The sequence below is a fragment of the Gouania willdenowi genome, chromosome 12 (assembly GCF_900634775.1).
Source record: "Gouania willdenowi chromosome 12, fGouWil2.1, whole genome shotgun sequence".
Lineage (NCBI taxonomy): Eukaryota > Metazoa > Chordata > Actinopteri > Blenniiformes > Gobiesocidae > Gouania > Gouania willdenowi.
Window position 1 is genome coordinate 24,090,755 of NC_041055.1, and position 144,179 is coordinate 24,234,933.

A 144,179-nucleotide genomic window follows, 5' to 3' on the forward strand; every position below is an offset into this window, starting at 1 on the left:
AATGATTTTTGTATGTTTTTTTTAAATGGTGCAGAATAATTCTTTGTAGCTTTAAAACAAAAAAGTGAAACTAAACATTCAAAAAAGCTAATAAAAAAACCTCCGGTCCTACAATTTGGTTCAGTTATTATATTTATTTTTTATTTAACTCGATGTAAATAAACAAAACTAAAACATATGGTACTCCAAAGCCAAACGGTCAGAAAAATAAATAGGGATAAATTTCCCTTTTTTAATCTTTCAAAGCACAAAAGTTTATTAAAAAAAATTAGTACAATCTTCCAAAGTAACGCTGCAGTATTTCCACGCGCTGATAAATAGGCCGATCTCAAACAACAACCACACAATAAGAAGTTAAACCTTTCTATTTAAAACCAAAACCTTTACTCTTCTGCACTTTTAAAAGCATAGAAAGTGGAATGTAGAACATCTTCTTAACGCTGTGTTCAAGAACTACATAAAATGGCATCACATCCAACAAACTGCTTACATTCATCATTTATTCAAAAATAAACATTGTAGATACATCTTTGTCTTAGTTTTATTCAAATCACCACCACTTCACTTCACTGCTGTGGTTTTCCAAAATAAAAGCCCAGTGACGCTAATTTCTCCAACTGGCAAATGTTTGTGATCCAGATCTGAAAAGACACAAAAATACTTGGTTATGTTTTTTTTTTTTAAAAAAAAAAAAAAAAAAAAAAAAGACAGTAACACTAATGTTAAACTGTGCTTAAATACTAACATTTCCTCACAAGTTACTTTAATATGGGTAAAAAAAGTTCTGATGTCTGTGAAACATTGGAAATATACAACTTAAAACTTTAACTATGCCTGAAAGATGCTGTTTTTGTGCATAAATTCATATAAATATATTGGGATTTTACTGTCAAAATGATAATTCTAGTTAAAGTTCACCAACAAAAAGTACTTACAATCTACCGTTGACGAGTTGGAAAACAAAAGCAAGATGAAATATCAAATGCAATGATGCACACAAGTGTAGAATAAATAAATAAGAGCCTTGACAAGCGAGCGAGAATGATTATTAACAGCAGGTGAACACGTATAAGAGGCTGAGGATCGTCTCCACAGTGCTGCACACTTCAGAGTTCATTCCACTGAAGCACACCTGAGGGAAGGTTGGCTGTCATTTAACAAACAGCAGCTAATGAAAAGAAAAATAAAAAATAAAGGGAAAAGACAGAAGAACAATGGCGAGAAAGAGGGAAAGAGACAATAAAAAATAATTGCTAAAAATGGCAATAAAAAGGTTATTACACCGATGTAAAATAAAATCACACACCATATAAAACAGGCAACGTCCCATAATTCCCACAGAATGAGCTGCACTAAAAGAGCCATGTTTAGGATTTAGTAATAATTATATTTGCTGCTGATTTTGCACATGTAATAAAATCAGTGCCAGCCATACCATCTTAAAGTTTTAATAGAAGTCTGTGCTTTGGTTCATTTCTAACAAGGTTAGGCTCAATTACATTTTGCCATTACAATTACGTCTCAGATTATCCATTTTCAAATACAATTATAGTGACCCACATGTTGTCCAATTACAACTAAAATGATTGTTTTTCTCCTGAAAGTCGATTCCAATTACGTTCTCAATTACTAATACTAATAATAATCAGCCTTTAATGAATAAATCCAATAAAACATAACCTTCCTCTTGTGTTATCTTTCTGTTAGCATCTCTTATGATAACGGGTCAGTTTTTGACTCATGTCTTAAATCAGCTGTAAAATACACTAAAAATTATTATCTATCATTCAATGTGTTTCTCATCCCTTGGTTACCTTGTTATGCTTCCTAATCAATGGAAATATTGGTATATTTTTTTTTTGGTGTGGGCGTCTGAGCCATTTTTCTGTCATTATACCCCAAGATTTAAATGTACTTTATTTTATTTTTTTAATAGTAACATCCTGAAGAGAACCGAGAGGTCGTGGGAAACATAATAATATACTACATGGTTCCCCAGGTTTGCATTTAATTCAATTGTAATTGACAGGTTTTATAGCATTTCCATGCCAATTACAATTACAAAGTCAATTATCTGAACTCAATTACATTTAAGTTACAATTACAAAAGCAACAGATTTTTTTTCAATTTAAATTACAATTATAATTAAGTCATACTTGTAATTAATTATCAATTGTAATTATAAATGACCCCCACCCTGCAGACCAGAGGCTGATGCCTAAGAACACAGAGAGGAACGTTGAAAAAGCAAAGAAAGATGGAGCTCACTCACTGGTTCGCAGCACCAAACGTGTTTCCAGAGAATCCTGAAACATAAAACAATAAATCAGTTATTGCTCTAAAAATATAACAATATAATTTCTATACAATCATAAAAAGTAAATGTGTTTCTCTTCCTGCTGCTTGTAATGAATTAAATGGATGATGTGAAAAGGAAAAGCCACATCCAGCTGAAGCTGTGCTCTCACCTCCTGCCTGTGGCTGCTGTCCAAAGCCTTGGAAGCTGCTGGGCTGACTCCCAAAGCCAGGGCCCTGCTGTGCCAGCGTTCCAAATGACGGAGCGCTCTGATTGGCCAGCGCACCGAAGGATGGGGCACTGGGAGGAGAGGCAAATCTGTAAACAGAGCGTGTGACATGTGGGCAAACCAAAGAAACGCCATCCATCACGACCATCCATCCTCTTTACTGGGTAAACCTGCTCAGGGTTACTGGGATGTGGAAAAACACTTATCATGTGACTCAATGAAAACAGTGGTTTACACCCTACACCACATGTGTCAAACTCAAGGCCGGGGGGCCAAATTAAGCCCTTTGAGCATTCGATTCGGCCCACAGCAGAAAGCAAAAAAGTTGACAAAACCATGAATCATTGTGTAAATTAATAAATAATTCAGTTGTAAATATCTCAGCTAAATATCTGCAAAATAAAACACAAATTCAATCAAACTCAAAAATATCAACAAGGCTCACAATTCCCCCATGCTTATATCATGTGATGGGACTCATTTTCAATCTCAAATTATTAAAAACAATTTTAAATTCTTGCAAAATCCTGCAATTTTTCCTTTAATTATTCCAGCATATCTCCTTAAATCACAGAAAATTGGGCCATAAAAATAAAAATATAAATTAAAAAGGTGAAGATCCTGCAGGGACTGACATCTGTCACCTATTGCTTTGATATCATCAGTGCCTCACATATTTTGTAATTTATTTATACGTGGAATTACAAACTAAAACACAATAATGATTCAATTACTAATTTTATCGCCTAAAATCAGCAGCACATTTAAAATAAACTGGTGCATATTTGGCACTTCAACTAAAATGAGTTTGACCTGGCCAACACAGTCATAACATGAATGTTTGGACTGTGAAATCCACACACACCAAGTGAAAAAAAAAAAATCAACCTTTAACTGGATGGTTTCCATTTTAGTTAACAATGTTCCTTAACTATGTAAAGAAAAGGGAGAAGCAGTCAAAATGTGATGCTAAAATTAGTGTTTTTGCATGAGTCAGGATTAAAAGACAGGGATTTAAGCAGTAATCTCTGCTACAGGACCCACACAAGTAGAATCCTAAGAACAACAACAAGAAGAGAGTAGGGGCAAAAGCATGAGGGGGCGGGGAGAGGGTCATTTTAATCTGCAAGCAGCACAACGCCCGGATTGAGATAAGACAATAATCCAGTCCTGCCCAGACATCTATAGTTTAGGTCTACCTTAATTGCTCAGTTATATGAAAACTCATGCAAAACCAGTCATAAAAAAATAAAATAAATTAAAAAAAAAGATAGAAAAAGCTGCTTGAATACAACACTAATATCTACATATTAGTAGGCCTGGGCAATATATTGAGATTCAAGATATATCGAGTTTTCTATTTTGGCGATATAGAAAATTAAAATAACGCCTATATAAATATACATCTTTATTTTATAGCTTTTTTTCTAATAAAAAATACTCATTTTACGAGTCGCTGCTCAGTTTGATGAATTGCTGAATGCTTCCTAACTAGGGCTGAATGATTTTTCCTCAACATTGTGATTGCGATTTAATATGCGATTATTTTTTCAAGGGCCTCTTGTCATGTATTTTTCAATGAACACAAGCAATAAATCAATCTGTTTCATAATAAACAATTTCAGATTTATTTAAACTTTAAATAAATGTAAAATATACATTTTAAAGCACAGATTACAACAATAAAGCAAACAAATCTGTGGTTTTACCTCTTCAACATATCTAACCAACTTCAAGTTTCATGAAACATGTAAACATGTGGACTGCACTTCTTAAACAATCTCTGAACTTAACAGGACAGGACAAGAAAAAATAAAATAAAAATTGCAGCCTTTGCGATAACCCATACCCCTGAACAAGAACTCACTCACACGTGCTGTCCTTTAGAGAAGAAGCTAAAAGCGGAACGTATTGTGCAGCTGTTTGTTAATAAATGTGCCTGTGTGGCATTTTGCATCAGCATTTAACCCAGAACTGTCTTTCTGGTCAGACTTTAGTGAATTGAAAATATCAAGATTTATATCATATATCGTCATTTTAACAAAACAAATACTGAGATATGAGTTTTGATCCATATCCATATTTAACTACACAGTAATAAGTGGAACATGTGTGTGTAAAAATGTAGCATTTAGTATATAAAAAAATGTGAATGTTGATTATGTTTTCTGTAAATAAATTAGTTTTTTTTTTTTATAAGAGAGTCTGTGGATTGGTCAGCTGATCTTAAAAACATGCTTGCTGTGCTAATGAGGGTCCTAAATGTTTCAGTGATAATTTATCTCAATGTGTGCAAGTCCTATTTAGAGCATCTCTCACACCCTCTGAATACAAATAGATGGATGAACCACCTATTTAATGCTCAAATTTCCATTTTTTCTGAAACAACTGGAAAAAGTATTTGTCCTTACCCAAATCCTCCCATACTGGAGGCCGCCGTTCCCTCTCCAAACACTTTACCAGCCGATGGAGCTATAGCGCTGTTAAAAGCCGGAGCTGAGCCAAACGATGCAGTGCTGCCAAATCCAGGAGAGCCTCCAAAAGACGGAGGACTTCCAAAGACTGGGGCGCTGCCGAAACCACCTGAGGACAGCAGGTAAACAGAGAGTGAGGACTGCTGTTGTAATAACAGCTAATGAAGCTCATAAACATACAACAGAGCGTGCACAGCACATGATTATGATTTTAAAATGGGGCACTGATGCAACTTCCAACTGTTGAATACTTCACAACAATTCAATGACTTCCAGTGGCAGTGGGAGAAAGGTGGTGCTGAAATTACAGCCTGGCAGCAGCATGCCCCACTTAATAATTGACTGAGCTAATATAACAGGATTACACTCCCCCCACATGGACCAGGGATGGAGCGTTAGTGTGCACAAAGGCACAGTCTGATGTCCCAGTGTTAGTGTGATGACATGGATATGAAAACTCAGAGTTTTGTAGATTGCAAAATCGAGAAAATAAATGTTGTTAAAAGTAGAGCTGGGCAATATATCGTGATTCAAGATAAATCGAGTTTTCTATTTTGGCAATATAGAAAAATCACAAAATCGCCAATATTTTTAGGGCTGTCAATCGATTTAAAAAAATGTGCCAATTAATCGCATTTTTGTACTAAAGACTGAAGCTTGTAATAGATATTTATTTATTTGTGGAAATCACGCATCTAATGTAGAATTAACACACATAAACTATATTTAAATTCAAAGATCGTTTAAATAACTTTCTTTCAGCTTTGAATGAGCTCACATTTGGGAAAAAACATGTCCGGGGCCAATACTTTTCAGCTTATTGTTTTCAGGAAAAATGTTAGCCACTGAAATATCAAGTGTGTGGTACTTAATAAAGCAGAAAAATCCTAGCTTTCTAGTTCACCTAGTTTTTTTGTAATGCAGGTTTGATTGACGACAAAAGTGGAACATACTGTGCAGCCGTTTGTCAATAAATGTTGATAAATCAGCAAATTTAACCAATAAATGAATTCCTGGTAGGAGTTTTTTCTCTTTTTTCCTCATCTTTTGGTCCTTATAGCCCAGCCCTAGCTAAAAGTTAAACAACTAAAAAAAAACTTTACAGTACAGGCTGAATTACCTGATTTAGCTGGTGTAGAGAAGGATCCAAAGCCCTGGGAGGCCACACTGCCTCCACCAGTGCTGAAGGTCCCACTGGACTTCTGTTCAGAAAATGCAGGCTGTGTAAAACTGAAACCTTTGGCGCCGCTTGTACCAAACAGACTATTTGAACCTTTAGGAAATAAATACAATTGTATGAGTACTCGCTGCTTTCCTACACAGTTGTCACTAATGCATTATGTATGTTTAACAGCACCTAGTTGGGCAGGCTGACCAAAACCTCCAGTGGAGGCAGTGGCCCCGAAAGGGTTCTTGTTGGCAGCGTCTTCGCTTGGTTTCCCCCCCAGACCACTGAAGAACCCTCCACCAGGGGAGGAGCCTGGTGCACTGGTGGAACCGGAACCAAACAGACCTCCACCAGACGGCATCTGTTGCTGAAGGGGTAACAACAAGTTAGCCAATAACAAAAACAAACACCAAAATGCATATGGGCTTGTTGCTTTATTAAAATCTTAAAAGGTGATTGTTACCTGTCCAAATACGGTCCTTTGTTGGCCGAATGAGTTGAATGAGCTGCCAAAAGCTGTGAAAGTACAAACGTGCATGTTCATACCACAGCACCTGACGGTATCCAACACATTTAATATCCAGCACTGTAAAGCTTCCAAGGCTTCCCGAGATGCCATTAAATAAAAGAATCTGACACTAAAAATGTTTGACTGCCCGTGAAATTTGCAGACAGGAAGGAGGAGCTGTGTGTGACTGTGAGACCGAGCACTGACATCAGCTGTCCACAGTCACACTCATTCCCATTCGGCGCCAGGAATTTAAAGAATCTGAGGGAATGAAGGGACTCCCTCCGACACAAGGAGAGAGCAGACAGAACCATTTAACATCTCACTTGTTAGATGACACCACATTCAGTCAGTAGGGCCCTATAAAATCTGTTTAGTTTCTTTCAAATTCCGTTTTCATTTTTTCCCAAATTTCGTGTTCTCCACATTAATATTTAAAAAAAAAAATATATATATATTTTTTTAAATATTGATTTATCTTTTCAGAAAATATTTGTTTTTAACTAGGGGTGTCCCGATCCGATATCGGTCCGATATTAGCCTGAAAACGAATATTGGATTCAAATTTCCGGATTTTTTTTTTTTTTTTTCAATTAATTTTTTATTCATTTATTCAACTGTAAAATACTGTAGATCTTAAGTTGAAGGTTAAAAATGATGTAACCATACCTATTGTTCTCTGAGTAACATCACTTGATTAAGCCTTTTCTAACATTCCACACTACAAAGTAATCAAATATTTTTTTTATTAAAGAAAAAAGAGGGAGAAAAAATATTCAAAATTAAAAATAGTATGTATGATTCATGCTGATATCGGCTCAATATCGGTATCGGTCGAAAAAGCAAGGCTGCAATATCGGTATCATATCAGAAATGAAAAAGTTGTATCGGGACATCCCTTTTTTTAACTCCTGTGAGGAAACAAAATAAATTCTAATTAAAAACAAAACTATAATTAAACAAAAATGTATCTCAAAAGTAAAAATGTAATTTAAAATAATGAGTAAAATACAATTAGAAGGTAGATATAAGTTGTACTGACATGAATTATTCTGACTGCTCCTTTTTAATTATGTATGTCATATAAAGATGTATGAGTGCAGCATTAATGTCACCAAATTTTCCCTCAATGGTTTACTGAATCTGAGCAGGTTTATTTATTAAGTTTTGACCAACTTAATTTAAATTAACCTAATTTAACTTATCCTGATGACATCATTCCAGACCGTAATGATCACATAAAAATAAATGGACGCATGGATGAATCAGTTATTTCACCACTAGGGGACAGACTATTTTACAACATCAGAAGTTATCATTAATCTACGATGTTTCAGACTCTACAATCCTGGCATCTACGGTCTCATCCACAACAACATGTAACTTTTCCCACAGATCTTCTGTAGCTCTAATGAGATGTTTAAACAGTCTGTGCAGGTGAAGCTGATTAAAGCTGATCATGTTTTCATGGAGCACCACTGCATACACAGACACTTTAAAGTTAAATGGGCAATGGTCAGCTCTGATTTAGGAGTGAGTGATGATTTGTGTAGTTTTTTGGGTGTTTAGACGGTGTTTTGGGTGGTTTAGGCGGTGTTTGAAGCGTCTAGGACGGGAGGGGGGCGGGTGCCTCTAAAGAGAGGTCCCCGGAAACATTTCGCAATAAAAAAACGTCCTCATGGTGACGGTGCTGTATCCCGATTCTGTCCATTTCCATTTTCATTGGTTGATTCTGTGATTCCGTCGGCAATTCCGTTAACATAGATTTTATAGAGCAGCTGCTCCTGCAGCAAATTAATTTTTATGTGAGGCTTAAAGCTGTGGGAACTAATTATCAATCTGCATTAATCTAAGGACAATGCTGGTTTGGATTTATAAACTTGCTTCATAGGTTGACAAAGGAAAGGCATAAAAAATCTAAAAAGATACTGAATTGAGATATATATATATACATATCAGACGTTCCAGTATCCGGTGGCGGGAGAAAACCTTTAATCGGGCCAAACAAAAAAGGCCCAACTCGGCCTGAGCCTGAGAGAACACGGCCTGAACCCATCGGACCCGAATGAAGCCGATGTCTCTTTAAGCCCAAACTCTTTTAAACTCAAAACTATTGACGTCCGTGCATGATGTAGAATGCATGTAAATCCAAGGCGCGTCAGCATACATTGTGCGTCTTTCTCGCGCCAATCGCAATTTACCTGTCTTACCAAGCAAAGTCCGAACCCATGGTATAACATGATCGAACAGTCGGCACAGAGCGATCTTATATATATATATATATATATATATATATATATATATAATTGTTTAACTTTGCATGGTCATAAGTAAATAAATGTGCAGTTTATTTTGGTTTATGAGTTCAACCAGTTCAAATGGTTTATAAGACAGTTATAAGAAGAAAATATATCAGTTAAAAAAATTCTTGACAATTTAAATAACAAAATAAGAATCTGTATTTTGACTAATCTGTTTTTTCTCCAACATATTATCTCTATGCATTCAAATTGAAAGGAGTTGCAGAAAAGATCATCGGTGTCGATCTGCCCTCCATCCAAGACTTATACCTGTCCAGGGTCAGGAAACGGGCAGGAAACATCACTGCAGACCCCTCACACCCTGCACACAACCTGTTTAAACTCCTCCCCTCTCGCAGACGCTACAGATCACTGTACGCCAAAACAATTCGCCATAAAAACAGTTTCTTCCCCCAGGCTGTCACTCTGATCAACACTAAACAGTCAAAGAGTGTCAGACCTGGTTCTGTGAAATAACCCTGGAACTAAACATAACAACCCTGGATCAACCTGTCACTGAGAATGTTCATGTACATACTATTTAATTTAAATGTTCTCCTACACTACTCATCAATGCACTACTGCACTATTACCTCATTATTATTATATTTTATTATTATTTTTCTTTTTATACTACTATTATTATTATTATTATTATTATTATCATCTTGTTATTTTATTTAGTTTTGCACATCCTAGTCTAACTACTGTTTATATTTATATTTATAAGTATTTTTTCTAGTTGATTGTTATTATTTAATGTTTCCACTATTAGAGAGAGCACAGTTCACCAAGTCAAATTCCTCATGTGTATAACATACATTACTTGGTCAATAAAGTTGATTCTGATTTTGATTCTGAGTTGAGTGCATCTTTGATTTGAGGTTTTTTTTCCCCTTTTTAAATCAGGATTCTAATCGATTCTTTGGTTGAGTGGATCCATACACACCTACTATTTGTGTTTGTTTGTATGGTTTATATGAACCCAGAGTCTGAACTAAAGATGTCTATCCATAAAGGGAGTTATGGTCAAAAGAGAGATGAAAAGGAATCTATGTTAGTGATTGTAAACAAAAACTATTGACCACGCTGTTCATTACCTGCAGATTGTCCAAAGCCGAATCCTGTAGACGGGGATGTGGTGGTGTTACTGCCAAACACAGACCCTTGTCCAAACCCAGAGCTCTGACCAAACGCAGACATTGTTTGACCGAATGATCCTGTGCCGGTGCAGCTGGCCGTGTTGGCGCTGCCCGTCCCAAAAGAAAAAGAACTTGCATTGCTGGCAGTAGAAGCCCCAAAAAGACCTCCTCCTCCTCCTGCTCCTCCAGCGGTTGTACCACTGGGACTTTCTCCAAAGGCTGACTGACCAAAGGTAAACCCACTGGACGTGGTACTACTGTTGGCTGTTGCCGGTTGTCCAAAGCCACTGACCTGGCCAAAAACTGATTTACCAAACCCAGTCCCAGTTGGTGCGCCAAATGCAGCTGCTCCGAAGCCCGTGGCTGCTGGGGCTGAAGAAGCTGGAGCTCCTGCAGGTTGTCCAAACACAGCGTCACCAGCAGCAGCAGCTGGTGCACTGGTAACAGTGACGGTGGTGGATGTTGGGCCTGATAGGGCAGCTGTGCTGATGACGGGTGTGACTTCCAAAGAACTGCTGTCTGTTGTTACTGGAGCAGACTGGGTGAAAATGGAGCCTGGTTTGTCAGAAACGGGCGCCTGAAACACTGCTGGAGCCTCCTGAGATACAGGTGCTGTGGTAGCTGTGGTTTCACTGGGCTGTGGAGCCGTAGGGGTGGAGGTAGGAATGACTGAATCTGGTACTGCAAGTGTTGCTTCAGTTGATGCAGTGTAGCTGGGTGGAGGACCAAGCACGGGGGCGGGTGTAGCTAAAGGTGGTGCAGGTGTTGGTTCTGTAGCAGCAGCAGTAACTGCTGTGGTTGATGCATCAACTACAGGTTCTGCTTCTACAGGGAAGCTGGGACTCTCCTGAGGAGGTTCTTTTTCAGGAGGCGGTGTGGGATCTGAAGACTGAGGCGGAGATTTTGGTTCCTCTGGGTGATATGGTGGGGCTGAGAGAAGACTGCTCAAAGACGTGGGTAGAGCAGAAACAGTGGCAGAAGAGTGAGGAACTGAGAAGGCGGGTTTGGTGCTCATTTCAGGAGGCTTGAACAAACTGCCTGATGATGCAACCTTTGAAGAATCTCCTTCAGCAGATTCCTCCACAGGCTTTAGGAGACTGGGACTAAAGTTAAATGGAACAGTTTCTTTTCCTAAGCCTGCTGCAGCCTCCCCAAACGCAAAAGCAGCAGCAGGTGTTGAGGAAGTATCTTTAACTTCTTCTCCTTGGCCGACACGCAGTCCTGAAAAAACACCCAGGGTTTCACCGCTTGTTGGTTTCGGAGGCTGTACGTCTGCGTTGGAGTTTTCTTTTTCTTCCTCACTTGCTTCATTTAAAGTCAAAGTGGGTGAAGCTGTGGCAACAACAGAAGAGGAAGGTTTAGTGATGTGAGGTTTGTCAAAAAACATTTGTCCCAAAAAACAAGAATTTGGTCGAAATAACAGAGAAGCGACATGCACAAATAAATACATATTTTAAGGGAAATGTGTCAACTAAGGTAAATTTTGTGGCACGTAAATCAACACGGTTAACAGTAAATGATCTATTGCAGAGGTTCTCAACTGGTGGGTCGGGACCCAAAAGTGGACAGGGAATTTTTAAAGAGATTTCAGTGTTATTTTTTTTTTTTACCTCCAACAATAGGGAGCAATAATGACTTTTTCAATTTCTCATTACTGCATAGAAAAAGGGATTCTCCATTAATTCATATTTGTAGGGGTTTTTGTATACACATTAAAAATATATTATGAAATATTCTTTTAAAGAGAAAAATATTAAACGATGTGTTTTATCATCAACACATAATGAAGTTGGACTAATGCACAATGACATTATGATAACTACTGTATACTAACTGCCTTATTTTTGAGTATTTTGTATTATTGAAAAAAAGGCAAGTCAGTTGAGAACCACTGCAATATTGCATTATTCTTAATAAGCATGTTTGAAGAAACAAGTGGCAACAAGTGGTTTTAACATTCAGAGCCAACCGTCAGTACATTTCTTCTACCGGTACTATACATTTTCATTGTAGTTTAAGCAGACCATACTTAAGCTCTCACCTGACTAAATTAGACAAAGGCAGGTAGGACAAAACAAATAAAGTGCATTATACTCATTAATAAAAGTTACATTAAAAAATTCCTAAAACAAACGGCTCTGAACTAAATTCATCCAATCAGTGGCTAATTTTGAGGATGTGATGTTAAATGAGATCATAAAAAGTAATCTTCCTAAGACAACTTGAATTGCAATAACAGTAAAATAGTATATTGCAAGTAGACTAAAATAGTTTTGAATTTCTTCGACTACAATTTGAATGAAACTGAAAGAAATTACTACGACTAAAATAAAATGACCTCATTTTCTAAAGACAAATACTAGTGCCAGTTCCAAATTTGCAGTAATGACACTGGCAGCTAAACCGTATAGACCACCTGGTTGAGTGGACTGGCTGAACCCTCCCGTGGTGCTGAACAGGTTCTTGTTGGTCGTGTCTTCAATCGACTTGTTTCCAAAACCACCCAGAAATTCTCCGCCAGCAGATGAGCCAGCTGGACTGGTTGAGCTGGGAACTGATTGTGGCTTCTGTTGGAAATATTATTTACATTAAAATTATAAATATTTGGCATACAGACAAACTACTCAACATTGGGCATTATGTTTATGATTATAAAGGCCATACCTGTCCAAATATGCTTCCTGGCTGCTCTGTTAAAGGGTTGCTGAAAGCTGCGACAAAAAAATGGGAAAAAAAAACTTTTAAAACTCTTAATGTCTAAGCAAGAGGCATTAGTCGGTGAATGACATTTCATAACGCCCAACAGTATAAAGCTTTTAATGTTCCCTGATGACATTAAACAAAACGAGCCAATTCTAAAAACTCAACGATTCAACAATATTGTTAACACTAGGGGTGTGTATTGCCTGGCATCTGGTGATACGATTTGTATCCCGATACATAGGTCACAATACGATACGATACGATATATCCCAATATTATGATAAAAAAAAAAATTATATATATATATATATGACTTAAACAACTAATCTGTAAATTTGTACACCTTCATGAGAACATTATGTATGAAATATATTTTATTAGCATATTGTACACTCAAAACATTGGCTTTAACATGCAATGTGCCAACAACTAAAAATTGAAAAAAAAAAAAAAAAAACATACAATCTGCCTGTGGCTTTTAAACCAACTTTAGTGCAACTTAACTGAGGTATATGCCTAGAACAACAAATAAATGCAGAAAGTTAGTACTTTCTTTTTAGATTTTATTGAAAAAACACAAGCATGTCAACATGCCCAGGTTTCAGCAATTCTTTGTGCAATTACAATGTCTCCGGTAGTGGACAAAACTTTCCTGGTTAAATAAAGTAAAAAAATAAAAAATATGGATGCATTTTGAATCGATCTGAAAATTGCGTAACGTAAAATTGCGATATATCACCGAATCTATTTTTTTTTTCAACCCCCCTAGTTAATACCCAGAACCTTTATTACCACAGTATTAGTACCTTGTGCTCCTTGTGTCATTGGAGTAAAACTGAAACCAGCGGACCTGCAAAAGCAACATCAAACTATATTATTCATATCATCATCAGTAATAGGACAAACCTAAACTTTAGTTACATAGCACCAACAGTCATCACATTATCAAAATCATGTTTTAATTGAAAAAAACAAAAAAACAAAAAAAACTAGGGATACACCGATACGATACTGGTATCAGTCCGATAATACATCACTATACTTGCACTGGTTAAAATTCACTGATAAGCATTGCATCAAATGGCTTTGAATGGTGGCCTGTCATATATGTTGTATTATTTGGGATTGGCCACCAGGGGGACCTATTTTAACTGAAAATATATTGAAATTTAAGTGATTTTTGCAGTTATTTGTATCTAATATATAAATATTTGTTGGAACAAGCAGAGAACATGTTTACACAGCTGCAACTATTTATTATTTTGGTCATCAAGTATTGATTATTCCAACAATCAGTCAAATAAAATATACTTTTGCTTAAATAAAGCACATTTTTAAGTACATACCAAAAAAACAAGAACGATAACTGAAAACTACCAATCAATTTTTTGCCTTTTTAAGTAAGCTTTACATTTATTTATTACATATTTATCATGCAAAGTAGAAAAATAATTAAAACATACAAAAAGATTCCACTACATGTCATGTCACCAAAGAGACAAATAAAGGGAAGGTTAAAAAAGAAAAAAACTAAAACCAATAATAATACATGAATAATTTAAAAAATAAATAAGCAGCATTCAAGAATGATGAGAAATCATGGAAGCCCCAGTCCAGTAATCAAATAATCAGCAAAATGATTTTTTTAAGGCAGCCACTATGATAACTTAATCAGGGCTTAGCACATAATCAGAGATTAACTCCTATTTAGATCATGTTTGACACTCAAAATGAATTATTTGCTTATTCCTAAGAGTGAACTCACCCTGTAGAGAAACCTTTGCTACTGCTTTGCTCCACTGAGCTTGTGGGAACCACAGAGAGATCGGTTTTAGGCGCACCTGAAAGACATGTATAAAGTCAATAAACTGGACAAACTAAACATTTGATCATGTTTTCACATTTTGAAAAGATTGTCATTTGCTTACCAAAGACTAAACCTGACGAACTTTCACTGGGTACCTTCTGGACAACCTGTGGTGGATTCTGCAGAGAAAATCACCAACAGAAACTGAAACCTAACTGTTCATCTGAAACAGTAGGACCAAATCTATTAAGAGTATACAGCTAAACACTATCATCTACTTTTAGGTGCGCACTGGCTGGTACAGATTATAGTTCCCATGTACTGGGATGTAGATGCTTATAAAACCCACTCAGAGCAGGATTTCAGTATGTTTCAAAGTGAAAAGAAGGCTGAGGAAGAGCATAGTTTGTGAGAGGAGTTCCTCTTTCACCCAGCTGCAATTTGTAACATTACCATGGGAGGATCCAGGAGCATTTCTCACCCATGTAGTTAATGACCCGTCTTAGGAGCAAATCTGGGCGCTGTCAATGGATTTTCCCACGCAGTGTTTTTACATTTACAAGAAGCAGAAGACTGTGTGTGTGTGTGTGTGTATGTGTGTCAGGGTGACTACAGGTAGGAATAAGTTGTATTTAACACTTTTTAAGACCTTTTCAATACCACCTAAAGAAAATTTAAGACCAAACTTACAATAGAAATACAGATCAAAGGAAAAAATATATTATCGTACACTAAAAGGCATTGATGTCAGTTAATCATGCACAATAAGAAAAATTTAAAATAATTAGTTGTTCAAGAACATGTGTTTATTAATGTGGAAAGAGAACAATAACATCAACAATGTCCTAAATTATATTTAATGTAACAATTCTCACGCCAAAGTGCTTTCATCAGATCCTTCACCGTCTAATGCCATATGTGGAGCTTTGATCTAAAATTAGGCCTATAAAGAAAATGTAAATAACTAAACTGGGTTTTCAAGCCACTTGTCATTAAATCGGCATTTTTTCATTTGGTGCAACCAAAAAGGCCAAGTTGTCTAGCAAGGAGGCAGCAGACTAAGGCTGCGTTCACACTTCAGGCAAATGTAGCCGAAATCAAATTTTTTGGGGGTCAAGTGACCTGATTTGATTTTTTAAAAGCAGTGTGAACACTCAAATCCAACCCATATCTGATTTTTTCAATTCAGATTTAGACCACATTCATATGTGGTCCTGAATCAGATACAGATTGAATCTTCAGTGTGAACGGTCAAGGAGGATTTAATGCACATTTGATACGTTGACGTCATTATTAATAGCTGCAGCTGTGAGCACTATTAATACCTAATGTCTGTCGGACCTGTCGGTTTAGGTTTTGCTCTGTCGGTTTCAGGTCAAAGCTTGAGGTTCATATCATAAATGGTCTGTGTTTAAACGCAAATCATCACCACAAAAATCCAAAACAAAATATCTGTCTCTCTTTTTCTTTCTCCTTGTCCTCCTCTGCACCTGCTCATTCATTCTCTGGTTCCACTACAAAAACTCTGAGACATACGCAACAATGCTCATGCGGGTCAGTTTGGAGCTGAAAATACTTCCCACTGGAGTGTGACACAGGTCTATTTTTAAATGTGAACGAACAAACAGATCTGAGTAAAAATTTGGAATTCAATATTAAGGCTTGCAGTGTGAACGTAGCCTTATTGCGTCACGTGATCTAAATGACGGGGTGAGATGGAATGGGATGAGAAGAACGTACAGTCCGTGCTCACCAGAAATTCTCGCGGTGACGTGACTAAAGCACATTTCTGATCTTAATTTAAGACAATTTAATACTTAAGGCCTTCTATTTTGTAAAAAAATGACTTAGACTTTTTAAGGATCTGCGGTCACCCTGTGTGTGTGTGTGTGTGTGTGTGTGTGTGTGTGTGTGTGTGTGTTTCCTGCAGTATTAAAAATTTTGAGTTGCTTTCACTTCTATATTGTTTTAAAAGATTTGAGGTTTACTAAACGAATGTATGACACTCACTCGTTTGGCGTGGTTGGAGGAAATGGTAGTAAAGACCTGAGACACTGGATCTGGCACTGTGGAGCTGGAACAAAGGAATTGTTTGATGAGATATTGATCAGACAAAACATGAGGTTGATTGATTATGGCATCAGGTGTTTATAATTAGCGAATTCAGGTTTTCAAATAAATGTGATAAAAATTAAACTCTCTAGTCCAGTTTTCGTTATAGAATGAAAAATGAAATATTTTGTTGTCCTTTCACGTTCTGACATTTACCTTACATCAGGAGTGTCAAATTCATTTTAGTTCAGGGGCCAAATATGGAGCAATTTCATCTCAAGTGGTAGTCCACAGATTTTATGCGAGGAAGTCATTTCAACATTATTGTGCCCTAGTTTGTACTTCTACGTATACATGAAATACAAAATATGTAAGAAAATGTTAAATTTCCTTGATTTTGTGACCAATTTCTATTTAATTAAGAGAAATATGTCAAACGTTCAAGAAAATTAAAGGATATTTTCAACTGTTTAACATTAAAAATGACTGCAATCATGCGGTATAAGCACTGGGAAAACTGTGAGACCCAGCAAACATCATTTCATTTACACAATGATTCATGTTTTCTCTGTCATTTTTACTTTCTCCTGCAGATCAAGGCACACATGTGCCTTATATTGATTAAGATTAATCTATTAATTGTTAGGCAGGAAACATTTGAAGAGATGTTTTATGGCGACAGGCTTCATTTGGCTTTTCCAATTCCAATGATATTTAAATGTTGGTAGGACAGAAGAAAAAAGGGAATAGATACACATAAATAAATAAAGTTGGTACCTGATGTTGGAAGAAGCACTTCCTGTCCCTTTGTCAATAAAATCCTGAACATTCACTACCTGTGGAACGATCTTAAAAGTGGATTCTGTCAAAGAAGGATTGATGACTGCTGCAAAACATAAACAGAAGCAGGGGAAGAAAGACAACAAAAAACATTAGGACACTAAAATTTAATTTTTAAAGTAAAATGATCTTTTAAATAAGCATGCCACTAAAGTTTTAGCCTGACTTTCACCTGTATAAGTCTCAGTCTAACAATATGTGCTTTGTGAGTCAATGTCTCCCCCTGGTGAGCTACAAAACGCAGAGTGATAAATATATGTAGGAATTCAGCTAAAAAGGTACAAATACAAAAAGGTTAACCAATTTTAGAGTAGCTACAATCTATACAATTCATAGTTTTTCAAATAAAATACAAAGATAGCATTGGCCCACCTGTAGAATGCCCAAACCCTCCTGTGGAGCTTGCCATGCTGGTGAATCCTGCTGCAGCAGTAGAGCTCGACACACTTCCATTGGATGCCAACTGCTGCTGGAGAAAAAAAATTAAGTTGCAAAAAAATAATGCAAATCGTGGGAAAGGTTTAGGATTTACTCCGTGTATGTTGCACCAATCACTCAGTGGATAATACCTGTCCAAATACGGCCCCTGGTTGGCTGGCTACAGGAGCAGTGAAAGGGCTGCTGAAGGCTGAGATAAAAACAAAATGTTTTAATACTTTAAAGTAGAATTTATTTTACTTTAATATTTGACAAGGCATGCAGCACAAATGATACAACCATTATATTTTATATTTTTTCTTCTACGCACTTACAGCTATTTAGATTATTCTAAAAACATAATAAAAATAACATCTGTCTACTTCTGTAGCTGTGGTTCCCAACCTTTTTCTTGTCGTGACCCCATTTTGATATCACATATTTTTGACAACCCCAGAGACTTTCTTTCTCTAAATTTAGTTTTTAGATCATATTTGTTATACTGTGTTATGAACACAAAGTGACAATATGCACCAGCGGAGATATTTTCATACTGCTTTTCATTTGAACTCGATTTATATGTGATTTTTTTTTATTTCATGATTATTATTTGAGCTCTTTGAGCTTTCTGCCCCTTCGTGCATCCTTATCTATTTCTGTGATATTATTGTCATTATTATTTTGTATATATTGTACTGGTGTTGTACTATTTTTACTTGTTTTTCTATTTTTATAATATTATTCTTTAAGGGCTTAACTTGTCAATGTTATTTTGTTATGTACGTGATGACAAATGCAAGTCCTTCAATTATATATTGTGCAAAATAATAAAAATTAATAAATATATAAAAAAACATAATCAATATTTTTTTTTACTAGACATTAGGGCTGGGTATCACCAGGTACCTTGCAATACTATATATATCAATACTTTTGCCCACAATAACAATATTATCACGATACAGCGATAATCGATATATCACAGGAAATTTCATCCACGATACATTACGATAACTGTCACTGAAGAAATTCGGAAGGTATTGACTGCACTGAATTCATTTCACAGGAATTACAAAACATTGTCAATCAATTTCACATGAATGACAGCCAAATAAAACAAAGTATATACTGCACAGTGGCTCTTCTTAACACACGCTGACCACAACTAGTCCAGTGTCCTTGTTTATTGTTTAAGTCTTTATGAGAAGACTGATACAAAACAATGCTTCACCAAAATATTGTTCATGATGTTTGTTTTTAATGATTAAATGTAAATTTGCACAAACTGAGTGCAGAAAATACTAAGTTCAGTGATAGTATCAACTTCTCTGTAAACATGGACACATATCAGTGCTGCTTAACAAGCAGAATTAACTTGTTTTATGAAAGATGGAAAATTTCACTGCATATGAAAAATAAACATTTCAGTCAGTGCATTACAATATAAACAACTGGGTGGTTTATGAAAACCTGGGCACATATTTTAACTTATACTTAGCACCATGTGTAAAGTTCAACTTTAACCTGAACTGCAGATTGCAGTTCATTTCAGTGCTAATACCAATATCAATTTGTTCTTTGTGAACTTTAAAACCGAAAACATTTAATTTGTGGTTCGTACTTAACTTGTGTAAAAAGGATATAAAAAACAAAAGTAAAAAAAAAATGTAAAAAATTGATATTCAACGCCAGTGTAATGTACCACAAGACGAGATATCGCGACATATCATTGTATCAATATTTTGGCACACCCCAATTTCAGGCAACCCCATTCAATTTCCAGGGATTTTGTACCTGGTTTCTGATCGGCCATCTGTCTGCGTAGAGCTGCAGTGGCGGCTGCTTGCTGGGCTGAAATAGTGGAATGTAGTGTCCTCTCAGTGGGCGGAGCTCCATGCTTCACCGTCCTTGTGGCAAGAGCGGTGCTTTCGGCTCCACTGAGGTTGATTTTATTAGATGGGACTGAAAAAAAAAGCAAATTCTAGTGCTGATGAAAATGAATTTTATTGTATGCCTTTGAACTCTCTACTTTATATAATCCATTTACCTGGGCTTGCGATGGGGCTGATTCCGAGCCCGTGAAGTGAATTAATCTTGGCTAATGGTGTGGACTGGATGGCTCCAAAACCAGGTTGGATGGATGGGGTCCTCACCACTGTGGGGTGACGAGGGGTAGACAGTGCTGGAGGCATGGCACTGATGAGAGGTGGGAGAGGCAGGAGTTCCTCTTCTTCCAGCTCCAAGTGATCCGGGTGAGGCTCGAGGGAATCGGGCAGGAAGGATGGAGAGCTTCCTTCGTCTCGGTCCTCGTAGTATTTGGGCGAGAGGAACGCTGAGCGGGACAGGTTGGCTGAGGGAGGAGAAGACACTTCAATGAGTGATGAAATTATTCCTTTTTCTTTTGGTGACATTTCTTTGCAGTTTTCCCTAAAACTGTCATATCAGTATCTTTTGATACCTGGAGCAGTTGATCGCTTAGGAGGCATCTGCCGCTTTGAGAGAAAGTTGCGCAGCTGAGATTGTTTACCTGGTAAAATCTTGATTTCTAGGAGAGGGGAAAAGTAAATAAACAAATGAAGACCAAAGAAAATAAAAATATTACATCAGTGGTTCCCAACCATTTTCAGCTCATGACCCCAATTTTATATCACCAATTTCTGGCGACCACAGACATTTTTTCTCTAGAATTAGTTTTTGATCATGGTTGATATATTGTTACAAAGACAGAGTAGCTAACAAATTTTTTTATATTGCATTTCATTTGAAATAGATATATATTTGAGAAAGTGAAAGTATAAAATACAATTGTTTGAGATTGTGTGTGGAGTTTTAATAATAATAATAATAATTTAAAAAAAGAATAACAAAAAAAAATTAAGACATTCCTAGACACATGGGGTCACGACCCCAAGGTTGAAAAATACTACATTAAATCCTCACGAAAAGTCTCACCTGGAGATTGGGATTTGGCTTTAGGAGGTGTCTCGTCCAATCTCGCCTTCAGCAGTGCATCCCTTAAACACTCCAGCTCACTTTCCATACTTTCAAAAGAGAAACAGCACCTTTTAGGTTCATGATTAACTTCTCCAAAATAAACTGAAACAATCTAATTAAACATGGTGAAATTATCAAAATTCAATCGATCTGTAGTTTTCAGGCACTTCTACCTTGTCGTTGATGTAGTGGCACTGATTTGGTTTGCTGCAGCAGTAGCAGATTTATTGTACAGGCGCAGAGAAGTGAGTTCTCTTACAAGCTGGTCCACTCGGTTTTGCTGTTGGTTGATGATGTACAGATTGTTGGAGAGTGTGTTGTAGAGACCCTCACGCCCAGGTACAACCATGTGTCTGTGGGGGAAGAAATATGTTTCATAGAGAGTCCAATACTGCTCAACTTTAAAGCTTTTGTTATTCTTTTATTATTTTTAAACCCACTTCTGTTTTTTCTTCTTCTCCAGATGTTTTTCCCACTCATCATCCAAGACAGCATTTACATCCTCCACGGAAAATTTAACATACTGGTATAGCCGCCGGATCTCCTATAGAGAGAGCAGATGGTGTGAGTCACAGAATGTGAAATGATTCTTCTAGCAAGATTCTTTTTGAATACTATTTTAGGGTTTTATTTATTTAGACAACTGTTCCTCAAGATCGCTTTGCCCTTTCCTTTGATGTTTCCTTAACTTGCACGTAATAATTCCAGCAAGATAGATTCTTTTTGTATACCATGTAATAATAATTATTATTATTACGCAGAAGTCAAAGAAATATCAAATGAAACATCAAAGTGATCATTAGACGCCTCTGACGAAGACTGGCAGTTGTCAATCTAAACATGTCTGGAGATCAAAGTGGATTTCCTAAGGAACAGTTGTCTGAATAAATGAAAACTTAACATTGTCAACAGTTGCTGACCTTGAGCTGTTCCTCATTGCGTGGGTCCAAAGGTTTTTTGAACAGAAGTTGTCTGTAGGTTCTGTTGTTGCTCAACTCGCTTTGAATTTTGGCTTCCTCTGCCCAAGCAAAGCTCTCCAGTACGGTGTTCTTTAATGTGCCGATGTCCCCATGGAGAGACTGCAGATCACAGGAAAGCAAGATTAAAAGTTTACTTTATTCAAAATGTGGCCCTTAATAGGCTGGTGAGTTGAAGTATTCAGAACAGGGTTAGAACATAAAATGCTTCTTTAGATATTTGTGGCCTCAGCTATGCAGCTAAATACAATATCCTATTGTATACAATGTATTGCTTAATAGATACACTCAAAGTTATGTCAAACCTAATCGGCTTGATTCGAGAATTATGACAAATATCTCACATTTAAATTCATCATAAAAAAGTTTTCAACCCCAAATTAAATATTTACACATTTTAGTAAAAGGTCAGATATAATAAGGATTTGTCTGGTGCGGCTGTTAAAAAAAAAAAAAAAAAAAACCCACCTCCGTGGTTTCCTTGATCTCCAGTGTGAAAACATGAAGATCATCAGAGTCTTTCCTCAACGCTCTCATCTCCTCATTGGTGCCGACCTTAAACCAGACGTTGGCGTTTCGTGCCTTTAGGTCTTCTAACTCCTTTTGGAAGTGTGCTATCTAATGGGCAGACAAGTGTGTACTTTGTGACAAAACAAACTGCAAATTGCAACATATTCGTGCAATAGAGAGATTTGCAAGAAGAGTTTACAGCTCACATGGACCAAACCATGAGTGACACATTGATAGTATTATGAGCGTTTCCTTATCCTACAGTTAAGGTACACACCATAAAGTCTAGAAATGTCAACTGCATCAAAAAACAGAATTAAAAAATTAAAACTTTTTTTAAAAATCCACATTAATGTTCCTAGGTTGCCACTAAAAGTAAAGTAATAGGCATGAATCATTTCAAACGACAGGCTCTTATTGCAATAAAAAGTAAAAAACAAAACAAAAAAAAACTTCCTTTCATCTCTCATATCTCAAAGGCTTATACAGCAATACCTGTCCACTTTCACTCTTAAACATTTCTCACATTACATTTCTGTTCTGACACTTTATTCATTTTAAAGCAATGCACCGCCAAGCTTTCTTTAGGATAGCCTGGTTTACTGACTGTGGCCTATAAGGATTTCACCTTTGTCCGAGTTTACCCACTAAAAGCCAGAATGACTACATAATAATGTGCAGGATGACCATTCTCACCTCCTCTGCTATACCAGCCATAATTGGATCAGAGTCTTTTTTCTGCTGTAACTGCTTCTCCAAGGCCTTCACACTGACGGAAGTCTGCAAATACAACGACAGAGGGACACAATAAAGCTCATTGATAGTGTTTGGGATGTTTATCTTCTTTTTTTTTTTTTAGCTACTATTATTTTCTAGCTGAAAAGCTACCAGTTGAAAACAATGTATGCCAAATGAGCTCGTCTTCAGCTCAGACAAATCTGAGTGAAAAACAAAATCCTTCACCAGGTAGTGAAACATTAATATTTTTTTTAGAGTTCTTCATTTGCTTGCCTTATTTCTCTCTGCTATAAAGCACATGCATCCTCACTTGCATTTTTCTAGTTCATTTAATTTTCTATTTTGATTCTATTAAACGAACTACTGTAAATAGCCTCAAGTTATTGCTCTACGTAGTTTCATGTTTATAATTTTTAGTCTGTCTGTGTGCACACCAGAGTTCCAAAGTTTTAAACCCTTTTGTGGGTTAAACAACAACATAGTTTTGGTTACATGTAAATAAGTGTATAGATTTTCTTCTCTAGAGTCAAACAGAACCTGTGGAGGTTGGGGTCGGACCATGGTAGAAGCTGCTTTCTGCAGCGCTGTGGGAGGTGTGCTTATTTGAACTGGGCCCACTGGAGCTGAAACACAATCAGATGATTAAAGTCACAAATGAACAAAAACTATGATTGAAGCAGTTAAAGGAGTTTCTTCTTACGTAAAGCAGTCGGTGGCTTGGCTGCTGGGATCACTGGAGCCATCAAACCACTTGAACTGGGAGCTGGAGGTTTGGGCTGTGAGATGAAGGAGAACGCTGGTGCTTTACTCTCCACAGCTGAAAACCTTGGGAGAACAAACGGACCTACATGTTAATCAATGATAATGCTAATCTAATATCGATAAATCAGAGATAATTGATTACCTTTCATTTAGATTCAGTTTCACTGTAGGTAGGGAGGCGGTGTCTTGGGTTTGAGGAGGAGCGATGATATTGGGTGTTGAAGCAGCAGCTGCAGCGATCCCTGCTGATGGTTTGATGGAGACAGAGTTGAAAGAAAAGGCTGAAGGTGCAGAGGATGTCTCTGATGGAAGTTTGGGGGCAAAAGAAAAACCAGAGGATCCTGAGCTTAACGGTGTTGAAGTCCCGAGTGAAAAAGCCGAGGGGGCTGAGGTGGAGCCAGCGTTTGGGAGAGTGAAACTGAATCCTGATGATGCTGATGAGGATGAAGACACCAACGATAGCGGGGCACTGCTAAAGGGGGCTGTTGAAAAAGGAGCAGCAGGAGCAGCGGGACTCGGAGCAGCCAATGAAGTAAGGCTGAGGCTTGGGAACGCTGGGGATGCAGATGAAACGGAGACCACAGCTTTGGAACGTTGTACTGCCAAACCTGTGGAGGGGAAAAAAAGAGAAAACAGTGTTTTAGTGCAACACCATGAGATATTGAGTAAGACGAGCATCAAGAAAACAGCAAGATTTCTTGTGTATCTAGAGAGAATGTGAAAAATAAATAAATAAATAACTACTAGTTAAATACACAGAAGATGCCAGCTCAATATTTAGAAAACTTCAAAAAGGTTGTTTTTGTCTTTCTCAAAGTTTCTTTAACAGTTATAGAATGATTTAATAAATATCAAAAGATATTATATATCATTAGCTCCAATACACTGACCTCAAAACTTTCAAATGGTGGCAGTAAAGAAATCATTTTGTCTAGTTCACTAAAATGATTGAAGGGCCATTCATGTAACATAGGGTAATATATACCGGTACATGGGTATTCAGAGGCTGGCCCCCCCAAAAAAAAAAAAAAACCCAGTTTAAAATTGCAAAAATTGAACTTAGTAGGGTGGTCCAAAATAAAATGTAGATTTTTAGATTCTCTATGTTTAAACCCTGTATTGCCTTATCTTGCCAAATTATTTGCCAAAGTCCAGCAACCATTGTGACTTTGTTGAAATCACAAAAATGTTCCTGTGCTCTTTAACAACTTGACGTAAGGGTTTCAAAGAATTGCATTGTGCCGGTGGCGACAAAAAACATTGATCTGCTACCATTCATAATCAGCTTGATTAAGGGCATCTGGGAGTGGATTTTAAGGATAATACACAACTCAAAGAACAGACATTTGTGTCCATAAAGAGTGAGAACTTACACACAAAAACTGGTTCTCTAAATATCCAGCTGTTAACAACCACATAAGTTCTTTGCACGAAGTTCAGGATGTGTTAGTTACCATGGGAAGACAGAATTATATTCATCTTCGTTTGAATGACACATGGTGAATGCCACATTTCACAATCTAAAACTCTGATGTCCTTGCCAAATTAAATGGGATGAGAACAATAGAAAAATAGAAAATCTTCAATGCCCTGTCATTGCCTTCCTTACCTGGTGGTGGCAGCCTCTCTCCTTCCAAGGCGAGGGCGGTTGGAGGCGACACAAGTTGCTTAACACCTGGATTGAGGTTGAGCAATGCAAACGGGCAGAGCAATCCCTCCGTGGACAGCATCAGCATCACAGGCACAGGGGGCAAGACCTTTTCATTAGCTATGAAAAGTTAAAGAATGAATAACAACGAGTAAAATACTGTGTCAACTCTAATTCACAAAACGTCCACATTTACTTGTACTTATTTTATACCCAAGTCACATTTAGCAACTTTGCATAGATCAGCTCTCACAACACTCACAGGAGTTTACTCATTAGTATCCACGTTGCACTAACAGTGTCTGATATATAGGACAAACTTTACATTCTGCTCAGCTCTGTGCTTCCTACCAACACAATCTCTACAAAAAAAGTGCTGCACAAAAGGCAGTTTAGTCCAAAGTGGGGACACTTGAGCACAAACTGAGAAACAGGCTTTTCTAACACAATAACCAACAGTGAATAAAACAAATGCATAAGAATAATTTTGTTATAACAAATAATTTGGTACAGAAATACATTTAACTAAAAATGTGTGTGTGACAAATAAAGAATATTGAATCTTTGCATAGAGTCAATAAAATACAGTAAAATGAGAGTTTTGAAGTAAAAGATCTCTTATTGCCCTAAAAACTGTTCCACTTCAAATTTAAAAGAAAAATTAGAAATAGCAATAGGTACCTCACAAATATCTTTTTAGGTTGTTTTACGTTTACATTTCAATGCTGAATTTAAAATGTATTCATCTGAGCATACTTCTTTCAAAGCAGCGCTTTTCAACCTTGGGTTCAAGACTCCATGTGGGTTGGAATTTAAATGGGGTCCCTTGAAATGTCTAGTACTTGATTAAAAAAAAAAAAAAAAAATGATTAAAAATGTATTGTTTACATTTTCTAATGAATAATTTTAAACAAAAAAACACAACACACAATCCTAATCAACTGTATTTATTCTATACTTTGACTTTCTCAAATATAAATCTAGTAAATCTGGCTCCTCTGTATTTGCAACAGAGTATAACAAACATGAATTCTAAAATTTAAAAAAATTACTTTGGGGTCACCAGAAATTTGTGATATCAAAAAGGGGTCATGATCCAAAAAAGGCTGGGAACCACTGTTTTAAAGCATCAGAAAGCAGAACTTATTTAGCTTATTTATTCACCCTAAAAGTCATGCCACATTGAGTGTTTTTTTTCCTCACTAAATCTGTACCAAATAACCTTTACTACCCAGACAGAACCTCTTCAATATTTTGCTTTTGTTTCTCTTTCCACGAATAGACATTTAAATATAAAGTGTGCAAGAAAAACACAAGTTCAAACCAACAAATACAACACAAAAGTGTTCAGTTGTACTTAAGGGTCTATAACTTCTCATAAAACTAAAGTTTGAAAGCCACTGCAGGAGCTGAAAAATTAAAGGTGAAGAGATAGTGAACAGAAAGGATAGACACGTATTAAACCTCATTAGCATTCTGCAACAGATCGTCTGGGCCTTGTTGTTTGTTATGGTTCTCGAGCTTCCTCCGTCTTTTCAACAGAGCGTAATCTTCCACCAATGCAACCTCTTCCTTTACTTTGCAACCTAATGTTGCACTTTTGCTCCACTTGCAGCTTTCGCTCTTGATGGAGTGAATAGAAAACTATGTGTAGACAGCATCAGTGACTGGATAAGCTTAAGGAGACAGGGCCAGTCAAAGCAAAACAGTGATCATTATTCTTAACACATGCTGCTATACAGCACTGCAGTAGATGTTGGCTGCACAAAGAAAAAACCTGGCAAATGCGTGCTTCGTTTGAAACGAGGAATGCTCAAAGAAAAAAAACCCGATGTCAGCTCTCCATCACAAAAAGTCTATTTCGCTCCTAAAACATTGGACAAATAACTGTAAAAAAGACGCTATTTTTTTCATCAAAAGTTGAGGGCGCGGCCAATATTACTGAGTCACCTCAACAGCGGAATGACTGATTAACAGCCACTGAACATCAGAGTGAACTAAACATTCAAAAATTAGCTTTGGATAATGTAGGAAAACATAATAACAGGACGGATGCGTCGAGGTCCTTGTGCAGGACAATGTCCAAGTGGAGGGCAATTGCGTGGGAGCGAGTGACAGCAGAAGTCATACATCCGTTTAATATTTGTTTTTATTTTCTGTGCCTAAAATAAGATTGCTGATAGTTTAAATAAGAAGCAAATGCCAATAATAAATTGAAGTTTCTGGACCGGGGAGCGGTGCTGGCAGACATTTACGGTGGAAAGAGTGCGTGGATTAAAATGTAAGATATATTCGCTAGTTTTTAATAGTAGGAAACAATAAACAGCATAAAGTTGCCATATCACAGGTTTGTTCAGGAGTAGAGCTGAGTAAAAAAAAATCAATTTTATTGGGTAAGCTGCCTCAACTTAAGTCAGAAGTTTGGAACAATCTAATTAATATCCAATCATTCAAAACCTTATTAATCAAAAATCGAATCAATTCAGGAAACTGGCCATGATATCCAGCTCTATTCAGGAGCGATCAGTGCTACGGAAACACACACACACGGAGAGGGAGAGAGAGAGCGCTGCAACACTCTGGATATAGTAAAAAAAAAAAAAAAGTCAGCCAGTTTGTAATAGAAGGAGACACAGCATAAAGTTGCCAAATCACCATGTTGGGTTTGTTTAGAAGGAATCGCATCAGTATTCTGACTCGAAGTCTGGACTCAACGTGATCGTTCCTAGGGCGATAGCGCAAATTAAGAAGCACGGACGGAGGGAGCTGTGTATATCAGTCTGGATCCAGTAGAAAGTGACCACAAAAAGCTGTAAATAAACTGAAATGCAGACGTGGGGCAGTGAGGAGGTAACTTCATGTGGAAATGGAAACCCATCAGTTGAAAACTGACATAAATACATGGAAATCTCCGATAAACTGAACGGGAGCATAGCAGTCCACCTACCTGCCTGTTCTGATTGGACGAGTCGTTTGAAGGGCACCATCATCGGCCAATAGGGTGCGGCCTTTATGTGGATTTTTCTTGGAAAATTGCTAAATTATTGGAATGCGGCCAATATAGCGGTGCGTTTAATAGTCTGGAAAATTCAGTACTTACTAATGAAAATTGACTGCTGGTTGGTGTAGTCTATAGCTACGCCCAGAGGAAAAGTATCATCTTTCGTGTCCGTCACTGGAAGCTCAGCTCGACTGGCGTCTTCCAGAAGCCAAAGCTCCCACATCTGAAATGATCAAGGATGTTTCAAATCAGTGTGCAGACAGATTTAAAGCATATAAACACAGAGCTGTTAGTAATGTATTTTTTAACCTTATGTAGCACCTTAAAAAAATCATGGCCCACTGACAAAAGATGATTTAAAAAAAAGCTTTAAAGACACAGAACTCTAATCTACATGTAAGGGCATTGTACAGTAAACAACTCCATAAAAAGTATTTTCACATTTGTCTTTAGTTGATACCTTATCATCTTGTCTGGCAATGACAGAGACTTCAATGGCAACGGCTGATGCTGCAAACATTAGATCCCTGGAGGAAACAACCAATGAGAGGAAGCTTAACATCAGTTTATCAGAATATTAAATGTCAACGCAAAAATACTGACAAATAAAACAGAAGCCCATTTCATGTAAGTGCACAGGATTTTGGTTGAAAGAACATGTAATATATTTTGAGTATATTTGTGATATATTGTAGTATTCATACCAGTCCTCCACTTGACTCAGGAAGTAGTGGTGTTGTCGCTCCGTGCAGCTGCCATAGACACTTTCACTGAAGTTCACATACTTTGCCTCCACTTTTTCATCCTTTTTCTATATTAAAAGAGGAAGAAATAACATGTTTAGATCAAGTAAATAAAAGACTTCCATTTACTGTATAAATGCTTGTGTGCTTTAATACTGTTATCCAGCATTAAACAAGCCCACTAGAGCATTTCTTTGTTTTGACTTTCTTTATGAGAATTATTCATGAAAACATACGTGTATGTATATGCCAAAACATTTGTAAAAGTTTAATTAAAAAAAAACATGTGCCATTAAATGCTCTATTAACACATATTCCAATTTTACTTAGGAAAAAAATAAAATTAAAAAATCACAACTGAGAAAAATATATTTCAGAGTTAATTGTGATTTTTTTGTATTGTGCAGTGGCAATATGAATTAAATATATAAGCAACTGTTACAGCAGATGTATTGTGCTAAACAACCACAGAGGTTCAGTATTTATTCAAAGTGCTTCTTTTTATATATTGCAATGCAATATTGCATTGTCAAACACGCTGTTAACTTGGGACAGACTGGCTATAAGTCATCTTATATTGCACATACCGGTAAGTCATATTACATTTTACTCAAAATAATGCAACATAGTCATTTGTAAATTAATAGTAGATATTGTATTATATAATGATATTACATAATGTATCGTTTTGTTGACTAATATGAATAAATCATGTTCTCCATCATTACCTTTTACATTTTAATAATTTGTTTCCATTTTTAATGTTTCAAACTAGTATCTGTAAACTATTTTAATTATAATTATAAATACTAGCTTGTTGTTGTGAGGGTTTATTTTCTCATTCAAGTTAGCCAAAAGCTGCACAATGTGGCATTTTTACGTAGCTTGAACATGCTTTCTGTGCCATTAAAGATGGCAACCCCTCAATACTTGAAGTCATGACTCCCTCTTTTTTTTACTTTAGAGATAATAAAAGGATTATTTGGCAAGGTAGGTTATTTTCAAAATACAAATCTTCTGATAATGAGAATTGGAACATTTTAGGTATAATATGTTAAAAGAAAAGACTTTCTGAAAGCAACTAATGTGATGACAAGCCAATCTAGCATGTTGTGTTTAAACAATAAAAGTCTGTTTTTAATCTGTGCTCAGTTAAAAATAACCCATACAACTGAGTATTTACAGGGTCAAAGCACTCGTGTGATTAAACTTAGCGTTCAAGTCTCTAGCATCAATCGTACATATACTGTATTACACTTGATTCTCTCCTCTGTTGTTGTGCTGCTTGTGATATGACTCTTAAAAAGCCAATGATGACTAAAAATGGACTACACATTTTTAGCATACTCACAGGAAGGGAGATCAGTACAAGCTCTGGAGGGGTCTCCAGGGACTCGTCCGCTGCAGCGTATACCACAGCAAACACAAACGTTCTCAGCCACAGGACATCCAGAGCTTAGTGAGAAAGAAACAGTGAGAAAAAGAAATTTTATTATTAAATACAACATATTAACATGTTATTTTTAGTCAAATGTGAGGAACATCTTACCTTTGACAGGTTCCTCATTCGTGTAAAAATGTGGACACTGGATGACTTTCTTTTCCTCTAATGCCTGACGGACACACACTTATCAGCTTGTCCATTCCAATCTTTGCATCTGTGTCATTATTTTTGTTCACTTATATTTACTTACTGGCGTATACTGACTGACTGTAGCGTCCATTTTGCCTGCAGCAACTTGCTTTCCTTTTGGGCTCCAACAAACTGCAAAAAAAAGTACAGCTGAAAAAAAAGAGGCAAAATACAGCTAACATCAAAGTATTTAAGTGACGAGTTTCACTCACTGCAGCTGATACCACTTGCAGCAGGCAGCTCAGCCTGCACTTTGACAGCGTTGACGACATCTAAAATCTTCATACTGCCATCAGACAGACAGATGGCCAACATAGACGCATGGGTAGGGTTCCACTTCAGGTCCTGGACTGAAGTACCGGGGGCTACAGCTGGCTGCAGCAAGGCGAAGGGCAACTTCTGTGGCCTCGTCTGAAAAGGCAAAAGGGTTTTTATTCATCAAGTAGTTCTTACACAAGTCAGAGCAGTCTATTTTTACTCCTGATTTTGGATCCAAGACGTTTTATGCAGTCATAAAAAAACAACTATTTTAAGGAACATCTGTGAGATTCAAATCTAGAAAAACCTTGTTTGAACAAAGCACAGCACAGAACGACATTGCAATTCATATTTACAGTATTAATAAAGCACAGGGTTAGGGTCAATTATATAATTGTAATCACATAATTGATAATTAATTACAATCATTATAATTGTAGTTGAAATATCCGTTTCTGTTGTAATCGTAATTGAATTAAAATAATTGACTTTGTAATTCTGATTGGCAAGAATATTCTATAACAACTGTAATTTACACTTTAATTAAACATAAAAGTGTGGAACCGTGTCACAGATAATATATTGAGCGTATTTTACAGCTGATTTAAGACATGGGTCAAAACTGACCTGCAATTGTAATTGAAAAATCTAATTGATCCAAACCATGATAAAGTAAAATAATTTTTAGGTTATAAGTGAAATGCATTCTGCCACAAATATGGAGGATGCATGTTGCATAACTGTTCAAATGAATTGTAAGCAGCCATATTTGGAAAAGAATGAAATACCTTGTTCATGAAGGAGCGAACGTCGTAAAATGTGATGGACAAACCAGTCTCTTCAGAGGTGCCACAGACTGACAAAGTGAGCTCATCACAGCTTAGAGCCAAGTGATGCAAAGCCAGCTCTACAGTCACCTCAGCCAGTGCTGGAATCCCATTCACTGGAGCAAAAGTTATAAAACACAGCAAGTTGGAAGAAAAAATGTACTGTAATACATAAAGATTAAAGATGCCACTTAATACCTATTTCGTTAGCATTGCCATCAGCTTTGTCCGCCGCCAGAATATCTTGTGTTACGTACACTTTAAATGTTCTGTCAAGGGCCACAAACGTTAAGCCAAATTTGTTGGAGATGGTAACCAGACTGGATCGGTCTTTCGGCAAGTCGTCGGGGGGATCAAAGACTCTGGCTTTCTTCATCTGCCGAAACTGAAAATCCTGGAATAGATATAGAAAACCCAAATGTTCAAAACCAGAGCTGCCAAAGTTAAATAAAATATTCTGTAGGTGAAACCAGAAAAGGTATAGTAGAATGAAAAAAAATTGTCTCTCTCACTAAATTCAATGTCGGACACTGTGCCGTGGGAAATTATTCAATTTCACACAATTTTTGAAAACTTACACTCTGAACATTTAACAAAATAACAAAATGCAATTATAATTTTTTTATTTATAATTACAAATTTATATATTATATAAATATAATAAAAACTTATTAAAAAGTACATTATAAAACACAAAAAATATTTAACAAAATAAAGTTCAATTGTAGTGCTAATAATTTTTCATGTTTAGCTTTATTATTTGTATTCAAAACACTTTAATAAGAAAGACTGCATATTGTTAATTACAATACATTTGAAAAACGTAAATATTAAAAAAAAACATTCCCACCCACCCACCCCAAATCATAATAGATTTATTTGCAATTATTTATTTGATTCCTATTAAAAACACCTATAAGAATGACTGCATATTGTTAATTGCACTTTTTATTAGAAAGAAGAAATTAAACTTTGTGTTTATTTGATTCCTATTCAAGACACTTTGATAACAATGACTAGGAGTGTGACAATATCTCGATACGGCGATATAGCGCAATATTTTTCCGCACGATCAATTATCGATATGCTCCCGCTAAGTATCGATTTTATTTTATTTTTTCTCAAAACCTTTTCTGCTTTTTCACTAAAATGTGCAGGTAAGTCTTCACAGAAATTTTGTCAATCTTTGTTGAAGGAACCAATATATTGTTTACTGGAACATTGCACTATACTGGTGTCACTGGTAAGAAATACCCTATTTTTTGTTTACAGAAAGCACGACTGGAGATACTTATTCGTTTACATTGGTATGTTGACACTTATGTACAGAAATGTTGCACTAAAATAGTGTCACTGTTCATAGGACACTTTTTCAATTTATTGTCTTTCAGAGATGTAAAATAAAAATTGTATTTTTTCACTTAATCTTTTTTTCTTGTTACGTCATAGATTATCGTAGATTGATTTCTGATCAATATATGGATAATCGCAGTATCGTCATATCGTGAGATAATCGTTATCGTGAGCTTTGTATCGTATCGTGAGGTACCCACCCCTAACAATGACTGTATATTGTTAATATTGGCTACAAAGTTTCATTTATTAACATTTTTCGGTTGGTGGTGTGCCTTAGGATTTTTTGTCAATCAAAAGATGTACCTTGGCTCAAAAAAGGAACTAGGAAATGGAATGTAATTGAATTGTGTGTTGCTGCTGTGCTAATTGGAAATGTAATGCAGTTGTTTTAATTTTTGTCCAAGAGCTAATTTAAATGCTTGCTTTGACCACCTGCAAAATGATTAAAAACATTTGCCATTACACTGTCTTGCAACATATTGTGCGGCAATAGAAAGCTTGTTTATATTATTAATGTTGTAATGATCGGTCTAACTTATTTACGTTTAAACCCATTCTGCTAAAAACGTACCCCAACAAAGAATACGAATTGAATAAAACAACAAAACAACGGATAACATAAAGAGTGCACAACACACAGTCGGTTTCTGAAAACAGAATATCTAGTAAATTCAAAACAAGCTCGAGGAGCACAAGCTAATGCTACAATGCTAGCAGGGTAAATGTCAAACGATAACAATGAAAAAGTTTTTGCACCAGTCTCCTGTGCTACTTGTTCCGAATGCGACCTCCTTTAAACCTTGGTGTTGTTAAAATAAATATGAACTGACTAATTTAATGAATACTGGGCAATTTCCGTAAAGTAAACACTATGCTAGTAGTATGCTATGCTAACCCTAGCGGTTGACGGTGACTAAACGCATGCTAAGATGCTAAGCTGTCAGAAGACGCTGGAAGTAGCAGAGCTCACCTTCATTTCCCTTTCAGGAGGGGAATCCATATCGTCACTCATTTTGAGTGATTTTAAGGCTGTGGTGGAGGTTTTTTTTACTCTCCAGAGAATGTTAGAGGGAGAGTTTACATGAGAAACGCCGGGACGTTGAGCACGCAGCGCGAAGTTCGTCCAGATCCAAAAACCAGGATGACTAATTGATAGCGGAGCACCAAGAGAGCGTGTTAGAAATCGAGCACAGAACTACTCAAAAGTCCGATTAAGTGCGCAAGAAATACCCGGATGTACACTATGGCCGTGTTGTGCTCTTCTTCTCTACACACAAACATATTTTCATACTTTAAAACACCTATCATATAAAACTGCTTATGCATTTCTACTGTTTGCTATAGTGATGGATAGGACAGGTGCACAGAAAATGTACAGTGTGTCAGGAGTCTGGATTTCTTTATTAGTGAATGCATTCAGTGTGTTGTGGATGGAAATGAGTCTGTATTAATCTATGACAGTGTGTATGGTTTGGAGACAGTAGGTGTGATTCAGAGAAAGGGGATTTCTGACCTAAAAAAAATACGATTAATGTTACTTTATTGTCATATAAGTACATACATAAGATTATTTCTTTGCATTCAACCCATCTTTGAGAAGTGGCCTTAACCCCAAATGAAGAGCATTTGGGGTTAAATCAGTGGTTTTCAACCTTGGGGTCGTGACCCCACGTGGGGTCGCCTGAAATGTCTAGAAATTGATTTATTATCTTTTTCAAATTAAAACACAATCTTAAAAAAAAACCTGTATATCTTACTTTCACTTTGTCAAATCTAAATCAGTGCAGTATAAAAACATCTGAGCTGGCACAATTTATCAAAAGTTTAAAGCTTTGAAAATTCACAATAAATCAACCATATGTGCGACAGATTTGCAACTTTCTCCAAAACGTACCCTCGATACTGAAGACGCCTTTGTACATTTACACCTGTTGGAAATTATAAAGTCCATCTTTTTTTCTTTTACAAAAACTGTAAAACTTATTAGACCCATCTCCTCCCACAAAAATGATCCACACCGATTTTTGATTTATCAGCCTACAGTGCATCAAAATGTTAAAACAATATTGTAAACATTATACAACATACTTGCAAATTCTTGCTAAATAAATTGTCAATGTTCATAAAAAACAAAACAAAAAATCCAAAACATTTTTACAGTCATGTAGTAGTTGATGTTCGGAAAATAACCGGATTTTTGCTCAAAAACTGATTCTTTTTTTTTTTTACAGCATTTTGAATTTCACTCATATATAAACAATCAGAGTCAATGCAAAATGGCATTTTTAGACATTAGTTTTTCTGCTTATTGGGCCAATAAATCATTGTTAAAAACAAACCAACATCTCCATGCTGTCTAGATCCAATATGTGCATTTTTGGATTTTTTTTCTCCTCATATAATCATTTGAAATCTTCCTTTACATGCTAACAGCTCCTTGTTTTGGCTAAAGTTGCCTGGAAAGAAATCAGACTGTTTCTTATATTATTGAGGAAGATTAATGAAAAATACAGACAAAAGCTGACTTTAGAAATTCAATCCAAAACAAAAGACGGAAGAGGAAAGAGGTGAGGTGAAGTATAGACTTTTATTAGAAAGCAGACTTTTCTGTATTGCATTTAAAGAAATCAGGTACGGTTGGGCTACACAACCTAAAACTTGGTGATGCCAACACCATGATGGGAATGAAAGGTAGATTCATTTGCAACATCAAAAGTGGCAACTTGCGTTTCTGTTATTTATAGTATTGATGCTTGAGACAAAAAACAGAAAAAACAAAAAGGCATGAACATCCATCTTAACAGTTCTCATTTGAAACATAAAGCAGTATCAACACTGAAATTGTCTTGAGGCCTGTTTAGAGTGAGGACCATCACCACCATCAAAGTGCGCAGCTGCAATGGTCATGTCCTCATTCGTTGTGTGTTTTTTTTGTTTTTTTTTTGCAGTTTTAGTCCGTCAGGAGGAGGTTTCAAAAGTCAAGCTCAAACTTTTCGGATCAAATCCAGCCCATGCTTCCCTGGAGCATGACACGCCATCATGATTTCATAGATCAACACAGGACAATTCTGTGCACACAGCACCAAAGACACACACTTATCACTGAAAAAAAGTTAGAACATCACATCTTCTCGTTCTGGAAAAGTCACGCTGGCGTGGACCAAAGCGAGGAGCAAGGAGAAAGACAAAAGCAAACATCACAGCGAAGTTGTGTCCAATCTCCCAAAGTGCACATTGGGTCTCTTCCCCTGATTGTCAGCGCTCGGAATACATGGCTTTTATTTACCATTCCTTTGCCTCAGTCAGTCGTTCCTTTTCCCCTCCTTTCAGTTTAATGTCTTAGTTGTTCTAAAGTGCTGGCATTATGTTCAAAGACAATCATATACAAATTTTTTAGTGCTATCTTTTTTTTTGAGTCTGCTGAAGGGTTTAAATGCACTCTCAGCTGGGTAGTAACTAAGTCTAAGTATTCAACATATTAGCACTAAATTGCTATTTTGATGTATAAGAGATTAAACTTTATGCAGTCGTCAGTGAAAGATAAGGGCATGTATAGTGGAAATACAAGCCCCTCTCACTGCAGGTTTTCTGGTTTGGCTTACACGCAGTGATGGTTATTCAGCATATTATACAAGATGCATAAAAAATCAGAGGTCTCAGCAGGTTTCTGAAGGGCATGCATTTTTATGTCTCGTTGCATATAAACGTATTGTTTCCACGATATTAAAGCGCTGGAAGGAACAAACACTGCTGTTCCTGTTTATTTACAGTAATGGTGGACGGACAGAGTGTTGTGGTTGAATAATGGTGGTCGTATAATGGGAGGAGCAACTGTTTACCACATTCCTTTTGTTTCTATTTTACACCACAATGTGATATTTTTTGACAAAACTGTTGAAACAAAAGCATGTTAAAATACTCTACTTTTAGTCACCTCACATATAGAGCTCAGGTCTCGACATTCTTTGAGAACGATTGTAGTGCAAAAAGGAATTGATCTTTACCCTGCACAAGAATTAAAAAGAAAATAATAATAAATGGCAATTTGTATTTGGGCCATGGACATAAAAATACAAGTTTAAGCTGCTGTTAAAGAAGGAAGACAGTGGAAAAAGCCTTATACCGCAAAATGTGATTTTACACATTTTATTATCGAGAGTTTTTTGAAGTTGATGATTAAACTTCCTCTGGAGAATATAACCTTTTTTTTTTGTCAGCTTCTGTAATTTCAGGGCACACAATAGATTCAATCATTTTTCTCTGAATTTAAAGGCGACTTCTGACACCCACACATTCACAGTCTAAGGCACTGCTCAGCATGCTTAACACGACTTTGACTAATCTCATATTGGCCTTTCCTTTATTATTGCCTGCTTTATACATTAATCCAATCAGATTTCTAATTGAACCATAAACAAAGAAAAAAAAAAAAAAACAGAGCAATTTGGAAAAAGCAATGGAAGACCATTTAAAGCTTTAAGTTCAACTGTCACCACGTCTTCTTTTTCTGCCAAATTTTAAAGCTTGCCCATGAGAATAAATGACTATAGGGGGTAAGAGTGGTGACATGTTTACATTCGTTGATTCACAGCCAAATTTTATCCAAAGCAGATCACAATTATGCCAAAAATAAATAAATAAAAAAGACACAGATTTACATAATGTACTTTCATCACCAAGTCGAAGGGGAAAAAAACAGTTTTTCTTGTGCAGGGTCATCATAAAGTCTGATCAGCATTGACAGAATGATCTGATCTAAGATTTCAACTGGACAGCATTTCTTTACCTTAAAATATATATATATTTAAATTATCTTTACAAAATACGTTGAGGGCTGTTTAAGTTTAATAAGTCATCTTTTTCTGTTTACGTAAAATTAACCAACTTTTATTGTGATTTACTGGTGATCGGGATCAGGGTTGGGGTCAATTCTAATTGTAATTGTGTATTTCATAATGAATTACAATTATGGCGTCGTTATAATTGTAATTTAAAAATCTGTTGCTGTCCTAATCGCAATTAAATTGTAAATAAATTTAGATAATTGACTTTGTAATTGTAATTGCCATGAACATTCTATAAAAATTGTCAATTATATTTGAACGCAAAACTGGGGAACCATGTTACAGTTCTATATAACACATATGTAGTGAACAAATATTAAAATATGTTACATAACAAGCTTTTCCACATTTTACCATTAAAAAGTATAAAAATAAAATAAATCGAAGGATATACTGACACAAAAAGGTTCAGATGTCCACACTAAAAATATTAAAAACTATATTTTAATTGATTAGGAAGCCAAACAACGTAACCAATGATAGATGATATATATTTATTGTTAGTGTATTTTACAGCTGATTTAGGACCCGTTATCATAAGAGATGCTAACTAACAGAAAGCTAACACAAGAGGAAGGTTAACTTTTATTAGGTTATTTTTTTCAGTCTCAGTAATTGTGATTAATTGTAATTGTACTTTAATAATTCAGAATGTAATTGCAATTTACTTTCTGAGGATAAAAAAACAATTGTAATTTAATTGTAACTGGAAAAAAATGCTAGTCACTGTAATTGTTATTGAATTGCAATTGAACATGGATAATTGAAAACGTAATTGTGACTGAAAAATGTAATTGACACCAACCCTGATCAAGATATACGTAAACCTAAAGCAGTCATACAACAGTGCACCTTTTTCAGACGTATTCATGGTATTAAACACAGAATGCATTTTATGCATGGCAAACAAAAGCATTTAAAATTGATTTTTCTTTTTTTTAAAAAAAAAGGACAAATGCAGGTTTAAGTCACTGCCGGACATAATTTCTCTCCCCTTCAGAATCACAGAAAGTCCTCGTTTGGATCCTGATCAAAAAAAAACATTAGGGTGGTGAGGTTGCCAAGTCGGCCAGCATGTTTACTCCAATTATTTAATAATTTACCCTCCCCCCGCCCCCTCACCCCCAAGTTCAGACAAAAAAAAAAAGAATGGAAGCAGGACAGGACAGCATCCGTGCAGATCAAATTGGAACAGAGCTCCTCTTGTCTTTCTCATCAACCACTCTAGTGCATTTCTTACAACTCCATCCTTTCAGTTTCTCCTCTTTGTGACCGCACACTCAACAGTACAAAAAAAAAAAAAGGATTATACTGTGTCAAACACAGTCGGTCCTGGGTTTCACCCAGTTCAGTTCCAACAGAGTGAGGTCAGATCCCAGTGAGATGTGGACAAAGTCTAGTGTGTATTAATGGCTTCACAAGTCAACAGTAGTTGTTATATCGATGCAGGTTTTGTGGCTTTGTTGCAGTTCGATATAATAGCACGTCTTGATATTGTTGTCTTAATGCATGCATGCATGTGAAGGATTTATCTTCTTGCTCACGTATCGATGCGATGACATTTAAGAGTTTATCAGAGGTAAAAACACAAAGAGCAGAACAGAGGTTTTCCTGCCACTTTGATGCAGCCAGCAAATTGTGAGCGTGTGTATGCATTTTATGCAAAATTAGGAATGGGAATTGGCAGATTGGAGCAGACACAGGCATCACATGGACAATCTAATCTGGTAGATGTAGCGGGGAAATTAATCTCAGAATTAGTTCCATGTGTAACCGAATAATGAACTCTGAGGTAAACTTCAAACTTGTGTAAGACAATGCACTGATTAAAAATAAAATATAAAACTGTAGAGCTGCAATATGATTGTAATGTCAATACATTACTGTTTAAAGGCAGGGTAAGTAATTTTCGAAAGCTAGCATAATTTTGAAAGTAGCTTCCTCCGGGGGCTCTGCTTCTCAAGCACATGCACGAGTGCCGGTGCTTGAGAAGCGGACCTCAGCTCTTCGCTTGTATTGTGTAGAAACTACGTCGTCTCATGTCTCATTCAGCAGTAAGTAAGTAATACTACATTATTATTTGTTAAAAAACGTGACTAAAAACTCAGTTTTAACTCTGTCAGCAGTGACGCGCTTTGAGTGTGGGCTAGTGCATGCGAGGGGTCGAGAACGAGCAGGGAGACAGTGAGACGTGATTGGTTAAAAAAACAAAACATTGGTCGAAATTATTACAAGTTTACATCTGCTACAGATGCACATATGATCTTAATTTCTGTCAGGACATAAAGAAAATTTAAACCAAAAACTTAAAAAGTGTATCTGGAGAAAATTACCTACCCTGCCTTTAAATGCATATGTATTCAAACAATTGCTTACTTTGCACTTTTTAAAAAGAGTTGTGAATCTTAACTATAATATATGTAATTTTTGGTAATTTATTTCTAAATATATATATGTATAATTTTCATATGTATGTGTGTATGTATATGCATATATCTGTTTGTGTGTATGCATATACACTATTATTATATTTACATTTATTTTTGGTTCTATTGTTACTGTTATGGCCCTGCGATGGACTGGCAATCTGTCCAGGGTGTATCCCCGCCCAGCGCCCAATGAGAGCCGGAGACTGGCATCGGCAGACCCCCGCGACCCTGACAAACAGGAATAAGTGGGTCTGAAAATGGGCAATGTGTATTGTGTATTATCTTTGTGTAGCATTGTGTTCCCAAACAAAAAAAGATTAGCAATAATTTAAAAAAAAACTATATTATTTGCACACAATTTCTGTTTTACAAAAGCTGTCAGCAAAGCAGCCGCAGGCTTTTCATTGGTACGAAGCGACTGGACTTTCTGAATGTGTTGATGCCATGCCTGTGTCTACAATCACCTATTATAAGTGTGCACAAATGTGCGCATGCATGTGTAAATTACTGGGGATTTTGGATCAATTTGAGTGCAACATTTTGTGCCAAGAATCTTTTAAAGAAAGCACAGAAGAAGAAGAAGAAGAAGTAAAAGTGGCAGGTAACATGTTGAGTAAGAGAGAGCAAGCACACATTTGTATGAGGTGTTGAACAGATATTCGCACTTTTGAGACTTTGAGACACAGCGACTGCAGACATTCACTGTCCATTCGCCCTCACACCACCAGGTCCGAAGCCTTCTACTTCCTGCTCTGGTGGCGTGTTTCCACAGCTTCCGCTTTCAGCACCCGGCGCCCTCATCGATGCGTCTACCCCGTCTAACCCCGCCTCCTCTTCGTCTTCCTCCTGCTCCTCTTGGGCCATTTCTTCCCCCTCTCCCTCTGCTTCGGCTCCAGCAGCACCAGAGCCCGGGCTGCCCTCTGCCAGTGGTGGGTGAGTCCTGAGGGACTCCTTGCGGTCTGGATACAGCCTTTGCTCTAAGGTCTTAAAGTCAGGATCAAACGGAAGTGGAACTCCAGACTGAGGAGCGGCCATTGCTAAACCCAGCCCTACAGCAGCACCCATACCCATTCCGGCACGGTACACTTCCATGCCGTCTGGCAACATGGACTTGATCTTGGGCAGCCATCGTTTGCGGACACGTCTCGCGTTCGTGCACATGTCGGCGGCGATCACATTCATTTCACTTTCCTTGAAGTTGGGGTTGAAATTTTGACAGTAAACTGTAAGAGAAAAACAGAAAAATATCCTTGTAGCCACACATTCTCTTTCACAAGTTGCATCACAATCGATTAAAAGATGAAAAACCTACGTTTGACAGCATTGAGAACTCTGCTGTCCAGGGGTTTTCTACTGGGGTCACTGGTTGATGATCGGATCCCTGTCCCACAGCTATTTGCTAAAGTATTCCTGCAGGGATGCAAAATCAACACCAGGGGGCAGAGTGAGCAACAGTCACATAGCAAGAGATGGAAACATGGATTTAGACACACAATGAACCGCAACGCTCAACAAAAACCACAGATGGAGTGTGAAAATTAGTCGGTGACAACGGCTGCACTGTTGGAGATCAGACGCAAACGTACAAACTAATGATGACTGATTTTTATTTTGACATCTTCTGAACTCACCTGTCAAAGAACGTGGCCAACAGGCGACGGAGCAGAACTTTGTGTTTGATCCCAGCGCACAGATGACAGTTCATGAGTTGTCCTCGAGTCATGAACACCTGTGTTCCTGTTTAACACAAAAAGGATGGAAAAACCACCATATGACCAAATCAATCATTATTTGTCTTTGAGTTGCACCCGTCCCATCAATTATACCTTTGGCAATTTATTTTTTAGCTTTTTACTTTTCTTTTTAAATTCCAGTCAAACCAAGCAACATATGACTGAAGTAATAATAAGACATTTTTATTAAGCTCCCTTTCTCAACACTATAGGACACTTTAGGGCAGACATGGCAACTGCTAGCCCAGGGGGACACATGCGGCCGTTGGTGTGTTTTATGTGCACAAAATTACTTTAAAAAAACACATACATTGATAGAAAAATACCCAATATTTACGCCAAAAACGAATAACAAAAATACAGAAAAATAACTGAAAAACTATAGAAAACATAAAAAATACAACAAAAAACATAACTCTTACAACACAAATTGACTGGAAAACCAGCCAAAATAAGAGAAGCATACAAAACAACATAAAATGACTCCAAAAAACAAATGACCAAAATACACAACAAAAACACAAAGAAATACAGAATGACAAAAATAGACAAATAGACTCAAGACAACAAACACACAAAATAACAGAAAAAACACAGGTAAAACAACAACAAAAAAATAAACAAAATAACTCCAAAAACACATAAGATGATTACAAAAATAACAATAGAATATATGATACAAGCACAAAAACCTTTAAAAAAAATTGGTTATTATTCTAAATGCTGACAAGAATGTAATAACTTGGCTCTGGGATCTGACGGTCACATTTTTGTGGCCCCGCACTGTGATAAAACTTGCCCATCTCTGCTTGAAAACACAATAATTTAACACAATAAAATGGGTAAAAACAAGCAAAGAAAGTAGCATAAAATTAAAATAAAAAACCTGAAGTTACAGCACAGTTACAGTTAAAAAAAGGTGCAGAAATGTTAGACATCTATACACAGTAAGGCCACACCACTTCACAGAAAATTTAATTTTGATTACTGGGCTGTAACTTCACAGATTCCTTTTAAATTTGTACTACTTTCATTTATTGTTTGTATCCAATTCATTGTAGTTTATTATTGTGTTTATAATCACTGTAAAGTGTCCTATAGTGGCGAGAAAGGACACTTTAAAATAAAATGTACTATACCACTTTTGTCATATGTTGCTTAGTTTGACTGAAATAAAAAAAAAAAAACACATTTCACGACAACGTAGAATCGCCGTATCTGTTGTAAACTGGGAAGTTACCAATTCCAGCACGCAGTCAACCTCTTTGTTTTCCAAAATAACAATTTTCAATCTGTTTTCTGTGATGATACAATAAAACATCTGTAGATTTGGGCTGTTTCTGATTAAAATCAAACTTTTGCCACTCTAACGAGGAATAAAAATCAGTCTTAAACACTATGGAGGCCTAACATTGGGGGTTGTAAAGGAAAAGCCATAGACCGCGGTCGCAGTCTAGTGAGCTCACATACTGGAAAAAGGATCAAACATGTATTGTACAGTAGGTCACAGTAGTCTAATAGCATCACAACTACAAACAACTAATGAATATAATTATACCCGTGAGCTAGGTTAACCTGAAACTGCTGCAGCCCAAAGACATTAAGGAGAGTTACACTGTATTTAATGAATTAAGTTAACGGTAAAATGTTCTGATTTTTTAGTTTGTTCCAACATCGGCCCTAATAATTGTTCCATTTCCCATGTAATAGTGATTTATTATGCAGCCCTAAATCTATATATGGGTTATTTCAACAAACGTTCAGGACATCCTGTGCACTTTAGTCTTAAAAAATACTGACATTTTTACCAATTTACCAAAAAGATCTGCTATATATGCAAATGTGTTTACTGAAGGCCCAAACATGTTCGAGCCTGAAACCGGACAAACTGTTTTTCCAATTTTGAGGGGCTGGCATATGGAAATAAAAAAGAAATAAATGTAGAAAGATAAAGAGAATCAATATTAAAAAAAACAAAACAAATGTAGACATATTCTTTTTCCATTTTTCTTAGTTATTCCCATTTGCATTTTGACATTGCTTTTACTTGATGGCTAAAGCTGTCAAGTAAAAGCAATGTCAACACAATGACCCGCCCACAGCCCTTGGTCTTTCTGTACAGGGTTACAAGTCGATACTTGATCACACGATTCCTGCTTGCAGTGGCTATGTATTGGCTATGTTTAAATGTTAGCTCTTAGCGCGGGTGACCGGAAGTAGCGCCACGGACAGGAAGTAGACGCGCATACACATTTATCTGAAGTAAAAAAGACAAATAAACATAGTTAATACATAGACACTGCAAGTTACCCTGGACAGAAAGACTTAGCTTTGACATTGCTTTTACTTGACAACTTGAGCCTTCAAGTAAAAACAATGTGAAAAGACAAAGACAAAACAGAAAAAGCAACAACAAAAAGGAATATACGTTAGTATATTTTGTTGTTATTGATTCTCTTAATATTTACACATTTATTTCCTTTAAATTTTGGCACTCCTGTGATTCCATACTGGCATACCCACCGGATAGGATTTATAGCCTATCTTTTTTTGTATATTCCAAGAGAATAGGTGGAGTTGTATTACTATACCAAATTTCAGTCTCCTATGTGGTGTAGTTCTTGAGATATTGGAAGCTAAAAATGAAAGAAAAATAAGGACGCGCAAAAAAAAAAATCCACAAAAATCAACACATACAGTACACCCCTCACTAAACTGGTTATATCTCAAAAAGTGTTCATACGAACAAACTAAAAATCTACAGCGTGGCTATTGAATAATAACCGAACAATTGGTAAACATTTCAGAATTTTTTGAGACCAAAGTGCGTGGGCCATTTGTTGAAATGACATGGAATGACAATTAGTTGAGTGCTACTTTTTCTTTCTAAATGTCTTGGCTTGAGATGCTAAAAGCAATATTTGGCAGCAGGGACAGAGTTTCACATCATAGTACAAATACTTTAATGGATGCACTGAGAATATATTGTTTTTGTGCTTTTTAATCCATAGAGACTTTTATTCAAATTGTCTTTATCAAAGCCTAAAATGAGGTTGAAATTATAAAAGAGCTACATTTATTCATCATGTCTTGAATGATGTGGACCTAATACGGCTTTAGTGAACAATCATCGACTAATTATCCTGATGACTGAACCTTAACAGTAACATAATTATTTTTCGAACTGCTTTGTCATCATGCTGCAGTTGCTTTTTTCCCTCTTTATTTATCATCAAAACGAACTACGCTGCCATTGGCTTCAAAGTAGAATGAATTATTTTGGACACAATTAATCTGTGAAGGTCCCTGAAGGTCACGGGATGATTCCCTCGCACTATGCAAGAGTAAATCCCAGGAAGTGTATGCATGGGTTAAATGTGAGAGTGACTGACTGAGCGTGTGTGCTTACCGGCCACCAATTCCAGCTTCTCACCAGGCTCCCCCTCAGTGTAGAGTTTAGGGTGACACCGGTAACCGATTTGGCTTATGAGGCTGGCGGGCAATGCAACCAAGTCCCGGCGGATTAGTACGCAGTTGCGGTTCTCCAAGGCCAAGGACACCCCTGCCATCTCTGCCTTGTCCTGAACTACAAAAAAAGAAAAAAGAAAAAAAGGAAATTAGACAAAAAAGATGAAAAAACAATCTTGGAAACATTAACCACGTTACATATTTGATCAATGTGCAAACATCCTTCACTTTTAAGAAACACAGTACAAGCCTTCCTCTAAAGCAGAGATGGGCACATTTATGGCAGCATTTACAAGAATGACCAATCTGAGCATTAATAAAATGAAGTCTTTTTAGCCCTTTTATGTATATTTTTTGTTTAGTTTTTAGACATTTCATTTGTTTTTTAATTCATTTTGTCCACTTTCTTGTCAATATGGTAAAAAAGTATGTGTACTTCCCTTTGTGGGGTGGTTTTGTGGAACCATCTTGATGAAATGATTAAAGTAAGTATGAATATAATGCACGTTTTTTTTTTAAAAACAATGTACAAAATATATATCTTTAAAAAGTACAGAAATAAAGGAGAATGTAAATCTCAGATGTTGATGGCACGTGTTCATTTTGTTTGTTTTTAATCTGTTTTTCTTAATAGCTCAATTGGAGTATTTATTATTTATTTGTATTGTCCATTTAGTTTATTTCATTGGATTTTGCATTTGTCAATGGTGAAGAATGTGTATTATGTTAAAATGTACTTTTTTATTTTATTTTATAGAGATTTCTGTTGAGATTTGTTCAATTCATTCAAAATAAATAAAGATGGCAAATTTTTGTTGACTTTATACTGTATGTGTTTTTTGAGTCATTATGTGTGTTTTTTTGTAATCATTTTTGTGTTATTGTTGTCATTTTTGCGTAATTTTGTTGTCATTTTGTGCATTTAAGTGGTTGTTAAGTGTGTCTTTGTAATCATTATGTGTGTTTTATAAATAATTTCTTGTCATGCTTTTAATGTTTTGGTGTTTTTGTTGTTATTTTGTGTACTTTCTTGACATTTTGTGCGTTTTGCTGTCATTTTGTTTCATGAATTACAATTTTGTTTTGTGGGCCGCACAAAATTAGACCGAGGGCCGCATGTGGCCCCCGGGCCACCAGTTGCTTATGTCTGCTCTAAAAGCTCCATCAATAAAGAAAGCTATACAATTCACTTATCGAAGCAAGTTGACGTAATCTCATCCAAGTTTGCTGTGTTTCATGAATGTTTTAGAGGATACGATATTATGCTGCATCAGCAACTGGGAGTTGAGCTCGTACTTGCCCTTGATTTTTTTTTTCTTTAACCTCTACAATAAAATCTTAATGTAAACATGAATACAGAACGTGCACGACATCACTTAATGTATTCATTGATTACATACACGTGTATGCTTAGCAAGGATGATGTTCTAATACACGTGTCAAACTCTCCGGCCCTTTGGAGTATCCAATTCTAAAGAAAACATGAATCATTGTGTAAATGATACTTTTTGACCCTATTTGCAGGGGCTCACAGTTTTCCAAGCGCTCATATTGCATGATGGCAGTCATTTTTGGTGGTAATGTTGAAAAAAAACCCTCAAAATTCTTACAAAATCTTACAATTTTCCTCAAATATTTTCACAACATTTTACTTAATTAAATAGAAATTGGTCACAAATCTAGGAAATTGAACGTGTAGACCCTTGTTGAGAGTGATATCTGTCAATTATTGCTTTGATAATGTCGGTTTCTGACATATTTTGTATTTTATGTATACATACAAGTGCAAACTAGGGCACAAAAATGATGAAATTACTAATTTTTCCTGCAAAAAATAGTGTAATAAGGCCTTTCAGCTGCAGCAGTGTGCACATTACTATTTTTTTTTGTAGCTATGATAGAAAACTAGCAGAGAAGCAGTTAAGTGTGAGTGTGTTATTGGTCACGATGCACTTAAACCATAACTCTATGAAGCTATCTACCCCCGACCACCACCAATACACACTAAAGTCACAGAATCCTGCTTCTCTTACATGTGCACGATACAAGATTTATGAAAGATTAAATAATGTAACTGGGATGTGCTGCTTCTTCTTTGAAGCACAACACGTACTGTACCCACCCAGGTCCCACTCTGAAAGCTTACAGTTACGCTTTGAATTTCTGCAAGTCATGCAGAGCTTTCTGTTTGATTAATCTGATAATAAATGAGTAGAGAAAGTAAAGCGCTCGATTGGCTCTTTCGTGTCTATAGTCAGTGAAACTGTCCTAGATACAAAATATCTATTGTGTACAAAGTAAATCAAGGGACAAATGATCGTATGGTGCTTTTCTGCAGACTGGATATGGATCATACCAGAGAATAACCATCTGTATTAGCAGTAGAGCTTTTTATCAATTATTTACTGAGCACCAACGATCATTTTAAGTTAGAAATATGAGAAATATTTTACATTTCTCTTAATTTCCCTCTAGAGTGCTAAAAGCAGTCATGCTGTTAAAATGAGGGCAAATAAATGACGGATCGCTAACTTTAAAATAACATTTTGAGTTTTGTCCGATTACCTTTAGACCCTATGTGGGGTTGCCTTAGGTAAAAACAGATTAAAAATCTATTAAAAACAAATTGGGGGAATTATTATTATTTTTCAAATGCACATCACATACAATAAATGCCAAATAACTGTATCCTATACTGAAACATTCTAAAATATAAATCTAGTTAAAAAAAATTGCAGTATAAAAATATCTGAGGTAAAGGAAATGTCTCTGGGGTCGCCGGACATATGTGATATCGAAATGGGGTCACAACTAGAGCTGAGCAATATATTGAGATTCAAGAAATATTGAGTTTTCTATTTTGGTGATATAGAAAATTACAATATCGCCTATATCAAAATTTCTTATAGCTTAACTCATTTTAAAACACTTTTTCTTAGAATCGCTGCTTTCTCAGAACAGCATTAAAAGCACTGTCTGATAGATTGCTGAGTGCAGACCTTCCTCTAAACAAGCCACACTAAAGAAGTCACTCACACATGCTGTCCCTTAGAAGAGAAAAAACCAAAAGTGGCATTTTGTGCAACAGTTTGTTAATAAATGTGCCTGTGTGGCATTCTGCAGCTGCAAATTTAACCCTGAATTGTCTTTCTGATAGGACTTCATTTTAATTAAAATCATCAAGATTTATATCGTATATCACCTTTTTGAGAAAAACCATATAGAGATGTGAGTTATGGTCTCGTCACAACCCAAAAAAGGTTGGGAACCTCTGCCTTTAGACAAGAAATCCAGAAGAATGTGGCTTTAGAGCTTAACTAGAAGAAACAATGTACGTGTGTTGGATCTAACTTCACTGTCTGTGAGGACTGAGTCAATGGAGTGGGTAAACGTGCTTGTGTTATCTTTAGCCACTCGTTCAAATCATCCTCCGCTCTACAGAGTGCAGAACGCACTGGCGTTAAAAAGTTATCTTATATCATGGTGTAACAGATATTGTTTTCACATACTTTACTTTAGAAAGGATAATCTTAACGATTCATCCAGACAACAGCTTAGTCAAAATGTGAAAATCTGTCCCAAAAAGGAATTAACTTCTCAACACTTTACTAATTTAGAAGATAATTACTTACTCCCGAAGTGATTGGTAGAACGCCCATAAAGGTGACTGTAGGCCTCCTCAGCTATCCCATCATACGGCTCTTCCTCAAACTCCTCATCCTCGTTCTGGTAGGACGTTGGGCTGTCAGTGGTAGGCAGACTGGACGCTCCTGGACTTAACCGCTCACCACCTGCTCCACCTCCTCCTCCACCTCCATTCCCTCCACCACTGATTGCTGAGAGGTGGAAAGGGGGCAAACCGGGGATAGGTGTCCCTCCAGCAGTCGTGTAAAACAGTGAACTGGCCCTCGCCAACTTGCTCCCAATCTCCGAGGACGAAATCCGATTTTGCGTAGACGGCACCGTCACCGGCGTCGGGTCGCCCCCTTCGAGTTTAATCTTGCGCTGAGGCATGAGTAGTGACGGAGACCAGCCGGGCGTCCCTAAGAGGGCGGCCACAGCGAGGCCGTTACCGTTATTACACGGGCTCTGTGGCTCAGATCCAGTTTCTTCTAAGGGCCCCGTGGTTTGAGAGTCACAGTGAGGTGAGTTAGCCTTAAACATGAGGTCCATGCCTCTTTCGACTATATGCTGGATTTGAAGGTAGCCGGCTGTGTACATCACCACCAGCTGTTCGCTAGCTGCCATTGTTAGCTTCCCTGTGTAGCAGAAGGAGAGAATCTGTTCGAAGCAAGCAGGTGTGACTGAGGAAGGCAACTCAAACTGGGTCTTAGTGGAGCTGCTGAAGAGGTCTCGGAAATAAAGGCTGCTGGCAGCCAGAACAGCCCGGTGCGCTTTAAAGGCCTGACCTGAAGGGAAGGAAAGAGCTGTGTAAAATACAATTACACTATTGTTAAATTCATAATATGGCTGGGTCGCAATACCCACACTACACCCTACAGACTCAAGACCTGTGGGCAAGTTTCAGCCCACCAGAGCATCTAGTCCGGCCCACGGGAAGATTTTGTTTAAGGTAAAAAATACAGCAAAAACAGCACTTTTTGTAAATCATCATATAAATTATTCCACAAATTAGTTGTAAAGTCAAGAAATTTTGACCAATGCCTTAACATTCACGTTTTTGTTTGCATTTGTGTCCAGGCCCACTTGAGGTCAACCTGGGTCGTATGTGGCCCTTGAACTAAAATGAGTTTGATACCCCTGGTCAAGGTAATGAGCTGAAAGGATAGAATTGGTACAGTTTGCTGTTACGACATCAATCGTGATGGCAGAATGGCGTTGATAGCAACTTCACTGGCTATATTGATTTTCAAAATATAATATAAATATTACATTTGCATTTTTTATTGCCAATTGTGATTTGTATTATTTTTTTTAATTGGAATGTCTCGCGACAAAAGGACTTATGGGTTATTCCCTTCATCAAAGTCTGCTATCATGCACGCTTTGCACAGGTGATGCATGAAGGGCACATAGTGGGCGGAGCTAAAGCACACTCCGTACGATTGACATACCCTACGCCAGGGCTGTCAAAGGCATTTTAGTTCAAGGTTCAAATTCGGACCAGTTTTATCACAAGCAGGTTTTTCGGCGGGAAAATGAACAATTTCAACATTGATGTTCCCAAGTTTGGACTTCCAGTTATAAATTAGACATAAAGTATGGGAGGAATCAACAATATCTAAGCAATAAGTGACAGATGCTTAAATGTCCTTTGATTTATTATTTTTTGACCGTATTTTATTTAATTTGGGGATATTTTATGGAATGATTTAAGAAAAATTGCAGATTTTTCGAAAAATGTGTTGAATTATTAACTGAATTATTTGGTCATTTACACAATCACTTGTCTTTTCTCTTTCATTTTCACTTTCTCCTGCGAGCCAAATCGGATGCTCTGAGGGGCCGGATTCGACCCCCCGGGCCTTGACTTTAACACATACGCCCAACGCACTGTGCAACCAAGGGGCGCTAGGGCGCAAGTGTGGGTGTTGAGACACAGCCTATGTATTCTAAATAGGTGAAAAAGCCACCTTTGACTAGTATGGATACGTCACAGTAGTGTCCCAGGAGACGCTGCTCATTGAGGGAGCCCAGAACTGTGGCTCCAAAGTTAGGAATCTCCACATGGAGCAGCTGGGACATGATGGCCAGAGAATACGGAGCTTCAGATATTCACTGCTGGCTCTGCCACTTGGAGACACACATCTGTAAAAACAATGCAAAAAAAAGAAGATAATCGGAGGAGGGAGATGAGAAATACAGAATAACAAAATACGCGAAGACAAAAACGAAGACATGCCAAAAAGAGGCACAGAAGCGCGAAGAGAGAATCGAGTGAGAGTAAGAAGAATGGAAATAGTTGAGATAAAGTGAGAAAACAAAAATCGAGTTCAGCGGAGAAGTGAGAGGTGTGAGAAGGATGAATAAGCAGAGAGTGGGTGAATGAGGAGCGATCGGAGGGTTTAGGTCACTATTTAAAGAAAAATAAAGAAGAAACTAAGCAATACGATGCTGAGTCCATACTATACGTTGTGAAACACCTCCCGGCTACGATGATTTCTTCCCGTACGGCAGCCAATGTGTTAACAGTCCTGCTGCAGCACAAAGTGAGCAACTTTCCTTCAGACAAACTCACAGAATGCAATCTCTCTAACACCTTGACTTTAGCTGACTGGCTTTCCCAGCATGTCCGACAGAAAGTCACATTTTAAACACATCTGTTTAGTTTTTGATACCTTTTTGCTCCCCACCTAATCTTGATAATGTTTCACAGGCACATTTGCACTTTCTTCCCTCGTCTAAACCTTGTTCCATTGTTTTTGTCTGCCCACCAACCCACACACACATACGTATACACACACCCACACACACAGGCATACGTATACACACACAAACAGTAGTGTCATTATTGAGCAATGCTGCAGAACAGTTTCCAGGAATACAAACTGAAAAAAAAAAACATGTCACCGCCTCTCTCACACATGAGCTCTCTCTCCCACTTCATGCCCTTCATACAGACAGCCGTGCATCCGTGCACAGATACTGACACGCATGCACATTAACGTTCTTGGTTTAAACATGCACATTGAACGCAATGAAAAAAAGTGCTCACTGTTATTCCAGAATGTGAGCCGGTCTTCTGGCTGGAGCTTTGACTCAAACGCAAACACACCACCAACCAACAGCAGCAGCAGCAGCAGACAGGGCCAGGACAAAGAAGGAAGAGTTGGAGATGCTCACACTTTCACTTAAAGAGTCATTCCCACTGTCTTAAAGACTATTCTCTCTCTTGTCTGACTTTTCTCTGGCTTGCCGTCTTGTCTCTATATCCTCCGAAGCTCCATTCTCTCCACGCACTAGCTCAAAGCCTGCCTCTCCCTCTGTCATTATCTCTCTCTCTGTTTCTCTCTCCGCTTTCTATTCTCCAAGGGTTGAATTCAACAAGTGTCGCTGAAGAGAGAGGGAGTGTGAGAGAGAAGGAAGCTGAAAGAGAATGGAGAGAGAGAAGAGAAGAGCAGAGCAGAGCGAATCAATGATGAAAGGAGTGGGAGGCTGAGTGTGTGCATGTGTCTGATCAATGCAGTATCTATACGTCGCAGGGAGTGGGAGGGAGAGAGAGGAAAGAAAAAAAAAAAACACAGGCTACAGTTACAGATGGAGACAGAGACTGGGCAGAGCTAAAGAGATTCAAGGGAGGGCGGGGAGAGTTGAGACAGAGGGAAAGTCATTTGAGGACAGTACAAGTAGAGAAAGACAATTAGGGTGAAGCAACTTCTGCTGCCTGCCCCTGGACAGAGATGCGTATATGGTCTAATAGAAAGAGGAGGAGAAGGACGAAAAGGAGGGGAAATGAAGAAACCTTGCAGAGAGGCATCGTGAAATGTTAATTAGACATCCAAAGAGTGAAACTCTCGAAATCTCTTTTTTTCCAACGTAAATCTGCAGAGGCTGCATCACATCTGAAAAAGCTTTTGTTCTACACACTGCAGCACTTTTCTAAATCCTTTCACACGTGAAACCGAAAGGTTACACAAAACACCCAATCGTGTCATGGCATTTCTCATTTTCAGTAAGACAATAGTTTTCTCTTGGCTTTTTTTTATTTTTTTTTAAAGGAGGCCCTTTTCGAGCAAGTGTTCTCTGAATCACAGAAAAACATCTCTGCCAAACACCTACACATAAACTGAAAAAGTACAGTCCTCACCCAAAACTCCTTAATAATTCTCCCTGACATCATAAATTAAATCTTCATTTTTTGCTGCGTTGGCTCTGCCTTGTTCAAGGAACATTTAACTGTTTCTTTTTTTGGCAGGCGCTCACAGACAAGGCCTCACTAAATGTTACTTGATGTTCAGAAGGGAGGACAGGAGGCAGATGTCGCAGCCTGAGACGGGACAATTACGAGAAACAAATACAAGTTAAAGTGGTGAGGGGAAAAAAAGTTCCAGGAAGGTGTTTGTGCGTGTGTGTATGTGAGTAGGACGGAATTAGTGCTAAAGCACTGCGACAAATGAGTAAGGAGACTTTCAAAGTATGTGAAAGCACAAAAACATGCATGGGAACAAGAAGAGAATGTCCTTCAACCATACATTGGTAGAGATTGTGTATATCTTTAAGGATTTCACTGTTAAATTGAACCCAAAAGAGTAGGAAATCCTTGAAAAAATGCTGTTACTGTGTCAACAAGAAGTCACACCGTGGTTCAACAAAACAAAACAAAGAAAAAAATGCCAAGTTGAGAAAGTTGGGCTAAACCGAGCAAACTTTCCCCTCTTCAGTCATGGCAGAAATAATAAAAGGTGTTATACGTGTGACAAAGCGCTGAACAGTGAGTCAGACGTTGGTTTGAAGAGCTTTGCCCCTGCAGTGTGATATCTGCACTGCACATATAGACTCACATGAGGGAGCGCACACAAAAAAAAAAAAAGCACAGTCAGACATGAGGAACAAGCAGACGTACACACCCTGCCTTCAGCCCTCTTATACAGTCAGGTAGTGTCCCTGTAGCACGCCCAGGAACACACGCACTTTTGCTTGTTTGTCTGTCTGTCCTCCTGTGAACCCTGCCAGACAGCATGTCCTTCAGTCCATCCATCAATTACTGTGACGATTGTGTCCTTACATTGCCCCTCTCTCCTCCTCCCCCCCCCCTCTGTTCTCTAGCCTTCCTTCCCGCCCTGCGTACCACGTAACCGCTGTCTCTCTGCCAATTAATGCACACAGAGCTGCATTGCAGTGAGGTTGGCGCGTGCCACGGCGGCGTGCACAGTACAGAGTCTACAGACATGCATGTACGTGCCAGCCAGCCAGCCAGAGCGAGAGGAGGAGGACGAGGGAGGGAGGGGTGGGGGGAGAGAAAGAGCAGAGGAGGAGAGAGTGAGCAGATAATATGTCGAGTCAGGCAGACATGAGGATAGTGTGCCACATTACACATACGGTATATACGGTTGCATGTTCATGTAAATGAATGCACACATACATGCAACATAAGATCACTGCAGACATTCACACAAGCCCCTCTTCTTTGTCTGCCACACAGTGTCACATTTAGACTTTGCACCTTCATGTGTCAAACTCAAGGCCCGGGGCCCAAATCCGGCCCTTCACAGCATCCGATTGGACACCACTGGAGAAAGTAAAAATGACTTTTCTCAAATTATTCCACAAAATCCAAAAAATTAAATAAAAATTGGTCAAAAAAATAATTAAAAGGACATTTAAGTATCTGTCACTTATGGCTTATATTGTTGATGTCTTTCATACTTTGTCTAATTGATAACTGGAAGGTAAAACTTGGGCACATTTATGTGGAAATTGTTAGTTTTCCCATCTTAAACCTGCGGCCCACTTGTGATTGAACTGGTCCGTATTTGGAACTAAAATGAGTTTGACACCCCTGGTTTATTATTATGTGCTCACTGGTGGATACCACAAAGATGAAAAAAAAAGAAAAGTATAATAATAATAATAATAATGATTTTAAATAAATGTGTACATACAGTAACTGTATTAAGTGCAAGGTAGAAAAGATAGAAAATCAGATATATATGTGCAGTGGGAGTATGAATGGAGCTAAATGTGAAGCATGTTCAGTTCTATCACAATTTATATATTTGTATCGCTCTCATCTCAACCATATTCCTTCAATTGTCATTTGCACATTAGTTGTTTTGTTTGAAATTTGACTTTTATTTTTTTCTAATTTACATCAGTCTCACAGTCATATATTTGCACTATTATCCTATGTTGGTATCTATTTTTGTTCTTATCGTCTGCTATTATATTGTGTTGCTGCAACGTGTGAATTTCCCCGATGGGGATCAATAAAGATGTATTCTATTCTATTCTATCTTGTTTGCCTAATGACTGACTGCTTTTACCTTGGCAAAGACTCGCACGTACCAAGGCGTGTTTTCATCATCATCATCATCATCGTCCTATACCTGGCTGTGACTTTTGGCACTTTGTCAGGTGTGTGTGTGTGCGTATGAAAGAGAGACAAACACACACACAGTTTGCGAGTTTATATAGAACTGAGTTTTTCAAATAGGGGTACGTGATGGCACTACAGGGTGTACTTGAGAGAAAGAAATTTCAAAATTAACAAAGCAAAGGGTTTTATAATGTTTATTTTTAGTTAAAAATTATGAACATAATAAAGATGTGGAAATGATCTTGATTAAAACATGAACTGAAAATACAAGGGTCAGTCTTGGTTCTACACCAGGTAGGAGATGACCAAAAAATATAAAAACTACAGAAATAAATCCAGATAGGAGGCACTAAATACTGTTTCATGACACTTATTTACAGTAGGATTCTTTAAAATGTTTATCACCAGAGCTGGGCAATATGGATTAAAATTCATATATCAATATTTTTCTCAATAATTTGAATTCAAACACATGAAAGAACAACAAAAATTATGAAAAGGACACAAAAAGAAAAAAAAAAATTCACAATGGGACAACATAAATACATAAACCAAAATATATAAAAAAAAATAGGCAAAAGGACAACAAAAGACACAAAAGGAGAAAAAAATACACACATACACATACATACCAAAAAATACACAAAACGACTCAGAAAGACATCCAAAATTTCTGAAAAATACACACAAAAAACCCAACAAAATCACAAAGGACAACAAAATGCACAAATGGAGGAAAAAAAATACAGAATGGGACATTTATTAACAAATAGCTTCACAATATGTGCCACTTTAGTTTTCTTCTCCTCAAAGGGACAGCACGTGTGAGTAAGTTATGTAGTGTGGCTTGTTTAGGGGAAGGTCTGGGTTAGAACCCACTCAGTGATCATCTAACTTTGCTCTACGTATTCTGAGAAGTAGCGACTCCTAAAAGGAGCATTTAATACAAAATAAGCTATAAAAATATATCGATATAGGCGATATTGTAATTTTCTATATCGCCAAAATTCAAAACTCGATAAATCTTGAATCTCGATATATTGCCCAGCACTAGTTATCAATTATTAATTCCATCATTACGCTCTATAGTTGTTTTTTCATAGTATTTTGAGCAAAATAATGTAGTCGGACAAAGGGGGTAATTGGGCCAACTAAGTTTGAGAACCAGCAATATAGAATAATGGTGTTCTGATTGCTGCTGCTGTATGCTTGGCTGGCACGTGGTGTTACACTGATTTTAATGAAGGATTCATACCTACGCACAGCGTTATGAACTGTACCAGCAGGTCCAGGCATATTTGAATAATATGAAAAAAATGAGATTATTCGCCAGATGGCAAGCAAACACGTGTGGTGGTACCTCACACACACACATGCACACACACGCATGATTTTTAATAGTGAGTTATACTGTAGCTGACCAGCAACATTCAAACATAAAGCCATAAAATGTATCTGCAATTTGAAGTCACATGCTTACAGTTTATGACAGTTCACATAAGTTTAGTCTGACTGTGAAAGTGGTCACATGGTGCAAATGAGGAAAAAGTTTTCAAGAAATTTTTCCTGAAAGTTGTCTCATAGGCCACGACAAGACAAAGCACTCGTTTTGAATATTTAAATGTTTTATGAACGTGAATCACTTTACCACATACGACCAATGTGTGATCAGAACTAACAAATCAGAGATTTCGGACGTGACGCGAGTCCAGACGCATCCTTTCCTGTTTACGTTTCCTCTATACAATCTCAATATGAACAGTCCCCTCGTTATAAATATTCAGATCCTGCAGTTGTTCTCATGTCTAAAGTGTACCAGACAACAGATTCTATCCACGTTGAGACGGCAACGCTCCCTGGCAACAGTTCTACCAATCGGGAATGAGCGGGTATCTGCCTGAGTCTGTCTGAGTATCATTATGGGATGTTGAAAGAGAGAGAGAGAGAGAGAGGGAGGCTGCTTATCACTGATTGTAATGCTACATCATTCGCTGTGCACAGGCCCTGCTGGGTGAAGTTGTCTGCACAGAGTTAGGATCAAAATCAGCTTTTTTTTTTTCTCTCCTTGGAAAAAAAAAAAAGAAAAGAAAATCTCTTTGTGATTCATTGCTGTTATGTAACAAAGAGACAAACTGTGAAATGATTTGTCGTGAGTTAAAGATTGTCTGCTTTCTTCTCGCTTGTATTCACCCAGCATGCACCTGTAATTTAACTTACTGTCTATGACATCAGTGCTCAAACTGTGGGGCGGGATATGGTATACAGTCATGTTAAGGTTTCTAAAAAAAAAAAAAAAAAACAATTATTTGTTGCTCTATTTTATTGCACCTTTATTCATTTGTATACTTTGTATGAATTGGAGTCTACGTGAGACATAACTGACGCCACTGCAAAAGATTGCTCAGAAATCGACAAATAACGTCAACTTGAATATCATTTCAAGGTGCAAACAATAAAAAGTATCAATGATAACAAAAGCACTAAGACAGTCCAAACCTCCGCCAAGCACCAAATATCATCTTTGCTAGATATTGGCAGTTATCTGTATCAGTGATCCTGATCATGGTACCTGGATAAATCACACTTAAAAGGCTTGGAAGAAATTTGCATCCCTATTAATACAGTAAATCAAAACCGTGTTTTTTTTTTTTGGGGGGGGGTCCAGAAAAACTGCGATGAGAAAGTATTTAAGATCCAATCCAGATGAAACTGTGTTGAAATTCAGGAACTAACCCAACATAACTGAGTCAAATTTCATAAAGACGGTCAACTACGAACCACATTTTTGGAAATTTCGACAATGATGAGAGGGATTTTTGATACTGATACAAATTTAATATATATTGATCCAGATCCCCCCCCCAAATTTTATGGAATCTTCCATGGCGTATGTTCACTGTAAACTCAAATCAGTTACCAAAATTTAAAAAGGCAATCGATTGCCTGAACTTTTTCAAGTTGATTTAATTAAAAGTCAAAATGTTGCATAACTTAAAAGGTTGGACGAAAAGCTATGTGTACTTTTTGATAACAGTAAAATTAAAGTGCTATATGAACTATTTATTTACTTTTAAATAATCACTATTTGAAACAACAGCAATAACTTTATCATTCTTAGCATGTGATTACTTAATTATATTAAATTGTACTTAGGTTGTGTTTTTAAGTTATGGGCTTTCATATCTATTGGTTTCCTTGTTACGCTTCCTAATCAATGAAATCATAGGTTTTAATATTTTTGGTGTGGGCGTCTGAGCCGTTTTTGTGCCAATATATGTCTAGATTTATTCATCTTTTTAAATGGTAAAATGTTGGAAAGCTTGATATGAAAGACAATTTAATAAATGTTAATTACATACAGTATGTGTAGAACTTACAACAGTAGCATGGTTCACCAGTTTTGCCCTAAATAATAATTAACAATTTTCATAGAATTTTCATGGCAATTACAATTAAAAAAAAGTCAATTATCTGAACTCAATTACAATTTAATTGCGATTACGACAGCAACAGATTTTTTTAAATTACAATTATAATTACGCCATGATTGTTATAAATTATCAATTACGCCTTTACGAGTACTGATTGACTTCAGGAAGTAAACAAAAACGGTAGTGGTGGCTACTATATCACAGCACAGTATGGTGACTAAGAACAGACGGCTTGCACAGAGAAATAGTTCAGCTAGTACACTCTATATCCTGAAAACACGTAACGTATGAGCATGCAATGGTGAGATTAAAAAAAAAAAAAAAAGGTGGCACATTCTGAGAGCCCAAACTGGGAGCAGTGACAATGGTAGGAAGAAGTGAGGAGAAAAATAAGAGGAGAGAGGGAGCGCGTGTGAAAAAGCAAATCGAAAAAACAAGCGAGAAGTTGACAAAGCACAGTCACACGGAGAGGAGAGTTACAGAGGAAGTGTGACAAGAGAAATGTAAAGCACGTGGAGTTCAGAGACAGAAAGTTGTCGAAAATCTCCAAAGAACAGAAAAAGGTTGAAAAGAAAATCACACACTTATTAGTTAAAACAGGCTGGAATGAAGATACTGTCATCAAACTACATCTCTGCTATTTCAAGTGGGTCAACAAACAAAAGAAAAGTCATATCAACAAACTGACACTTTGTTCAAATGGAAACAGATTCCACCTCCACATGACTGCCTGTAAAATGTCAGCTCCACCAGACGAGCTTCTCTAAATGTCTTTCTCTGAGAAGGATAACAACAAAAGTTTAAAAAAAAAAAACACAACAATGGACTGGGTGGATTCTTCACTTACATTAAACTCATATTGCACAACCACGGGGGCCTGTGGGTCATTCCAGTTTACAGTCAGCAACACATAAGTGTGACGTGACAGGAGCAGCAGGGAAAACTTGGGTCTGGGACTCACGCAAGACTGAGACATTTTGTTCCCTCCTATCTTCCCAGGTGAAAGAAAGAAAGAAAGCAATGCAATCATCACAGAAAGAGAAGGAAAGCGGAGAAATGATGCAGGAGGGAGCAACATTTTTGTTTAAAGAGACAATAGGATTGAGGCAGCTGTGCTATCTGTTCCATGAAGTATCTCGTCGTGCTAAAGACAATGTCGAAACTGAAGGAAAGTACGATACGATGGTAAAACATCTTCAACTCTTAGTTTACAGGAACAAAATACCACACAAAAGAAAAACTCAAAATAAAATGCTAGAACCTTCTTAATGTAAGTTGGATGGATTCATGTGAAAAACGAATAAACAATAAATGATTGTAAGACACAGAGCCAAGCTACAATGACCTCATGTAAAGGATTTTCAACATCGGCGTGTGATGAAATAACGCAAAGAAGTCACATTCATATTTTTTTTTCATATCCCAAGAAAGAGTAACCTTTATACTATAAGTTAAAACAGAGATCACAGTTTTTCTTACATTCCCACATGCAGTTATGGGCCAATAAAAATAAAAACTTCTCTTAGGCTTAGCTCCCAGGGTATTCCACGGAGGACTCGCACCTGTTGGCTTATCAACGGGAACAAGATCCCCTCAAGCTCTGATAGCTTTGTTAGCACTGGCTGGTAGCGAGTTAGCTTTATCCTCTCCGTTGTTTTGAAACAGAGGCCCAGTCGTATCATTACCATATCCAGTGTCCATTAACCTCAATGTTTACTTGTATTCCTCGCACTGTAGTCTCCAGTTCAGTAATGTTTTGGAGAAGACTGTTGTATTCTGTTGTGGAAAGAGCCATTCTTCTTGTAGCTAGTTATCTTGCTACTTGTAGCTAGCCAGCTTGCTACTTAAGAACCAATGCATTTATCTGAATAGCCATTAATGATTTGAACAGTATATGTATATACTGTAGCTCAAAGTTGATGAAATTACAAGTGAGCTGAGATATATGCAAAGTTGTTCACCGAAGGCCCAAAAGTGTCCGAGCCAGAAACCCCGACAAGCTTTTTTCCAATTTTGAAAGGCTAGGATGTCCACCAGATAGGATGTATGGCAGATCTATAGCGTATGTGGAGCTGTATTGCGATACCAAATTTGAGTATCCTATGTGGTGTAGGTCCTGAGATATTGAAAGCTGAAAATGGAAGAAAAAATGTGCATAAAAATTGGCACGTATCCCCCTCACTGAATTGGCCATATCTCAAAAAGTGTTCATCCGATCACACTAAAAATGTACAGTGTGCCCATTGAACAATCATGGAACAATTGGTAAAACATTCAGAATTTTTGGAAACCAAAGTGCAAAATAACCATATGAAATGACCCCTATGTAAATTCACTCTAATCATGCAAACATATCCAAGTCCAGAAAAATAATAACCTTCAAACACAAGAATATTCTCTTTCTATGGCATTGAATCATGCTCATTTCCAAACGTTGTTTGTGTCATGGCAGCTGAGCGTGTGATAGCTCAAGAAGAAGCTAATTGGCTCAGAAGCCTTGATTATTTTTTTTTTAGTTCAATCCCACAGCAGGTGTGTCACAGCTGCTGAGCTGACACACCTGGACACGAGGTACCTGATCACAGCGTGCATTCTAGCTTCTTTCCGTGTAGGATTCGTGAACAGAAGGTCACAGACGCGTCATTATTGTTTGCTTACGAGACACCAAAAATAATAGATTCACCGTCGAGCAACCTAAAGACAGCTGACGCACCTGATTATTTTAGTCCTTGAAAAGATGTGAAACCAAAGTTCTAAAAGACAAACTCGTCCCGATTTCTAATTATGCATTTCTTTTAAACTTTTCCTCTTCTCCTTTTCTTTCTCTTGTGTATGCAGATGGTGTGTGTTGTTCTTATTTACTATATTTTTTATTTTATTTAAAAAAGGAGTGCAATCTCGATAAAAGTTGTCCGTTACAATGAATTATTGCAATAAACTATTTCAAAAAAAGACAAAATCTTTAAATGTGAATATAGACAATCAGATACGTACACAACAGCTACGACTCAGAGTAATTGTAATGTAATTAGGAGTGTCCCGATCCGATATTGGTATCGGATATTGGTCCGATATAAGCCAGAAAACAAATACAGTATCAGATTTTATTGGGCTGCATCTAAAATCTCTGATATATATTATATTATATTTATTCAATTGTGGAATACTGTAGATATTATGTTGAAAGTTAAAATGTAACCAATTGGTTAATAATAAATGGGTCAGTTTTTCTCATACCTACTGTTGCTGTCTATTGTTCTCTGTTTGAGTAACATCACTTGATCAAGCCTTTTCTAACATTCCACACTACAAAATAAGTAATAAAAGTATGTTTGATTTGTGCTGATATCATATCTGATCAATATCGGTATTGGCCAATACCCAAGGCTGCAATATTGGTATCGTATCGGAAGTGAAAAAGTTGTATCGGGACATCCCTAAATGTCCTGATACAGATTCAGACTAGATATGCTGGTAGAGAATCAAATAAAAACAAAAATTGGAGTTTTTATATGCTTTAAAGTTAAACAATCAAACTATTTAAAATGAAAACTTTGTTTGAAAGTGTTAAGGATTTGATTGAAAATGTCAACACTTTACATTTGCAGTATTCATTTTAAATGAGGTGCTTCACATCAAGAAGGTGCTGCAATGGTTCTGTGTTTGTCTTCGAGAGAGGAGAAAGATGAGACCATTTGTCGGGAGTTTGTCTGTTTTCCCGAGGTACTCTGGCTTCCTTACACAAAGCATGTACATTAATTACAGTGTACAAATTGGTTGAAGTATGTGTGGATGTGTTTGGCCCTGAGACATACTGGCTTCCTGTCCAGGATGAAACCTGGAATAGGCACCAGCAGACCCCATGGCAATATTTAAGAGAACCACAGATCAATAAATAAATAAATAAACATGTAATTTTCTGTGATTCAAAATGACGGCACTATGCTCGCTAACAGATCATTGAAATAGGAATGCTCTGATTGATCAGGAAACAAGCTACTTAGTTCTGCTTTAACATAAAAAGATGTTTTTTTGAAAAGACATTCTGTTGACACATGCTAATCAATGCTAGCCTGTGTTTTGATACAAATGGTACAACCGAGCCTCTAACAATTGAGTTGCTAGTAACCAAACTGTGAGTCATATTTTGCCTTCTTTTTCAAACTATTTTCTTTAAACCTTTTGTGGTTTAAAGAAGGTTTAAACCACAAAAAAAAAAAACTTGTAGATTAGGGGTTAGCGTTTAGTTAACCAGGTCGCTAGTTCAGCAGAAAGTTAAGCCCTGCCCATAAATACGTTACAAAGTTTGACTGTACTGTACTAGTTATGAACTTATTTTCCACTTTTACTATGTTTGCGAAAACACTTTTTTATTAATTGTTGATATTTCTGCACAAACTTCAATATTTTGAAAAACACCCTATATAATATTAGCAACATATCTTCACACTTTATCTTTGTTCTTGTAATTGCTTGGAGGGAAAAACAGGCATCTTTCCACATGTTAGATACACACATGGCATGTTGCGTAACATCATTTAAGGGGAAAAAAACCATTTGGAAAATATGAAATGTGCAGCTGAAGCCAGATTGTCAATCAAACAGGGGCCTTTAAGGTGAGAAAAAGAAAACACAAGGCCTGTGATGGACTTGTCACACCTTCCAATGTGAAAGCTCGAAATTGCTAACCAATAAATCCGACACATTTAATCTGCAACGGGTTTTATTGTCCAAGGTTGTGTATAAAAAAGCAAATAAAAAAAAGAAAAAAAGTGCTTGTAACAGTTAAGTTAAGGGTTGGTCACAACCAAGGAGAGAATGGAAAGTGTATAAACATGCCGTTTCAATCACGCCATGTTGTTTCAGAGCTAGATGTTCCACAGTCACATGTGTGACATCAGGGCAGCCCAACATGGCCACCAGAGGATCTCAGTGCAACTGAAAAATGAGGACACATCTTTCAGCATCATTGCCCCACTGTGTGCAGGCAAACACACACACACAGGCACCCGCACAAACAAAGACACACACACACACACACACACACAGAGAGAGAGCCGTGCCTGTAACAACTCAGCGCCCCATGTGCATCTTTCAATTAGAGCAAACAGAAAGCTTTAATTCATGCTCCTGCCAGCAAAACAAAAAACAACAACAAAAAAACCTGCAGTAAAGGGAAATGCTGTTACATTTTTCGTGATTAGTGAAGATGACTCAAAAGTCGTCTCGTGACGCCCGGCTAGCTCCTCATTGTGATTGAAATCACAATGTGGTCCAGTGTTGTAATGTGTTTAAAAAATGGTTTATTGCTACGAAGTAATGTATTTATTTTCAGTGCTTACACAACAACCGCCTGCCTGACCCCCACCCACACACACACACACACACACACACACACACACACACACACACACACACACACACACGCACATCCACACTTTACTGTGACCTAAGAATCTCCCAGTCAGCGCTGCAGTAAGCTAGCATACATGTGCTCAAATAACATGTCACCTTGGGTAACCTCATCACGCTAATAAACTCAAAAAAGGGGCTGTCGCAGGCTTATATGAACTCAGGCTTCCTCGGCATGGAAAACATGAAACCCTTTTATACTGTAACCCTGTTTGCACTATGTAGGTTACCTGAGAATGAATAAATAATGGATGCTAAAACATGTGGCGGCTTCCTAAAATGGAACACACACACACAATATAAAGACATGAGTCAAGAATGCCTAGGGTTTATTCTGAATAAAGAGCCACGCTACATGTAACTTGAACTTTAAATGTTAATTAAACAATGAATGAACTTGTAAACATGCCTAGCCACTTACAACAAAACATTAATCTATCTCCTTTAACCTCTTTATCTCAGTTCCCAAAAGGCCAAAAAGGGAGAAAACACAGTGGACAAGACATAAGTCCATCCCAGAACAAAGACATTGTATCTCATTTATTCACTTTTTTGCTCTCATTTACTGAGCAGAAACTAAAGTACCCCATTAAACCAATGCAACACAAAGAGATCTGAACTGCCTTTAGAAAAGTCCAAGGTTTCCAGGTTTGAAACATTAATCTTTGCATATTTTTCATTAAAGAAAATAAAAAAAAGTTTTGTTTTGAAAAATGTATGCATGTAAAACACTAAATAAATAACAAAGATATTATTTAATGCTAGTTATACTGTTTTAATAAATTTAGCCAAAAGTGTAACTAAAGGTTTTTGCTGTCAAGCATCTATGGTTGAAATGCAAAAAACTATTATACAAGATTGTGGGTGGGGCTCCTGGAGCAGTTGAGACACGCCCAGTCTGTACTATAAAATCTTTAAAGCACAATCTATGCAATGCTAACTAGCTACTCAATACTCACTATACCTCACTATTCACAATTCTCTCAATCCAACAGACTCGACCCTAGAGTCGACAGGTGCTTATTGAAGGGGCGGAGCCAATAAAGGTGGTTTGTGACATAAGAAGGCACCGAAATGTCACAAACCACCAATCTCAGCCAACAGCAAAATCAAATTGTAATAGCCTGGTTTCAACCCATAGAAGGCAGTGACTCTTACATTTTTACAACAAAATACACCAAATTGAAATACTTTGACTAAAATGTTAAGAGTTGGACAAGAATCAATCAACAACACTACTTTCGGTTCAGTTACACTCCAAGCTGTAGTTTCGCAAAGCAACCAAGAAGCGAATAAGCAAAGGTATGCTATTACATATGCACATCAGTTAATAAATATAATGATTTAGCTGTAATAGCTAACGCATGTAGACTGGACGAATGAGCAAAATAAAGGCTAACATTTTGCCCAAATAACCACACTCCACTTTTTCCCACTTGTCCCTCAGACGTACAGGGTAGGTCATTGCCCAAACCAGTGACCTTATTGACTTTTTTGTGCTAATTAGAAAGCTTTGTTTACTGGCACAAATCTTTGAAGAAAAAAAAGGGAAAAGTCTTGATGTTTGGAGCAATTTAATTATGGAGTGTAAAAACTATCATGGCACTGAAAATTGAGGTGGGCTGCAAAGATAAATGTCATCCACTGTGTGTTTGTTTCTAATCTGTCATTGTTTATGTCTGCAAGATTCCAGTGAAATTATGTGTGTGTGTGTGTGAGTGATTATATGTTAACTTTTATAATGTGATATAGTCCCACGCTAAAGGTCTAAAAATCTGATGTTTCTCTACGACGTCAATGAAAGGTTAGGCACAGATGTGAGATTTAAGAAACTGTAAATTCGTGAGGAAATATATTCATGCTGTTCATATAAAACTAAATGGAGGCTTCAGAAGCATAATGTTAGACATAAATGCTTTCAATTAGGCCCCACTATCACTCCTGTCACTAACTACAAAATCCAATTTTCCGTTCTGCTTGATAATGCGATCTCATGACTTTTTAGAGACACATCCACGTCATAGTTCTTAACACGCTGTAATTCTCTGCAATGGCTACGTGCTTCTATTCATGCTGAAAATACTTGGAACAATCACATGTGCGCATGATTCTTTTTTTTTTTTTTTTTGCCTTCTCAAGTCCAAACGCACAGACGTGTACAGTCATACACTCTCTCTATCACACACACACACACACACACAAAGAGAGAGAACACAGGCACAACATTCATGCCATGTGATCTCCCTAGGCATTATGCCAACAGCCAAACATGTCACTTACCAGAAATCTCTGAGATGTTGTGAGAGAGCGAGATGGGCAGAGAAAAAGAGGGGGAGTGATGAAAGAGGAGAGAAAAGGGAGAGACTGCTCACATTAGTTACTTTGTTACCTTGTCAGGTTTAAGTACAGTACCGTACATGCACAGAGAAGCAGAGATTTAACGGCTTGACTTGTCTGCAACCTCGAGTGGTATGGGGGCAGTTCTTTCTGAGAAGAAGGAGACACGTGAACTCTTCCAATCTAATGTGGAATTGTTCTAAGGAACATGCAATGTTTACTGTTCATTGTCTAAATTCTTGGAAGGCTTCCTGAAAACCCTGTGGCAAGCCAAAGCCGCCAAAATCACTTACATAGTCGCGTAAAAGCTTTGACTGAATCCCTCTTTTTCTCATTTGCTCCCTCATTATTTATAACCTGCTCTTCATGTTTGCATATAGAAAAAAAGATACATTTGCACGCAGGAAAGACAAATACCATTTCAGAGACTGCAATCAATTCAAACCTTATTTTCTCTACGCATCAAAAACTTAATAGAAAATCAAATGTACATTTGGATAGCCCAAATAATACATTGCCATAGGCAATCATTGTTATTCCATTTTAAATCGTGATTGCTAAAAACTATCAATGCCTTCCGAGTTGTTTTTCTCATTACATCAATAATAAGTTTCTATTCAAAAGTCCTGCCAGACTAACTTTCATCTTTACTTCAACAAAATGTGGGACGCAAATTATTTGGCTGCAAATCAGCTGCACTATAGTCAAATTAAACTATATAAGGTTTGCAAATGCCTTCGTCGTAAATACTGGTGTGAGCCGAGGTACTAGATGTTAACACCTAATTAGCTTTTCATCGGTCAAAACAGAATAAAAAGTCAGTCTGATTGTAAGAATATACTGTATATGTACAAGTTGGATGAGTTGCTGGAACTTAAAGGTCAAAGTGGGCTTTTTTAAACAATAGAAGTTGTCAAAATGTTGAGACTTCTAACATGGTTTGTATTAAACTAATTCTTAGACAGCATATGTATTAAGTAAAATAGAAATAGTCTTAAAGCTTTGACTCACTAAAGGGTACCAGTCGTGAATTTTAATTGCTTTTAGGTCAAGTTGGGTTATACTTATTTTCCTTTAAAGTCCTTTTAGAGTAGCCAGAATGAGGAAAACTGGCTTCTCCATAAGAGACAGTGGCTGCCATTATGCCCCAAGTTGTAGATAAGTGTTAAGAAAAAATCTGTGTACCCTACAGCTACCCTTTTACCAGTGGTAACAAATCTGGCCTATTGTGGCCTGTTTTCTAATGAGCATTTTATGGTCAGTGTCATCATATAATTGGAAATCAAGCAACCATTCCTGCAGCAACCATTCTACCAAGTAGGTAGTGAACTAAAAATGAGACGTAATCAGAAGTGTTTCTTGGGATGTTCCGAGTTTAGAGCAAGTCATGTGCTTTAAATCTGCCAAGAGCAAATTAGGACACAAAGAACAAAACATATTTATTCTGTGGTTGTTTGACTCAGACAGTACATTAAAAGAATCCTCCACTCTTTACAAATGTGGCCTAAAAGAAGATTTATGCTGTACAAAACACATTATTTTGCGCTATATTAATTTGAATAACTTTAACAACTTTACCTTTTTAGAGCCTGTGTTCCACCATCTTGAAATTATGTGATTGATGATGTCCCAAGCCCCATTTGCCTGTAAACATCCCATTTTCCCATTTCCTATTGAAGTGAAACATTCAACATGCTTTTTTTTTTTAGATCATTTAGCAGCTTTTTCAGTCAAAACACCAATCTGTGCTGCTTAGGGTTGCTCTAAATAATCAGGAAAACTTAAAGATGTCGATGTAAACCTCTTGTTTACCGAAAGAGAATAAAAACCGGAAAAAGATTTGTGACCACAGGGGGCGACACTTCCAATTCTGCGGTTTCGTAGTACACAATGAAGCAGAGAAGAAGAGCTCTCCTAAGGGACATTTTGACTAAAAAAGCTGATAAATGATCTAAAAAACAGGCTGAATGCTTCACACAGTCTCTAAAACTGTAACGTAGTCCAATTTTTATAAGTTAATTAAATGAATAAGGTGCAAAATAATGCATTTTGTTGGGCATATGTAAGTGCATTTCAAAAGTTTTAGGCCACATTTGTAAAATCCCTTTAACAACAAGCCTTCAGGGAGGCAGACAACAGTTGCTTCCCTTTCCAAAAAACCAAACAAACCTTGATTTATGTTGCCTTTTTTTTTTTTTTTTTTTGGATTTATGTTGCCTAACACTTAACAGTTATCAACTTATTCACTTTAGATTAAACAAGATTTTAAAAATACTACAAGAAATCAAAATGATAAAAATATGAATGTGTTAACAGAATCTACAAAATAGGAACACCTGATCAGCTGTTACATTAGGTCCTTGAGTGAAGGGTGTCAGATATATGACTACTGTATATACCCAGGAGTGTTGCATGTTGCCTTTACTAGCAGGACAGGGCCACACCCTTAAATACATAGAAATGAATTTGAACCTCGCACTTTGGCATTTTCCAGTTCTACAATCAAACAGGCCCCTCACTGAGTCTCAATCAGACTGACAGAATGTGCCCTTAGAAGGTACACCCTGATATCACTAGGACCAAATCCTTCCATCCATCTTCCCAGCAGGACTGTCCACCATTTAGAGGCAAGAATTAACCTCTTCCATGTTTTTTTGTCAGACTTGGAGATGAAACCGGAATACCCTGTCGACCCATACATTTTTAAAGAGACCAGACACACTCTTGTGCGCAGGAAGACCACACACAAAACCCTCTAGCTGTGAGACAGCATGGCAAACAAAAGCCTCAACTTAGTCCCTTGAACTCTAAACATGTCATCATTTTCAACATTCTTCCAGGAATAATGATACATACTCTCATAATGTGCATACTTACTGCTTTTCTCAGTGTTATTATTCCGTAAAAACACATTTCCTTCGTCAACTTTACCTGTGTGAATCCTTATTTCCAGGATGAACAATCCAACAAAGCTGAACACATCATCCATCAAGAGTCAACTTGAACAGGCACTGTGCACTGCCTCAAAGGTGCACGACTAATGTATGAGAATGTGATGTATGAGTGGTGCCCTGTATTGCATACCATCAGCAGTGACTCATCACTGTCTCAGCAAAGGAAAAATCAAAGCCACATAAACAAACCTGCTACACTGGAACACAAGCAGATATACAGAGAGAAGTGCCACTAATACACAGGCTGCAAATGAAACAGCATTCGCTGAATTGCGGTCATGAATGCAGTCATTGAATAGGATAGCGTGCTAACATGTGATGCATGCATAAGTTTCAGTAAAGGCTGAGTTTGTTGTATGGTAATTTCAAAGGTTAAAAACTAAAAGAAATCCCCTAAAGGCAGTGTTCTGCAGCATGCTAATCAAGTGTTGGTTAATAGCACCTTGTCTTACTCACAAAGCTGGAATAAAAAGGTCTTTGATTGGACCATGACATCAACACGATTTAGGTTGTACAATAAACTAAGGAGGATGCGAGTATCTCACAGACGTTTCTATATTTGCTCCTTGTCCTAGTCCGCATTAAGTACATTGATTAAATCTGCGTTTTTGGTCTCCCTCCTTGACACTCCCCACTTGCACACAAGCCCTGGGCCCCCTTGTGGAATGCTGTATAGTGAGAGGTCTATGGGGAAGGGCATCCCAGGACACAGAGAGAGAGAGAACACACATTCATACACTCACGCTAACACGGGCACTGAGACATACAAACACACACGCACAGAGACACACATATACAGCTGTTGAGTGCCATCAAACCATTTGGCAGATTTCCAAGTCAAAGATGAATGGCTTAGGATTAGGGATGTAACGATTCACTCAACTCCCGATACAATTCGATTCACGATACTGGGTTCAACGATACGATTCTCTCACGATTTTTCATTTACAAAATGGGACTGTAGACAATTTTTTTTTTTGGGAAAAAAACTAGAAAATACTGTATTATTTTCCTTATATTTTTCATTGTCAAAAGAATTCCTTGATAAACTATTCAAAACAATGCAATTTAACTAAAAATAAATCTTGAATTAAATAAATAAAGGAATAATACAAATGAAAATGAAGCCAATTAATTTAAATTTTGGTTCTATAATAAACAATGCAAAACTGCATAATAGTTCTTTTTCTTTTAAAAGTGCAACTGAAAATGTATTTTGTGCCTTAACAATTGGACTTTAAAAAAAAACAACAAACCGTCCTTGCACTGATTTACGTCATATTTGTTTGGACCAGCAGAGGGCGCTAGTAACACAGTGGTCGGTTGGCATGCAGATATCTTGCAGTGAAGAAGATAAACTATGCTAGCAGACAGAGCTAATAGAAAAATGTGACTTTTACAGATATTCAAGTAATATTACAGATATTATTTCGGGGCTAAAGGGGTAATGAATCATTTATTAACATATTTAAGAGTAGAAGGCAGCCAGAAAGAAAGTATTAGCAGACTCCGCCCGCCGCCAACACTTCCGGATAGCGCCCTCTGCTGGTTAAAAAAAAGTACTGCGATTCAATTGTCAGAAAATCGATATCAACCGTGATACCTATGAATCAATTTTTAACTGCCTTACGATTAATCGTTACATCCCTACTAACTAGTCTTTTATTATGGTCTACCGCCAGTGGTCATTCATATACATTAATGTATATGAGTCCCTCCTTCGTCATATAGACCCCTATACAAATGGAAGTGATCGCCGAGCGCGCCTAGCCGATAGCCTTCGTGTTTTTGAGACTGTCAATCAGAGTGAATGCGAAACTGTGCACCGAAACAGAAACTTGTTATGTACCGCGATGGCTGCGTGGCTTCTGGTAGATTGGCAGAGGCAGTGGGGGAGGGAAGCTGTTTGGGGCGGGACATCGAGAAGTTTCTCAGAAACACCGAATAGCAGCTTTAAAGTCAATGGGAGAGACGCTCTGTTTATCACAAATGCCCCCACGACCCGTAATGTAAAGCAAAATCGGCGCATAACGTGGCCCTTCATCAACGAGTGGACAGGTCCGTGGTCCTTAGAGAGAGCTGACAAAGAACCCTTTATGAAAGTTCACAAACGGTAACTAAAGTTCCAACAAAATTGCAACACTCCATGTAGTGTCTCCATGCAACCTTGCTTTGCAATAGTATTAAAAAAACATGTATTTTTTACTTTAAAGTAAAAAAAACTCTCCCCCCCAGAAAGCTTTTTGCAAGTTACAGTGTATATGATATACTGTACATGTGAGACATGTTTACACTTTATTAATTATATAACAATACCATACTGATGCACCTCTGTTAGAAATAACCAAAGATTTTACTTTTATCAGAAGATAAATAACAAGTTTCTTGCCTTGATTTAATGTCTGAATTTGATAGATTTTGAATAAAATGTGATTATTTATTGGTCTACATTTGGTGTGGATAATGTTTAGGCTGCTGCTTTCAGAATGTTGCCCAAATTATAATGTAACTGAAAAGCTCTGCATTATTGTTTGTAAAAATAAATACAAAATTAAATGAAAAAATCCCTCATTCAAACAAAAACAAAACCTAAACAGATCTATATAAGCGGATAAGGAAATCATAATGAGGGTACAAGTACAAGAAGTAGATGTTACTTAAAGGTCCCATGTCATGCTATTTTTCACCCATCTGTATTTGTTCTAAGAACCCCAAAAACATAGTATTTGAGGTTTATTTTCCCAAACTCGCCTGTTTTCCAGAGTTTTAGCCTCTGAAAAGTCATTTTCTGAGCAATTCTACACAAACAGGCTGTTTTGCGGCCTACTTATGCATATTCATGAGTGGGCGTGTCTATAGACGAGACACTGACTTCCTCCTCCCCGCACGGTGACGTACAGCCAGAGGACGACCCGCCCTCCTCCCACCCATTCTGTAGTCAAGCCCATGCTGCTTTATAAACATGACGGGCGGGGCATTCGCCGGTACATACATAGACTGCAGAAATGCTCACCTTTGTGGGCATGTCTGTTTACATTTCAATCACAGCAGAGAGCTTCCTGGAGGCGCGGCCTCTCCAGCTCAGTGCCGCGTCAAATTCGTCATCAAAGTGGGAACGCGTCATCAAATTGGAGCGAGGTGTTTGGGCTCACCCTGCAGTAAGAAAGGAGAAAATCACCCTCTAACTAATGATTGAGGGAATCAATGAAAAAAACACTTTGGTCATGTGTCGAAAGCCCTAATAGCACTTTTAGGATGTTTGAAGCACAGAAAAGTTGGTTTATCTTCACACGGGCCCTTTAATGTAACGTTTGATCCGTTATTGTAGTGCTCTTGTCTGTCCACCAAATGCAATTCTGGAAAACTAAAAACTCAGTAATGATAATTGACATGGTTATATCCAAAGTTGGACATATTGTCAATTCATTCACATTGCAGCAAAAAAAAAAATCTGAAGCTTTTTCTTCAAGGAATACAGTTTTGCGCCGTGTCAATGGGAACTACATGGCTGATGTGACATATAACGTGAATGGGCATGGCCAAAATAAATGTATGGACATGGGCTCAGTTTATGTAAGCATTCTAGGAAATCTTCTAAAGCCTCTGATAATGGATAATAAAAGATGTACATTTGAACAAAGAACAAGTCACAGACACACCGGTTCTGGCTTTGTATGGTTAATGGTTGAAAGACGCACTAACTCTTTTTAAGCTGTAGCTTTACCATGCCACCACCTATGTGAATCATGGGCTGAATATACAGCAAGTTTAACATTCCTCAGAGGGAGTTGTTGACACCTGAAAATGATATGTCAGGTCAGGTCATGAAACGCATGGAACCAAAAGGTCTCCTGATCAACGTTCGCAGAAAACAACAAGGGACTGAGACTGCAAAACTGGCAACGCAGTCACATGGAGAGACAGTGTACGCTTGATAGGGGAAAAGAAAGTGGCAGGAAATGAAGAAAGCTGCCACAAGATACTTGGCAGCTTACCCCCCCCCCCTTGTTCACACACACACAAATTGCACACAAAGGAGCAGAGGAGGAGGGCGGTGCTGTATGTATATAGCCAAATGGCTCCAGCACGGTTCAGGTGAGGTGAACACAGAGCTCCAATTGACTGATGTGACACTGCAGCATGCATTCACGAGGCTTGCTTATCAACTCATATGGCCTCTGCTATTGTACTGACACTACGGGGACCTTAGAAGACCTATTTCAGACACTAAGTTGATTAGATTTACAGATTTACAGACTTGATTGTCGGTGAGGCAGTGAAAACTGTTTGAAAAATAAACTTTCTATGGGGTTTTTTCAACTTTGCAGACACTTGAAAGCAAATAGAAACATTTATGAATAGAGATTCTATTAAAAACCATTGTTAGCTTTTTGTCCCTACTTTAATGTTTGATTTTGTTCAGTCTGGTGGAGGAGTTTGACTTGTTTGATCTATTGGTGCCAAAGTTTGCAATTTAGTGACCAATGCAAATGCTAGAAATAGAGTAGTTTTTTTTTTTTTATAGGTTAAAAGCTAGCAGAGGACTGCAATAACCAATAACCAACAATGCCATGTCCCAGTATTGGGTTGGTCACAACAATCTTTCTGAAATGGCGAGCTACTTCACAGCTAGCGAATCGTCTGAAGTGTAACCAGTTTAAAAAGCACTTCTTAAATACTAAGTTTTCACTTTAAGTTTCAATATGCAACACTTTGTTTATCCTTATTTATGCAATTGTTTCATTTTAATTACATTTCACCGGAAATCATCGTGCTCCTATTTTACTAGCCACGACTAACTTTAAATAATCGCAAAACATGTAACATGGTTGTACTTTGTACAATTTAAACATTATGTAATATTTTTTCAAAGATCCACTCTGCGTTTTTCAACCGCTCACAAAAATCCATAAACCAAATCTGTGACGCCTAAAAACATGTCACAATGTTTCAGTTGATTTGTTTATTAAAGATGGTTTATTTAATACAAAAACGTATAAAGTGCAACAGTATGTAACTCTACTAAGGTCAACTCTATTCCAGTGGTTCCCAATCTTTTTTGTCCCGTGTCCCCCCCCCTCTGGATTTTTGTCAAATGACGTGTACCCTCTCTTCATATCATATGTACCCTCTCCATAATTTCATATGCTTTTACATTTCTTAAACCCCTGATTGTGTCTCAAACATTGGTTCAATATAAGACTTGATCTACAAATTAAAAACCATCCATTTTCATACCCAACTTGTCCTATTTTAGGGTCGCGGGGGCAAATTCAAAACAATAATTTAATGTGGAATTTATTTTTCAAAATCCCATACCACTTTTGTGTGATTAAGAAGAAGAAAAAAAAGCTAAATATTGTCTCCTATTCTGAGAATTGTGATAAAATGGCCTCTAAAGCATAAAATAATCCTGTTTAAAATAAATAACAAGAAAATATTGTATTTCATTGAGCAATAGTTAGTTTGTGGTTAATTTGTAAAAAAAAAAAAAAAGAAGAAGAAGAAGAAAAAAAAGAACATTTCCCGATAAATATTTCCGAGTACCCCCTGCAATGTGCTCCTGTACCCCTAGGGGTACACGTACCCCAGTTTGGAAGTTACACTTATCAAATCAAGTGCATGGTGACATCTGTAACTAACTAATTACAACATTAAATTACCATTCACAAGGATGTTATTAGTTATTTTAAACAGAAAATGAAGTAGTAATAAGTCAGTTTGTAAGACAGTCCAGTATCTCCTGCAGTGGGATATTTAGATCAATAATGTTCAAGTCAAATGAAAGACACCAAAACTGTAATTACACGCCGCATTTACAGTAAAGTTTGACACTTTACGCGTGTTTTAAGGCAAATCTGACAACATTAAAAAGGCGTTTCGTGGAACGCAGCTGGGAAATAAATGCATGGTAATTGCCAACCTATGCGTCACACAAAATGAGAGAGCCAGTGTAAATATGAAGACAAAGGGGTGATATTTACCCAATGCGTCGCTATTCCATACACTGCGGTGTCAGCTGGAGCCGAGCAGGCGGTCTTCCTCCTCGGATAAAGCTCTGCTAAAGTTTTCGGGGGGTGGTGTTTTAAAATAAAGAGGCTTCCCCCCTCGTCCTCTGGTTCACTCTATCACTTCAGTCCTCCTCAACTCGCTCGTCCCCCATCTCTCTATCCCACACTCTGTCTATGTGTGTGTGTGTCTATATATATGTGTGTGTGTGTGTGTGTGTCCGCTTCTGACCCTGTGCAGGAAGTAAACGCCGCTCACATGAACACTAGTGTACGGAATGAAAGCAGCCCTGACACCATACGCTAAAGACTTCTTTTTAAAGACACAGACATTTTGGACGTCGTCGCTGTAGGTACACTGTCCTACTGTAGTCCTCCCGGCCAATGGTCTGCTCTGTTACATCTCACGGACACATGAACCCGCTGCACCCATTGGACTTAAAGGTATAGACTTTACTGTTTCATTGTAAACATCACGAACGACGGCTCGACAATGAAGCGTGTCGGGGGCACTTTAAGTAGGACATTCGTCGGTGGCTCGTGGACGGTAGCCCTAAATACCATTTACATGTGTGGTGAGTTACCTCACGTGTCCTTTTTGTGATGACAGCTCGGGACACGCACTGCGCATGCGTGCTGCCACTGCTAAATTGTAAGCGCCAACTGCTGGCGGTGTGACCTTAAGTCAACTTTTCTATGCGCTGCAGGCATCATGCTATCGCTATCACACACTGCCACGTCATGCATAAATGCCCACCAGAGGCTCCACTGTCTGTACATTAGAGTTTCAGTCAATGGCTTAAAGAAAAAAAAAAAAATCATTTTCATCCTTTGATCAAGCCATAAATAATCAAATTAGTTTGCCATAGGTCACATGACAGAAAATAGGGCAATAGAGGCCAGCAGCAATAATTTAACCACGATAAAGGACAGAGCCAATATACCAACTAGTGATGGGTGATATTATCGGTTGATATTTGCCATAAAATGTAATTGGTGGTCAGCTGCTATCACTTTTTTTTGATTATTATTATTATTATTTCTGCACCTTTTAATGTTTGGACACTATAACGACAATCACTTTAATTTGTATTTGTAATTTGCACCCTTAATGTCTGCACTGACTGTTTAATGTCTGTTTGTGTATATTATACACGGAAGGGAGGGAGGACAGCGCCAGTTTGTTTGTTTTATTGTTTACTTTTACTGTTTATTTTACTTATTACTGTTTACTGTTTATTGTTTACTGTTCATTGTACTTATGTCTTGTATACTGCTACTGGATGCCTTGAATTTCCCCTCGGAATCAATAAAGTATCTATCTATCTATCTATCTATCTATCTATCTATCTATCTATCTATCTATCTATCTATCCGTCCTTCTACATCTCATCAGTTTTTCCACCGATATTGAAAAACCGATATGTTGTTGTTTGACACAACACATGAAACACGAGTGGCACTTTTTTCATCACTAAAGTTGAAAAAGTTTTTTTTTTTAAATAGTATGTTAAAGTTTCGATGATTTGATGCGATCAGCAGACGCCTCTGAAGAAGACTGGCAGTTGACAGTGGAAATATGTCCGGAGATCAAAGTGAATTTCCTAAAAAAAAATAAACTTTGTCTGAAGAAATGAAACCATGACATATAATTCAGAATCCAGACAAAATGTGCTTGCTGGAATGAAATTATTACGCGGAAATCAAGGGCACATCAAAGCGATCAGCAGATGCCTCTGAAGAAGACTGGCAGTTGAAAGTCAATAAATGTCAGGAGATCAAAGTCAATTTCCTGAAGAAAAAAAAAGTTGTCTGAATAAATTAAATCTTAACATATTATTCAAAAAGAAGACAAAATTAACTTGCTGCAATTATTACGCGGAAGTCACGCACATATCAAAGCAATCAGCAGACACCTCTGAAGAAGACTGGCAGTTGACAGCCGAAATATGTCAGAAGATCAAAGGCAATTTCATAAAAAAAAGGTCTGATTGCAAAGGCGACATTTCTTTATGGGACATCAAGTGGACATCACATTAAAAGTAGGCTTCACCTGTTATTTCCATGATATATACCATGTAACCTAAAATTAGGTTGGATTGGACAATCACCAATATCGAATATCTCTAATATTTTCTTTCTTATTATGAATTTTGTATTTTGATAAGCGCATTGACGTGACTGTTGTAATTTTTGCTGTACAAATAAAGTTGAAATCAATACCATCTAATAGCAACCTATCATTGTTGGTGAAAAATGTAGTTTTTATGCCTTTTAAAAGTTGTGGGTTAAGTTATTACAATAAAGCATGAAATTTTTAGGTTCAGACGTTGGCGGAACTGGACATTTACACAAGAGATTACCTAAGTGTGGACAAAGCCTAAATATACAAGGACTTATTTTAAGTTGTAGAATGGGACTTTGTCAAGAGATTTTCTTAAAGGATCCCAGTGACCTGGTAGCATTCTCAGTGATCTAATATGTCAATAAATTCTACAACTCCAGTCAGCTAATCCTGAAAGTGAAAACATATTTTGGCTTTTATATTTATATATATTCATATTTTAACTTTTACGAGTTGCAGGTGTGTTTCGTAACAGAAACACACCTGCAACTCGTAAAAGTTAGCTTTAGTATGCTAGCATTTGTGTCAAAATCAACAAAAATGTAGTTGTTTTTTATGTCGTCGTTGAGTAATTCTGTCTAGATTGAAAGTAATGCAGTTATTTATATTTAAGGAGATGCACCTAACCCAAATGGTGTGTAAAAGCCTAAACAAAGTACAAAAGTACCAGTAACCAAATTTTCATGTAAACGTTGAAGAATACCTTAAACGCCTTGAAATAGGATAGGGTTTAAAAGAGCCTGCTGACTCATATCATAATCACCAAAATAATTAAAAGAACAAAAAAACATCTTGTACACAATGGTAAGTCAGACAACAATGTTTTTAAGTAAAAACAGGACATTTATTTTTTTTTAATTAGCTGTTTATTTACAAGACAAAGATGCTCTCTGTTCCTGCAGATGTCATTGTTTAAATAAAGTTTTGCTGTGGAACAAAACTGAAATACCTCTGTGTGTGGAATAAATGAGTTGAACCAATGAGTTAGATGTACAGTAGGTGGCAGTTTACTGGAGTCCAACGTATTGTCTTATCTCCATGGATAACTGCTGCTGTGAGAAACTTAAGAATGCTTTTTTTTTTTTTTTTTTTTTTCAACCAGTCAAACACCACCAATCATTTTCTGATCAAAACTTGGATGGAACTTTTTTCAAAGGAGTGTACCATCTCCTTTTTTGTGAGAGTGTTTGAAGTTAAGGGCAGAAAGACATTTTTATTATGGGATGAAACCTGAAACTGAACTAAAAATCCAATAAAATGTTGGATTGTGTAGTCGTTTGGTGTTTTCTAACATCAAAGTAAAGTCATGCAAATACAAAATAAACTTTACTTTTAGATCTCCGTTTCTGGTTTTAAAAAAGTCTGGTGACATTTACAATTCACTGAGTCTCTCATCTATCTCGAAACACCTGCATTTAGAAATAAAAGTATTTTCCCTATACCGCTCGAGTTCACATTATTGCAAACATCAATACCTTCAATGGTTCACACTGCATAGGTTTTCTATCTTTTTGTGTTTGAGCACGAAGATGTCGATTCCAGCAAGTTCTTTTAGTCTTCTTTTTGAATAATATGTTAAGGTTTTATTTATTCAGACAACTTTTTTGTTCCGGAAATTCACTTTGATCTCCTGACATGTTTCGACTGTCAACTGCCGGTCTTCTTCAGAGGTGTCTGCTGATCGCTCTGATGTGTCCTTGACTTCTGCGTAATAATTCCCAGTTCATTTTGTGTTCTTTTTGAATAATAATTCACATCAAAGCTATCAGCAGACGCCTCTGAAGAAGACTGGCAGTTGACAGTCAAAACATGTCAGGGGATCAAAGTAAATCTCTTGAAAAAAGTTGTCTGAATAAATTAAACCTTAACTTACTAAGATGTAGAGGTAGTTAAACATATTTAACGGGTTACATAATTGGGGGTAAACAAAAAAAAATAATTTTAGGAATTTAGAAACTTTAGCTGTTAAATTGTGATGAATTAATCATACACATTGTATATGAGCAAACAGCATCAGGAGACAAAATTGGAATGGAACCTTAACATATTAACATATTTAAAAATAATCTTACTGGAATTTTTTGGCTGAAGACAAGGAAACCTCAAAGGAAACATCAAAGCGATCAGCAAACGCGTCTGATGAAGAATGGCAGTTGTCAGTCGAAACATGTCAGGAGATCAACGTGGATTTCCTGAAGAACAATCGTCTGAATAAATGAAAACTTAACATATTCAAAAATAATCTTGCTGGAATTATTACACAGAAGTCAAAGAAACTTCAAAGGAAACATCAAAGTGATCAGCAGATGCCTGCCTCTGACGAAGAGTTTTCTGAATAGATGAAACCATAACCTATAAAACAACTTCAGCGTTTGAAATAAAAGGAAGAAGAATTGAAAATGAGGAGTGAATGACTTGGAATCCCAACTATTGCACTATAAACTCATGACACTTTATACTTTTTTTGCTTTCTTCTGGTGTAACTGTGTATTAAATCAACCTAGTGCGCAATAACAAGCATATGATGTGTTGATCCTCAGAATAAAAGCTTATTGTTTCCCGATTATTCAGTGCAGCCCGAGGCCATCTAAACATGTCTCAGCTAGTGGACCTCCGAGTCCCTACTGTCTTTAAAGTTTATATCTACAGATGTGTGCCGGTGGTCTCTTCTAGAACCTCCATAAACATGCTAACCTAAAACGATGCCATGACAGCGAATATAAATTCAGATGCTTCCAACTCTGCCGGATTAGGAATTAAAAGGCTTCGTTTAGTGTTTCAGTTTGTTGTGCCCACAATAATTCCAGTAAGCATACTTCATGCCATGTGAAAATGAGGCTATATAAGGTGATCGGGACACAGACATTCCCATTGTTGTACTTGGCAGGACCAGCAGGGTCGAGCCGTGGTCTGTGTTTAAAGTGCCAGAGGAAGCTTAACAGAGAAGTCTGTCAGAGCTGCTCTGAAATCATGTGAAGAGCGACTGGTGGAATACTTGACCTAAAGCTGTTCTCAATTTATACTGTCACACACTTATGACACAGCTCCAGGCACGGATGGCATCATGAGTGTTGGAATGCACAGGAAACACATTTACAATACCATGTTTTATGAGCTAAAGTCTTAAATAACCCACATACAAAACATATCCTTCAATCTGTTCAGTTACTGAATTCACAATCCTTTTTTTTTTTTAAATGTACAAACATCTTAAGCGCCATATTAGAGCCCGATATGTAACAACAATCTACAGCAACTTATTTTAACAGTTAATGCCTCTTTATAGTCCTATCTTTTAATATATGTTGTGTTGTATTGTTTTAATCCTGTAGCACTTTGAGGTTTGGTATCAAATGTAAAGTGCATTACAAATAAAATGTACTACTATTATTATTATTATTATTATTATTATTAACAATCTGAAATGTAACCTGCATTGTTATAACATTTTTTTCTTTTCTTTTAAACCTAAAATGTAATAACTGGTCAATAATATAAAACAAATGCTCGAAATGTAATAAAACCCAAAATGTTACAACTGGTCAATAATGTAACGTAAAAACTTTTTGCGTTTATTAATTAGTTAATTACATCATGGGGCATGCAAAACAGTTTTCCACTAATAGTGTAATCATTTTATTACATTATAGAGTGAGTCAATGATTTATGGATTCAAATGTATATGCGTGAATAAATATCTAAATATATTAATACATATATTACATTATTAGGGCACAAAAAGTTTTAACGTTTTGGGTTTAGCATCTTGTTACATTATTGACCAGTTTTGGGTTTTATTCCATTTTTTAAAAAATAACAGCTCAAGTCTTGTTACATTTTGGGTCTTTGTCACATATCCGACTCTAAAAAGCCATATTATCTTTAGAACCATGATATTTTTTAAAGAAAACAGACATAACTACTTTAGTGTAACCCTGACAAAGTCTAATTCTAAAAACTCAAAAGTAAAATTTCAGAACAGATGATCAAAGTCAAACTCAACCAATTTAAACACATTTTTAATACAGATAATGGGACATTTAAACAGCATACAAACACACAGTTCCTGTGTTTTAAAATGCATTAATTAAAGCATTTAAGCACAAGTTATGAACAAATGAAATGAAAATGTAAAGTCATCATCATCACTGAGCTCCAAATCTGCCTCCATTTACAGAAAGCACCAAAAGCAAAACAAAACAAAAAACATGAAAAGTAAATAAAAATAACACTTTGCCCAACTATGAGGGAGCAAAGAAGAACATTTAAACATACAAGACTGAAAAACCACTATTTAAAGTGAAACTAAATTGCAATATAGCACCTGTATGAACAAAACAAGTATATAACTTTTAAGGCTACAGTGTTAAGACTACTGGCTACTGAAACATCTTCCAACTATTATTTAGAACAGTGATTCTCAACTGGTGGATCGGGACCCAAAAGCTGGTCAAAAATAAATGTCTCATGTTAGAAAGAAAGATATGCTGTGAAAATATATAGATTTATGTTTTTGGAAAGATTATAGATGTGTGTTTTCAACAGCTGTTTTTGGAAAACTCAATTTGATTGGTTGAATTCTAAAAAAAAAGAAAAAAAGTGTAAATGACCTTGGTAAAATGTGGGTCCCAGGGCGAGAGCAGTTGAAAATGGCTGATCTAGAATATACCACATCAGCTACTATCAATGATCAGTAGCAAAGTGACAATTCCTGACTTTTCTGTATTCGGTTATCATGTCTGTCCTGTGAGTGTTTCTTCAGTATTTCAAATCAAACATCTATTGTTTGGTTGATTAGAGACGTAAGAAAGTTTAAATGTGTGACCCGCTGTCATCCTGAGGATACAGAAGAACGTTACAGGCGTATTGTATTGCAGAAATGAGGACAACTACGGTAATTAGGGCTGCTTGTTTATAGAAAAAAATAATCACAATCATTTTAGTCATAATTGAAATTACGATTATTTGTCAACCAAAAAGCTATTTATTGTTACAAAACAATGTCAAATATATTCTTTTAACATGAATAAAACACGTGCCACTGAATTAAACAACTCAATGTTAGTATTAATAATCAGTATTATTTGTAGATGTTTGAAATTGTAGAAGTTTGTTCCATTTAGCAAATGAAATGTATGTAAAATAGAAAAATATAGATTATTTTTGAAAAAAAATTCTTCTCTCGATTGTTGTTTTTGTAATCGTTGGGTGTAAAAATTGAAATTGTAATAGAATTTCGATTCATTGCACACCCCTTTGGGTGATTACCAGAACATTCCATCAACATGGTTACAAAAAACAGCTGCAGAAAAATAAGAGGCAATGAAATAAGTTACTAAACTGCTAGTTGTGCATAATAGTAACATATTTGGGACAGAGAGGGGAATTATCTGCGAGCAGAGTAGTTAAAGTGCGTTAGTTTAAATGGCTTGTGTCAGAGATTTTTCAGAAAATAAGGAAGGGGATGAAGAGAAATTCTGCTTTCAATAATAAACCCCCCCACAAAATTACAACTTTAAATGACACGGTCACATTGTATCCACTTTTCACACAAAGTGGATTTTCACATTCATAATCTCCCAAAAATCAGATTAAAAAAAAAACATTTAAAACACCTAATAATTATTTTATATAAAATACATTAGAAATGGATGAAAGATTTCAATGCTGTTTCCTTTATTTGCTCAAGTCTGACTTTGTTTTCTGACAGACTGTATCAACTTTTTGCTATAAAAACACACATACATGTACAATGTCATTTCCACTTCAGCTAGATATCCACAAACATCATAAAGCTCCATCCGAGCCCCCCAACCAGAATCATGGTGATCTCCACGCCGTAGATGATGAAGTCGTGAAGTATGTCTAACTCCAGCTCCTGGCGGCCCAACAGCAGCAGCATGACGGAGAGCTTGTACTGCAGCCGTAGGAGAACGAGCTCGCTGGCGTACTGCAGGAAGAAGAGAGCAGAGAGCGCCACCCAGAGCAGAGACGTCAGCACGCTGAAGCCGAAGTACAGCAGGAAGCGCAGGAAGTTGTTCATGCAGCGCGATCGCATGTACAAGTCAAAGTAGTTGTGTTTGGAGCCTGAGGGTTTGGAGGCATGGCTCACCGCGCAGGCAGAGTACATGCAGGTGCTGTGGGGGCCCTGGAAGCTACGCCCTCGCCGCGGGATGGGGAGAAAAGGCATGGATGGGTGGGCTACCGGCGCCCAGCACAGGGTGTGAGTAAAGATGTCCGTTGAAGCTGCTTTTGAAGTCGTAGCGGTATCGGCATCATTTGGTTTGAGAGCGTAGACTGGATCCTAGGACAGGAAGGAGACCATGGCTGTAGTGTCAAGGACTTTCAGTCCAGATTTTCTGCACCACATGTCTGTTAAAAAAGAAAAAGGACATTGTTTATAATGTAGAAATATAGCGATATAGAAAATTACAATACCACCTATATCGATCTGTTTTTTTTATTTTATAGCTTATTTTTAGGAGTCGCTGCTTTCGCTACTTCTCAGAAAAGCATGAAAAGCACATTTTGATGGCTTGCTGAGTGCGTCTTAAACAAGCCACACTACAGAACTCACTCACACGTGCTGTCCCTTATAAGAGAAGAAACAAGAGTGGCACATATTGTGCAGCTGTTTATTAATAAATGTGCCTGTGTGGCATTTTTCATCAGAAAATCCAACCCAGAATTGCATTTCTGGTCAAACTTTATTGGGTTAAAAATAGACATTTATATCGTATATTGCCATTTTCAGAAAAAATATAGAGAAAGAAATGTTGATCCATATCGTCCAGCCCTTTGCACAATTGCAATGTTGGAAACTGAACATATAGCGGGCCAGTATAACAGATGTAAACACACAACAGTTATTTTTTTAAACCTCTGGAAATGACTAATGTAAAAACTAAATTAAAAAGTATTAAAGTAGTTGAAAATAGCATCTACACATTCATTTGATTTTCCAGTTTTGCTACAAAAATTGCAAATCACATGAAATATAATAATTTGATCCTAATCAGAAATAATTTATTGATCAAAGGGGGATGTTATTATGTTACAGAGGCTCGAGAAATATTACAAATGATAAAAAGAATCACTAAAGACAAGGAAAATAAAGAGAGCACATATTTAAGATAAAAAGACTGTTAATTAAACAAGGATTAAATACAAGTGCACACATTACAGTAGAAAATAATAAGAAATATATATATATATATATTAAAAAAGATCGATTACTAGATTGCTACAATTTCTAAATGTCTATTAAAAACAAATCTCGAACACCTCATTACAACACAGTTAAAAATAATTAAAAACAACAACAACAACTATAGCATGACTCCCATAATAAAACCTAGGAATATATTTTCCGTGCACACGTACAAAAAAGAACCTGGACGTCGATGAAGGAGAATGTTGTAACAGTAAAAACAGCGGTCATTATTCACGGATTATATGGTCAATTGTCTTATTATTTCCCTCCACGATGCCAGAGTTTCAGGCTTTGCAGATGAAGCCATCGGTGCGTTCACGGACCGTCGCAACATAAATGCGTCATTCCGGGACCGGTGGGCGCGTGACTTTAAAGGAGACGCGCTCGGCAAAGATTGAAGATTTTACAACTACCGGTAATATAACAACTGGAAATGTACGACACTATGTACAGGTTAATATCGTTATATTTACAGTTTTTTTTTTACAAGGACTCTACAGGAAAAGCATCTTAAAATACGTGCAAAAACTAGCAAACATCACGCTTTACAGTCGCTTTCCACATGGCTAAACAATGCTGTATTAACTGAGGCATGTCACGTAAAACCTAACTGCATTCTGTGTTTTTGCTTTACTCAAACATATTTAATTATGTAAAACAAAAATTACCCAGGCGTTTTTCCACCTTTTATAAGTTGGCCAGTTTTCTTCCTTCCACCACGTGCTTTTTCTCGAAATGTCTTTACTTTATGTACGTTACTCAACAGGGTTGCCAGATACCACTGACAATTTCCAGCCCTGACTCAAAACAAAATCTGCCCAACTCAATAAAAATCAGCCCCAATCTTAACCTCTTTAAAAACAAACAAACAAACAAAAAACGTATTAAAACCGTAAACATACTACATGTTTAGAAAGCACACAGTTACATTAAATACAGTGCTGTATGCATTGTAGTTGTTTAAAATATAAAGAATTAAAAAAAGTAACAAAAACAGGCCCCTCTTTTTGCTTATTCTATTATTTTAGTTTTATAATATTTTACAACCTTGCACTATAGTTAACAACATGCTTATTTTAGTACTCTCCGACAATGTTGAAGTGTATTCTGCACTCAAAGTTTTTGGAGCTATAAATATCACTTTCTTTTTTTTGTTGTGACATCAGATTCTGTGCATTTTTACTGTACTTTTTATGTTTCTAATTAAAAAAAAATTAAACATCCAAATAGCCAACGCAGATTAACCTTTCCTCCACTTTGATAACAATACTTTCTCATAGTGACAGACTAATTGATGAAGCCAAGATGGACAGATTTTTTTCCATTTAGAAATGACAAAATCTAATGATATATTTCCAAGGACTGAACATTTTTACTTTTTTTTACCACATTAGGTCAACTGTTTTGTTGATATTTTCTTCTGAATAATTTCTAAAAACATAGTATCAGCCTAAAAAGAGGAAACCCGACCAACCTGGCAACACTGTAGCTAAGTCAAAAAAAACACTGCTGCAGGAATGGACCAATGAGCAAACGCTCAGTGCATGTAGTGCTCATGGGAGTTGTAGTTCCGGCCGTGTCACGTTGTAATTCATTTTCTGACCCACTTATTCATGTTCTTGGTCATTATTCATGTTGTCATGTGTTAGATAATACAATCCTTTCACCTTGTCTAACTGGCTGACTACGTGACTGCTGTAGTACTCCTACATTTAGCTAAGCTAGCTGCTTTAGCCTAATATCAAGAAGTGCTTGAGTCATGATGTAAATAAAGACAGTGATTAAAAAAAAAAAAAAAAAAGGACATTTATATGACAGAATACGCTCTCAGGCGTCATTTTTCAAAACCTGAATTGGAAAACATGTATTTGCTCTGACTAAATAACTGACAACGGCAGTTTCACAAATATTTAGGCCTCGGGGCTACATCACAGCAACAAAATGCCAAGTGTTTTTGTATTCTCGCAGTTTCACAGGATTGTTGGAAGGCTTCTTGCCTTACGGTTACAAGTTTGATTTAGTGATGAGAAAACCTTTTAGTTTATTTAGGCACTGCTGTTAAACTAGTTACTGTGGTTTTCTCAATAACTGGTATCCATAGCTTCAATGTAAAATAGATTAAAAGCACTATTGATGTCGTGAATACATTTTGATTTGCATTATTTAGTACTCGATAACTGTTCTAAATAAAATAAATAAATAAAAATGCCCCCCCCCTCCAAAACAACCCATTTATTTGTGCTGCACACATTTGATGCGTTTTAAATCAGTGTTTTTCAACCTTATGGTCGCCTGGAATTCAAATGGGGTCACCTAAAATGTCTAAATTGATAATAATAATAATAAAATAAATAAAGCTGATTAAAAGTACGTTTTTAATCATTATTTTTCAAATTAAAACACCACGCAGTCTTAAACAACTGTATTATATCCTTTCGCTTTCACAACAACAAAAAAAAAATATTATTGGGAAAGGGAAAGGAATATCATTAAACTGTTTCATTTAAAGACGGGAGCATGAAATTGTTAAAAATCTAGAATTTTACATTTACATTATTTAGTATGCGTTTAAATACTGTTTAAATATATATATATATATATATATATATATATATTCCCCCCAAAAAAGACCCATTTATTTGTGCTGCACACATTTTATGTTTGGTATTTTAAATCAGTGTTTTTCAACCTTGGGGTCACCTAAAATGTCTTTATTAATTGAAAAAAAATAAATAAAAAAAAATAAAGAAAGAAAACAAAAATCCTGATTTAAAGTACATTTTAAATCCTTATTATTTTTCAAATTAAAGTGCCGCACAATCTTAAACAACTGCATTCTATACTTTCACTTTCACATAAAAAAAAATGCATTATTGTGAAAGGGAAAGGAATATCATTAAACTGTTTTATACAAAGACGGGAGCATGAAATTATAATTTAAAAAAAAAAATAATTTTAAATTTACATCAATTACTACTCGATAACTGTTTTAAAAAAAAATAAAATAAAAATAAATTCCCTCCAAAAACCAACCCATTTATTTGTGCTGCACACATTTGATGTTTGGCATTTTAAATCAGTGTTTTTCAACCTTGGGGTCACCTAAAATGTCTAGATTAATAATAATAATAATAATAATAATAAATCCTGATTTAAAGTAAGTTTTTATTCCTTGTTATTTTTCAAATTAAAGCACCTCATACAGTCTTAAACAACTGTATTCTATACTTTCACTTTCACAACAAAATAATGTATTATTTGGAAAGGGAAAGGAATATCTCCAAACTGTTTTATACAAAGACGGGAGCATGAAATTGTTAAAAAATACGTACAATTTTACATTTGCATTAATTAGTACTCGATAACCGTTTAAAAAAAACTACATATATATATACATATATATATACATATAAAACTACATATATATATATATATATATATATATTCCCCAAAAAACAACCCATTTATTTGTGCTGCACACTTTTGATGTTAGGCATTTTAACCTTGGGGTCGCCTAAAATGTCTAAATTGATAATAAAAAAATAAAAAAAAAATCCTAATTTTAAGATTTTATTTCTTATTATTTTTCAAATTAAAACACCACACACAGTCTTAAACAACTGTATTCTATACTTTTACTTTCACAACAAAAGAAAAATCTAGTTCAAATATAATTCACTTTAAAAGATATCTGAGATCATTTTTTTTAACCGCAGTTTAACAAATATCATCAAAAACTAATTATAGAAGAGGAAAAAAAAAACGTGTTTCTGGGGTCGCCAAAAGTTTGTGACTTCAAAATGGGGTCACGACCTCAAAAGGGTTGGAATCCACTGTTTTATTAATAGTTTTAAAGTTGTTTTTTATGATTTAAATTGTGTACATGTGCAGCTCTACTCGAGTCTTGATAAACATGGCGTCTGTTTGTCCTCATGAGCCCATTTACTGAAAGCATCTCTCTCGCTCTCTCCGTATATCCTTCATATTCCAGATTTATCTCTCTGCTGAAGGATTGCATCCCAGCTATCTGTCAACAAGCCAATGGCAGCAGGTGAGCATAAGTCATAATAAACGGCAAGATTTTTTTTCAAAATAAGAAATGATTACAGTTGGTGAATGTATCTCGGCGCACTCAGTTGGGCATTTAAAGGCGTGATATCAAAATTAAAAAGCTAACTTTATCATTCTCGATCAAGCGCTGATAAACATGCGATCAAAGTTGGATGTTTTTGTGTCATTTTATGATTTAGTTTAGTGATGACAACCATGGCATACAGATTTCACTGGCAGACAGAGTTTGAAGTCGCTGCTGGCGATAAATAATAAAAACAATCATAAAAAAAGGCTACTTTTATTAAAAAGAGTACTTCCTGTGCAAGTTTTACTAAGAAACGTTCAACATCTGCTCACATTATAGTGCAAATAATCCTAATGCACAAATCAAAGACGATTTTAGATCCATTGATGTGTGGATTTATTTAAACTTAATGATATATTTTTATTCCATGGAGCTTTAGTGTTAGTTTATCCGTTGCAGTTTTACGCAGACGTTACTTTTCACAGGATTTAAGATTGTTTACGATTCTTCCAGAGGCCTGTTTTTTTACTAACCAAATGGATATTTCAATCAAATTTTAGACTATGGGGACAGAACGCTAAGTTAGATGTAAACGACCCCCAACATGATCCCAGATCTGCATATTTAAAGTAGAGGTATTATGTTGTTGTCTTATTCAAGCTAATTTCCTTCAGTAGTGGTCAGATGTATCCAAAATCATTTGAAGGGGGAAAGAGAGGAAGAAAAATAAAATCTTAATAAAAACTTAAAATGCCAAAACAGTCGTAGGAATCTGACAATAAGTTGTGTATTGTTTTTATTTGTCTTTTGGCTTTATGTTCAACTTTAGTTCAACTTTATTTATAAAGCTCAAATTACAACAAAGTCATCTCAGTGCACTTCACAAAATATAAAGTCCATAGTAAGAAGGAAAGAACCCACTGAACAAGCATTTAGCGACAGTGTTCAATTAGAAGATAACCTAAAATAATCACATTTATATTAGCTATAATGAAGTTATTTTTGTTAATAATAATAATAATGGCTAAGATTTCTATAGCGCTTTCTTCGAGGAGACTCAAAGCGAGTTACAGAAACGATTATTCATTCACACCAGTCACTCACACATACCGGTGGTTGTAAGCTACAATGTAGCCACAGCGTAGAGCAGACTGACAGAGGCATGGCTGCCAATTCGCGTCTATGGCCCCTCTGACCACCACCAACATTCATGCACAATTCATACTCACTCATACAAGGCAATGTGGGTAAAGTGCCTTGCCCAAGGACACAACGACAATGACTCGTTAGAGCGGGATTTGGACCCCCAACCCTTCGGTTACTGGACAACCCACTCTACCACTGAGCCATGTTGACTAAATGTTGTTAATCAAAGTGGTTGCTTTTAAAATACAGTCTCAAATACTAAGGTTGAACGATGAATTGCATTTGTGATATTATCGTGATATCATAAAAACACAATTTTCTAATCGCAAAGGCTACAATTTTTTAATTTATGTTTTATTTTTTCTTGTCCTGTTATGTTAAGACGTGCAGTCCACATGTTTACATATTTCATGAAACGTGCAGTTAGTTAGATATGTTGAAGAGGTAAAGCCACAGATTTGTTTTGCTTTCTTGTTGTAATCTGTGCTTTAACATTTTTATTTTACATGTATTTAAAGTTTAAATAAATCTGAATGTGTTTATTATGAAACAGATTGATTTATTGTTTGTGTTCACTGACAAATGCATTGACAAAAAACAATCGCATATTAAATTGCAATCGCAATATTGAGGCCTATCAAATATACACTATAACTGTACGACTGTTTTAAAGGCAGGTTTGACCGTCTCAAGGATTTTCTCTATTGTCGCTCTAATAAAAAGCCTCTAATTTTTTAGGTCTTTGTTTGAAACTCACTGCACTCTATGTTGTGCAGCTCGTGCTGGACGATACCAGTGTGTAACCCACCTGCCCAGTCCTCCTCAGACCTGACGTTGTCATGACTCGCAGTCTTTTCTGAATGGAAGATTAATGTTTGCCATTTGGGAAAGTGTTTGAAGGTTATCCTTGCTTGTCAGGTGACGAACACACTTCTCTCACAGGGTTAAATAATGCAGTGACTGGCGTGAGAGGGATGTGTGAGATAAAGGGCACAGCTTATTACTGCGCTAAATGAGATACAAAGCAAAACTACAGCAACTATTGAGGGAAAAAAGGAGGTCAAAACATGAGTTTGTTTGCAAATGTTATCTTTGTATAAACTAAGATTTTGTTATACCTTATGCTTTTTACTTACCTGTTTATGTTTTATTAGTTGGCAAAATTACATGAGTTTACCACCTTTATGTAACGCTTACTGATTGATAAAATTACAATGTTTCAGTTTTGCTGTAAAACAGTTCAAGGTAAAAACATGTGGGTCTAATCCGTAAATGAAAAATGGAAAAATAGAACAGAATAGATCTTTATTGATTCCCAGAGGGGAAATTCACACATTGCAGCAACAATAGAATAACAAAATAAATACTAAAGTAGGATAATAGTGCAAAAAAACAAAAAACAAAACAAAAACAAACTTAACATTAAAAAGAAACAAAAGAATTACATAAAACAACAAAATAATACCACATGTTGCTTTTTAATTTTAGTATTAATTTTTAATTTTATTAATTTTTCAGTTTTTGATGTGTAACAACTGCCATGTGATTGTTTTTTCTAAAAATAAGCCTTAGATTTATTGACCACTAGAGGGAGCTGTTTGTCCTAGTTTTACCACATTGAGCATGGTTTTCATGCCAAGGACAAAGCATTTTACTTTCTTTTGGACAAAGTCCAGCTGCTCCTATGAACCCTGATCTGTTAATATAACACATGGAAATCCTAAAATAACTTGAGTTAATCTGGTTAGAAAATCCTATTCCTGATGGAATACTCCTGTGTTGTACCATTACCAAGAACTAATAATTCATTAGAGCGGTTGATAGAGTTTTAAGCATTTAAATGGTTTTTTATAAGATTAAATTTAGCTCTAATTATGTCTAACTGTGTTTAAGATCCAAAAGCAAAGGGTGATTGCTAGAAATATTTGTTTACAATCTGTAATTTTTCTTGTCGTGACCCCTTTTATATATCACAAATTTCTGGCGACCCCAGGGTCTTATTTTCCCTCTATAATTGTTTTTTGATCATATTTGTTGCATTGTGTTACAAATACAGAGTAGCTAGATAATTTTATTCTGCCATTTATTTCAACTAGTTTTATATTTTTGAAAAAGCGAAAGTATAGAATATAGTTATATGAGATTGTGTGTATGGAGTTTTAATTTGAAAAAAATAAATACATTATTATTCAAGTTCTTTGAGATTTCTGCATCTTCCTGCACCGTTTATCTATTTCTGTGATATTATGTATTGTGTTTTTTACTGTGAAAAATAGATAAATAAAAACAAATGAGTAAATAAATACAATGAAAATGTATTATTTTAATCAGCATTTTTTATTTATTACAAGACATTTCAGGCGACTCCATTTTACTTCAGGGCAACCCCACATTGGGTCACCACCCCAAGGTTGAAAAACCCTTTTTTTACAGTTTTGTTGAGTATTTCCTGTTTTTCTCTTATTGTGAAAGTTGTTGGAAGGATGTTGGTGGGGGAGGCACTGTTATTATTATATATGTTATTATATATTTTGTTTTTAATAGTGCACAATAGATACATACAAATAAATATATGAATAAAGTTTATTTTATTTTCTTATTTAGAAAATCTTTTATTTTGGAAAAACTTTAAATGCTGAAACAGTTGCAAGAATCTGACAATAAATGACCTATTTTTAACTTAATTTGTTAATAATTTTCATTTGTCTTTTAGCCTTATGTTCGATTAGAAGTAATGATGTCCTGATACAACTTTTTCACTTACGATATGATATCAATATTGCAGCCTGGCGTATCGGCCGATACCGATATTGATTCGATACAATATCAGCACAAATCATACACACTTTCATGACTTATTTTGTTGTGTGGAATGTTAGAAAAGGCTTGATCAAGTGATGTCACTCAAACAGAGAACAATAGTCAGCAACAATAGGTTACTTTGTTGGAGTTTGAACCACAGTCACCCATGGATAGAAGTGCTGGAGCGGAACATTTTATCGGAGAGCTTATATCGGTGATTTTAGATGCAGGTCGCCGATATTTGTTTTCTGGCTGATATCGGATTGATATCTGATATCAATATCACATCGGGACATCCCTAATTAGAAGATAACCCTGTTATTTAGGAGTGAATATACCTGTTTTTATCTATAGCTCTTTTTTTTAACAGTAAATAGACATATAGAGTGTAAGAAGTCACTAATCACAATCAGTTTTATAATCTAAATGCAAACAAGCCCACATCCCACACAACCCACCCAGCTAGACCAAGGAAAGGAGAACACAGAGAAAAGAAAAATGATTAAAACAATACATTAAATGATAATAATGAAATAAATAAAAACATTGAAACATTTCTAAGAGCAATTCTTAAAATAGGATGATTTTAATTTAAAGTGTGTGCACATTTTGTCCAAATGAGTTCAAGGGTCTAAATCTTTTTGCTGATTTCCATTTGATCCATGTAAAAAAAACAAAAATAAAGGACTAAAGTGTGACTAAAGCTCCAATCACAGAAGCACTCCCAGAGATCAGAAGGCCAAGTCTACTCCAGTCTTTCCAGTTCACAGCTCACGCCCTCCTCACCATCCTCCCTAAACCTTGACATATACGTTGGCAAAGAAACCCAACAGGGAGTCATTCTGATGTGAACAGGATTAAACGGGGTAACATTTTCTAAAAAAAAAAAAAAACCCTTGAACTCCTTCAAATGCACTTGGGCTAAATCAATTAATTAATTAACTAAGTAGAGGTCACAGCCTATAGTTGAGCAAAGACAAATTAAATCTATTAGTCCGGCTAATAAGATCAGGGAGACTTTAATTAGTGAAAGTTTAATCAAAAGCATGTTCTCACTGTGCGGGGTTATGAAGCACCTCCAATGGATCTTTTGTAGATAGATCCATTGGCCTGTCAGACCAAACCATGGCCCTAATGCATAAAAAAGAAGTTTGTGCGCTTGATTTAATGGGCTTACATATTCGTCTTAGTCTTTACTGTGGATGTTTTTTATGGAAAGCTGCGTGTGCATTTGTGTTATGCACTTTGGCAAAAGTGCTGGATTCCTTTTAGAATTTGGAAAAAAAAAAAAAAAAGCTTCAACTTTAGATTTTCCATCAAATTAGAATAAAAGCAAATAGAAAAGGTCTTTAACCGAGACTAACTTATGGAGCACTAAGGTGTCCAATGGTGCCAAACCGCACAGTTCTAATTAATTAAACTAATTTTAAAAAGCATGACGTCAGCAACAAGGTCAGAGGGTTGCTATATGTTTCATGGCTGTACAAAAATGAAGTATTAGGTGGAATAAAACCCCCTATACGTCTATTTAAATACTAAGTACAGAACACTTTGGTCCAGTTCACTTTCTTTCCTTCTGTTTCAACCTTTCTGGAGTTTGCGTGTTATTTAAGTGTGTCCATCTGTGTGCATTTCATAATCCCGTCAAGCCATCTGTTGTCATTAAAACCTGCTCCTGCCGTCAAGATTCCAAGTATTTTTCTGGCCAGATGTTGCTTTGAACTACCGAATTTCAAAGTTTGGCTCCTTGTTTGAAACAATTTGAACACATTTCACTGAAATTATTGTAGAAAACATTAAATTAATGTGTGTAAGGGTGGTTTTTTCCCCTATTTTTTTAAAAGAAGAGAATACAATCTGGCAACGTTGACTTAAAAAATGCACTGCGAATGTTTAGTATCCAAATGAACTACAGAATTTTAAAGTTTGGCTCTTTGTTTGAAACAATTTTAATACATTTCACTCGAAATATTGTTAAAAACCTTAAGTTAATGTGTGCAAGGGTGTGTTTTTCCTGTTTTGTAGGAGAAAAAAATAAAATCTGGTAATGTTGACTTAAAAAATCTGACTTTAAAAATCCTACGAACGTCTAGTTTCCAAATAAACCTGCACGGCATATTTATAGAAAAATCTTTATCTGGCCAATTGTTGCTTTGAACTTCTGAATTTTAAAGTTTGGCTTCATGTTTGAAACAATTTTAATACATTTCACTCAAAATATTGTTAAAAATTTTAAATTAATGTGTGCAATGGTGTTTTTTCCCCGTTTAAAAAAAAAAAAGAGAATACTGTCTGGCAAAATTTGACTTAAAAAATGCCCTACGAATGTCTAGTTCAGTGGTTCTCAAACTTTTTGTGTCCAAGACACACCAAAGGACAAGTAAAAATCTGAAGGTTCATCTATTGTACAAAATAGCCATTATAACACGTGTTATCACTCATATCATGCACAATAGCTGTAAATGTGCATAATTATTTGCTACTGCCAAATAAAATGTGACAAAGACAACAATATTACTCATATTACTATTATTTATTAATTAATGTCATATTTTACTAATATTTATAAACAAAATATTAAAAAAAATAAAGTTTTCCTCTGTATTATGAAATGAGTGCATACAAAGTAGCAAATTAAAAAACAATTATTTTTGTGTAGTTGTATATTGCAATAATAACGTATGGTTGGCACATCAGTGTGCCGTGGCACACCATTTGGGAACCACTGGTCTAGTTCCCAAGTGAACTACAAAATCTTAAAGTTTGGCTCCCCATTGAAACTATTTTAGCACCTTTTCTTCGAAATATTGGTAAAACCTTAAGTTAATTTGTGGAAGAGTGTTTATTCCCCATGTTTTATAGAAGAAGACAATACAATCTGGCATTGTTGGCTTAAAAATACAGAAACAAGAAAGCAAAAGTTTGGTTTCTTGTTTGAAACAATTCCAGCATATTTCACTTGAAATATTATTAAAAGCTTTAAGTTAATGTTTTTTTTCCCTGTTTTAAGTAAGGAGACAATACAATCTGGCAATGTTGACTTAGAAAATGCCCCAAGAATGTCTAGTTTCCAGATCAACCTGCACAATATATTTTTAGAAAAATCTTTTTTGGACACAAATCCTTTTCGTTGGTGTCTCCAAGTTTTCCTTTCTGTCCTGTTGCCTCCATGTTCTGAGCTACATGTGTCTGGATTTGGCTTGGCCCATGGTAATCTTTGACATAAAGGGACTAGGCTGGATTATCTGTGGATGCAGAAACATCTGTATGGGTGCATGAGAGGGATGTGAATCTCTGGAGCTTTAACTGGAGACAGGGCTGTGTGGAATAGTGTATGACTCCAGGGGGAAGGGTGAGATTTCTGGGAATATCAGAGTGTAGAGATAAGAATGACAATGAAGGAGAGATTTTTGGATTGCTGTTACAAACAAAATCAGCATCAGGACGATAACTACTGTATATATATCATTTCATTCCATTTATAAAGCCTTTGCTGATTACGAATATTGGAAAATACTTTTATTTTTACAAGAGCTATGTCAAAGATGTCATCATTTCATAATTTTTGTGTGTGTGTTTTGTTGTTTAGCCTTCTAATAGGAAAGCAGCAAAGAAAGGGCTCCGAGTGCACTTTAATCCATGTCAATGAAGACGACGCTAAGTCATTTGCATAGCACAGTTCAACAACAAGGCAAGCAAAGTGCTTTACATCAAACAAAAAAGACATGCATCGCATAAAAGCAATAAAACCCACATTTAAATGAAAATAAGGATAAAAAGAGCTAAACTGACTGATGATTTCAAGTAGAGTTGCAACAATTTTAGCGTAATTACTATCAAAAGTTGAAAAATTTGCCATTAAATCTTGCTAACTTCTCCAAATTGTTATAAACACTTTCAAATGAGTGAATCTCCATGCCTGAGTAATGAAAACATGTTAACGGTACCTAAACTCCTGCAAGAATGAAAAAAAAACAAACTTTCTGTTAGTGTAACTTTTGGGCTATGCGTGCAAACCAACTAGTTGGATCTTCTCAATAAATCACTTTTGTAGTGACGATCAAGCTTTTGTAAGATTTCTGACTAATGTCTGTGCTGTTAATATTTAACAGTGTAAAGTAACATTCGATGTCACTGGAATTATATAGTTATCTGTACTACTATTAACTACACATTGCACTCTCAGCTTAGAATAGTCCATTCCTCCCCGCCTCTTCCATTGTCCTACCCTGACTCCCTCTTCCCTGTTCTCTTCCCGTTCATCAAGGTGCAACACTGCCATATCTTTTTATTTTTTTTCCCTTTAATAAAGTCTTTCTTACCCTTCCTTAGGGAGGGCTGGTGATGGTCACATTTATGCAATAAAATAAATGTATTTATTAAATTGCAAAAATAATAGAAATAAAAATAAATCTTTTTTAACTATTTTTAAACTGTATATATATATTTTTACGTTATCAGTTAATTTTAATCATTTTTTTGGATTTTTCCTAAAACTTAATAGAATTTTGTTCATTCATTCATTCAGTTTGTACTTTCTGACTTAAAAAAATTCAGATTGGGTCACATCTGACTAAGTACAAATTACAATCTTTAGCCAAACAATTATTCCTTGTTGCCATTTCACTGCAAACCAGCTAAACTAAATCAGAAATCTATGTGATTCTTCATCTGCGTCTGTCGGTGAAGCCCTAGCCTTGGTTTGGTTGGGTTTTGCATGCTTTGCATTTGAACCTAAATCTAAGCAGGAGCGATACATGCAGACATTAATATGCAGAGATGATTTAGAGGGCAGAGGAGAGACTAGAGGATTAGGTTTGCTTCAGTCTTCACTGGGGGACAGCCTGTGGAAGGAGGAGGTTTACATCAACAAGCCCTGATTTACTTCAGCGAACAGATGGCAGAGAAACTGCTCTGTTTGTAAAAGATGTTCAGTTTATTTCAGTTGATATTAGAGAGCGAGAGTTGATTATTTGGATGGGAAGGACAGAACTGAGGAAATGGATACACATTTTTGATCCAGCTTCACATTGTTTCTTCTTCTATATGTTTATCCCTAATATCAACTTTCTCATATACCTTTACCTTAAAACCTGTATTTTTTTCACTTTTTTGGTTGATGCAGATATTACGTTTTGGCTGTTTATGATGAGCTGTTTTAAGATCAATGCAAACATTGCTTTATTCCATTGTAGACATGCATGTATAGATTCTTTTTTTTGTCATTCTTGCAGAGCTTTTTGCTGTTAATGCAAAATGAATGAACTTTTGTAGCTGTGCCTGCATCTACTAGCATTAAAACACTGCAAACCTTTACTTTTCAAATTCAAATTGTCGAGGAGTGGTGGCTTAGTGGTTAAGGAAGCATCCTTGTAATCGGAGGGTCACCGGTTCCAATCTCACCGGGGTGATCACTGTGGGATGTTGAGCAAGTCCCTTAACCCACATCTGCTCCTCAGGGATGGGTAAAAAGCAGAGAACAAATTTCATATACGTGTAAACATATATGACAATGAATGAAGGCGAAAACTCCTGATTTATGAATTCATGGCATTTTGAATTTTTTTTTGTTAAAACAGAAAATGAACAAGGGAAGATAAAAGTCAATATACTACAGAAAAAACAGCCAAGAGGCACCATTTGTGTGCTAGCATAGAATAGATGGATTTGTAACGAGAACATTCACCTAGAGCAGTGATTCTCAACTGATGGGTCGGGACCCAAAAGTGGGTCACGGACAGCTGGTCAAAAGTAAATACTTAATATCTCTTATGTTGGACTTGAATTATTTTAAAATAAACTTTTTTTTTTGACAGGCATGTTGTGAAATGCATGTTGCACAGGAAAATATATAGATTTATGTTTTTAAAAAATATTATGAATGTGTGTTTTCAACAGATGTTTTTTGAAAAACTAAATTTGGTTGGTTGAATTGTAAAGAAAAGTGGGTCCCAGGGTGAGACCAGTTGAGAACCCCTGTTCTAGAGCCTTCAAAAATAGTGTGCAACAAAACCATCGAACACTTTCCTTCAGTGATATTAGATTGAAAAAAAAAGTAATCCGAATAAAATCTCTCAGTGCACTAGCTAAAATTATCAAGATTAATATCAAACAATGCATTATGATTAGCAGCTTTCATACCTTAATTGGATAGTTTGTTTCTTAGTTATTTAGTTATTGTTAATTTGTGATTTAAGTGATTGAGTTTTGTGGACTATTTTTTATATGCTAATGCTAACTGCTAGCAGTAACTCAGTCGATTTTTCTGTTTGAGATACTTCAGACTTTGTCCCCTCTGTACAGAACAAAATCTATATCTACCATAATCACTAATAAGAGGTGTTTTTTTTTTATACCCTTTTTTAAAAACATGTCCTTTAAAACATAAACATGCTAGCATTTGGTGAGTTTTAACTGGTAGGCCATGGAAAGACTGCAAAGACCATTTTTATTGGTTTCTGATGTATTTCTAACAAACAGGAGGTTATTTGTTCATCTTGTTTTGGTCTTCTGTTCATTTCATCTATTTATTTTTTTATTCATTTATTTGAATTAGGACATTACGTATGAATCAATGTGTCAGCAAACAGCGTCAACATAAACATGCTGAGTTAGCACAATAGCTACATTTCATCAATTGTCCCAAGGCAGATAAACGTGATATAACATACAGTTGAACAATAGCATTTAACATACAGTTAAGCCACAAATCAACTCAACTTTATTTATATAGCGCAGATTACAACAAAGTCATCTCAGAGCGCTCAACAGAATATAAAGTCCGTAGTAAGAAAGAGCGAAAGAACCCAACAAGATCCACCTGAACAATCATTTGGCAACAGTGGGAAGAAAAATCAACCCTTTTTTAACAGGAAGAAATCTCCAGTGGAACCAGGTTCAGAGGTGGCAGCCATCTGTTTTGGCTGGTTGGGGTTAGTGGACAGAAGGACCAACAGAACAGGATAGAGAGACAGAACATCAGAGTGTCCCAGACGAGTTGAACCGTGAACCACAGATCAGGAACCGCCGGCCCCGACATCAAGACACCTGAAAAGAAAAGAGAGCGTAGGGCGAGGAGAAGGCACAGACTGAAGGAAGAAGCATGATGCACCATGATACCCTCGTTCCTAATATTAATGAATTATTTAATATTAATATTAATATTAATATTAATATTAATATTAAATGTTGTGCGGCCTCGCACATGCTCTGATGCTACCGTTACAGACATTGTTTTATCTCGTAACGGGCGCACGTAGTGATCTCGACGATCAATGACCAGTACAAGATCACTACAAGTGGAGCTTGTCCTCTTCAATTATTGCAACATTATGATGTATGCTTTAGTAAATAAGTAGGTTTTGAATGTAACGGTCTCTCGCCGTGGTCTGAGGTGTTGACCATTGCGTGTAATGGTCTGTGATTATGACCAGAACAATAAGACCATGTCCATTTTAGGTTATTGGTTTTATACAATATATGCCCTAGCAAACAGGTAGGTTTTGAGTTTATTTTTAAAGGTGGAGAGAGTAGCAGTCTCCCGTACTAAGATTGGGAGCTGGTTCCAAAGGCAAGGAGCCTGGTAGCTGAACGCTCTGCCTCCTATTCTACTTCTGGACACTTTAGGAACTTCATGAAGACCAGCAGACTGAGAGGGGAATGATCTGCCCGGTGATAGGGCACTATAGGTCTCTAAGATATACAGGGGCTTGATCACGTACAGCTTTGTAGGTTAACACAAGGATTTTAAATTCTATTCTAGATTTCACAGGAATCCAGTGGAGGGAAGCTAATACTAGAAAAATATGCTCTCTCCTGTTTGTACCTGTTAGTATTCTGGCTGCAGCATTCTGAATAAACTGGAGACTTTTAGTGAGTTACTAGGACATCCTGACAGTAGGGATTTACAATAATCTATTCTAGATGTAACAAATGCATGGATTAGTTTTTCGGCATCACTCTGGGCCAAGATATTTCTGATTTTAGAGATATTACGGTGATGGAAGAAGGCTGTCCTTGTGATTTGTTTAATATGAGAGTTAGTATCAAAGATAAAGCTTACGTTTTTTACCGTAGTACTGGGTGACAAAGTAATGCCATCCAGAGACACAATAGCACAATAAAACAAACATTAAACCTGACTGATGGCAGAAAACATGATACCACATATACTATTTTGTATTTACAATAAAAAACAAGAGTTATGAGTTAAAAGAGCCCAAGAAAAAAGTACAATAGTATCTATGGGTGCATGACTGGTTTGTTTTCAATCAATTTTTGAGAACTGCTTTGTAGGTTGGGTTATTGCCACAGTTGCTGTGTATTGCTGTGCCTCTGATATCCACCACTCTTTGGTTAAATTTAGTCTGGCGCTTTTGACCTGAAGCACCATCCAACACTGTGAAATGTTTTTTTTTTCCAACCCACAATGAGCTAGCCCTCAATGTTTGGAAATTGTGTTGCCATGTTTAATTCTTCTTTGATTTGCAGTTGAGTTCACCACTCAGGGTATGACATGCTGCTGTAGAGGTGTAAACCCTCATGGTCAATTAAGAATCTATAGACTAGTATTACATCAAATAATTGGAAGCATGATGCAGTGACAACATACAAGACCAATCAATACAGCTCTTACCTCCAATCTGCACATAGTCCCACACAGTCACAGAATTTTACTTTATAATTGATTTATGTTGATTCAGCCTCCAGAGACTTTATTTATTGATTGACTGTTAAAAGCCAGGTAGAATATGGCGAATCAGCAATATTTATGATTAATATTCCAAAGTGGGACAAACAGTAGTTTTTACAATTTAAACCTGGTGGCAATATTGGTGTGATTATGATATAGTGTTATGACGTTAAGAAGTCTGAGGCCTATTAAGTTTAACAGGCACGCAAAGACAGAAAGGTCAGTGCTAACGAGAGAATTTCCAATAAGTGAGTGCCAATACGGACAAATCGAGATGGGTTAGAAACCCACGATGTTGGAGTGGACTGAATGGCTGTGTCTGTGTGTGTGTTTCACTAGTGAACGGTGCAGTTGAAAGGTTGCTACTAAAGGAAACTTTCTATCCACGAACCACCATTAGCCTGATTGGCCCAAGAGGTCAACAGGGGTCAATTAATGGGTCAATCACATTGTCGATTTGGTGACTCAACCAGACTGGCTTGGCAAGCAGAGGGCTGGACGCTGGACGTAGTCTCCCTCCTTCACTGGAGTTATTGTGCACGTCAAGACTACGATACATTAACACAGAAAAATCTATTCGATCACTTATGCTGATTTACGCCTGGCCCGCGCGGCCCTGTCAACCTTCTTGACCAGCTCAACAGAAGCATTTTGATGCAAGAAGATTTACGCGGCAAATTATTTCATCGTGGTGAAATATGACAGCACGGGATACGACACTCAGACGATGAGATTAATGTGGAATTTCTCAAACCTGGCTCAGTTAATGATAAGAGTAAAAAGTCTGATATTTTATTTGTTTCATATGGAAAATATTACTTTTTAAAAAAGCTCCATGTTGTTAAAAGAATTGGAAAGATCTGATGTCCTTGATAGCCAATCTGCTTTAATAAAAGCTTTTGAAGTTGAGTTTTAGAGGTCTGAGTCGGGAGAATCCCTTCAAATGATCTACTTTGCAACATTGATAAAATAACTCCAAAAGTACTACAGCTTTGTTACCGATAAGGGTTGAAGGTCAGGAAAGCTAATGACCCAACATCCTTGGATCATTGAACGTCAGAAAATAGCTTGAGGTATAAATGCTGAGTTTTTTCTATTTGAAGTGTGGGTTTTCAAATTATTTTTCTTGACAGTCCGGAGGCAACAAATTAAATTGCCACTCGTGCCATTAGGACTTAAAATTGTTCCAATGTTTAATCAAATTTTATCATTTGATTTGATTTTTTTTTTTTTTTTAATTAATAGTATTATTTGAAGTGAATGTATTTTTTATTTAAATTTTTTTTTTTTTTTACCTCTGCCTAAGTCATATTTTTTCCCTTGTGTTTATGTATTTGTTTGTTTAAAAGTGTGGATTTTGACTAAAGTTTTCACCAAAAATAGACCTTACACCATGGAAGATTCTATTAGGTTTTGGAGGGGATCTGGATCATTAAACTGATTCTGGATCAATTTCAAAGAGGAATAAAAATCACTATCTCTCATCATTTATTAAATTTAACTCACCTATGCCAGGTTGGTTGGTCAATTACCCCACCTGGTTTCATCCAAATCTGATCCAGACATTAAATTTCATCACGATTTAAAAAAATTGGGGGTGCCCAACTACCCATACATTTGGACCTACTGTATCTTTAGTAATGGGGATAGACATTTCTTGGAAGTGTGAATAATCATGGTACCATGATCAGGATTCCAGATCCAGATAACTGGCAATATCTGGCAAACAGGATATTTGGCGCTTGGTGGAGGTTTGCGCTCTCTGGGTGCTCTTGTTTACATTAGTACATTGCAAATGTGGTATCACCCAATGACAATAAAGTTGTAGAGCTGTGTTACTAAACTATATTTTAATTTGTGCAATAAGGACATTGATTTACTTCCTTCAGACAGATCTTTCCGCATCCATCCATCCATCCATCCATCCATCCATCCATCCATGCATCCATCCATTCAAGCTCCAAAGCAGTGAATGTTGGCTTAAATATTTGAAGGTTATGATAGTTAGCTAGTAGCTACTTAGTTATTACCATAGCTAACTATTTTAGAAGCTTTTAGTACAATTATCAACATTCATATCAACATGTAGAATAATGACCAATCTGAGCATTAACAGAAAACAACAAAGAGTTTTCATAGTTATTTTGTGTGTTCTTCTGTCATTAATGTTTCATGTTGTCTTGCTTGTTATGTTTGCATTTTCTGCCTTTCTGTTGTCCTTTTGTATATTTTCTCTGTAAAATGTAAGTTTTTTGGATTCAAGTTGTGTATTTATGTTGTCATTTTGTATTTTTCTATTAGTTTTTGTGTTTTTATTGTCTTTTTGTATATCTTTTTTTAGTCATTTTGTGTATTTTTGTTGTTCTGTGGTATTTGGAGTCATTTTTTTGTATTACTGTTGTCAGTTTGTTCATTTTTGTAGTATTTTCTTGGCTTTTTACTGTATTTTTCTGTAATGCATTTGTATGTTTCAATGCATTCTTGCTTTTGTTTTGTGTACTTTTCTGTCACGTTTTAAGTTTACTTTGGGGGCCGCATTATTTACATTTCTATCTCCAAATCTCTTCCGCTGCCTGATTTCTGCTACACTGGCCAAGTGGTTATTCCCCATTTCTCCTTTCCCATCATGCGCTCCAGATGTCAGCAGTGGGCTTTAAGCACCTGATTGATCGCTGTTGTACCTCATATTTCTTTTCTTGCTGACGAGAGATTACTAGTGGGAATTAGTATTTATGGTATTCCCGCAAACCTCCCTAACAGCCTGCCTCCTAATGAAAGCAGGGTGCCAGTTGCGTTAGCAATACTTTGCATACTTGCCACGTGTGCATTGACACTGACAACAGAGACGGTAAAAGCTACCAGAGAAAATACTTCCAAACGTTATCAGTGAAACAAAAATCAGGTTAAGAATATCAGTCCTCATGGCTGCCTTTTTAACAATAGCCCCACGGATCAGTTTTCCGGCTTCACACACGATGTCCCCTACTTTGCTGGTTTGAGGTTACCTCAAACTCCTTCAATATTAAACACAGACATCTATTATCTGCCACCGGTCTCCGTTTACACAGGAACACATGCAGAGACGCACAGGTATGCGCATACACAAAAACACACACTTGTGCATGCCTGCTATGTGTACAGGGCAGGTCCACGCATGTGAAGTAAGAGCAATGAATGGGATCACTATGAAATATTTAGGCGAGAGCAGCAAAGAGGCCGCAAGGTGTTAGAGGTCAGCTCATCAACAAAAAGAGGCGGAGAAACAGGAGGAAACAGGTAACATAGAACGTTGTGAGTAATGTTTATTTATATATTACCTTTCACAGATATACAATTACAAAGTGCTCTTACATTAAGTGCAAGTAAAAAACATGGTGATGTCAAAATAACAAAGAAACAGAGCCTCACAACTAGAATAAACACAACAAGTGTTTTAAAAAAAAGAAATGTTTGAAAATTAAAAGTGACCAAATTTTTGATGATAAAAAAAAAACAACAAAAAAAAAACATTTAAAATTAAAATAGATTAAATAGTGTTAAACTGCATCATTGGGAAAAATACGAAATAGATAGTGTTCTGGATGTAACTTGTTTTTTATAGTTTTCTTAAAATTTATCTGTATTAACGCAATTAACTTTACTTCAACTTCCGGTCACAGTAACAATATTTTAATGTTAAAAAAAAGATGATGGTTTTTCTTGTTTTGAATTTATGACAAAAACATTTATGGAACACCATTAACAGTCATGTTTTTGTCACTCATAATCTCTGCATTTGTATATTTTTTCCAACACTTTGTTTGGATAAAAAGAGTAATTGATGTCCAGCTGTTCATTAATACAAGCATTTTGCCGCTCACAATCCAATTAGACTCATTGTCTTGATAAAAAATAAATAAATTGATGCTTTGATTAATTCAGATTAAGGAAGAGAAAACAGAATGATTAGTTTGGTCATTTGAACTGTAGTAGAGATTAAGACTTTTTGTCTATGATTACTGAGGTAAACTCATTGTTATATGTTTTACGTCTTTATTTTCTTATTTTTACCTGGGTTGGAAAATTTGCACAACTTCAACCGATTTTCTTCTTCGTCAATCATCTCTGTGATTTTGGTCAACTTTTCCTATAATTTTATGTATTTATGTGACAAAATTGTACTCCATCTTTAGAAATAAATCGAGATAGTAATCAATTTTTTGTTTAAAATTTCACATTTCTTTAAAACTCTGACCATCACCATAAAAGCGAGATTTTCTCTTTCATTTTCCTGCGTTTAACTATCAAAATGAACCCATCAAACAGTTCCACCACATTGTCAAACATTTATGAACTTTATTTAAGAGACCATTTGCTGCAGACCTTGAGACGGCTTGTTCTGCCCAGGTGGGGTTTTGTCTCATTCTGCTCGGTACAAAGAGCGTTTACCCGCTCCTGAATAATCTAATGAGAACATCCGGCAGATGGAGAGCTGGCGGTTCGAAACCTGAGAGTGACATCTGACACAATACATACAGAGGTAAACCTGCAGACGAGACGATTTCAGCTGCAGGGCTACGGTGGTGGTGTGGTTTCTAAATATGGCACTGAACTCATCATCTAAAATATCTCCTTTTCTTATAAACTATCTTTTTTGAATTCCAAAGCTGCAATTAAATGAAAAAAACACTTTAAATCTGCTTTCTGTCTTACATGTGGTGAGGTAGCACATTATTTACGTGTGGGGTTTGCAGGTTCTCCTTGAGTATCTGTGGCTTTTCCTTTTTTGGTTTTCCGCCAATAACTGAAAAAAGTAGTGAGCAAGAGGCTTCTATTAAATCTTGTCAAGTTTCTCGGGTAAAAACACAAGTTAGGTTTTAACAAAAAAATTCAGGAAACCATATTGTCTTTACTCCTGGGATTATTTCTTTTGTTAGAAGAAGAAAGCAGAAGGTGCAATTAGCAAATCACAGAGAAGAGAAGATAAAATAATCCTTTATTGATCCCCAGTGGGGAATTTTGGCAGTACAAGAAATTTAATAAATACATAAACAAATACAGGGTACAGTTAATGCAACTATTATACAAGTAGGATAAAGTGACCAGATAAAGCGGCAGTTATAGGGGAAAAGAATGCATGTTATGCAGGATGCGATGAGAAATCAATTATATGACTAAGCAATATATAATAATGACTAATCTATACGATTCTATCAAAGATGCTTTTTAGCCTTTTTGTGAAATTACATTGAAATTTGGTGTTGGGGGTGAGTTAACTCTTTGTAAGGCCAGGCAAAGTAAATGTATTTGTATAGTGCATTTCATGCACAATGTGCTTTACATGATTTAAAAAGTGCAACAGAAAACATTTAAAAGTTTGAAAGTCAATAGAATATTGAAATCAGTTGTAAAAACATTAAATTAGAGATGCACCGAATATTCGGCCACTGAATATATTCGGCCGAATATTGCAAAAAAAGCAACATTCGGCTTTCGGTTTAGTGAGTTAAAAGCAAGGCGGAATAGTATTGTATGACGCAATGACGCAATCAAACAATGTGCAGTGATTTAGAGTCAGAAAAGTATGTGCGTTGCTGCAGGAGCACAGCAGCAGCTCCTCCTTTCTGCACACAAACACAGCCAGACTCTCTCCTTTCCGCTTACCGCTCTCCATCGTCCATCACCGCATAAAAGTTGCAAGCCGTCCAATTCCACAACCGAGTCCGTTGTTAGCGCTGTGAGCCACAAATCCGTAAACATCCCCATCGTTTCCTCCTTACACTTATTACATGGAAGTCAAGCGAAACTTCAAAGGAACCACCAGCAGAACTCGTCTGAGGACGACTGGCAGTTGACAATTGAAAAATGTAAGGAGATGAACATTTCCTGAAAAACCTTGTCTGAATAAACAAAACCTCAACTTAACATAGACTGCTGAGATGTTATTTCAATCTTTTTCTTTTCAACACTACTTCAAAAATATCAGAATCAGAAGTACTTTATTTATCCCGGGAGGAAATTACTTTTGTTACAGAAGCTCAAGAATTATTACAAATTAAAAGAATAAACACCAAAGAAAGAAGGAAGAAAGTGAGATTAATTTTGTCTAATTTTTTAATAGTTTAAGTTGAGGTTTCATTTATTCAGGTTTCAAGGTTTTTCACAAAATTTTTAGAAATTCCCTGAAAAACATTGTCTGAATAAACAAAACCTCAACTGAACATACTATTCAAAAGGAAGACAAAATTAACTAGTCTTTCAGCAGGATTTTGTACGTTTTCCCGTACGTTCTCACCACACACATTGAGGTGGTGCATGCTGGTGCTGGTCATATTGCAGCTGTCAGGCAGTCACACAATCCCTGTATATTTGTGGGCTTTAGCTCTATGACATGCTCTGAATGTGGTGCTCACTAAGTTATCGCCCTCTGTCCCTAACCTTTCTGGGCACAGGAAGCATCTATCATAAAGTGAGATCTATTCCAGTCCACCTTCAGTCGAGGTTGTGTGTGTGTGTGTGTGTGTGTGTGTGTGTGTGTGTGTGTGTGTGTGCTGGCTGCCCATGTGCAGCAGAACAACTTATGAGCTGTCAGCACACAGTGCAGAACCTTGCTTGAATCTGACAAGCGCTGAATGAGTGACATTGATACTCCACCTCTTTGCACGCTGTGCACGCGTGTGCATGATTTTAATTTTAGGAGATAAACTTTCCCTTTGTCTAAGATAATAATTCTATTGTTGCTCCTGAAGATGATTTTTAATGCCTACCTTTCAGGTGTGACGAAGCTGAGTTTTACCGGATATGATTATGACGGCTTCGTCGTTGTCATCGGGGGGAATGTGGCTTTGGCATTTTAAACACGCCGACTTCAACGTACTGATATAAAATGTTACATCCTGCAACAGATTAAATGATCTGACGCAGAAGCCAAAAACAAGTTAAAATTCTATTGTCACTCCACAGCTTCAACAGCTCAAATCTGTTTGATGGTTCTCCCATTTTTTTGACTCACTTTTAGATATTCTTGCCTTTTCTCTGTACTAGGGGGAGGAGGAGGGGGTGAGGTCTCTCAGTCGATCTCTCCCTCCCTCCTCTTTCCTGTTAGCACCCAGGGACTGATGAATGCGTGGCCTCCTATTGATCGCGATGGGTGATGGATGATGGCTGGGAGATGAGTGATGGGGTGCAGGCAAAGGTGCCAATATGGGGGCAGCCGAAGGGTGGGGTCTGCCCTACTGGTGCTAATGGGAGAAGACTAGTAGAGACGGCTGCTTTGCTAAACGCTCATCTCCGCCTACTCGTCTCCAGCCATGCAAAAGTGCTGTGTTTCAACTTGGCTTTGCATTTTCTTTTCACCGGGAACGCTTTCGGGTCACGTTGCGGTCCGTCCTGTGATTGTTTGTGTGCACGTCTGGTGGGAAAGCTGCTGTAGGTGCATGGGTGCAGGCATGGAAAGCTGAGGTTAAGGCTGTTGCAAGTGTGCATGTGAGTGGGTGGGTGCAGAGTGGAGGGAGTGGTGGGTGGGGGGGGGGTTAGTGGGTTTGCCCAAGTGGTGGTGGTTAGTAGGAAAAGATGATGGATGATGGGGCAGGAGGGGAAGACTGCTCTGCAGCTCCAAATTGATATCCTAGCAAATGTTTTTGTCTGCTGTGAAAAATGGTGTTGCAACTCTCATCGCCACTACTGCCCCCCCCCCCCCCCCCCCCCCCCCCCCCCCCGCACACACACACACACACACACACACACACATGCACCACCACCATCACCATCAAAGCCCCTCCCCCTCTCCTTCATCCAACCCTCTCCAAGCTTTTCTCTCTCCGCAGTGAATCACGCCCTGCAATCCATTCCTAAACCCCAAAGCTTCGCATCCAGCTTCACCCCTTATTCCGACAGCACCTGATCACGGGCCTGATCACATTGTGTACCTGGCTTTCATTTTCTTGTTGCTATAGAAACCTGTTCTGTGTTACCGTTCAAGGGCATTCATCCGTTATCCGTTTTATTTTCCTCACCCCTACTGGCCCAGCATTTACAGAAAACTACTTATGAGAGTGGACTATCAATTCTGAACTATTACTGAGACCTACAGGGGCGCGATGAAAGAAAAAGTAAAAAATCCTCCTGGGAAAAGCAGGTGGATTTTTGAATTGAATGGACTAATGTGATCGTTGGTTAAACAATCTCACTGTTTCGGGTAAAACATGTTAGAATATTTAAAAACCATTTATAAGCTCTGAATATTGGTTGTAGAATATTTATGGGAAAACACAAAAGCTAATGTTTAATGCTTAAAGTAGTGAAAATGAAAACAAAACCAATTAATAATTATTAAAAAAAAAAAAAACCTCCTGACACTAAAATTATATCTTAAGAATTGTTTTGACATTTTATTTGACAATTTAGCAGCACTAAATGATTTGGTTTTTAAATAAATACATTATATATTTCAACATCTACTAGCTGCTAAATCACGTATTAAGTATACCGTAAGTGAATTAAGTAAGCATATATGCGATATCAGCCAATACATTTACCAATACTCGAAAATATAAGACTGTAAAGCCTAAATAATGTATTAGAGTTGTTTTTATACATACCATACAGTGACAAAGTGTAGGCAGAACATAAACATTTAAGCGTAGCATTGTTTAACTTAAAGGGATCCTCCCCTGTTTTTACAAATGTTGCCTAAAACCTTTGAAATGTTCTTAGTAGAAGATCTATGCCTAACAAAATGCATTGTTTCGCACCGTATTCTTTTGAATAACTTTTAAAAATGGGATATTTTAAGCAGTAGTGGATTTATTTATTTACATGCGCACGGAGCTCTTTTTCTCTCCTTAATGGCGTCTACGAAACAGCAGAGTGGGAACTGTCGCCCCCTGTGGCCACAGATTTTTTCGGGTCACGTTTTTTTTTTTTTTATTATTTTTTTAACTTTTACTGATTTTTAGAGCAACGTCATCAATCACGTGATTTCAAGATGGCGGCACACAGGTTGTAAAACGGTAAAGTTGTCCCATTTTTAATAGTTAATAAAACAAATATGAGGCAAAATAATGCATTTTGTTAGGCATAGATCTTCTAATAAGGACATTTTTTTTAGGCCACATTTGTAAAAACGGTGCAGGATCCCTTTAAGAAAATAATTTTGTATAGCATTAGGCTAAGTGGTGGCATGAGCTGCTGCTATAGCGGTTTTTAAGGTAAATAATCCTCATCGGGCAGGCTCTACTCAGCACTAAGCACAGTATATATTATTTTCAGATGAGACTAAATATTGTAGCTGATCAAAAAGTTACATTTCAATGTGCTCTGTTGACAGGAAGCTGTAATAGATTATGGGCTGTTATTTTATTTAGTGCAGAGAGGGTAAAAACGGTAAAAGTGCCACAATTTAAGGCGCTCTTTGCTTTCAAGATCAGTCTTGGGGAAAGAAATAAGAGCCTCATGTTTGAGAAAGTGGATGAGAGTGGAGATACAACAGTTGTGCAGGGAGGTTTGGGATGATCTTACTTCTTTTGACGTGCTTAGGGAGCAAACCAGCTGCAGCAGAGATTAGGACCAAGGCACAGCTCCAGTAGAGAGGATTACAGTCGGGAAACAGAAGCTACACTAATAGGGAACAATCCAGCTGCCTGGAACACCCTCTGCCATCCACCCAGGAAGACACACAAGACACACGAAAGAAAAGCAATCCCTGTGTGGGATTTAGCACTAAACAGATCACACACATATTCAAAACACACAATAAAGAGGGTTTTCTTCTATAAGGATGAGATTCTAAGCAAGAGTAATTGTGAAAGTGTCAATAGGGTTTATTGTTGGTCTCTGTCTGTTTTCTACCTGACCTTAATTGTTTAATTAATTCAATTCAACTTTATTTATATGGCTCAAAGTACAACAAAGTCATCTCAAAGCGCTGAACAAAATATAAAGTCCATAGTAAAAAAGAAGAACCCAACAAGATCCACATGAACACGCATTTAGCGACAGTGTGTTAAAAAAGAAACCATGAATATAATCCATATTTACAGACATGCTCATGATAAATTGATAAATAATGTTTGCACCAATGTTCGCTGGACTTAAGCAAACGGATGCCAATGTTCCGGAGCATCCCCTGTCCTTAGACACTCCTTCAGCATGGAAAAACTGAAAAAAACATGGTGGGAAAATTAAATACACACAAACATGTCATATACAGCCAAGATGCCATCATAGGTTATAAACACATGGTAAAAATACAGACGCTGTAACTTCCTGGAACTATTTGAGTCTATTTCAAACTTCCATTGTCGCAACTCTCTCTCTCTTTAAACGGCTCTGTGTGCGTGTAGCATGTACATCCAAGGTGCACATTAGGTTATAAACACGTGCTGAAAACATCAGTGTTAATAATGCCGGGTTCGCGGAGTCATGTGCATGTTTCGCTTTGAGCCCAGCTGCTGTAACTTCCAGGAACTATTTTAGTCGATTTCAAACTTCCGTTGTCGCAACTCTCTCTAAACGGCTCTGTGTGCGTGTGGCTCTATAAGAAATGACGGATAAAAACTATTCTTAAATACAGTTAAACACTGTGTTTTGGATTAGAACCAACACATCTTTGGCTCTGGCATGTGTGCTAACTCTAATCCCAGTTCACTAACTAGGCTGCCCAGTAAAGAGGCCAAGAAGCCTACTTTCATAAGACCAATCCCTCTCACATCTGGGCCTCTGCCTTTCTCTGGGCTTTAGGCACATGTTGGATGATTGTTAAGCTCCTCCAGTTCTTAGGAGAGGGGACTTTACAGCTACTGGGTGTTAGGTTGGACCCATAAACAAACACAACTCCCAAAGTGTGGGTCGACGTGAATTTATTTAACAAAAAGTGTCCTCTTGGCTTGATCCTGGGAGTGGCTCCAGAGCAGGCTCGGGTACTAGAGGAATAAAAGTCCAGAATCAAAAATAAAACTTGGCAAAAGGCATAGACTTCAGGATATCTCTAGAGCAGAAGTACCGCAGCATAGACGGAACAATCCAACGATGAGTGGAGGTGAGTCTGAGGGTTTTGTATTGCAGTGATGAGTAATTGGAACCAGGTGTGCCTGCTCGGAGTTCACGCCCCACCAGGACCAAGCCTAAAAGAAAAACAAAGAGCCACAAGAGGGAGTCAAAAACAGGCACATATGGCCAAAAACATAACAGGACCCCCCCGCCTCCTGGCGTCCTACCAGGCCTGTCAGGCAACCGGCAATAGAAGTCCCTCAGTAGACCAGGGTCCAGGATAAGGCGACGAGAAACCCACGACCGCTCCTCAGGGCCATAACCCTCCCAATCAACAAGAAATTGGAATCCACGCCCCCAGCTGCGCACATCCAGGATCCGACTAACCGTGAAGGCAGGGTGACCCTCAACGAGCCGGGAGGGAGGCGGGGGGACGGCCGGAGGGCACAAAGGACTGGACATGACGGGCTTGATCAAGGAAACGTGGAACACAGGATGAACTCGTAGAGCAGCGGGCAATTTAAGTTTGACAGAGACGGGGTTCACAATTTTCTCAATCTCGTATGGTCCCACATACCTCGGAGCCAGTTTCTTGCAGTCCACTTGGAGGGGCAGATCACGGGAAGAGAGCCACACCCTCTGTCCCGTTTGGTAGACCGGTGCTGACGTGCGACGGCGGTTGGCTGGCTACGAGCTGCAGAACGTGTGAGGGCAGAACGAACGGTATTCCAAACGGCTCGGCACCGACGAAGATGGGCCTGAACAGATGGGACAGCCACCTCCCGTTCTTGTGCAGGAAACAGAGGCGGCTGGAAACCAAGAGAAGCCATGAAAGGAGAGAGTCCAGTAGCAGAACTTGACATGGAATTGTGTGCAACCCAAGGAAGAAAAGTGGACCAAGCAGTAGGATGGCGGACTGTCACACAACGAAGGGCAGTTTCGAGACATTGGTTTGGCCTCTCTGCCTGACCGTTTGACTGTGGATGAAAACCTGAGGAAAGGCTGGCTGATGCTCCAATGGCCTGACAGAATGCTCTCCATACTTGTGAAGAGAATTGAGGTCCACGATCCGATACGATGTCCACAGGGATCCCGTGTAAACGAAAAACATGTTGGACTAACAAGTTAGCCGTCTCCAAGGCAGGTGGGAGTTTGGGAAGGGGGACAAAATGGACTCCCTTGGAGAAACGATCGATAATGGTTAGGATAACTGAATTACCTTCGGATTGGGGCAGGCCGGTAACAAAGTCCACCGCAATATTAGACCAGGGTCGTGAGGGCACCGGAAGAGGATGCAGCAAACCGGCAGGAGGCAAGTGAGATGACTTGCTACGGGCACAGATATCACAAGCAGACACAAACTCACAGACGTCAGAACCCATAGAGGGCCACCAAAATCTCTGTTTAATGAAGGTCATAGTGCGTTGGATACCTGGGTGGCAGCAGAGCTTGGAGGAGTGGCCCCACTGGAGAACGAACTGAGGCTGGGACAAAAAGGCGATTAGGCGGACCCTGACCGGGATCCGGCTCCGAGCATTGGGCCTCCATGACTGTGTCTTCAATCTCCCAGTGGGCAGCAGCAACCACACAGGAAGGGGGCAGTATGGTGCCTGGAACAGATTCAACAGGGTCAGAAGTGTAAAGCCGGGACAAGGCATCAGGCTTGCCATTCTTTGAGCCTGGTCGGTAGGTCAAAGTGAAATTGAACCTGCTTAAAAAAAGGGCCCAACATGCTTGGCGGGGGTTGAGCCTTTGTGCTGACCGGAGGTAAGAAAGGTTCTTGTGGTCAGTCCAAATGATAAAGGATTGCTGCGCCCCCTCCAACCAGTGTCTCCATTCTTGGAGGGCTGAAACTACAGCCAATAGCTCACGGTTACCTATGTCATAGTTTCTCTCCGCCTCAGAAAGCCTCTTCGAAAAAAAGCACATGGGTGTAGCTTGTTGGTCTCAGCAGAGCATTGGGACAGAATGGCACCCACACCTAGATCGGATGCATCCACCTCCACAACAAACTGTCGACTGGGGTCTGGATGGATGAGTACAGGTGCAGTGGTGAACCTCCGTTTGAGCAGGTCAAACGCACTCTGGGCATCAGAGGTCCAGATTAAGGGAATGGAGCTCGAGGTAAGGCGAGTGAGTGGGGCGGCAACTCTGCTGAAATCCTTGATAAATCGCCTGTAAAAATTAGCAAAGCCCAAGAATCTTTGTAAGTTCTTTCGGTATGTGGGGGTAGGCCACTCAGCCACAGCCTGAATCTTGGCTGGATCTGCTCTCAATTTGCCCTGTTCGATAATGAAGCCCAGAAAACTAACAGTGGGTCTGTGAAACTCACACTTCTCCACCTTGACAAATAATTTGTTCTCCAAAAGTCTTCTCAGAACAAGATGGACATGCTGAATGTGCTCCTGGATGTCCCGGGAGAATATGAGGATGTCATCAATGTATACAAAAATGAATTTGTTCAGCATGTCACGCAAAACGTCGTTGACCAGGGCCTGGAAGACAGTGGGAGCATTAGTAAGCCCGAAAGGCATTACCTGGTATTCAAAATGTCCCAATGGCGTATTGAAGGCAGTCTTCCATTCATCGCCATTCATCCTGATACGCACCAGATGATAGGCGTTGCGTAGATCCAGCTTGGAAAAAACAGTGGCCCTGTGCAGAGGCTCAAAAGCAGAATCAATTAAAGGCAGTGGGTACTTGTTCTTTATCGTAACATCATTAAGCCCTCGGTAATCGATGCAAGGGCGCAAGGTCTTATCCCTCTTTCCTACAAAGAAATAGCCAGCAGCAACAGGTGAGGAGGAGGGCCGAATAAGACCGTTGGCTAATGAGTCATGAATGCATCTCTCCATAGCCTCCCGCTCAGGTCCAGACAGCTTGTATAAACGGCTAGAGGGTAAAGGATCACCAGGGAGAAGATCAATAGCACAATCATATGGTCTGTGTGGAGGAAGTGAAAGTGCCTTATCTTTACAGAAAACCTCAGCCAAATCATGGTATTCAGATGGTACATTGGAAAGATCCGGGGGTTGTGTCACATTTGGGATATGGGTATGCACAGGAGAGATAGCTGAACGCAGACAGTTGGAGTGACAAAACACGCTCCAGGTAATTGAGCCCGTAGACCACTCAAACTGTGGATTATGCAAGGATAGCCATGGTATTCCAAGAACAATAGGAGCTAGAGGAGAAGGGAGAACATAGAGCCTAATCGTCTCCTTGTGATTTCCTGAAAGAATGAGCATAATAGGGATTGTGCAATGAGTAACATGAGCTATTAGATGCCCATCCACAGCCTTAATTCTCCTGGGTTTGTCTATGGGCTCGGTGGGAATGCCAGTCTGTTTCACAAAATCTGCATCAACAAAATTCTCATCAGATCCGGAGTCCATTAAGGATATCACAGAAAATGGCTCACCATTGTACAAGACTGAAGATTGCAGCTGGATACGTTGTGGTGGGGGTTTCACAGAGGTGTTATGGCTCATCAGGACCCCCTGACTCACTGATGAGCCACATCTTTTGGCAGAAGGCTACATTGGCTCCGAACGTGAGCCGAGCCCCCACAGTAGAAGCACAAACGGGACTGCAGGCGACGCTGACGTTCGGCAGGATCAAGACGCAGACGTCCAAGCTGCATTGGTTCCTCAGTGGTGGAAGATTGTGTCTTGCTTGATTCCATCTCAAACTTAGGGGAAGCGGGTGATTGGGGATGAAAACTACTGCGGGAACTTGACGCTCTCTCCCTACGTCTCTCTCTCAAACGATTGTCCAGTGGAACAGCTAAAGAGATTAATGACTCCAAGTCTGAGCATTCGTCTCAAGCTGCCAGTTCATCCTTAACACTCTCACATAGCCCATAAAAAAATGCCCCCTGAAGTGCTGTGTCGTCCCACCCACTAGCTGCTGCCACAATCCTAAAGTTCAATGAATACTGTGCCACAGAGGAAGTTCCCTGCTTGAGAGAAAATAGGCGCTGGCTTCTCTCTTTACTTTGGATTGGATGGTCAAAAATATGTTTCATTTCGGTTATAAACTGCTGATACGACTGCAAAATCTCAGATTCGCTGTTCCATATAGCTGTAGCCCATTCAGACGCCTTTCCGGATAGTAACCCAATTACATAAGCAATACGTGATCTATCAGAAGCATAGGTCTGGTGCTGCTGTTCGAAGACTAGATCACACTTTAACAAAAAGCTCCCACAGGAACCAAGTTCCCCAGAGTATGGTTGAGGTGTAGGAATACTGTATATGGCTCACGTGCTGTTCGGAGAGTAGCAGGTTGAGGTGAGTCAGAGGCCTGAGCAGGTGGATTAGAGGTGGTCGGTGTGGCAGCAGGTGAGGCCGGAACAATCCAACGATGAGTGGAGGTGAGTCTGAGGCTTTTGTATTGCAGTGATGAGTAATTGGAACCAGGTGTGCCTGCTCGGAGTCCACGCCCCACCATGACCAAGCCTAAAAGAAAAACAAAGAGCCACAAGAGGGAGACAAAAACAGGCACATATGGCCAAAAACATAACAACTGGGCTTTGACAGATCTATTAAAACAGCACAGGCAAGAAAGTACGGCAGGTTTGTAAAAAACTAAAGTTATTTCAAAACTGAAGGGCCTTTGTTTGATTATTTTGTACATTTCTGTTTTAGGACATTTTACAATATCTTATCATCGTACATGTTTAGATGTGTTAGAGAGGCAAAGAAAGAGAAAACCAAAGGACATTTGTAATGGTCCAAAAACCAACTAACAATGGTAAACATTCCAGAACCCAGTGGGAAAACTAAAACTAGAGGAAGAACCAAAGATAGAATTATCAGTCGTGGAATGGGAAAACAATGATAAACAATCCCACAAAATGAACAAAATTTGAAATAACAAGATACTGATCATGCAAGTCAACAAGTGTGTACTGAGATATAAAGGAAATACCCAAATAAACACTAAAAAATCAAATTTACCAAAAGTTTAGAATTATTTTTAAAAGTAACATTAGACATGGGTGATATAGGTCGATTTAGCCATGAAATGTACTATTGGTTGACATCGGTTTCGGTTTTTCCAACAATGTTTAAAAACCAATATGTGCTGTTGTTTGAAACAAAATAATAAAAACAAATATGGCAATGTTTTCATCACTGTAGATGAATACGTATTCTTATTTTGCACGAATGATGTTTATTTGTGGAATACATCCAGTGGGGCAGCACATTAAAAGTAGCCTGAACCTGTTATTTCCATGGAAATATATATTGTGTAACCTAAAAATAGTTTGGTGGGGAGAGGGGCCTGTGTGTTTGTTGATATCAGTTAACATCAGAAATAGAAACAGTATCTGTATGAATGTAGACCAGCATGCGTTGGATTATTTACCTCCTAGAGGCAACATGATCTGAATTCAAATTTAGAAGTTCTGCTGCTGGTGTATAAGTGTGTATTGGTTTGGTCCAGAACCAATCAGTGAGATGTTAGTCAGGTATGAACCCAGCAGGTCTCTCAGATCTATGGACACAGGTCAGATAGTGGAGCCCAGAGCTCACAGCAAACATGGTGACACTACTTTTAGTTGTTATGCTGCAAATATGTGGCGCAAAGGTAGATTCACAATTATACAAAGTATTCTCTAGGGCCAAACTCATAAAGACCTTTCAAAGGCTAATAACCATGGCAACAATACGTCAGAAGATCAAAACTCTTCCATCCAGGCAAGGCAAGGCCCATTTCATATAAAGCAATTCAATGTGCATTTACATGATTACAAAATGCAACAGAAAACAAGAATAAAAACCGTACAACATAATGCACATTGAATTACTTTGTGTATGAAATGCGCCTTGCCTTGCCCAGATGAAATAGTTTTAATTTTCTGATGTATTGTTGCCATGGTTATTAACCTTTGAATGGTCTTTTGAGTTTGACCCTAGAGAATACTTTGTAAATGCAACATCCTCCTCAGTGAGCTGGAAGATGTTAAAATGTTGTGAATCTACCTTGTTGGCCCCATATTGTCCAGTTGTCTCTATATAATGGCCATGATATAGTTTGATTGGAGGATTAAACACTTATCCCTCCCCTCAGCCCGCCTTATTGATTTTCCTCGTCCCACTGCCCCCACTTTCCTCAGACCCCCCACCTTCCCCACCTCTTAAAGGTGAGCTGGACGCATGGCCTGATAAATGGCAGCGGATTGATTTGTATTTAATTAACAATTTGCTGGAGACTTTCTCCCCCCCACCCCCCCCTCCCTGATCCGAGCCCTCTCTTCTTCCCTCTATAAGACGACTTGTGAGACGGGCAATGAGGAGAGGCGAGGTGATGCATGGATAATTTATAGTGCGATCGATAAGTCCTGGCCTAACATCGACACTGCCTGGATACGAGGGCCGGAAGGAGTGTCATGGCCCACAAACGGGAAACGAAGGCGAACGCTTGGAGGAAAAAAAAAAGTAGTCTGACAAAAAAAAAGAGAAAGAGTGATGGAGACAGATGGACAGAGAGTGAATGGAGAGCAGTGAGGCTTTTCATAGACATTGAAATCTAATAATAATAAATAAACCTAACAAAGTGCAGCTTGTGCTTAATTGTCTATATTATCAGCATATAACAATGGGGCAAACATAATTAATATACTTTTATTGGATATACTGCTTGGTGCAGCTCATCCCACTTAACACATTCTTCATTAAAACTGTAAGTATATGATTTGTGCTGCTTGTATTTATGAGGTATGAGGAAAAACTCACCCATTGTATTATTAACCAATGGGTTACATACATTTTAACCTGAAACAAGAATATTCTACAATTGATTATAATATAAATTAGAAGTCCCGGGAAAAATAAACTCAATAAATCCAATAAACACAATAGGTTAATAGGTGTTCCCGAAACTAAAGTGCTAGGGAACACCTATTAACCATTAATAAGTTGCTTATTAGCATGAAAATTAGTAACATATTGAATTAGTTATTATTAAGTACTTATTAATGCCTTATTCTGCATGGCCTTAATACACAACCAGTAAACCATTAACTAAGAGTTTTTCCTCAATAATAAGAGTTAGGGTTAAGGCTAACTCTAACCCTAACTCTAACCCTAATCCTAATCCTAATCCTAATCCTAACCCGCTTTGGACTGCGAGACTGCCATTAAGTGTATAATAAGGCATTAATAAATACTTAATAATTACTATTTAAGAGCCAATATGTTACTAATGCTAATAAGCAACTAATGAATAGTTAATAGGTGTTCCCTAAACTAAAGTGTTACCAAACAATATATATATATATATATATATATGTAATATATACATTTTAGATTTACGCCGATATAATCCAATACTCTTTCTTTAAATAAAAATATCAATATTGGATTGGGACACCCTTACCTACCATAGTCTAAGATGATAGGATCACGTGTCTGTCTTTTATTTGAATTGCCCGCGCAGAGGATTCTTGATTTGCTTTGTCTTCCGGTAGAATTTGTGCCATTTTCCCCAAATTATCCTAAACTTTTCCACAAGCTTTGTCACAGAGTGGCTTTAGCGTTCACTGAAACACACATAACATACTGTATACCTTATTTGAACATAATCTATTGAATGATCGGAATAAAAAACAAAAAAAAAGAAACGTGTTAATTTTGGAGGAAGAAAGATTTAAATACGTGCAGCTTACCCCACCGTAATATTTTCCTTCATGGATCAAATAATATTGAATCATGATTTAAAAGTGATCCATGGCATATTAGAATGGTGTGTTTTGGCTTACAAAATTCAATTTAATTCAACTTTAATTACATAGCGCCAGTTACAACGATAATCATCTGGTAGCACTTTTCAAAATATAAAATTCTGAAGGAAAAAAACAGACAATTCCGCGTGAAATCTGGAAATAACCATGTGTTTTTTGTATTTTTTTTCTTTTCTCTTCTCAAATGCGTTAATTATTTTTCAAAATATATTCAAAATAAAAATCCATCAAATTAAATCTATCCTATCTTACCTTATTTTTATTTTGTTTCATTTTATTAAGGGTTAAAGCTCTGAAGTTAAAGATCAAAGTTCTTAAGTTAACATGCATTTCCCTAAACCTTTACCCTAAGGAGTTTTGTGCAGAAATATGCTATGTGTTATACTGTATATTCATATTTTTATTTATAATTTGTATTAAAGTATGATGTAATATTTTACACTGATTCCTATGAACTTTCTCTCCATTTGTTAGGGATTGTTGTTTTGTCACTCAACCGTTAGGGGGCACTGCTGAGTTTAAATCCAATAGATGTAATATGATATCATTTCAGCACTCATCTTCCTTCTCTCAATAGAAAAAAAAAAACATAAAAAAGCATCTCCGCAAACAAACCTGTAACTCTTTGAAAAATCTCACTTTATAATGAAATGACTCAAAATGAAATAATCAGAGTTCTTCCCTCAATACCCAAATGAGAAAGAAATATCCCAAAGAATAACCTGGTGGTGTACCCAACCATGTACCCCCACCCTCCCTAAACACACACACACACGCACACACAGGGAAAAATGGGCCTCTGAGTGGGCACCTTGTTTGATGAGACTACAGCATTTACAACCCTCCCCATAAAAGTGTTTTATCACGTATCTTGTAATGCAACACATTAAGGGTTGCTGTTGTTATTCCCAGCAAGGTCATTTTCCCACCTTCCCAATCTTTGCAGCCCTGCCTCTCTCACAGTTTGTGCAGCACACCTGTTATTAAAGCCATAAAGGTGTGAGAGCACCGAGACATTTACACGAAGAACGAAGGAGCCTCACATCCTACGTATCCTACAATCCTCCCAGCATCCTTCACACTGCGTATCTGGATCAGCCGACATGCACGTTTCTTTGTTGAGGAGCTTACATGACGTGTGGGTTTGGTTCTGCCCTTCATGTTTAATCAACTGCGTCTTGTGTTTGTGTGTGTGTGTGTGTGTGCGTGGTCGCCGAACTGCTTTTGAGTTTATCTTTCCAGATTATTATAGTGTCAGACCTACTTTTACCTTTTATCAGTAGTAGCAGGGTTGTGACCTGGCTTTTATTTGAATTTCAGTCACACAGAATTCCTATTATTATTCCTCCCTTTAGTTTTTAAATCCACAGGCTTTTCGTGGTAATCCCATCAGTTCGGCCTCAGCCCCCTAACCCAGCATCTCATCTTCAGCTTCCACAGTAATAAAAGAAAAGCATAATCCAGTGTTTAGGAATATGAGATTTACGTTACTTGTGTGAATGGGGCAAGGCGGGATGGATTAGGAATGGCCTCGTGTGGCCTAAAGGCGCTATGTTTATGCCCCCCACCCCTGGGTGTGAAAAGCACAGGTTTGACCAGTGTAACAACAACAGAAGCAGAAAAAAAACTTTATTAATCCCCAAGAAGCAATTAGAATGGCAAAAAGCAGCATATTAAAAAACAACAACGCTAATAATTATACACACAGGCAGAAAAAAGGGGAAAGACTACATATGGTGGTGGTCGGAGGGGCTATGGCAGCCTCACTTCCATCAGTCTGCCCCAGGGCAGCTGTGGCTACAGTCGTAGCTTACCACTAAGTGTGGAGTGAAAGAATAATTCCTTAATTCTGTAAAGCGACTTTGAGTTCCCAAAAAAGTGCTATATAAAATTGATGTATTATTATTATTATTATTATTATTATAAAGAAAATGTGCAAATGAAAGATAACGTGCAAAGAAAATGTGCAAAAATATTCCAAATAATAATAATGAAAACAAATAAAAGTATATATACATATGTAAATAGATTTTTTTTAGGTCCATGGCAGCCCAGCTGTGAAACTGGTAAAAATCTAAAATAAAAATCATTTAGCTTCAGCCAAAGTTTGGGCCAATTATATTTTTCAATTTAAATTACAGCATCAATTATCCATATTCAATTACAACTCAATCACGATTACAGTGACCAACGTTTTTTTTTTCAATTAAAATCAAAATTACAGTTATTATTTTCTTCTAAAAGTCAATTACAATTATTCTCTCACTTATTAAAGTTCAATTACAATTAATCACAATTACTGAGCCTTTGATAAATAAGCCCATAAAACCTGTCCTACCTCTTGTGTTTCTGCTTTCTGTTAGCATCTCTTATGATGTCTTAAATCAGCTGTAAAATACACTCACAAATATTATCTATCATCTAATGTGTTTTTCATCCATTGGTTTCCTTGTTAGGCTTCCTAATCAAGGACAGTATTGGTATTAATAATTTTGTTGTGGGCGTTTGAGCCCTTTTCCTGTCTGTATACCCCTCAATTTAATTTTTTTAAATGGTAAAATGACAACATTTTAATAATTGTAAACTACGTACAGGTATGTGTAAGCCATAGAACTGTAACATGGTTCCCCAGGTTTGCTTTTAATTAAATAGTTTTTGGAGAATTTCCATTACAAATACAATTAAAAAGTCAATTATCTGAACTCAATTACAGTAGAATTATGGTTACAACAGTGACGCATATTTTCTATTACAATTACAATTATCATTACGTCATAATTGTAAGTAATTATCAATTACAATTATATATAGGCAACTCCTAAACTCTATGTGTTCCTTATTTCTTGGGCCAAAGTGTGTGTTCAAGTGTGTATGTGTGCAGAAAGTGCGTGTTTGAGTTATTTATGGCTGCCAGGATTTGAGGTGATAGAACAGGAAATTGGGCTGCATTTTCATCCCCCCACCCCGCCCCCCTCTTCCTATTTTACCATGCACACAGCGCTCATTTATTTAATACCCTCTAAAATGTAAATTTGTATGCACACATGCATTGGAGACAATGGCCCGATGTGAATTTTATGTAAAATGTCCCCATAACTCTAGTCTCCCATGTAACATATGACTCAATGTAATTTCATTACGTGAAAGGGCTTTTTGTTTGTGTGTGTGTGTGTGTGTGTAATGTGCGTGCGTGCGTGCGTTTGTGTGCGTGATGAAAAGATAGAGGTGATTTTTAGTAAAGCCTTATGTTTGTGTAATGCTTATGTATGTGTGTGTGTGGGTGTGTGTGTGTGTAATGTGCGTGCGTGCGTTTGTGTGCATGATAAAAAGATAGAGGTGATTTTTAGTAAAGCCTTGTGTTTGTGTAGTGCTTGTGTGTGTGTGCGTGTGTGGGTTGAGGAGGAATGTGTGTCAGCACCAAGATCTGGGAAATGCAAAGTGGACTCATGCATTAAATAAAGAGGAGAGCCTTTCATTGACATTAGAATAATCCATGCAGTTTGTTGTTCAGAGATTGGACTTTGCACTGAGAGCTATTTACATACGAGCCTGAACCCAAAAGGTCAGAGCCCAATAATTTGTAATATTCTAAAGTATAGTATAGGTGAAGTATGCGGTATGACCTTAACTTCCATAAATCCAAATGAGAAACATAAATGAAGATTAGCAACGGGCTTTTTAGAAAATAGTTTCACTCAGGATCATAACTAGAAAAACCTTTCAATCATACTTATTATAAAATAGATCAATTTATATATTATTAAAAATTCTACTAGACTTAATGTGTATACAGTACCTCATGCTTTTTATGATTACTAATCAAAATCCTGCAGAATTTAATTCAACCAATTTATTCATGTTCTATAACAAATACTACAGAACTTGTCCACAACAGCCTTGTTTCTATTAATTCCTGCCTTTGTCAAAATCATGAATTAAAGTCAGTGACTATCCGTGCGGTTGCCGTATCAATATACTCACATTCTATCCATACACAGCGCCCTTATTTGGCCAGTTTAGGTCACGTGATTGGTCAGTCATTGGTCAGTTTAGGTTGTGTGACTAAGACTAAACCTAACCCTAACCCTAAAAATTGTTATGATATTGGGTTATAACCTAATCCTAACCCTGACCCTATAGCGCTACGTTCGTGTACTGTGCGATGTGTGTATTTGGCCACTGAAATTGATCCACATTGATTGATTGACTGAAACGTCGATTATTAGGACACTCCATAATCCATTTCAAGACATTCACCCTGCATTTTTCTTTTCTTTTTTCCCCCGTCATTATTATTCTTGTTGATGTTGGGAATACAGTACGTCCCCTTCTGTTGCCATGTAAATGTTCCTTTCAAAAATGTTATGAATGAAAAGTTTCGTATTGGACAGATTTCCACTGACTTTTCTATCGTGGCTCCAATTGTTCCAGTTCCTCATGGTTGGAAACCCCTAAGTTTTCTCTTGCACTTTTTAACCTTGTAAAGCAAATTTAATGACTTTGTGTATGAAATACACTATACAAATAACTTTGCCTTGCCTTCAAGTTAATATGGCCTACAGTGCATACAACCTTCTTTAATCCCTATGTTACATGTGTTGTACTCAAGACCACACTATTCTGGACCAAGACTTGCCCAAGACAAGACTTTTGGGAGTTGAGACCAAAACCGAAACAGAGACAAGACCAAAACCATAAAAACCAATGTTAAAAACATGACATGGTTGAACAGCTAAAGAAGAGTATTCTCTCTTTAATTTTAGTTTTCTTTTGAAATTCATTTGACAAAGAAATACAAAGTGTTTTTCAACTCTCGCACGACGTTCAATAATAATCCTTACAAAATTGTTCACCTAAGATCTTGCAACAAAAAAAAAAAAACGATCAAATCCTTATATGTATTTAAAAGCTATGACAATTTCAGGATTTTTTTAAATATCTGAAAATGAGATGCTTATTTGTCAGGTGAATGAGGCGTAAGGTGACGAGAATAATGATGGACTGATGAGGCTCTGGAAAAGGGTATCCAAGGAAGCAGCACAATCTGTGAGTCACATTATAACATTATTTCATCAAGAACAGGGCCAAGTGCTTCTAGTTATGATCATATTCCAAAACCAAGTAAAAATGCTCACCAGTATGAGACATACAGTAGTTTTAGTCTCACGTCTTTTTAAATAGTTTTTCAGTTTTGTTATACTGTAAAATAACTGACGGTTATCAAGGCAGTAAAAACTCAATTGTAAGCATACCTTTATATATGTGTTGAGTCATTTAAACTAAGAATGTACCATATTACTCTTGTATATAATTAAAAAAAATGTTCAAGGCCTGTTTGAACAAATGACTTACAATCTCCAAGAGTAGAACTAAAATCCAGAGTTACAATAATTATTTGGTTAAAAAGGAAAGTAATAGGTCAATACTTCTTTAATTCTCACCACAAATTAGTCACAGAATAGTTCCTGTAAGGTCAAAATCTACCATTAGTATTGAAGGGTTTGGAAATAACTGTACTTCTGTGTAAATGTAAAGGAAAAAAAAAGGTAAACTGCAGTCTTTCGTCTTAATTACAATAAAATCCATTCCCGTCAGTGCTGTATAAACACGACACACCCCACAAGGGCACGTTCGCATCACGACTCATGCACTGATGTCCACCTTTTCTTTTATTAAGAAACTGCAAATCCATAATGTGGAAATCATGCTCTGCTGCTATCGATTGAGGTTACTGAGGGAGTGGTACCCGAGCCAGTGAGACCGTGACTGTGTTTGTACATAAATATTTGTGTGTCGTGTGTGTTTTTATGCATCTCTCTCTCTCTCGCTGGGCGGCAGACACTTCAGTCTATTGGATTGAGATTCATTTGCTATTTAGAGGTCAGGGTTCGGGCTACGTTTGCGTTGCATGCCTCGCTGATCAATACCGCTGCCACACATCCTGCCTGACCCTGGCATTTTGTCACCGTAAATCCCTAAGCTCCCTTTTCACCTCTTTGACACTCCCCCTTCTTCTTCTTCTTCCTTCTTCTTCTTCTTCTTCTTCTTCTTCTTCGCCGCCTGCTTCTTCTTTTTCCCCCCCTGCTTCCTAAGTCATTTAAAGAAGTGATAGAGTCAAGGGGGAGCACTTTGAAAGATCTAAATACATTTAATGTAGTTGAGGATGGCTGTTTGATGGCTAATGCTCCGAGATTCATGTGATGGTCTTGTCTCGGGAGAGATGGGTGGTGAGAGAGAGATTCACGTTCTTCATCTGGTGATGAATCGGACGGTTTGAAATGAAAATCTGAAAGAATTTTAATATAGCAATAAGGACTCGATAGAAAGAAATTTTGATCGGAAATTTTACACCTTTGTTAAATTACTTTTACAGACTATAGGGTGATGCTTTTTGAATTTCTTAATTCTTGTAATAAAAAAAATACTTAAGTCCAATTCTAATAGATAAATGACATCAGATGTCATTTTCCCTGATAGTAGATTAGATGTTTTCGATTTTTGGAGTTGATTTTTGTTTGTTTTTATCTTCATGCTTAAAAAAATGTTTTGAGCAAATTTACCAAAGTCACACTTGGTTATAAAACATTTAGTGTTTTAACTCTTCCACACACACTAAAAACTTCTGTGTTCAAACCAACCCAGTTTGGGTTGGTTTGAACACAACCTCAGGGTAAAAAGTGACTGGCGTTTTCCATGTGTTGAATCAACCAGGACAAATGTGTTAATCATTTAACCCAGAATGATGACTTGCACAGTTAACCCAATAGTTGGGTATAATAACTCCAGTTTTTAGTTACAGTATTTAACCCAGGATAATGGGTTGACTTTTCAATCCATTATTCTGGGTTTTGTTGTTAAATAACTCACTGTATTGCATTGAAATCTATGAAATTAAAAGAAACCAAAATGTAAACAAACTGTACTGTGAAAAAATATTTATTTAGAAAAGTCAGCAAACATGTTGACTCTAATAAATCTGATATTTTTGTAATAAAAAACACTGGGAGTGCTTTAACAGCTTCCACTGTGTCCTTCCGCCACCCTTCATGGCCTGATCTCCATTCCAAACTAAATGTAAACTAGTTGCCCTTTCACCCCCTCATCACCGCTGCTCTGCATATACCACCGCTCACTTCCTTCCTTAATTTCCTCCGTCCTATTTTCCTGCCTTGCAGCCGTCACTGTATGCAAACATGTCTGCTTGTCCTCTTTGATGTAGAGGCGTGAGGTTTGCCTTGATGACCAAGGTCAGGGACGAACAATCTATTCAATCCACTCGTTATTATTACACATATAAATGATTTGGGACGTGGGATGGCTCTTTGAACCCGGAACCTTTACCCTCTGTGGAAATTCATCTTTTTTGTATTTTTCCCCTGTTGCTTGGGGACAAGCGATGTCCCCCCCCCCCCCCCATCCCCCGTTTCTCCAGTCGCTGCCCTAAGCATGCAACAGATCCATTAGCTGAATGAGATAAAGGTTGCCACTCTACATATGCAATATCCAGAGATACTGTTTACCTTAAGAGACGAATGAAAACATCTTGCTATCGCTGTTGTAGCATCAAACTCAAAGCACTTAAAAGAAATCTTTCTCCAATGTCATTGTGTCAATCACATCATTTTGATCTCATCTAATATTAATCCACTATACCAGTCATCGCTAAATTTGTAGCCGCCCTGCCTAACAATCTCTGATTGGATCAGAGACATGATTCATGAAAAACAATACTTTTATATCTTTGATAATGAGACTGCTTTTCAAGCGAAGTTTTAAAGGGGGCATATTATGAAAAATCCACTTTTGCAATCTTTTTGAACACAAATGAGGAAACTTGAGTGTCCACGCAGCACAAAAAATACGAAATAAAAACATCCAGTTGTTTGTTTGTGGTCTGTGTGAGTCTTACAACACAGTGAAAAATGCCCCGTTTCAAATTTTACTCATTTGTGACGTCACAAATGAAATCAGGAAAGAAAAGACCCTCCCCTCTGCTGGTAACTCCGCCCATGGACTCCACCACCAACCTGATCAAAACTTTTGAGAATTTTTTTCTCGCTAGCGAAGGAGTGATGGCTAATGATAAAACTAAATACCGAACTTTCCTGCTGCCGGGGCCGCGTCCCCACAGTGAACGTACCCTGTAGTTTTAACACTATTTGTTCATGCGGAGGTGTACGCCACTCTTGTGGTTCAGCGCATTGGTGAACCTGTTATATGGCCTTGTATCACTGATCTCACGTGTTTGTGACACAATGCGACGCAGTAGAACAAATGATTATCATCTTAAATGCACTATTCCTGTAGAAGAGAAGAGGAGGATGAGAAAGTGACTTAGCAGCTTAACACTCTGGTGAGAGTTTGAATAACTTCTGCTGCTGTGAGACCCTAAGCACTGGGATAGACTCACAATAACAATAGCCTCTTAAATATCCATGTGTTTTACTGTAATGTGCAGTTTTTTGGCTGAAAATAATAACAACAGTGTGGATAGCAAACATAAAATTGCTTTGGTGATCACTGATCACCCTGTAAAAAAGAGTGAGACATGAAGTGAGTGAGCGTCTATAGACACGCCCACTCATGGATATACATAATTAGGCCCCAAAACAGCCCGATTTCAGAGCTGCTCAGTAAGTCATTTTTCAGAGGCTAAAACTCTGGAAAACAGGTGAGTTTATAATCATAAACCTTAAATACTATGTTTTTTAGCCCTTAAATGCATTTTGTTGTATATTTAGAGTGCTTAGAAGTGCAGAAAAAATCAAATTAATCTCTTCAGGTGCTTCGTAGATATCTTTATATTCTGTTTTGCTCATATTTTTCAATCTGTTTCGATTTTTCTATTCTCTATTACGTTTTTTGAACAATAACGTCACAGTATTTGCAGCGGAACTGCCAAATTAGTACATCAACTCCAGGTCCAACACTTCGAGCAATCCGCCATTTTTATTTCTCGCTTTTTATTTTGTAGTCCAAGCTCAAGGATGCTGAAGTTACGAGAGGATAAGTCAAATTGTTTGGTTGTTGGATGTAGTAACCCACACGCTTCATTACACCGTCTCCCAGCATCAGAACCTTTTCAAAGTGCCTGGTTGAGTTTTATTTTTCACTGAAATGTACCCACATCTGTGGGTAAGGTCATTTTTGTGTGCGCGAAGCACTTCAAGGATGACTGCTTCTGCAACCTCCGCCAGTATAAAGAAGGATTTGCTGAAAGACTTTGTCTGATTGAGGGTTCAATTCCTTCTATCTTTGGAGACGACGAACAGAGCACTTCGGTAAGCTGTAAATAACGCTAAAAAGTGTGATGATAAGACGTCCCTGTAATTGTTTTGTTAGCATTAGCAGTTGCACCGTCTTCAGACTTCATATGTTAGCGCTGTGTGCTCGTTTTAGATCCTTGATGATATGGCCTACGTGATTTAATTTAAGTCTAAAGTTTTCATTAGTCATTTCATTTTGCCGTTTTTGTCTTTGAAAAGACTGTATTAAAATGCATTTCGTGACGTTAGCTTGGCGCTAGCGTTAGCTCGGTGCTTGTGTTAGCTCACTTGTTAGGGTTCTGCAGGTTCATCATCTACATTTTTATCTCGCTCCGCCGGGTCAGACTCTGGCTCAAACATGTATGGCTGGATGGACAAGTCTTCTGTTGTTGACATTTTGTAAATAACCTCTGAATAAAAAGTTTATGCTTATGTTTATGTTTTTGTCGTTGTAAGGTCGAAATGCATCTTGGAAAACTTGGAAGTATACTTCAGTGGGAACGCTCATCAACACTCATCATCCTAACCATATAGTGCTGAGTGGGCCATTTCAAACACAGCCTTTTGGTTCTTTGAACATCTCTGTGCTTTAACCCTCCAAAATCCCAGAAAAGCTTGACGTGGGGAGTTTTGCAACGTACAGTATTCAGATCATGCATTAACAATAGCTCAGCGTCTCCATCCTGTCTTTGTCCCTGATCCCTCACCCCCCCCCCACCCACACACACACACACAGCATCCATCCCTCCCGTCCTCCCTCCCCTTCAACCCCCAGAAACCAAATTATAAAATCATAGAGAGCATGATGAGATTGCTGCTCGGTTATTAATCTTCAATAAATACATCTTGACCCAGGGATTAAGTGTGTGCCCTCTCCACCCCCTTGTCCTCGCCACCCACACACGCACACACACACCAGCCTCACTCATCTCTTCAGAGGTCCTCTGACATGAATTATGAAAAAAGGGGGAAAGAAAACAACAGCAAAGGGATGAGAAGAGGGAGCGAGAGAGAAAGAGAGAGAGAGGTTGATACAAATGTTCCAACCTGGATTGGGTTTTTGGCGACTGATGACTACGACCTTGGGGGGCCATCAGACTGGAGCAGGATTACTTCTCTCCCTGAAAGATGAATAGCGGAGCTGCAAAGGAACTCGCGTACAAACCTTAGCGTTATGTTTCAGGGAGATCATATATGCGAAAACCTTCAATGTGTTATTACCGTGTAAATCAGACATTAAAAGCAGCTAAAACTTCCACAGGTAGCGGAAACGCAACACATTCAGTGTCACAATTAAATGGTACAAGAAATTCCCCAACGTCAGATTTTAGAAGCAATGTTTTGGATTGGTCGTCTGATGATTAGGTCATAGACCTGATGAGCAAACACTCAGCTCCCGATACTTATCGCCTCATTGATTTCCTATATATTATGGGTTATAGATTTCGTATTCTACGAGGTGAGCTCAGAAAGTGCAGGAGGTCAGTGTCAGCAGTGAGGCTTTCACTGAAATGTCCCTTTATAGCAAGAATCTGTGAAACTTTTATATCTACTTGATGATAGATGATAAGCAGAAAACCTAAAAAGCAAAATGTGTTTGGTTTCAATATGTGTCAACACATGCTTGTAAATAAAGTTTTTTATTTCCTTTAAAAAAGGATTAGGATAATCAGTGTCCATAGTGTAGCTGTAGCATTATTAGAGAATAACTAAGTCATTTTAGTGAAGTTGTGAAGCCACCCACACTTTAAAGCCTTAAAACAGCAATGGTTCAAAAAAACAATACATATTTATTGTTATAAATTGTTTAGGTATAGAGTTATGATGATTAACAGCCCCTTGACTTGGTCAATATGCGACGCACTCACAAAGACACTTTTTAGAATCAATGCAAACAACCTTTATTTGAAACGCTCGAAACGAGCATTGGATTATATTCTTTAAAGTAGTGTTAAGGTCAATTTTTCATGTAAAGAAACTCCACGATTTTAAATGCTATAGTTATCAAAATTGCAGTGGTTTTGAAAATGTAAATGCAAAATGTAAAAATGGTCCAAAGACAATATGAGTTAAACAAGTTTAAAAATTAAAAAACTAACGATGCAAGATTGTATGTAATGTACAGAAATTTTCACAAAATTGAAAGACATTTGAACAAACCTTTCTTTAATTTCTTTTGGTTGATTTTGTAAAAAAAAAAAAAAAAAAAGAAAGAAAAAAAAAAACTGCACTTTTTATAATAATAATAATAATTTGGACAATAATTAAGAGTTTCTGATTAGGCGGTCATGAGTAAATTTAAAACTTAATTTCAGGCAATAAGCCAATTCAATCCCTCACACTAAGGGGAGAACTGGAAATGTCTCTATTAAACGTCTGCTTTCATGAAAACAAAACCGTAATTTTGCAGCTCATTTCACAAAGTTCGTGATAATGGCACAAAATGGACTTTGATATATTTTTCGTGCATGGCAACACATTTTGCTCATTTTTTATGGCCTGCAGGGCATGTTATTTAGTTGTGCTGCGGAGCAAGAAAAGATGTTGTGCAAAGCTAACTTCTAATCTAAATGAAAAAAAAAAATGTGGAAAGTGAAACAATTTTAACTCAACAGTGAGATTGTGTTGAAACTTGAGAGTTTGTAATGTAAATGTAAAAATTGTGCTTTGCTTTGCTGAGTGATGGTTTGAACTGGATAAAAAGACCTCAGCACAAAGCTATTCTCACAGTGTACGGTATAAGGAACACAGAAATATCCGTCATAAAACACTTATTCATTTGTTTTTGCTTAATGTTTCTCATTTGTTTTTGTTTTTTTGGATTTTTTTGAGGCAACATTTGATCAACTGTGGTATAAATTGCTTATAGTTTTAGATCAGGCTGTGCAAAGGGAATGTTATGTTGTCTTTTTACTATGTAGAATGTGAACTTGGAGCCACAAAACACATCACAAAATCTGGAATACTTAAATATCTGTATTCCTCATAGAAAATAGGACAATTTCTCACTCTTTTCTAATGTTCTATAATGCAGTATTTACATTAAAACAGTAAGCAGGGAACATTTAGACCTTGTTTTTTTCCACTTTGTTTTTTAGAAAGCAACACAGGCAAGAAAGCAATAAGGCTTTCCTTTCCAAATGCCTCTTCAGATGTCGCCTCAAAGAACAACAATCCCACTAAGTGATTTATCACCTCCTTAAGTCACGGACCAAAGCTGACTTTTTACCAGGAGGATCCCCCTCCTCCTCCTCCTCGTCCTGGCTGCTGCTGCTGCTGCTCTCTATGGTGATGCTGGGCTTTTGCCACCTGGTTCTTCCAAGCTGTGGATGCAGGAATGTTCTCTCCCTCTCATTCCTCACGTAGCTACTGTGTCGCTGCAGTCTGACAGCTGAGCGATGGCTCTTTTCTGGGCTCAACCATAATTGAAAAGCTTGATGGCTGGCTGTGGGCGCAAGCGACCATCTGTGAGACTGAGTGGTTTGGTGAGTGTTGCGTTTGTGGGCGGAGAGGTTGGGGGGTGTGGGGGGGGGGTTGCGTTTGCAGCCAGACAGCCTCATGGCCTCCCCCCGGGGAGCTGTTAACACCTCATGCCAAAAGGCCCCCGAGATGGCCCTTTCCAGAGCCAGGGTTCCTAATGAGAAACAAGGTGATTATCCCAATGGGAAACAAATATGAGCACACGCTGCCATGAAATCCAGCAATAAAATACTGCAATCAGCACCAGCTTGTAAAAATGCCCCTTAAGTATTTCCTCAGTTTGCACAATGGAGTCACTCAAAAGTGAAGTGATGATTTTTGGTTATGTAATAATAAGAGAAAAATGAAATAAATGCTGGAGTCAAAAACAGCCAATCTACAGGAACAGATAAAGACAAACTCAATGAGTAAACACTATCTACTTTATATTATTAGTATGGTTAGGATGATTAGGATGATTCCCACTGAAGTATACTTCCAAGTTTCCCAAGATGCATTTCAAACCGACAACAACAATAACCTGAAGCACACTGAGGCTAAATATCTCTGTTGATTCTCCACCTTTACATTTTAAATGAGGAAGTGACCAAATAGAATATCAACATGTGCTCATTTGATCCGGAAAACCCATTTCATGCCAATATTGCAAAGATTTTTTGGAGACCCACTATTGGAATGGAAGACAAGAAGAAATGCTTTTTTGCTCACAATGCATCTAGGGGCGGTTGAGTATGACCACCGTGTATACTTAAAAAATGCCCTGATATAATATAAATTTGGGTATTTCTCACATACTTAATCTTTTCATACTAATGTGAATGCACTACATACTCATTTTGACGTCAGACTTGGTATGAGCAGTACTTTAGTCAGCGATTTTGAACACAGCCATAGTGCAGGCCTCATAGAAAATCACAAGATCATGTGCTCAAAAAAAATATGTTGCAATTGCTGCTCGAAATAAAAATAAAAATTGTCTTCACTGTAAACACTTTGTTGACATTTTTGGAAAAGTTTCACACATTGTGGGATGTGGATAAAAGGGTTTTTACTTCATTCTTATCGTGATTTCTTGTGTTTCTTCATTAGACAAGGAGGTCAGTTTTTGGTTTTTACCCCATGATATCACCTCACTCTGCAAGACTTTCAATTTTGGCCAGATTCGGATCTTTCCGTCGAAAACCCCAAAATGAACATTCGCCATTGTTTTGTTGCAACTTTTAGTCCGTGAAAACACCAGAAATGTGTTGGGAAGTCACATTGGCAGAATTTTTTGAGGCAAACACAGTAAGAATCAAGCAAAAGCACTTCTATGCCCCGTTCTACAGGACTCCACATCCCACAATGCAATGCGGCAAACTTTTCCAACAGTGATAATAAACCGAGCGTTTATTTTGAGCAAAATATTTTCGATTTATTTTTCTATAAGGCCTACACTAAGTTTTATTCCAATTAAAAATATATATATATATATATATATATTGTCTCCACTAACTTTAAATAAAACCAGTCATTATGGAAATAACGGGCAACTTTATTTGACTATTTGATTACATTTAGAAATATGAAATACAAAGATGTGTGAGGGATTTTTGCTTTTCATGTAAAGAAATTAAATGCATTGGTTATTACAAAGAATTTATTCAGCGTTTGCAGGTGAAATATATATTTTAATGACTATATACAGAAAAAAGGCAAACTTAATGTTGTTAAAAGACCTTTTGATTGTTGTTTGCCTTAAAACAATTATGTGCGTATAGGATTTTAGACAGCGTACAGTTTGAATGTATGTAAATATAAAGTATAAAGTAAAAACAACATTATAGTTATTATCATGAGGAAGAGGAACTGGGATCTCAAACAGTGTGTAGTGAAATATTTCATATTTCAGTCAATTTAGGAAACTTAATGAATTTTTTTTTTAACTTTTTAGTTGTATTTTTGTCTAATGTCATTAAGTAGAGTACACTGTGCTCAAACTATCATTCGGCTCTAATGTATCAATACTACTGATTGCTTCACCAAGCTGCATGACACCACATCAGAATGATCACATACAGTCCCAGTTTAACGCCAGCATGAAGTGCTTTGATTCTCGCATTAAAAATGACAAACATCAAATCAGCAGCATTGAGAGGACGAGCCGAGTGATGCATGGGTCCATGCGTTTCCAAAACGAACGCTCCTGAATGCATTTCAGTCAACCACCGCAGACGGATTGCTCGCCATCGCCTTCCTGTCTGAGAGTGAAATGAAGATATAATTTTGCGGCGTGCTGGTAATGGGGAGGTGGAGCCGTGATGGATTTGATTAAAGTTGTCAGTGAAAACACACGCTAATGACTGTGTTGATTAGTTAGATTGCTCTAATGCTGCAGCTGGTGCCATTAATCTGCAACATAAACAAAAGTATGGTGATGGTAGGAGCAGTTTGTTTGCTTCAGCGTGTGTGTGGAGAATGTTAAGTTTGTACTCTCGACATGTTTCATTTTGAAAGATTCTGTCCAGTATCTGATCTTTCCAGTGAATGGACACTTACTTGTAGGTCTGTGACCAGCACCAGAGACAAATCAGATACCCCTCCCCATGACACAACTCTATCATTCTTTTAAGGCCGTGACTATGGATACGATAAATGTATCCATAGACTGCCACTCTATGCATACGCAGCGCCCCTCATTGTCCAGTTTAGGTCATGTGATAGGTGCACCACGTGACTTAAAGCTGATATCCGGAGTTTCTGAGAGGACGTCGCGATGTCCCGTCCTAAACAGCTTCTCTTCCTCCCACTGCCTCAATTTACCAGAAGCCACGCCTCTACTTTTCTGCACGCGCATCACGTAACATAACAAGGTCGCATCGGGTCGCATTGATATAGGTCTATGGGTCAGGTAAGAGCCAAAATCATATTTACCTGTTTGCTGTTGAGACGCGCGGTCTTGTTTCCGTGCACAATTCTGCATTCACTTTGATTGACAGTCTCAAAAACAGGAAGTCGAAGCCTATTGGCTGGATGCACTCTGCGATCTTTTCCATTTGTATGGGCGTCTATAGGACGAAGGAGGGACTTACATTAATGTATATGAATGACTACCAGCAGTAGACCATAGTAAAAGACTAGTTAGGTATTTTTTCGCATTTCAAAAGAATGATACATAAACATAGATTTCTCAGAAACTCCAGATATCAGCTTTAAAGTTCCGTCAGCTGTATTTTAGCTCATTTATTTTTAGCTACCTGCTAACCCTTTTATTTTATCCCTAACGCTAACTTTATCCCTAACCCAGGAAATACCCTAAAATGTTTATTTCTGTCGTATATGTATATTTAAAGGTGGAATTTGCCATGTTAAATATGTTAAAATAGAAAACTATTTATGTCAAAAGTGGGATTCAAACCCATGGCAGCGGAACAAAGAATCCTTAAATCAGGCGTCTTAGACCACTCCTTCTGACACAGTGAAAACACAGGCACATTACGCTTATGTAGAAAAGGTCTGACAACGTCATCGGTCGTACCCATAGTCCCGGGGGCTATGGGTACGTTTAACGTATCTCTAGACACTATCCTTTTTCAAAGTACGATATATATCAAAAGTGAGAAAATGGTTCTAGTGCTCTCTGGAATTGGTGGCAGGGGTGTTTTTGAGCGCATTTTGATAAAATACCCCGGTGACGATTTTCGCGATTTACTGAAAACACGTAATAATCAGATAAATATGTTTCAAAACATTTATATCATATTTGATATTGAAATGTCGACAATGATGAGACACATCTTCAATCAAACAACTTGAGTCGCTTCGAAATCTATTTTGGCCGTCAGATGACAAAAAGTGACAAAATTTCCCAGTCCATTCCAAGTTTCGGTTAATTTTAGTTTTTCCGATTTTGTCGGAATATAAGACGACAATGTTAGTTAGGGGACTATATTCAGGCAATAATTGTTTCTTCTCGCCAAAAGTTTTATTTAATGAGCTTGAGGGATGGACTGGGATGATTTTAAGACCATATACTACAATACTCTGCCCTACATATTGACGATGTTATGGGCAATCTTGCGCAAAATTATTCCCCAAGTCAAAATATTTTTGACTGTTATTTTGTCACTTTTTGCAAATTGTTTTATTGAAGATGTGTCAACATTTTGGTACCAAATATGACATAAACAAATGTTTTCAGGTATAATTTTTTTATGTGTTTCCGATAAATCGCAAAAATCCTCCTCAGGGCATATTCCTGAAATGCGTTCAAAAACAGCCATGCCACCAATTCCGAATCATTTTCTTACTTTTTATATATCATACTTTAAAAAAAATACAGCTGTATTTTGTTCTCTACCATGGGGAGGGGTGTCTCCCCATATAATGGCCTTTTGAGATATGTCCGTTAACCTATTATATGTCTTTTAACCGCTCATCCAAACTCTTATTTTTCTACGCTTTAATATGAATTCTGATCATTTTTCTCTTTACCATTCATTCCTTTGCAATGCAAACACTTAACCGGATTTTATTCAATTAACACACTGCTTTAATTGATTGTTATGTGTCCCACAGATTATCCACGGGGCTCCTCCTCCTTCTCTCTCCCACACACACACACACACACACACACACACACACACCCTCCTTAAGAAGCCCCAAAATGAAAAGACGCACACTGCCTCCAACATGCATACATTTGCACACACTTACACAACACACACACACACACACACACTCACACTCACACACACACACACACACACACACACACACACACACACACACACTCACACTCACACACACACACACTCACACTCACACACACACACACTCACACTCACACACACACACACACACTGCCTTCCCTTCGTTGCTGCTCCATTAGGTCTGAATTGTAGCTGTGACGTGTGGGACCCAAGGGAGGTGTTATTGTCAGGCCTGATTTACTCAGCACCATCTGACATGGGGCTGGGGGGTCAGTGTGTGCGTGTGTGTGTGTGTGTGTGTGTGTGTGTGTGTGACAACAGGCCTGAGAGTCCCTTATAGGAAGAGCAGTTAAAAGCAACAGCTTCAACGGTAGCTGCAAACCAATGACCAGTGTCTCCAGTTAAAACAGGATTTTATTCACTCCACACGTAACGCAATTGATCATCATTTAAGTCCGTGTTGTAGATTTATTAAAAATATTTTCAGCTTCTTTTTTAGTCTCAACAAAAGTCTGCCATAATTTTTTAACGATAAAAACTTTGCATTTTGTAGAAAATATTTACATTTGTATTACTTTAAGCTACCACAGCATGAATGTGTGTGTGTGTTTTTTTTTTTTTAAACCAATGTTATGTCATTGGGATTAATGTCTCATATCTTCACACAACAAATACATTCAGTTACATGGAACTATAAGGAACAACAGATGTCTAACCTATTTTAAAATATGTACAGTTTGGAAGTGTGATTCAAATACATCCAGTATTTTAAAATGTATTTATACCTATTTTCCAAACCCAACTCATGCATAACACATTTATTTTGTCCTATTCTAAAATGCGTCTTCCTTTTCATGATTTTCCAAAAAAAACATCAACATGAGAAGTTTTTGTGTCTCTTCACATTATTATATGCATTTAAAGACACATGATTTTAATGCATTACTGATTATAGAAAAAGACAATATAGAATCAGCTGTGACAAACATACACACAATGACTTTTTTAATGCATTTTTTTTGTTTAGAACAATCTCTAATTTACTTTTTCTCCTTGATAGTCCAGCTATTACCGTACTTTTGTATCGATGCTTTAGTGAACACGTGTCGAAATTAAGGCTGGGGGGCCAAATCCGGCCCTTTAAAGCATCCAGTGTGGCCCGCAGGAGAAAGTAAACATGACTAATTGTGTAAGTTGACAACTATATGGCACTCCATATACAGAAATTCAATGCCACTCTACAGGCTCTCAGTTTCCCCATGCTTATATCAGAAGCTGAAATTGTTAAACAATCTCTTAATTTTTTCAAAATCCTGTCATTTTCCACAAAAATGTTCACAAAATGTTCCCAAATTAATTACATCCGCTCTTTATTGCTTGGATATTGGCAGTGCCTTACGTACGTTACATATCATTTATACTGTATGTAAAAGTGCAAACAAGGCTAAATCTTTTTTTTTTAATTTCTCATTTTCCCGCCTAAAATCTGCTTCCCACGTGAGATAAAACTGGTCCATATTTGGCCCCTGAACCATGAGTTTGATTGACACCCTAGCGTTAGCACATGCCACGATATATATTAAATGTATGTTAATGATGATGTTAAATCCATGGTCACATGCTCACCTACATTTATAATCAGTTTTTTGTACTGTAACATCAACCTGCCCAGGGACTACAGGTGGAAATTAGCATTTTTGCTATAACCTGGTATAATGCATCCTTCCTTTTGGTCAATGTCAAATTGTGCACTGTCCCCGTCTAAATAAAAACCATCTCTGTCTTAAGATCCAATCTATACTGTGACCCTGACTCTTCAACACCTCAGCGATGACTGATTTTCTCAGTCAGTCATTCATTCCTTCATGACCAAACTTAAAAAATCACATACCAAACCAAACCTAATTCTTTCCTGAGGAAATAGTGGATTTCAGAGCCAATCTGACTGAGTGGTGTGAGATAATCCCAGTTGTTTCTTTAGGGGGAGTTCGTGCTGTGGTCACCAGTGACTCACACCTGCTGTGAGGATAAGAGAGATTAAATATTCACACATAAATTACATAAAGTGTGGCTAAAACATAAATGGGTGTAGTTTGGCAAAGTGGTGTGATTATAAGCTATAAATATGTCTTTTTGGTGACCTAAGAAGAACAATAAAGTACAGAGGAAACGTACCAAACAATCGTCACGTGCGATTAGGTCAGCTTTTGACTTTTCACTCTCGCCAAACGCACTCGGGTCGAGTTACACACCTGTTGCTTTTAAAAGGACAACAATGACCCTGAATGGTCGCTTAGCTAGACGGATTAGCTGAAACTCTGCCGCGCTGTTTCCTTTTGTGTTTCGTGGAACTCGAGGAGTCGAGCGGGTTTATGGTGGAGAATGAAGAAGGCAATTTGAATTCACTTCCACAGAATCTTCCTTCTGTTTTTCCGCCTTGTCCATCCGTCCTACGGCGTTAAAGAAAACACACGAACGTAAAACCACATTGGCGACACACAAGAACACATTCATGGCCACACGCGCACGCACGCACATTTTCTTTTTAATCTATTTAATTGAACCCGGCTTCGAATGCCTAAACAAATGAGGAAATTCACGGGGGGGCACTCGATCCCTTCTTGGATAATGGATTGGAGATTCCTTTCCCACAGGGGGCGTTTGGTCAAACAAGACCCCGTAATGTCTGAATTGACGAGTTGACTGCATCAAATTTTTCAGCTAAAGAGCTGTTGAACTTGTGATACAGTGTTGATAGTTAGCCAGGCGCTCACTGTGCAGACACAGACACTAGAATGTGCAAAATAAATAAACAAATAGATTTAAAAAAAAAAAAAAAAAAACAGGCAACAGGTATTAAATTCCTGTTATTTATTTCAGAACCATTATCAATACCAGACGGAATAAATAAGACTTAAAACTATTTCCACATAAACAAACGTATACATCAGGCCCCGGGTGCCAAAGTTCCTCTGCGGGGCTGTTTTTTTTTTTTTTTTTTTACCAGTAGAACAAAACGAACAAGATACATCTGAGAACATACAAATGCATAGAAGTAATTGGACCCCTCGGTACCATTTAAGACAACAAACACCTATTTCAATGACCTCCCTATCTTAGAGAATGTACAAAGTCCTCCTATCTGTGTTCTTATTCATGTCCAGCAAAGGGTTTGTATAAAAATATAGTCTCCACAACGATAAACCAGTATCTTTGTATTTATACATCTATGTGTATAAGACATTTGGCAACATACTGAAATTTTAAGACTCAGGATGACGAAGTTAAGAAATAACTATAAGAAGAGATGCTGTCAAAGGACATTTGGTGAAAATGGAAAAAGTGTGATCTTGTGGGTGTTTTAATGGGCTGTTTTTAAGTACTCTGTGCAGTGTGACTATTGATAGACCAAGTGCTTTAAACAAGGAACGTCTTCATCTTTGCTTCAGATGACACAAGTCCAATGGTTATGGCAATGAGTTATTTTGGAAATCCAATAACAGCAGTTTTTTTTGTTTTTGAGTGATTCATTTTGATTTCCTCAAATCCAACAAGACACAGAAAGTAGAGTTTGAAGTGGAAAAGTTCTTGTTGACCAATCAAAACTGTCCATGGTCCACTTCATCCAACCACGAGGCGGGACTAGCAGGAAAGTCTGGGTAACCTCCGCTGCTGCCGGTGGACAGGTCCGAGCTTGGACCATTGGCTGCCCCCAGAGAGACCCTCCCAGCAGCGTTGATGCCTGGCCCGCCGCCCTGGGTCATGATGGAAATACCAGAGTCGGGGTAGACGAGACTTGAGATGAGAGGCTGGTGTCTGGGAAGTTCCTGAAGAGACCCCGGAGACTGAGGAAGTCCGTAAGGGCTGTTGGAGCGGATGTCGTGGAACTGGTCTTGAGAAGGGAGAATGCCGTGCTCCAGAGGGAAGGAGCCGTGATTGGTTCCCACCTGGCGGTTCGCCATGGCTGGTGAGGACTCGCTCAGGCTGCTGTAGATGCCGTTAGTGTGGCTGAGCTCTGACATGGGGGGCTCGTCTGTGGAGGTGGAGAGATATAAGATCTGACTAATGAACAATTCCCATCAAGGCCAGTCAGAGAAAAAAAGCCAAATATGGAAGCATTGGATTCACTCATTAGAGAAAATGAATCGACACACTTGAGGTTAATGGCAGTTCGCCAACAAAATAGAAAAACTCTTACTTTCCTAAAATCATATTCAATTTTTCATCAAATAATTATTACCTCCTCCAAGGAGGGATTCATTCATTTATCTGTTTAATTGTTTGTTTGTTTGAATATCATGGAACATTCCATTACATTTTAAAGCTTATTCATATACATGATACTGAGTCTAGATCAGTTTCAGAAATGAAAACACGCCTCTCTCATCAATGGGGAAATTTTAATTTTAATCGTGGATCATGATTGATAGATCCTGATGAAATGTGACTCAGTTATGTCAGGCTAGTTCAGTGTTTTTCAACCTTGGGTTCGTGTCCCTATTTGGGGTTGCCTGGAAATTAAATGGGGTCGCCTGACATGTCTAGCAATTGATTACAAAAATACTACTGATGAAAATCTTTTTTAAGAAAAAAATGTTTTTTTCTTAAGAACATTTTGATAGCGCTTCGAGATGACCGTTGTTGTAATTTGCGCGAAATAAATAAAGTTGAATTGAATTATGAAATATTATTTTTCAAAATTTAAACACAATCTTAAATAACTGTATTCCATACTTTCACTTTCTCAAATATAAATAAAGTTCTAATAAAATGCAGTCTAAAAATATCTGAGATTGTGCAATTTTTTTCACTAATCCTGTATTTGTAACACTGTAACAAAACATGATCAAAAAGTAATTCGAGAAAAAAAAATAATAATATTTGAGGTCATCAGAAAATTGTGATATCGAAATGGGGTTTAGTAGTAGTTTATTTCAGACTTGTAAAAGAAATAAGAAAATATTTGTTTTATTCCCTTATTTTTTCAACTATTAATCAAATAATAAACTATAGTAAAAATAACAAGAAGACATAGTCATCAACATCCACCGCCAAAACGGAAAAAGGGCAATAACTGCGGAAAAAAATTATTGTGCGCTTCTCATTTTCGAACTCCATCAAGGTATTGATACCCTGAAGCCACACACCGTATTTGGTTATTCTATCATAAACAGTTTCTGAGAAAAGCTGTCCCCTTTAACTCGGACGGACATACGGAGCTCAAACCTATATCCTCCTTTCCATACTTTGTGGTGGGGGATAATAGATGTCTCGCTATGTACACAGTATAAAAGCTGGGAAGAAACACAAACAGTTTCTGAAATGCACATTTACTCTTTACCTGAAAATGAAACCTCTGCGTCGCTGTCCATCCCCTCCTCCTGAATGCTGTCCTTGTCAGACTTGGAGCCTCCACGTGACCTCTTCATGTTGCGAAAGTACTGTCCCCACCTCTGACGGCCTGCGTCTTTCTTCAGCCTTTTCTCTTTAGCTCGTCTGTTCTGGAACCAAACCTGAGAGGGAGTACGCACAATGTTTTACTACGAACAGCACAAACCAGTGTTGCTTTCACCCTCCTACACTCCTCTACTTTTTCCTTGCGCTGCAAATTCTAGTTTAGTTTGATGCATTAAGTTGAAGTTAATATTCCAGTACTGTCTACTCCTTTTACGCCTTTTTGTGTTCACGCTGGGAAACTGAAACATTGACGCCACAGTAATCCTCGGATCCACATCAGATTTATCACACATTTAATCAACTTCCTGACAGCTACAAGTTGTCCTCGCCAGGCCGAGCAAGCAGGTTAACGTGCCAACAACTTCAACTATTTCATTTTAAATGCACTTTGTTGGATATCTTTACACACTGCATTGTGGTGTTACAACGTTACCCAGGGTCGGGGTCAATTGTAATTGTAATTGTGTAACTGATAATTGATTACAATGATGGCATAATTATAATTGTAACTGTA

General features: G+C 37.3%; 4 protein-coding genes across 13 annotated transcripts in view; all 4 read right to left on the reverse strand.

The window, feature by feature from the left end:
• Positions 1–486: 486 nt before the first annotated feature.
• nup214 (nucleoporin 214) lies at positions 487–34,530 on the reverse strand. 5 transcript variants are annotated; one of them, XM_028462851.1, is made up of 40 exons: positions 34,355–34,530; positions 32,227–32,422; positions 31,990–32,144; positions 31,156–31,354; positions 31,005–31,075; positions 30,860–30,923; positions 30,662–30,765; positions 29,272–29,378; positions 29,028–29,094; positions 28,667–28,790; positions 25,528–25,686; positions 24,061–24,526; positions 23,857–23,981; positions 23,694–23,779; positions 23,115–23,198; positions 22,377–22,526; positions 21,852–22,010; positions 21,372–21,475; positions 21,105–21,284; positions 20,890–20,978; positions 20,396–20,482; positions 19,985–20,287; positions 19,732–19,899; positions 18,090–18,148; positions 17,893–17,986; positions 17,458–17,563; positions 16,639–16,702; positions 14,750–14,807; positions 14,587–14,662; positions 13,628–13,671; positions 12,783–12,829; positions 12,535–12,685; positions 10,077–11,450; positions 6,632–6,684; positions 6,358–6,535; positions 6,121–6,273; positions 4,938–5,109; positions 2,470–2,615; positions 2,274–2,307; positions 487–641 (listed from the first exon to the last, which is right to left on the reverse strand). In XM_028462851.1, the coding sequence occupies exons 1-40, from the start codon at positions 34,394–34,396 to the stop codon at positions 605–607; spliced, it is 6,135 nt and encodes a 2,044-aa protein (XP_028318652.1). In that variant the 5' UTR covers positions 34,397–34,530; the 3' UTR covers positions 487–604. The 5 variants fall into 5 exon arrangements, with proteins under 5 accessions (XP_028318652.1, XP_028318650.1, XP_028318651.1 ...); XM_028462849.1 differs by having other exon boundaries at positions 17,458–17,566; XM_028462850.1 differs by having other exon boundaries at positions 17,893–17,989.
• A 4,426-nt stretch (positions 34,531–38,956) lies between these two features.
• nacc2 (NACC family member 2) lies at positions 38,957–76,464 on the reverse strand. 3 transcript variants are annotated; one of them, XM_028463369.1, is made up of 7 exons: positions 75,974–76,464; positions 51,453–51,627; positions 49,491–50,267; positions 45,800–45,976; positions 42,289–42,394; positions 41,970–42,067; positions 38,957–41,880 (listed from the first exon to the last, which is right to left on the reverse strand). In XM_028463369.1, exons 2-7 carry the CDS (start codon positions 51,562–51,564, stop codon positions 41,357–41,359), a joined length of 1,794 nt encoding a protein of 597 aa, XP_028319170.1. In that variant the 5' UTR covers positions 51,565–51,627; positions 75,974–76,464; the 3' UTR covers positions 38,957–41,356. The 3 variants fall into 3 exon arrangements, with proteins under 3 accessions (XP_028319170.1, XP_028319171.1, XP_028319172.1); XM_028463370.1 differs by lacking the exon at positions 75,974–76,464 and adding an exon at positions 52,535–52,989; XM_028463371.1 differs by lacking the exon at positions 75,974–76,464 and adding an exon at positions 52,158–52,521.
• Positions 76,465–82,460: 5,996 nt separating this feature from the next.
• Positions 82,461–86,101, reverse strand: tmem250 (transmembrane protein 250). Of its 3 annotated transcripts, none has more exons than XM_028463038.1 (2): positions 86,004–86,101; positions 82,461–84,494 (listed from the first exon to the last, which is right to left on the reverse strand). In XM_028463038.1, exon 2 carries the CDS (start codon positions 84,310–84,312, stop codon positions 83,893–83,895), a length of 420 nt encoding a protein of 139 aa, XP_028318839.1. In that variant the 5' UTR covers positions 84,313–84,494; positions 86,004–86,101; the 3' UTR covers positions 82,461–83,892. The 3 variants fall into 3 exon arrangements, with proteins under 3 accessions (XP_028318839.1, XP_028318840.1, XP_028318838.1); XM_028463039.1 differs by having other exon boundaries at positions 86,020–86,072; XM_028463037.1 differs by lacking the exon at positions 86,004–86,101 and adding an exon at positions 85,506–85,699.
• A 55,420-nt stretch (positions 86,102–141,521) lies between these two features.
• Positions 141,522–144,179, reverse strand: part of lhx3 (LIM homeobox 3) — a 14,680-nt gene continuing 12,022 nt past the window's right edge. For both annotated transcript variants that reach the window (XM_028463015.1, XM_028463014.1), the window contains exons 5-6: positions 143,550–143,721; positions 141,522–142,241 (exon numbers count right to left, since the gene is read on the reverse strand). In XM_028463015.1, coding sequence (XP_028318816.1) covers positions 141,808–142,241; positions 143,550–143,721 — 606 coding nt within the window. In that variant the 3' untranslated portion in view covers positions 141,522–141,807. The remainder of the gene's footprint in view (positions 142,242–143,549; positions 143,722–144,179) is intronic.

Bases quoted from the DNA above. Each gene is read 5' to 3' on its own strand.
- nup214 (XM_028462848.1), bottom strand. From the start codon at position 34,396: ATGAGTGACGATATGGATTCCCCTCCTGAAAGGGAAATGAAG. The intron at 23,199-23,693 runs GTTCTGTTTGAC...TTGTATTTGCAG, and splicing joins TCCGACCCCAACCTCCACAG to ACTTCCGTCAGTGTGAAGGC. The intron at 2,308-2,469 runs GTGAGAGCACAG...TTTATGTTTCAG, and splicing joins ACAGCAGCCACAGGCAGGAG to GATTCTCTGGAAACACGTTT.
- nacc2 (XM_028463369.1), bottom strand. From the start codon at position 51,564: ATGTCCCAGCTGCTCCATGTGGAGATTCCTAACTTTGGAGCCACAGTT. The intron at 42,068-42,288 runs GTGAGTTCAGAA...GCATCCCTGCAG, and splicing joins TTGGCCACGTTCTTTGACAG to GAATACTTTAGCAAATAGCT. The intron at 41,881-41,969 runs GTAGGTTTTTCA...TTTCTCTTACAG, and splicing joins AGTTCTCAATGCTGTCAAAC to TTTACTGTCAAAATTTCAAC.
- tmem250 (XM_028463038.1), bottom strand. From the start codon at position 84,312: ATGCCTTTTCTCCCCATCCCGCGGCGAGGGCGTAGCTTCCAGGGCCCC.